Below are 138,811 nucleotides of genomic sequence, written 5' to 3'. Positions count from 1 at the left end.
TGACCTCCCTTCCAGCCCCCACGGAGCCTGTGCCTGCCCCCTGCCCTGAGGCCCCACAAGCCCCGCCACTGCTTCCTACGATAAGTCCCCAAGGGGTTCGGCGCCCGTGGCTGTGTCCCTGTGGGTCTCTGTGGGAGGGGCACAGGGAGAGGGTGGCAGGTTCTAGCGCTTTGGGGTCCAGCCTGGAGGAAAGGAAGGAGGAGGAGAATTCAGGGCCCCTGTCACTGAGATTCGAGGTCCCATGGGGAACACGGGTCTTTATTTCTGGTCCTCTGTGTCACGATCAGTTTTTTCTGAGTTGCAAATGGATTGCTATCCTTAGCCAGGCTCTCCATCATGTGGGAGGCTTAGTAAGAGTCAGAGGAAGTTATTATATGACCAGCCAGGCACTCTCCTAACTGGTAACCCCTGGAAGACGTGGGGTTTGGGGGTCTTGTTCTTGGTTTTTTTCCCTTTTTTGGTCCCACAGAGACAGGAATGGCCTCCTTAATGAGGTGAGCTCCTGAGAAGGCTTCTCCACCTTCTCTTATTCCTCTGCCTTTGAGAGGAGAAATGAAAGGACATCTAGAAATCTGAGGTGAACAGGGAGGGCTGTGGGCCACCTCCCCTCTGATGAGATGTTCTCTCTCCACGGGCTAGGAGGCTCTAGAAGCCAGGACCCTTCAGCTTCTCCAAATCAAACATTAGCTGCCATCGTCCCCACGGCGCCGGCCGAACCCAGGCTGTTTCCCCAGCTGCCCTCCCCCATCCTCTCCTTCTCCTCAAGGCCCCGGTTCTACTCTGTAGTGTCAACTGGGGCATCCAGGTACCTGTTCCATCCTCAGTCAAGCCAAGTTCTGCCAAGCAGGAGCCCATCCCTCGGGCTGACGACCACACCGGTGGTCACTTGCTGTGGGCCCTGTCCCTTTAGCAGGCCGCCAAGGCCTTGTCACGGCTGTGGTGTGGATGTGACTGACATGCCCGGAACCGAAAAACAGAGGTGGCATTTCCATTTCTCAGTTCACCGTGGGCCTCAGAAAAACGAGGAGAAGCAGGGAAAAGCAAACAATCCTTTCTAGAAACCTGGAAGTTCAATGAGACTTCGTGGAGTGGCCGCCAGTGAACAGCGGGGAGCACGCTGAAGAGCTGAGCGATAGGCCCTTCTGCTGGCCCTGTGACATCAAGGAGGTCGCTTCACCTCTCTGGGCCTCCATTTCCTCACCTGTTACGTGCCAGATTGGGCCAGAATGGCTTCTCACTTCCCTTTCAGCTTTGACAGTCAGTGACGCCCATCTCTGACCTGAAAATCTGCGTAGCAATTGGCACTGGGGAGGGAGCACAATCAAGCCATGAAAATGCACCAGAAACTCTGCTTTATTTAAGGAGGGAGGAAGGGAAGTAAGGATGGAGGGAGAAGTCGTCACACACACACACACACACTTTGCAGGAAGGATTATGCCCCATAGGAGGCTGCACTCATTTTGTCCACAAAAGCTGAGCCCAGGGCCCTGGGTGGCACCGATACTGCCCATCCCGTCAAGGGACTGACACAGAGAAACGTTCTGAATCCTCAGGTCGCCACTCAGGCTAAAGCCAGGAAACACTGCGGAAACCCAAATCTGCCTTTTGTCGGCAGCACTGCACCCTGTGGAACACGTCTATAAATAGTCTGCAGCACTGCCCTGGTCCATTTTAAAGGATCTTAAAGCAAGCAAGGGCCTTCAAAGATGAGCTCACCCAACCTTCAATCAAAGGATGTACAGGTTCCTTTTATTATGTAGAGTCATTTTGTCATGAATTTTATCATTTTTAAGGACACTGTGCCCATTCTCTCCCCAAGGCCCGTGTCCAACTTGACTCAGAGCTTCTGCCTCCCTCACTGATTCCTGCTCGTCCTGCCCCAAGCACGTGCTCTTCCCGAGGGGGATTCCTGAGCAGCGCCCACAGAGCACCCGCCCTACACCAGCCTTTCCCTCAAGGGACAGGAAGATGTGCGCCCTGCCCAGGGGATTTTAGCTGGAGCCGCCCCAGGATGCGTACTCACACTCAACCCACCGATGACGGCTACCGACTCACTGCCTAGACCCAAGATCCAGACAGTTTCTCCTTTTTGCATTTCCCCATCAGAGAAAGATCATTTCCAGCTCAGTAAACTCACATTCTCCAGGGCTATTTCTGGAAGGTGAAGCGGGGAATGGGGAAGACAAATCTGTGGGAAACTCCTGCTGGTCTTTAGACCAGATTTAACTGGAGGAGGGAGCTTGCTAAGTGTCCCCACCAGGGGGCGATCACAACCTCAGCCCCTCCTGTCACCCTGTGTGGGTCATCTGGGAGTGAGGACAGCAAGTGCCTCCAGGTTACCAGGAGAACATGCCAAAGGAAAACTGGCCAACAGATTAACAGGAGATTTGTAAAAAAAAAAAAAAAGAAAAAGAAAGAAAGAAAAAAAAAGGCAGCAAGGAAGTGCAGAGCAACCTTCCACCAACAGTTCAATGCCCCGGATCCTTCACAGCCCCATTCCTCACAAAGACGTAAGAGACTCTCACCTGCTCCTGGCACCCTGAGAACTGGCCTTCCCAAGGCAGACCTGGAGAACCAAGGCTGCCAGTGAGCTCAGTGCCAAACCAAACAATCCCATCCTCACTTAGACTTTACATGTCAGTCCCAGAACAGAGCTGTAGGTTCAGGGACAAAGGGTCATTGGGGAACCTTTTCCAAGAGCCCTTGTCAAAGCACCGGTGAGAAAGGGTTTAGAGTCCCTCTCTGTCCCCTCCTCTTGGGGAAACAGAACCTGTGAGCACAGCAGGTGCACAAAGCGGAGGGCGCTGACTAGCTGGTGGCCGGGAATTGCAAATATTCCTGGGGCTTGAAAATATTTCTTTTTTTTTTTTTAACCTCCACCCAGAAATTCAGGAAAGGCGGAGCCGCTGGCTCAGGACATGTGCTTTTCTGTGGCTTCTTTCTGGTCAGCAGACTCCCATCCAGTCCAATTCCTTACTCCCATTTCTTTACTCCAAAGGGCGCATTTGTCTTGCATCTCACTGTCCGCTCTCAAAACCCTTAAAGGAACCTCTGGGAGATTCCAACTTGAGTTCCATCCCCCTGACCTCGTGGGACAGTTTGTTTTCTCTTGCCTCAGACTTGCCAAAGCTGCGAGAGGGGCCTTGGACCTCAGAGGCTGGGGCGCAACCTGAAGGTGGGAGTCGGCCTCGTGCCCACAGCTCCAGGTTCCGGGAGCTGCTGCTGCTCTGCCTGGCCACCAAATAACGTAAAAAAAAAAAAAAAGAAGAAGAAGCTGGTGGATCGTTAGAGGCTAAAAGCAAGCCTTCTCCAGATGGGCCCACAGTAAAAATACAGAGACAGGCGTGAGGGCCCTGGTTGAGGGGCCGGCATTAGTTCCCTGCTCTCTGTGCCCCCACTTCCCCCAGCAGCCCTGTCAGTTCCCCCACTTCACCTGAGAAGGTGGAGGTCCCAGGGGCCTGTCACTGCACAGAAAATGTCTCATTCCACCCGCCCTGCCTGGACCGCACGTTCCTTCCCAAGCAGTCACAGCCCGATCTGTCACCCCCAGCATTTCTGATTAATTCTTCGAGGTCACCCTTTGCCTGAAGCATGACTTCATTGCACCTGCAGCACTTCATTGTCCAAATGTCCTTGGCCAGCCTCTCAGTCTTTGGACAGTGTTGCCTTTTCTGCAAACCGGAAATCCTCCCTCCTGCGCCAAGCTTAATCAGGCCCTTGCAGGACATCCAAACAGCACAGCTCTTGTTCCTCAGAAAAACGCTGCCCCCGCTGTTAACTGGTAAAACACTCCTCCTTGTCGGCCGTGAGGCTGGGCCGATGCTGAATTTCCAGGTCAGAAGCGTTGAACGCTTTCAGTCTCCCCATCGGCTCTCCCAGGGCTGGCATGGGCTCGTTCCCAGGGGTTCACAGAAGGCCGTGCAAACATCTCAGGGGGCCGGGAACCCCTAGGCCCGAGAGGGTTGGGGTCCAGAGACATGGCCAGGGGGCAGATGCATGGATGAGAGCTATTGGTTTCTTCCCCTCAGTGGTTCACAGCCCCAGGGAGACCCTGGGCTGCTTCTGAACATCCTGTCATTGAACACAAACATGCTCAACACTGCCTCCAACAGGCCAACGCTGGGAACACCTTCAGCCCTGGAGGGGACTCATCTCACCTCCAGGCCCAGAAAGGTTAGGTCACACGGCTGGTTAGTAACAGAGCTGCGATCAGATCTGGCATAAGCTTTTTCACTTCCTCTCCCCAAACGAAGGCTAAGAGAATTGGGATTAGTGCACACCTGCTGTTTTCCAGACACGGGGTTAGGGGCTGGACATGTGTTACTTTGTTCACTCCTCACCAGACCCTGGCTCGAGTTTCACCATTTTCCAGAGGAGAGAATGGAAGCACAGAGAGGTTAAGTAACTTTCCCAAGGTCACACAGGCAGGAGACACACTCGCTCACTGGTTTCCCTGTCCCTCGCCCTACTTGTGCCCACCGCCCCAGAGGGCTGGGGAGGGCCGAGGACTGTCAGCTACAATCTCCCCTCTCTCTGCCACTTCGGGGAATTGATAAGGAAACCAGTTCTTGGAAACTTGTGGTTTTAGCTCCTGGGCCCAAACCCCAGCAACGAACCCTTTCCTCTTAACCGAATGACTCTTCTGTGCACAGGAATAGGGAGCTCTCCCTGAGAGAGCCCCGCACGTCACGGTCCCTGTGTGAGAGGCCCGGACACCATGGTCAATGCGACCACGTCGGCCCAGAAAGCGCTCCCTACCCATCCCCCACCCCCCCCCCCCCCCGTCCCCTCTGAGGCCCAGACTCACTTCATGGCCCCACAGGCTCAAGGTTCAGAAGTTAACACACATTGCCTCCTTCCTGTCAATCACCCCTCTCCCCCCGCCCCGGCCCCCCCATTACTCCAACCTCCGGCCCAGAGGACTGCCAGGCGCCCTAAGAGAGCCCTGTGAGTGGGGGGAGGCGGTCAGGGCTCGGCCAGCTGAGTCCCACCCGAGACGGTTTTCTCAGACGTCACCAACGCCAAGTCCTCCATCCCTGAGCTTGCGTTTGCCATCCTAACCTTTAACAGCCTTTTCAGGTAAAAATAACAAAGACCAACTTACTGACTTTGTAGCTACCACGCGCTTGGAAAAGCGTTCACGCTAAAGAAGGACGGGACGGAAGAAGGAAGACACCGCGCTGCTCAGGCGCGAACGCGGCAATGAACTAACACAGAAGGAACACGCGCGGCAGGAAGGGAGCGGGACCGCGGCTCAGAGACGAACCTCCGCTTGTTAACCATCGTTAACTAGTGCTTTAGTCCTGGTAGCTTTTAGCCTCTGTATAGTTCCTTTTTTAAACACATTTTCTATACGTTAATAAAAGACCTGAAGGACCATGTCACCTTCCTAGTGCCGGGGCTGGGGGAGGCCTTGCTCAGTGTCTGGTCGGCCTCCTCGCTCAGACCTCCTCCCCGCGTCTGCCGCCACCTCTGCCCGCCGTCTTCCCCGGGTCACCCTGCCAGGGAGGCTGTTCTCATTCCCGCTATGCCCTGTCCCCCATCCGCGTCCCTCACCTCCCCTGATCCTCTTCTCTCATATCCCCTGGTCTCCTCCTCAGCCCCCTCTCTCCCTTCCTTCCCATCTCCCACCCGCTTTGAACTCTTCACCTCCCTTTTTGCTTTCACCCTCAGGAAAGGTGAGCTGGGCGGCGCCTCTGCTGGTGCCCGGCATCGCCCGCACTGTCTTGTCTGCGGGTTTGAGCCCTTGATCAGCCACTGCAACTGCCTCACGGTCCAGCTCCCTCAACCTGGAGGCCCCGTGGCAGCCAGATCTCCGAGGCTCCAGTGCCACCTACGGGCCCTGGCGGAGAACACCCAACAGGCCCGCTGCCTCCCTGGGCTCTGGCCTCTACTGCCCCCCGGCCTCTCAGACTTGGGTCACCTGGGAACCATCTTCCCCTTTTCTCCCTTGAAAATGGGCCCAGGGCACATTGTAACACAGCTGTACCCTCCGGTCACGTTAGGTAAGACCCGGCCAGGTAACAGCCCCACGAGGAGGGCATGGGGGCCACCGCCCACGCCAGCTGCACAGGCACACGGTCCACGGGCCGAGATGGCAGGAACAGGCGGCACCGGGCGCCAGGGCCAGACCGCTGCCCCCACTGGAGTGGGCGGGCGTGTTCGGAGACCCCCCGGGGCAGGCCAGCCCGGCTGGGTCTGATGACAACGGGAATAATCCCGCAGGACAGGGGAGTGGGGAACAGTGTGACGGAGAGTCCGAGGCAGAGGACATACCCTGTGGGAGCAGGGCCGGGACAGGGGCCCGTCTCCCCGGGGACCCGTGAGGGGCTCTAATGACAGAGCTCCCCCCAGGCGGCCAGGGACAGACTGAACGTGGAGACTCCCCCGGCCCAGATGAGAGACCTTTCTCCACGTCCCCTTGTCAAACGGAGAGAGGACTTTGTAAAGGGACAGAATCCCAAACTTGGAAATAATTTAAAAACACACACAAAACGATCCATTCCTCCCAGAGCTTTGTAGGCACCAGCAGGCCTCTTCTCCACCCTGGAGACGGGCAAAGTCCCGGCTCCCAGCCACAGCGACCGTCTCCCTGGCGGTGCCCCCACGCGCGGGGCAGAGCGCTGCCCAGCCGTCCCGGGGGCTCATTTCCCAGAGCCCAGATCTCTGGACCCTCAGACAAGAGAGGCCTTTGAAACCAGCCCCACTTCCCGTCCTGGGGACTGTTCCCGGAGGAACGAGCGCTGTCCCGGCAGATAAACCGTCCAGCGTCACGCCCAGCCTGTCACCCGGGGGAGGGAGCTGAAGGGAGAAAGGAGAGCCGAGAGGCATGTTGGAATTGGGTTTACTCCCACGGTGGCTGGGTGCTCGCCTCCGATTCTGACTTAAATGAGTGTCATTCACCCCTTACTGAAGGCCTCGGGCGCCTTACAACCATCTGAACACAGACTGAACTGTGCTGTGCGGTGGGAACGAGGAACCGCCACGGGGAAAGTGAGGAGCGGATTATTAAGCAGGAGAAATGTGAGCCGCACGAGCACTCAGAGCAATTGCCCAGAGCCCGGCCTGCCGCAGCCGCGTCCTCTCCTGCAGGGACGCCAGCGTCCCGGGACTCTGCCCCGCCAGGGACCTCTCCGCCAGCCGGCGGGAAGGCTGCTCACGGGAGGAAGGGCGCTGGAGCCTGTATTCCCTCTCGTGTGGCATGTGTGACAGACTCCACTGCCCAGGCTCTCAGGGATTGTAAGAGAGCATGCATGTGTACATGCGCACACCATGCCTCTCGTCCCTCCTCCCTCTTGCACCGCCGAGCTCAGTGAGCACCTCTGGCCCCGGTGCTGCCTCCGGATGTGCAGGGATGAAAGGCCTGGTCCCCCCAGAAGAGAGTGCATCTCCGTTTGCCTCTTGCCATTTCCATCCGCTTGCACCGAGCTCCCCACTCCCCAGCCTGGACGTCCCGCACACCTGCCAGTCAAGGCCCTCGCTTCAGTGGTTTTAAGAGAAAAGAAAGCGAAGTCTCCCCGTTTCTGTGCATGTGTTCACGAGGAACTGGAATGAGATACACAGTGACAGAATCCAGTTAATTAGGATGAGGGTTGTCATTTCAATATTGACAATGTGTTTTTAACTCAGACACATTTCAAACACTTCAAACGCTAAGAAAAGTGGCAATTAAGGAGATTCTTGAATCCAAAACGCTAACAGAACCTTCTCAAAGGCTTAAGCACCACAGAATCTTCCTTGGGGGAAAGGTGGGGGGAAGAGGGCGTCAGAAAAGAAATGTCCTGGCATTTTTAGGTGCTGTTGCCCTTTAAGGCCTTAAAGAAGAATCGCTATGGCCGCGATCACCACTAAGCACTCATTCATCTCTCGTGTGAAAGTTCTGGGCCTGCTCTTCGCGACAAACAATAAGCCCTTTAGAGGTTTCTGGGAAGCGAGTATAAATTACAAGAAATGCAGTAGCAATTATGAAAATTCAATATGCTGGCTGTGCAGGAAATTTAAAGAGCCAAGGAAAGCAGAGAGGACCGGGAGGGAAGGTGTGAATTATGTCTGTGTGCACGCATTACCTGGCGTGATTTGTGGGCCAGGCTCACTTTTTTATGACTTTTCTTCCATACATAAAACCCGCAGAGCAATCACCGAAACGTGTATTTACAACCAAAGCTACACTGGAACAACTGTCAGCAGTGACAGCCCGGATCTCCGTGAGCGCACCCCGCGGACTGCGTGACTCCAGTCACCGACGATGGAGCAATAACGGGCACCGCGGAGCCGCCTGCCCTCCTGCCCTAACCCCTCACCGCGTCACGTGCCATGTACATACTTTGAGGGACATTCCTGGAAATCTAGCGTTCACACATACCCCTCCCCTTTAGTCTTCCCAAAGAAACGAGCTGAGTTTTAGCCCAGTTTGAAATGCGACGCTTGCCAGGGCAGGGCTGCAATACACCAGCACCGCCGACATTTCGGTCAGATCATTCTTTGTGGCAGGAAACTGTCCTGTGCGTCGGAGAATACTCAGCAGCATCGCTGGCCTCGACCCACCAGATTCCAGCAGGACCACCCCCCTCCCCCCCTCCCCGAGGCTGTAACAACCCCAAATACCCCGACACTGACAAACGCAAAGTGCCCTCAGCGAGCAACACGGCCCCGAGCGGAGAGTCGCTGTTCTAAGGTCTATCACCAGAAGACGACGGCGCCGATTCGGGCTCCATTAAAGCCGCATTTGAAGACGCACCATCCAGTCCGTTTCAGTCCAGAAGACAAAATAGCCCCCCAAATGGAGCACGGCGATAGCTTTCCTATTGAACTTCTTTTATGTCGTGTATCGATGTTTGAAGAGCGGCCTGTGTTCTCAGCTGCACTTCGTTGGGCTCACTCCGGGCATGAGGTTAGACTCCGAGGTGGGGCTGGAATTGATGAGGTGGTGCGCAGAGAACGAGCGACTGACTCACACGGTCAGGGCTCCCGGGAACCAATTACGTCTCAAACCAGGGTCGCTTGTAAACTAGACCGAGGGCTCGGCTGCTGCCCGCGATGGACAGTCATAAACGGGGCTGATTGTTTAAGATCCCCAAGCCCCGCCCCATCCCCTCTGTCCTGGAGGTTTCTGGCGAAGAAGAGAAATGAGGGGGAGTTAGGAACCGAGGACAGGAGGAAGGGAAGGCTTTGTCCCACAATTCTGAACAAGGCAGCCAGGGTCGCTGTCCCTGCTCCCGGAGAACGTGGACACCAAAGGCACATGCCTAAGTGCCCGGTGATGTTGGGGAGCAGACCCCGGGCCAAGGAAAACTTAAACTGTGCCACAGGATAGAGATGAAGCGAACGGAAAACGGAAAGTTGTCCATGAAAGAAATCCACTGCAGCCTCAGCACGTGGCCAAGAAGCACTCCTACCACCAACCCTCCTCCCCCCCCCACCCACTCCCACCCCCGCTCACCCTCCAAGCTAGCTCTTCCGGCACTAGGTGGGGAGGGGCGGGGGTGCCAGGTATGCAGGGAGGGGGCGCGGTGCACAGGGAGGGGGATGCAACACCATGATTTCCTCCAGCTTTTTCAGAGAAAAGTCACCATGTTGATTTTTCTTTCCTGTAGTCCCAGCCCTGCCTGTTGGGCCAGAAGGCCTAGTTCTGTGCTTAGAAAGTGCAGTCACTGTTACAGACGTGTCCCGCTCAGTGAGCTGTGAAGGCCACCCGGGTTCGGGGGGGGGGGGGGGGGGGGGTCCACATCCAGGGTGATGGGCAGCAATAGCCCTCAGGCTCGCTTCTCTCGCTCAGCGGGGACAGGTCTGGTTCAGGCTCTCGAGCAACCCTCGGGGGCCCTTCCTGCAGGCGTGCGGAGCCACGCAGCTCACAGCAGGGGGGGCCTACGGATTCCCATCTCGGTGCCACGGGTGCGCTGCTTCCCTTCGGGATCTTTCTCACCAGAGTCTCCTTCCTGATCAGGAGCCACAGGAGCAGCCACGGAGCGCCTCCCCCGCCGGGTCTGCCTGGCACTCCCGCTTGTTCCTCTTCCAAGATCCAGCCACTCCGCAGCACGGAGCTGTCTCATGCTCTGTCCATCACATGCCAGTGTGAGCTCACACACACACACACACACACACACACACACACACACACACACACGCAGTTATGACAACCAAAATGTCCCCGGGGAGGGGAGGGGGTGGAAATCACCCTGCTCCCAGGACAGAGCACAGCGGTTCGGTCCTATTCCCGCCTCAGTTATGCGTCCGGGGTGAGCACAAGTCCCAGTGCCGTCCCAGAAGAGGAGAGCCCACGTTGTTTGGTGGCTCCCGACGTGACAGGCCACTGCCTCCGAACTGCGTGGTACGGGGATAAAACTCTCGGATCGTGCACCCCTTTTCTCTCTGTGAAAAGGCCAGGCTCAGAATGCAGCTGACACCACAGGGGGCCAAGCACAGACACGGAAAGAAACTGGGTTCTGGTCCTTTAAGTTGCTGAGTCCAGTCTGACCTGCACTGATGAATCCTCTCCTTTTTTGTTGAAGACCGAGGGTTTTTTTGTTTGTTTGTTTGTTATTTGATACTAAAAGAAACTTAACCAATAAAATATGGTAAGTAGGTTCATAACATTTAGACCCCAGGAAACTTCTGATCCAGTCTGAAAAATAACCTACTACTAACATCCATTTCTGGAAAAAAAAAAATTAAGAAAGGCTGAAATGACCTCTTTTTATCTTTGACATCAACACATCCATCCCCAAATTCACGTCCTTTGTAAGTCAAATGGGTAATGTCACAGGAGTTCCCTCCTGTCCCCCATCAGCATGTCCTCGGTCACCAGCCCAGCCGGATGGGCCTGAGGGACTCCAAGAGGGGACAGATCACACCTGGACTCCAGGGGTGTTGATGCCTGCCTTGTGTCGCCGCTGGGGAAACCCCATCTAGGGCAGCAGTGGTCAAGCTGTGGCCCACAGGTCCCCAGGGGTCCGCGAGCCCTTTCCGGGGGACCCACAAACTCCAGGCTCTCTTATGAGACTACCTTTAGCTTCTTGGTGCACGGACACTCGCACTGACGGCCAAGCGCAGGCGCTGAGCCCGGGCCAAGTCAATGGCAGCAAACTGGATGCACGGTTGTCTTTTTTACTCGTCAGCTTCACATGACGAAAAAGTAGAAATTAATTTTCGTGTGTCTTGACAGCGAGTGCTTGCCTGTCGATGTAATTCACTGTGACTAACCAACCGGGAGAACGCGCACTCGAGTGCCATCCTCGCCTGGAGGGACGGGACTGCGTGGCCGAGTCTCCAGCTGACCTCGTGGCTTCTGTTCATCTGTTCTTGGAAGAACCGTGACCGACACCCATGGCTTCTCGACGTGGGTATCGGCAGACGTTTTCTCGACAGCAAGCCAGGTGAGCCCGTCGCCCCGAGGACAACAGTCGCCCGTGTTCGTAGCTGGTGATAACGCTGGAGCTCTCCAAAGAAAATCAGAATTTTTAAAAACTCGTGTCCGCCACACTACGCTTGACAGCTTCCCCAAGCGCCAGGACGTGTCGGATGAGGTCGGTGGCGATGGTAAAAGATGTGAATTTAAAACTCTGTATGAGAAACTATGTCAAATTTGGAAGATCTGTACAACTCCTTGAGTGGTTTTTCTACTGGTTTGCCTGTCGTTTCCTCATTGACGTTAGGGGTTATTTTTATATATTCTAGATGGGACGTAGTTATCAGTTTTGTGGTTTAAAATGCCTCATTGCGCTCTGTTGCTGGTCTCCACTCTCTTGATGGTGTCTTCGATGAAAGAGAGTTTCTGGTGTCTATGTAATCAAATTTACCCATCTTCCCTTGATGGCTTGTGTCTGCCGGTCATTTTCTGATCCTCAGACTTAAAATGCTCTCCTGTGTTATTGTGGTTTCATTTTTTACATTTAGGTTTTTAATCCGCCTGGATTTTTTTTAATTGATAAAATTATATGTAGTTGCCTACAACTGACTGTTTTTAAAACTACAAAATGACAGCTCTATATGGTTCCATCTATGGTGTGAGGCAGGGACATGTTTATAGTTTTCCCATATGAATAATAACCTTCCCCGGCACCGTTTATTAAAAGTCTGTCCTTCCTCACTGCAAGGCCACTTTCCTAACGGGGCCTTCCGGTCACGCCCAGTCCCAGTACCACATCATCTCCGTTACTGTGGCTTTAAAAGAACTCTTGATATCTGTAGGGAAAGACTCTGACTTTGTCCTTTTTCTTCAACTCTCTTGAGAGAGTTTGGCTATGCTTGGCTCTTTACACTTCGAAATAAATGTTACTATCAGCTTGTCAAGTTCTACCAAGTAAAATGGAATTTTTATTGGAATGGCGTTGACTCTAATCATTTGGAAGAATGGGCCTCTCCACAATCGTGAATCCTTTAGTCAATAAACACAAAGTATCTCTGAACTTATTATATGGTCTGTAATGTCTCTCAACAAAGGATTCTCATTTTCTCCTGCGGGGTTTTATGCATCTTTCCTTAGATTTACTGCCAGGCACTTATGGGGTCTGTGATGTGATTTACCCCGCCCACGAGCTCATCGATTCGCCTGTCACTGTGTGGATGCTGGGGAAGACAGGAGGCTTGAGGGTTTGGGGGCCACCCAGGTCACATAAATTTCACTTTTACTTCCACACAAAGGTCAGCTTCAGATTTTCATTATCAGGAAGAGGTGATTTTGGGTTTTGGGTTGAGTTTTTTATTAACTTTGTTTTGGCTGGTACTTAGGCAACTTGTCTTGAAATTTCCTGTGTGTGGAAGGTGCAGTTGGGTTTAGTTTGGAATCGTATTTACACGTGGTCTGTGACCCCTGCGGTTCCAGGATTTGGGAACAGGCACTGAACTCTCTCTCTCTCTCTCTCTCTCTCTCTCTCTCTCTCTCTCACACACACACACACACACACACACACACACACACAGCTTGTCCTAAAAAACTATGAAAATGGAAGTTCAAGTTCATCGGATTCAGAACCAGCCCTCGGGGTAAAAACTGCTTTCTCCTCTTGCTTCCTGCTTTCCCTTAGATGTCGGGCTGATAAACCCCTGCTGCTGTCTTTTACCCGTTCTTCAATGCTTTTAAGGAGATTCTATAAAATACACATCCACTTGCACTTTTTATTGTTATTAGCAGAGAGTCTGCTGCAGGTACCCCAGACAATGCATCACCAGAAACGGAGCTATGCGTTTTCTGAACGTGCAAGTTTGCAGCAAGGAGATAATTCAGAGTGAATCCCTGCTAACCAGGAAGATGCAGAGATCTGGGGCTTGAAGGATCTTCAAAGGGAACGTGGAAGAATATGATGGTAACTGCCTGCAGGCACAGCTACGTACCAAACGAGAAGTGCAGGCTGCTGGGGATTCGAGGCTCAGCCTCTGTCAGCGAGGCCCAGCAAAGCTCTCTCTAAGGGGCCAGGTTTTATTAAATCTATAATATTGATAGTGCCGCTATTCCACATTCCCCATACAGCAGGGAAAACGCCAGCAAGTCCCCGTCCCCATTGAATATAAGTCCAAATGGAGATTCATGGCGGTGCCTTTCTTGGCACCAATGGGATACAGCTCTAAGCCAGCATCCGATTTCCTGGGGCCAACTCAGCAGGTGAAAACAGATAATCAAGTGGAAGGGGTGTTTTTTCCTTTATCACCCGTGCCCCACGGAGGAGCCAATATTCTTCTTTCCTCTGAGTTAAGTCTCCTTCGATCTCTGCTCTTTCCACCCCGGGCATAACTGGGAGCACGGCGGACACGCTACATCCATTTGTATGCCAAGCCTGTCTGAGGTCCTTGAGTCTCCTTCTTTGAGGAAAATCAACTTTTCTTCCTTTCCTCAGAGTCTGTGTGAAGTCACAGCGAGCAGGCTCACCCGTCAGCATTCCCCAGCCAACCCAGCGGGACGGGCGTTCGGAGGCCAGCGGGCCAGCGGGACGCACACAGAGCGCCCCCGGTTGGCCGACATCTGTAGCCAGCCAGGGGCAGAGACAAGAGGGCAGAGCTGCCGGTCCAGGCTCCGATTACAGCCGCGAGAACTGCTGGCCCCACATACACTCCCGAGGGAGACTCCAGGAGACCGAGGGGACATTTGAGATGCACAAATGATCTGCCCCAAAAGAGCCCAAAACTATTTGGGAGAGAAACTCCCGGAAGCAGGAGGACTTCCTGCCTGTGGAGGGTGGGTGGGCTCTGCGCCCTGAGATTTGGGGCATTCTGTAAACCTGGTTGGATTTCAGAGCACCGATCTGGCTCTGCCTCAGAAAGGTCCGGACCTTCCAAGCATAGGGGCTGAGATTCCTCGTTTACATTTTACACCTCCTCTTCATGCCCCATGCACAGCTATTTCAGAGAGAAGACTCCATAGAAAAAGTTTCCTTCGTCCTTTTACCTTGTGCTGGTGCTATTTGGACACACAAAAAGACAGATCACACCTGGACTCCAGGTGTGTCGATGCCTGCCTTGTGTCGCCATTGGGGAAACCCCATCTAGGGCAGCAGTAGTCAAGCTGTGGCCCACAGGTCCCCAGGGGTCCGTGAGCCCTTTCCAGGGGACCCACAAACTCCAGGCTCTCTTATGAGACTACCTTTAGCTTCTTGGTGCACAGACACTCGCACTGATGGTACATTCCTCATCTGCTCCTTGTTTTTCTAAAACATTTTTAAATTGATTTTTAGAGGGAGAGGGAAAGAAACATCACATCAATCGGCTGCCTCCTACACGCTCCCTACTGGGGATTGAGCTTGCAACCCAGGTATGTGCCCTGACAGGGAATCAAACCGGGACCTCTCAGTGCCTGGGATGGCGCTCACCCAGCCAGGGCCCTGCTCCCTGTAACGCCTCTGACCGTGGTGACTATGTGAATGAATGAATATGGGTATTTGGTGCAGCAATGCTGTGCCGCCAGAGGCTCCAGTGACAAGCCGACACCACCCTTTCACTGTACAGGGAGGCTTTTACTTTTCCAGGTGGGAAGTCCTCCATTCACACTGAGAAACTGCTTGAAGGACAGGGTAATTTAACACCCACTTTCCTGGCCAGTCTCAGCACTTCATCCCACTGAGTGTTTCACATTAAAAAATCATAAAAATAACTAACCAAAGAGCGCAGTAATGGGGCTGGCCAGGGCCCATGAATCCCTAGAAATGGTCGCACACCGTCTGCAGAAACCCAGTGCTGTGTGTCTAAGTGGTCTCCTGGGTGGAAGCACCATTCCCTCCCAGGAGCTGGGCGTGGAGCCTGAATGGCGTCCACCTTGAGGTGGAGAGGTGGACATTAAGAAATAACTGGGTTCACCAGCTGGCGTGGCTCAGTGGTTGAGCATCAACCCATGAATAGGGAGGTCACGGTTCAATCCCTGGTCGGAGCACATGCCTGGGTTGCGAGCTCAATCCCCAGGGTGGGGTGTGCACAAGGCAGCCCATCCGTGACTCTCTCCCATGGATGTTTCTCTCTCGCTCGCTCCCTTCCTCTCTCTCTAAAATAAATTTAAAAAACCCCACATATTAAAAATAAATAACTGGCTTCAGCTAACTGCTTCCTGGGCCCACGTGCACTGCAATCTGGCTTCTGAACGCCACTTACTCCAATAAAACTGTTCCAACTAAAACCACCACAACTTCCTGGTGGGCAAAACCAACAGCCCCCTCTCATGCTTATCCATGGCACCTTCCCGCAGCTCCCAGAGCACCAGCTTGTATCCCCTCCACAGGATGACCCTCTAGTCTTCTGCCAGAGTGGAAGCGGGACCCCATCTTCTTACACAGACGGGGAAATGATTTGGGGCCCCACCTCTTTCTTTAAAATAATTTGAACCAGTTCTTCTAGCTTTAGACCCTCCTTTTCCTCTGCTTCCAGAGTGTCCATGACCTCTGATTCCTGAGACCGGGGGGGGGGGGGGGGGGGGGGGGGGGAGATGGGGGGAGGTGCGCCAATCTCTGATTCAAATGATCTAAGTTCTCCTTTTTATTTCGGTTCTTGATGAAGATCTTGAGGTTAAAATTATGATTGCTTCATAATATGAATTAGGGAGTTTGAGAATTAATTTTAAAATTTATGGATCTCCTCCATGAAGAATTTGGTAGGAGACACTTTATGGCTCATCTATATTTTGAACATTTTTACAAGATTATACCATTGGAAGGATCATAACTACCTAAAATCAAAAGCAGAATAATGTTTTCTTAGACAAAATATACTGCCATGCTTGCAGCTCTGACATTTCTGGTGTCTGCGGGCAAGGAAGGAAGGACGCAGAAGGGGGGTATGTCCTTCAGACCTCCCACTCCACTCCCCGGTGCCCCTCCTGAAATGCACAATCTCACGTACCTATAATGCCGACTACCTACCCATTGCCTCTGCCCAGGACACCTCCACTAGCATTTTCCAACTCTTACTTGGTACCAAGCAGCCAAGGAAACCGGGCCTGGGAGTCCAAGACTCCAGGGCAGTACATTCTGGGATTTTTCCTTTTCCGTGCCCTGACGGCAGGGAATGACCATTCGGCAGCTGCTAGTCACATCAGGCCATCTGACAAGGCGTGTGTCAGCATGCACTGGAGCCACCTCGTGACCCTGCAGCCTCCCTGATCTGGAAAGATGGGGTCATGATTCATGTTTCTGCAGCAGGTGGCAAGAGGAAGAACAGAGCCTGCCACTTATTAGCAAGTGTCCCTGCTGTCCCCCTTGCCCTCACGCAGGGCACTTCCCATCTAGAATTGTCTCTTAACCTCAGCAACAGCCTGCACGTAGGAGCGCCTGTGCAACAAAGAAAAACCTGTAATTTTATCACTATCACCCCCACTCACGTAGCTGGCTTGGAGAAATCCTGGTGATTAAAAGAAGCTGAGGAAGATGAAGGAAGGTGGAAGAATCTTAAACCTTCCTGCACAAAGACAGATGTTTCCCTAGCGTGACTAACAGGTCAAGTAGGCAATGGCTTCTGCAATTGGTCTGAAGGCATTAACCAGCAAAACGTCTGCCCGCCTCTCCGAGATTCTGCCACTAATCTGCTGACGGAAGGGCCCTCCTTGGCTTTCCGTTGCAGGGCTAGAGGGGGCAGGAAACAATGCCTCTAAATTCACGCACTCCACAGTTTGCCCAGGACTCACCTCGCTCTGGCATTTTCACAGGTTCAGGAGGGTAGAGGGCATCCCAGGTGGGTATTAGGGGTGATGGGGAGGGACATGAGGGGAGGGGGGGCGAGAGGGCGAGTCACAGAGATAAAAGCATTTCTAACCTAGAAAAGACTCCCATCCCGTCGCCATTCTCCATAAAATCCAGGGAGAAGCCACGTTTGCAGGGCCTCTGCCTCCTCTGGGTCTAAGGATATCCTTCTCTTGAGGAGAGATCACATCTCATCCAGCAACAGAGTGGGAACATAGGGGGCATAGGAAAGACAAGCTCAGCAAGCAACATCCGCTCTGGCAGCCTGGAAACGAACGTAACGGCATATTTATGTCCGTGGTAATTGTATGCAAGTGATCCCACAATCACAAGTTGCTTTTACTATTTCCTGCATGTGGATCCATAGAGAAATTCTCTTATTATTCTAATACTAGAGGGGTAACAAAACAATTAGAGAATTACGACAGGATGGGAAATGTGGGAGCAGTGACAAGGGGCCGCAGAGGGATCAGGCGCCGTTGTTAGTTCATTCTTCAGGTTCGGACTTGAAGCTACAGGGCCCAGTCTACACAGACTGAACTCCCTAGAGCAGCGGTCGCCAACCTTTCGGACCTCACAGACCACCGGTTGGCGACCACTGCCCTAGAGGAGATGCTGTTCATTCATTCAACAAATCTTAAGGAATCTGCACTATGGCCCAGGGGGCTGATCACTGGCAGCCCAGATATCAATAAAACTGCACTGGACATTCAGAAAATGACAAAGCAATGTGGTCAACTGGAGAGGTAAAAGGGCAGAGTCTTGCGGGAGAATTACGAAATGGCATCCAACTTAGAGAGTTAGCTAGGCAATGTGTGTGTGTGTGTGTGTGTGTGTGTGTGTGTGTGTGTGTGTGTGTGTGTGTAGAGAAGTAACATGGCGTGCACAGGGAACAAAATAAACTTTTTATTGCTGAAGAATAAAATATGGGGGCAAATGCCAGGAGATAAACCTGGAGAAACCAGCAGGGGTCGCTCTTGAAGAACTTTGTCTGTCAGGTTAAGGAATGTGCACTTCAGCCTGTAAATACAGGCTGGGGAGCCATGCACAGAATTCAATCACGGGCATATCACAGTCAAACTTAATTATGAAGATGCAATTCTCTGAACGGGTTGAAGGAGGTAAACAATGAAGGTAGGGAAAGCAATTAGGAGGTCGTTCTTGTAGGTAGGAGAGAGGTGATAGAGGCCTGAACTGGGGGCGTGGCTTTGGGGATGAAGAGGCAGGAATAATGTTGAGAGCTATGTGGGAGGCAAAACCAACCATAGTTGGTGGCAGATTGAATAAGAAGGAGGAAGAAAGGAAGATATTCCGCATGGCCCTCAAGTGTCTTACCTAAGTGATTAGTAAGTGGAGGGGCCACCAGTGTAGCTAGAGAATACAGGAGGGAGGGGGCTTGGTAGGCTACAGGGGGCTGAGTGGCATCCTGGTGAAGATTTCTAGCAAGTCATTCAACAGAAGGATCTGAAGGTCAGCCCAGAGGCCTGACAAAGGAATGAAGTACTCAAAAGCGGGTTAGACTAATTATGATTCATCCACGGGGCTCAACAAGAGTCCAGCCTCCCTGAGAGCATGGCCACCAAGTACCTCGACCAAATCTGGGCTCTGTTGTCAAGCAGGAATGGGTGGGAATGGCTGTTGGGTAGGTGACCACAGTGTCTGCCACTATGAGGACATATGTGGAAAAGTTTGTACCCAGCGGTAGAAGTGATGCTTAATTTCCTTGATTGTCTGCTGGGAGTGAAGGAACACGGGTTGACTAGGAGGCTTGAAGAAACATATGATTTGAAAGTCAGTGAAGGAAATGAGAGAAAGGGTTGACTAAAGACAAAAGATTGAGAGGCAGTGTTAAGGGACAAGCTGAGCTGGGAGATCATGAATTTTTCCACATGCCAACCTATATGTGACTATTTTTCCAGGCTATTCCCCTACTCTGGTGCAAGAGCAAAGGAAGTAGAAAGTAATAATACCATTTGTTCCAGGTTGGGATTTTATGGGTAATATGATAGAAGGATAAAGGATGGAAAGGAATCAAAGAGGCTTGTGAAAGCATAGTTCCAATTGCTCTATAACCCATGGGATCGAGAAAAAGCAGATAACTGTGAGAAAATGATGTGATCAAGGGACAGGAAGTGCCTATGAGGTCAGAGTAATGGGAGAGACATTTGGGGACAGGACAGTGTGGCCAAAGAGAGGAGGACACTGGAATGTTGCCCAAGCAAGGATGGTTGAAGAGGAAACAAATGAAGGACATTGGAGTTAATGATGTCTAGGAGTTTGGAGACTGGATTGCTGAATGGGTTGTCTTACAAATGGTAAAATACCCTCAGACTGTGTCTAAAATAAATGGGAGTAATGGCTGACAGCCATCTCGAAATGGTCAGTGAAGAAAGGGAACTCACTAGGAAATAGGCAGATGTCCAGTGACCAGGAGGAAAAGAACCTGACCTGGAAGGAAAAAGAGTGTCTACTTGAAGGTGGAAGGTCTGGAGGTGGAGTGAGAGTCAGAACAGCAACCTTTTTCCCAGGAGGATGCTGAATGGATGCAGAACAAAGAACTAAAGTATGGAGTGCAGAAGTCAAGACTTTGGGGAGATCCAGGTGTGTTAAGAAAGGAGATTGAAGGTCTTCTGAAGCAGCTTTGAGCATAGAGGAGTGTACGTTAACAATGGAAGGGTCTCAATTGTCACCAACACCCCCAAAGAATGCTCAGGTCCTTGGAGTAGATGATAGTCTAACTCAGTGGTCGGCAAACTCATCAGTCAACAGAGCGGCAAACCATGGCTCGCGAGCCGCATGTGGCTCACGGGCCGCAGTTTGCCGACCACTGGTCTAACTCAAACTCAGTATATCTATATATATAAAAGCCTAAGCAACTGGCCAGTCGGCCGATGTGACCTGCGCCCCCTCACAATCCAGGACCCCTAGGGGGATGGTCAGAGAGCCAGTTTCAGCCCCATCCCCACAGGCCAGGCTGAGGGACTCCACCAGTGCACAAATCCGTGCACCAGGCCTCTAGTGTTTCAATAAGCCTAGGAGCCCTCCATCTATGGAGGGAGGAGTTCCAAGCTTTATAAAACATGAACAGCATCATTACTAATGCAAGGAACCTTCCTATGCCAGAGCAAATAAAAAATAAAGGTGTGAGTGTAGCTATGAGACAATGTGTCTCCGAGCAGGCATTTATACATTTCTGCTAAGCTGGTTCCTGCTCACTCTTTTGTTTTCCTTCATTTGCATTTCTGGTTCCTTTTCTCATTACAGCCACTATTTACTTGACAGATGATAGAAGGCCGGCTGAGGGTGGAGTACGATTAGCATATAAACAAGATTTTAAAATAGCTGGAACGGGGAAGGACTGTAGAGCCTGCGAATCCCTGGAGGCTTGGCCTCAAAAATAACCAAGAGAAAATGTACTTGGGCAATCCTCAGCCAGCCCCAGGAATGCCCTGCCTGGCCCGGGTGACCTGGGGTGAGGCACTATTTGACTTGGCAGCAAGCTGCCACCCAGTTTTTCACTTAGCTCTAATATTCTAAAAAGACTTAGTAGCAAATGCACACCACTGAAAGGAAGAATTAGGGTGGTGTAAGAAAGTGAAGACTTTCGACTCACAACCACCCTGGTCCTGAATGCCAGTTGCCACGCCAAGCTGTACTTCCCTTAGCAACTTACTTGAACTGTAAGTAAGAGCAGTGACCATTTAAGGTAAGTCAGCTATAGGTCAAGTTCTTTCTGTCCATCACCAGAAAACCCCACCTCCCCCAGCTTCCCGGTCGGCCTCGCCCACTGAGACATCCAAGTTAGAGAAGCCTAAGAGCTCCTCCAGGATTTCCAAGGTGGACACAAATGCTCTTCAAACTGCTGCCAGGACACGCAGAATGGGGAAACCGAGACAGATGTTCAACAGCAGTTTGCAGCCACCTAGTCAATCCTACCTTCCCTAAACCAAGGACACTTAGAGTCAATGGCCAACCAGAGGGTACATAGCTTAAATCACTTACTCAGGGAGACAGACAGCAGAAGTCCAACTGGAGCCATTTGCCAACCACACCCAAGGACAGATGAAATTAAGAGAATAAACCTCATTCAGAAACATCAGCACAAAGCTGATGAATCTTCTATTGAGACTCTCCCCTAAGACCTCCCCTAAACTCCCAGACTTTAAACCCCTCAAAACAAAATCCCCACACACACTCTCTCTCCCAGGAGCACACCCACACCTACCTCTCTCCCCCAACTCCCTGCCCCTCTTCCCCCACAGGCATGCATCTCCTAAACTCTAAGGGGCCCCACGAGGCTTGCAACCAGGGAGCAATGGGCAGCGGCAGCTCATGCCAGGCTAACCCCCTGATCCTGTCCCCAAGGCCCCCTTTCCTCTGACTTCTCAGAGAGCCAAAGCAGCCCAGCCTGGACTCATTTCCCCCCGAGTCCCTCTCCTGTTGCTCCTTCCCTCCTAGGCCCTTCCTTGCTTCCCTGTCCCCAGCTTTAACACACATTCTCTAAAATTCACCTGGACTCCTGCTGTGAAATGTTTTCTGCATGAAGTAAAAAACCCACATGCTAGCAGCTGGCCCTAGGTCTTGGGGAACAACGCTTGAGATGGAATGGGAGCGCAGAGAGCTGGGACCTCGCAGCCCACGCACGGGCTTCCTCAGTGGTAGCGAGGAGTCTAGGCCTGTGAAGACACCAGTGTTGACAGTTTTCAACGGTGGCGCCACGTGGCAGCAAGGGAAACCGTGGCATGGGCCCATCCAGGCCTGGTCGTGTCACCCCTGGTGTTTGAGAGCAGCTCTGGCTCCCTTTGGGCTGAGTGAGCCACCCTGGTGTTCGTGGACAACGAAAGAGGGAAGGGGTTCAAGGTAAGATCCTGAACGTCCTGCAAACAAGGACAGACGAGGACCCCAGTGACGGAGGAAAGAAACAGCGCCATGGACGGAGTGGGCACCGGGGGTTTACTGTTGGGAGTCTGCAAAGCAGTTCCTTTTTGTATTGTTATTTACTGACTACTGCAGGATTCGTTTGTATTACACCTGTAAGCCTGCTTTCCCACCCCTTATCTGATCTGGTAATGACTATGTACGTGGTATTTACCTTACACACACGGTAAGGACATGCCGCCTCACAGCATGAAAACGGCACTGGCTCTCTTTCCTGGTAGGACAATGGTTGCTTATATATATACTAGAGGCCTGGTGCATGAATTCGTGCACGGGTGGGGTCCCTCTGGGTGACCTCCCTCTGGGTGGCCTGCAGGGACTGAGCCCAAAGAAGCAGTCCAATGCTGCGTGCAGCTCCTACCTGCTGCTCCCGCTCATCCCGGCCCCACTGTGCCTGCCACGGGCTTGTGCCCAATCAGTCCCTATTGGGAGAGGCTCACGCTGCCACGCATCTGGCACCCTCCCAAGAGGAGTGGCCTGCGGGATCAGGCTGAAACCAGCTCTCCAACATCCCCCGAGGGGTCCGGATTGCGAGAGGGCACAGGCCAGGCTGAGGGACCCCACCAGTGCACGATCAGGCCGGGGAGGGACCGCAGGAGGGCTCCAGGGCATCCCCATCTCACTCAGTCCTGATCGGCCAGACCCCGGCAGCAAGCTAACCTACCAGTTGGAGTGTCTGCCCCCTGGTGGTCAGCGCACGTCATAGTGAGTGGTTGAGCAGCCTTAGCGTATCATTAGCATATTACGCTTTGATTGGTTGTTTGGTTGTTCTGCAGTTCAGTCTATTTGCATATTACCCTTTTATTATATAGGATTTTATTTCTATTTATTTTCCAAATTTCCACAATAAGCATGTATTACTCTTTCCAAATAAAGGGGTGGTGGTAAATCAAATATAAAGAAAAGAATATTTAGTCCATGTTTTTCACCCTGCCAGGCGAGTTTCTCTGGGTGACCCAGAAACCTATAACCAATGATGACCTCCAGGGGCTTTTGTGGGTCCTGAAGTGGTGACTCCTGGGCCCCTGACTAGCCAGGATCCACCATCTGCTCAGCAGGAGTCCCAGCCACCTGGCTTCTCATTGAAGAAGCTTGTCCAGCCCAGGACAGGACCCTCCCCACCTCCTGCGACTGATCGGGGCTCCCTCAACAGTTCAGGTGGCCCCATGAGGTGACCGCTCATGGATGTCAGTGGGGATTTCCCACACAAGCTCCCAGCCCCACACGTGGACTCCACCTAGTTTCACTTCAGGTACCAGGCACCGTGCCCACAGAGCAACCAGCAGACCCTCCCTCCTGCGATTTGCATGCTTCCGCCTAGCCTCCTGGGGGACTTGGGTGTCACACACATTTATATGGCTTTGCCTCCACCTGGCCAGAGCTCTGAGCTCAAGGCTGAGGGGGACACGAAGATGAGAGCCTGGTTCTCTGCCGTCCATAAGCCTCCACTGGGGGTGAGCGGGGGGCGGGGGGGACAGGAGACACACTGTTAAAACAGGTAAACTCGCCATTGCCTCCCATGCCAGCCAGAACAGCTTCTGCAGGGATCAGATGCTGCCTTCAACGCATCAATGCATCTCACAGATGAGTCCCCTCACACCCACTCCCACTGCCTCTGCAGGGCTCCGCCCTCCCCAGCTCTCACCCAGATGCACACACCGGCCTCGGACCACCTTTCAACCCGTGTCCACGCCCTGACAGAGGATTTCTCACAAGTCCATGTTCCCCTCCCCTCCTTAAAGAGGCCCCATTACCTCCTGAAGGCGGGCTTATGCAACGCCTTCCCAGGCGGTCAGGGCCTTTCCCAACATCACTGACCTTTCCAGATTACGCTTCCTCTTTCATTTTCCCTCCGACCCTCCAGCCCCAGCGAACCGCTCCAGCCATCTCCCCTCCTCTCCACCTCCCCCACTCACACACACCCCCAGAACACTCCAGCGAGACCCGGCTCATCGGCATTCCTCAAACACAGGGCGGCCTGGAAGACCCTCTCCCTGCATCTCTCCTTGTCAAAATTCTAGCCACTCTCCAAGGTGCAACTCAACTGACTTTTCAAAGAGCTTTCTTCACCCCTCCCGTCGGAATCAGTGCTACCTTGGACCACAACGCACTTCGCTTATCTCTTCTTTAAAAAAAATATATATATATATTGATTTGAGAGAGAAAGGGAGAGAGACAGAGATAGAAACATCAATGATGAGAGAGAATCATTGATCGGCTGCCTCTTGCACGCCCCCTACTGGGGATCGAGCCCGCAATCCGGGCATGTGCCCTTGACCTGAACTGAACCCAGGACCCTTCAGTCCGCAGGCCAACACTCTATCCACTGAGCCGAACCAGCTAGGGCTTATACCTTAACTGTACTCACCACATCACTCACTGACACCCTCCACTTAGCCTTGCGCTCCCAGAAACCAAATGTCACATGTCACACCACACAGGACCCAGCATAGAGCAGATGCTCGCTCCTTATTGGACCAAGAAGCAAGTCATTCTTATCTATTTTTAATATCAAAAAAAATTAAGAAGCCCCATGGGCCAGGCAATGGCTTCAGGTCCTAAGTGTTCCAAAGATCAATGTCCTGATGTAAATCTCAATCATTTAATTGTGTTCAGTGATTGCTTCTCGGCCTTTTGGGAAGTGTAATTGTGTAATTGTGTTCAGTGAATCTCCTTACACTGATGTCTTTCTCCCTCCCTCTCCCACTTCTCTCCACCCCCCCCACCCCGGCTCTCTCTGCCACCGTCCTGAGCCCCGTGGGCCCCCAGAAAGCACTCCCTATGCCGTTGTCCATGTCCCAGCGACACACTCAGTTCTCAACGGCAAGAGAAGGCGAGAAGCGTCCCGTCCCACGTGCTGTCACAAAGCCTTCCTCCCAAAGCAGAAACGTCCGTGCCCAAGGTCTTGTGGAATTTACATGAATTCTTTCCACTTCCTCTTACAGCGCGTGCCCTCTCCCTGGGGCAGAGCCAGGGCTGAGACAGATGCACGAGACCCATCTGACCTCAGACACCACGCCTCCCCTCAGAAACCTAGGGGCCTGTGACCCGGCCAAGATTGTGGGGCTCGGTTCCTGCTTCCACAGCACAGGAATCTTCAGGAGGCCCCTGAGCCCCTGGCCGGGTCACTGACCAACTTGCCCCAAATGCCCAGACACGCCTGAACTGCATCGGTGAGCACAGCAGACCCGGGTCAGAGATAGCGAGCAGGCCTCGGGCCCCTGAGGCAGTCACAGGGCACGCTCAATAGAGAGGGCCCCCAGTCTCATCCCCACTTGCTGGGCGGCCCACTTCCAGGCCCGACCTCTGGGGACGGACTCCCTCTCCACCACCGCTGGCTGCTGGCTCCAGGGACAGTTCTCTGCACAGTCTCACCCTGTCACCAGCTTGAGGCAGCTGCTTTCCTTCCTGTAGGGAGTGGGGGAGACGGGGGGGGGGGGGGGGGCGGGGGGGGAGGAGAAGGGTGTTTAGAACATAAAAAGGGTCAGGAAGGGTTTTGTTGTTCTCTTCCAAAAAAAAAAAAAAAATGGGCTGAGCCCGCAGAGCCTGGGAATTCCCGAGCCGGAGCCGTGGTGCTGGGGACACAGCCCGGATGCTGAGCCGTGGCGCTGACTGCCCCTCTGGACCACAGAGGGCCCTGCTGCCAGAACCTGCGGGGCAAACGCTGTGACTGCAGATTCCTCAGGGACAAGCCTGGGGGCGAGCTGGACCCTCCCTCTGGGTGGGGCGAGCTGAAACCAGGAGATGCGGGTGGGAGGGCACGGTCTGAGGGGACAAGGAAGCACCCGTGAGAGTCCAAGGGGCCGCTGGGGTGAGACACCTGTGCTGCTGTGAGGTTTGGTGTTAGAATTTCCCCACACCCTCCCCAGCTGTCTCCCCCACTTTGACAAACACAAAATATCGAGTATGAATCCACAGACTTGGTGGCATGAGAAATGTCATGTCGCTGTATTGACTCGAATTTCCCTCTGACTCAGAGTCCCTGTCCCTCGTCGATGGGAAATCCAATCCAGTCATCACAGGTGCTCAATAAATACTTGTTCAGTGAACAGACAGCCAGACCCCATCCTCTGGGCCCCTCGGGGCTGTGCCAAGGGCCTGGGGCTGCTGCCGCCCAAAGTATTTGTGAGGCCTCTCCAGCCCCCGCTGGTGACTGCATCAGGCCCTCCACATGGCCCTTGGAGATCTAACCTCACCGTGATTTTCCTGCACCCTCAGAGGGGACTGTGAGCCCATGCACCGGGGACCTGGGGGCCTGCACCACTCCATCCAAAATCAGGCCAGCTCCCCAGACAGTCAGGGAGCGAAGCAGCAGTCCCCACCTTTCACCCCTCAGATGCCTCTGCCTCCACCCCCTCCTCTCCTCTCTGCCACCTCTGTCCCTCCCAGGTCTGAGCCTTCCCCTCTCCTCCCTCCAACAAACCCAGCACAGTGTCTGCCGGAGCTGAGGGCAGTGGCCGCAGACTGGAAGTTGTCAGGACAAGGAATCCTGCAGGTGGGACTTATGACACTGCAAAGGTGGGCTTCTGGCTTTTCTTGAAAAACCAGGAAAGATGGAAAATGAGGCCCATTTGATGGGTCCGGGTGTCCGTTCACTGAACAAATATTTACTGAGCGCCTGATCCATTCCAGGTGACGATCTTCTAGGCTCTGGCACTAAAACAGTGAACCCGACCGCTGAGATTCCAGTGTGGGTGGGGCTGACGTTCTCTCTGATGTTGGAGAGAAAGGGACAGGCATCTAGGGCAGTGGCCGGCAAACTCATTAGTCAACAGAGCCAGATATCAACAGTACAAAGATTGAAATTTCTTTAGAGAGCCAAATTTTTTAAACTTAAACTTCTTCTAACGCCACTTCTTCAAAATAGACTCGCCCAGGTCGTGGTATGTTGTGGAAGAGCCACACTCAAGGGGCCAAAGAGCCGCATGTGGCTCGCGAGCCACAGTTTGCCGACCACGGAGCTAGGGGAAGGGGCGGGGGGTGGGGAAGTAACCACATGGAAGCCAGCCATCAACAAGGGCCTTCAGGCAGCCGTAAGGATGCGAAGAGAAGACACGGGGGCTGGAGGGAGAGTGAGGGACCATCTAGACTGAGAGGCCGAGAGGTGGGGCGCTTCTCCCTGGAGGTCGTGGAGCAGGATCTGAATGACGGGGAGGAGCTGGCGAGGGAAGATCTGGGGAGGAGCGCCAGGCGGGGACACAGGGGCTGTCCCCATGGCTGCCTCCCTCTCCCACCCTCCACACCCCTCCAGCCCTGCAAGCGCTTCAGACAGCGTCGTCACGGCCAGAGGACGTGTCCTCACCCTCCTCAGGGAGACGTGGCGTCTCCAGAGACCACATCATAAAGCCATGGGCGCGCAGGCCAGGGTGGCAGATGAAACAAGCAGCCGGGCGGCCCCTGGGCCTGCAGCCCCGGTTCCACCGCCGATGGCCGACCTCCACGCAGCCTGCCCCCCTCCTGCCCCGCTGAATTCCTGTGCGGAGCGGGGACGTGCACCCGCACACTGATGAGCAGGGAAGGCGGAGGCCTGGCTCTATTTTCGTGTGAAACAGTGCAAGTCCCACACAGACTCCCAGACCAAACCCGTCCGCCCGCGACAGGGAGAGAGGACCGAGCCCTGCCCGCCCCCAAAGGCCAGGGGCGGGGACAGCTCAGGGCACGTGTTCTCGTGAGCCCTCTCACCCGGAAAAGAGCAGAGTGTCACCCGGGCCCCTGGCTGTCCCTCGTGGGAATAAGACAGGACTGAGCCGGAAACCTTGTAATGAAGCTTTGCGCATGCTTTCCAAACCGTCAGGCCCACCGGGATTTTCCCTGCGTCTCAATGATGGCTGCCCTCCCTCCGCCACCCAGTCACCCCTCCCTCTGTCACCCAGTCACCCCTCCCTCCGTCACCCAGTCATCCCTCCCTCTGTCACCCAGTCACCCCTCCCTCCTTCACCCAGTCACCCCTCCCTCCGTCACCCAGTCACCCCTCCCTCCATCACCCAGTCATCCCTCCCTCTGTCACCCAGTCACCCCTCCCTCCATCACCCAGTCATCCCTCCCTCCGTCACCCCTCCCTCCATCACCCAGTCACCCCTCCCTCCACCACCCCTCCCTCCACCACCCCTCCCTCCGTCACCCCTCCCTCCATCACCCAGTCACCCCTCCCTCCGTCACCCAGTCACCCCTCCCTCTGTCACCCAGTCACCCCTCCCTCCATCATCCCTCCCTCCATCATCCCTCCCTCCATCATCCCTCCCTCCACCACCACTCCCTCTGTCACCCAGTCACCCCTCCCTCTGTCACCCCTCCCTCAGCAGCCTGGCATCACAAGACTCAGCCAGCCTTGCAAGCACCCCCAAGCTCGCGACCCCAACTCAGAAGAGCACAAGCAGTGCGAACAGGCACTTTAGACAAGCGCTAGTGAGAGGTCACGGGACCACCGTGCTCCTTAAAATATACCCCCGTTTGGCTCCATCCCCGCCCCATGTCCGGGGGAAATCTAAGGCCTGGCTGGGGATTTCTGCAGATTGCCAGGGAACCTACATTGCCCTGTCCCCTCCGGCTCCGATTTCCGGCCTCGCTGAATTTCATTCTCTGCTCTCCCTACTCCCGCACCTTCTCCACCAACGCCGTCCTGGCCTGGAGGCAGCCATTGCTACCAGCGCTGCACTGAACTGTGATGGGCGGTTTGTAGGTCAGGAGGGATGGGTTACACTTTCTCACCACAGGCAGACAATCCAACATCTGATACTAGATGGCCCATTTCTCGAACATTCTCTAGGGATTTCTCACTGGCCATGCCTTCCTACAAAGCTCCGGGCTCTCTCTCCCCTGAGAATTCTCCCCCTGCCCCTCAGGGCCTGGCAGGGCCGCCCCCCCCCCCCCCCGCCCCTGCACAGCCCACGCCCAGCCAGGTGTGCCACGGAGCCAAACCTGGGCTCCTCTAGAAGGACCCGTTTTCAAAGACACGGGCTTTAAATGGCGTTTCTTTTCCTTTGTCTCTTGAATAAAACGATGACTTTAATTCGAATTCATTAGCGAGCAAAGGAAAAGTGTCCGTCTCACTTCCTAGGCTTCCCCACCGTCCTGTGGGCTCTGGGCCTCCTACTGCCTTCGCGCCTCAGACATGGCTTCCCTGCCTGGGACCCAGCCCCACACGCAGCAGCAGCCTCCGACCCGCTCCGGCCCCGCGCAGACAACCCCTCCACGTGGCCAGGCCGTGCCTGCCACTGCGTGTCCAAGCCCAGGGCTCACCCCGGGGCTAGGAAACCCTCAGGACCCTACGCCCCACGGCCGAGTCCCTGAAGCCCCTAACGCGCTGCTATGGGAGTCAGAGCAAAAAAAAAAAAACAAAATCACAAATCCTTGTTTTTCATGGAGAGTTTTCAAAAATGTGATGCAGCCCGGCTGGTGTGGCTCAGTGGTTGAGCACTGACCTATGAACCAGGAGATCAGGGTTCGAATCCTGGTCAGGGCACATGCCTGGGTTGTGGCCTTGATCCCCAGTGTGGGGCGGGCGGGAGGCAGCCCATCGATGATTCTGTCTCATCATTGATGTTTCGATCTCTCTCTCCCTCGCCCTTCCTCTCTGACATCAATAAAAATATATTTTTTAAAATGTGATTCAATAAGCCACTGCCTTTCCACAGACATGAACAGAGTGATTCTGTATTTCACATTCTGGAGAGTTGGGTGTTATCTTAAAATATTAACCACAAAAACCAAGATGAATCACACACACAGATTTACGGCGTTCATTACAGAACAACTTAGCTCAGATAAAACCGTGTGACAAACGAACCCCAAGTTCAGGACGGCGAGGCCGACAGCCAATTAAAACTAAACGGGGAGAGATTTAGTCTGAAAATGGAAGATAAGGGTTGCAATTATGCTGCCATCTAACCAAGCGCACAACGGCTCCCATTCTGGGTGACTTGATGTATTTTTAATTATCATATCAAGCATTTGACTCTAGAAAAAATGAAATTGACCATAAAAACAAGTCTCTCCCCCACAATTCAGAGAAATATCCCTTCCTGCCCACACCCGTCTCCGCACAGGCGCAGTGCGCATCCCATGAGAGCGTATCCTAAATCGTGGAATAGACGCTCGCCATCTCCTGATCTGTGTTTACCTCGTGTTAATTCTCCGTTGAACGGGAACTGTCTTGTTCTGCCTCATTTACACTGTTAATAGCCTTACACTAGATTATGAGAAAACGGATACAAAAGGCCCCTGGCAAGTGGCAAAATAGCTTCCAAGTCTTCCCCGAACTTGCCGAAGAGAAGACCATGAAAGTAACCTTAGGTTCCAGGCAACAGAGGCCCAGCCTGGACCTGTGGGAGGGGCTCGCACACCTCACAGCACACATGTGCGCGCGCACACACACACATGCACCACACACACACCGCACACACTACACATGCACCACACACTCACCACACACACACCGCACACACACAGTCACTGAACCCGGAGAACACCTCCCGGGCTCTGGTGCTCATTAAAGTGGTGGCTCAGAGCAGCCCGCACCCGCACATCCTCTCTTGCTCCCAGCGCCCTCCAGGCCCCAGGGGACTTCACGTCCCTTGCCCAGATCCTCACCACGGAAGGCAGCTGGGTCTGCATGCCATGAAGGGCTGTGGGTTTGTCCTGCAGACACGGGACCCTGGGGAACTGGAGCACCAGAGCACTTAGCGGAAGAGAAGAGACAAATTAACTTGTCAGATCCTTCCTCTCGGCGTAAACGCGATGCGCCTTGCATACGAATGCTGGCAGGCCCTTCCCCAGCAGCACCAGGTGTCTGTTTTCTTCCCGCCCTCTGTCCACTGATGGAAGGCGCACAGGATTTGTAACAGATGCAGGTAGCAGCTGAGGGACAGTCTGCAATATTAAACAAGTCACGACACCCTTAAATTCGTGTATGTGGAGGAAGCATGATGCCAATTTATTTACTGGTAACTGGAAGACTGTTGACGGCTAAAACTGTAAGTGCTTCTGTTTTTGTAAAAATACTTAAATTACAAAGACATCAGATTAAAATTCATCTTTCTTTAAAACATGGCCATAGGATACTTCTTCAGGGAAGAGAGAATAGATATACTTAGATATACCTATAGCTGTCATTAAGTACAACTTCAAAACCCTGGGCAAAAACCTTAACTATCCATATTAATATCCTGGTTGTAAAACTGTACAATAGTTTTATAAGAGGGAACTGGGTAAGGGCACATGGGATCTTTCTTATAACTGTGTGTGAATCCACATTTATCTCAGAATTAAAATGTAATTAAAAAGTATAACTTGTATTTTTCTTTTAATTTTAATATATAATTATAAATGCTTTTAATTTTTGTTCAGTGACTACATGAAAAATAATGTTAAAATTTTCATTTTTTAACATTTACACTTGACCCTTGAACAATGAGGGGGTTAGGGGCACCAACCCCTGTGCAGTTGAAAATCCAAGTACAGCTTTTGACTCTCCAAAAGTCAGTTCTAGTTATACCTCAGTCTCCACAGGGGATTGGTTCCAGGAACCCCCACAGCTGCTCAAGTCCCTTCTGTACAATGGTGTAAACACACAGTACTTCCATTAATCACTGGTGAACATATACTCAAATGCCATTCTGATGCTACCATTCCCTGGTTTAAAAACATCTTCCGTGGCTTCCAAGGCCTACAGGACACAGACTCTTAGCTCAGCATTCGGGTCATTGCTGTGCCAGACCCTGGCCCACACCCTTCACTGCTGCCCACACACACATATCCCTCTCTCCAGCTCTTGACTACTTCGGGCTCCTTACTGTGCCTTGCCGTCTATCTCATGCTGTCTGCATGCCCCCCTGGCCCCTCAACACCTTTGTAGCTTTCAGAGCATCAAAGCAGCTTCATATCTTTCAAGATTCAGCTAAACCCACCTCCTGTGGGAGTTCTTGCCTCTTTCTCCCCCGAAGGGCCCAGATCAGAGAGAGTTCACCACCCTCTCTCGCTGCATCTCTCTCTACCATGCACACCTATCCTGGACCCCACGCTCAGGTGCTCACGGTCTTTCCTCCTCTTCGAGTCTGAGAGTGCCTTGCGGATGGAGACCGAGTAACGCTTACACTGGCGTTTTCAGTGCCTCCAATAGTGCCGGGCACGTAGGAGGTGGTCGAGGAAATGTTTGAGGGATGGCTGAATCCATATCCCCTCACTCCTCCATCCTGCAGGCTTCTGTTCTCCCCTTTCCTTATCCTCACACCAATACAATTCATTTCTTACTCTCCCAAAGCCCCTTACACTTTGCTCACGGGAATAATGGAGCAAATATATTGTCCTGCGCAGGCTGTGTGCAAGCTTGCCTAAGTTTCTCAAGGAGGCACAGTGGGCATTTCTGAGATACACTTCAGACAATTGAAAAGCTCAAAACTGATGGATAAACAAACTGTCCCATTGGATGTGTGACCAAATGAATGAGTGACCTAGAAATACCTTGTAAATTACACAAGGTAGGTTTGTTGTTGTTGTTTTTCTTTGCTCCAGGACATTGTCTGGAGAGAACAGACAGATACTGAAAAGCCATTGGACTCGCAGGAAGAGCCCTGTGTAGCAGGAGCGCAGACATACAAGGTGAGCGCGTGGCTGGATCGGGACCGCCGCTGCTCGGCGTCAGGGTGGGGGTTAGGTCCTGGGACTTGGTCGCTGGGGCTGATGGAAGGCAGGGTGTGAGACATCACCCATCACTTCCAGCCGCTCAGAGCGGACGCCCGGTGTGAGTCCAGTTGGTCATGTGCAGGGAAAGGAGACACAAAGATGTGTCAAAATCGCCAAGTGGCACATTTTAGTTTAATGCACGGTCCCAGCCTTGAGGAGTTTGCAATCTACTTCCAGTTGTAATCCCTCCAAACGTTTGCCTGTAGGGCAGTTTAATGGAACAAGAAGATGCTCGGCAAAGAGTGTGAGCTTTAGCCTCAGATGGGACGAGTTCAAGTCCTGGCTTGACCCTTTGCTACTTACACAGCCTGGCATCTCTGAATCTGTTTCCTGAGCCGTAAAACTCCACTTCCACTTGGGACAGGGATGGGAACCAAGATAACTATGTTCCTGGGGAACATCCTGCCTGGCCAATAAATTCTGACTGTCCCCACCAAAGCCTCCAATCTCTGGATTACGAACTCCAAAACACCTTCCAGTGAAATGTTTCTCTCATTTAAACCGTATTAGAAGCCGAAGTTATTACACCAGGAGAATACTTAAGGAAAACATGTGTGTTAAAAATGTTCGCTACCCTGCAGGGCTCTCAGTAAATACTTCCTGACTGACAAATGCATTGTCAGAGCAGAAAAATCACAGAGACAGAAAGAGATTAATAGCATCAAAACAGCATAAAAAAACAGCTGTGGCATCAGCACAGGATAATGGTTAAACGTCAATAATTGTCTCATCCTTTAAAAGCAATAGTAAAAGCCACTGGAAATCATTTGAAAGAAAAATCAGATTTTCTTTTATAGCCACAAGTTTATAGGAACACCTAGATGCACAGTATCCAAAATGCTGGCGTCTTACTGGTAAAATTGCTCAAAACAAACAAAGTGGTTCATGTGTTCATGACGGTTATTATCACTTCCTGTCACGTGACCCAGGGAGCAGGTGATCCGGCACCCGTGACCGAGGCACCTGCCTGAACACTCAGAGCGTCACTGCCCGAGGGCGTGGCTCACCTGGCGATGCTCACAGAGGTCCTCATGTTTGGCACGTGCTGGGCTCGGGGACAAGGTGGACAGACGCCATTCCCGCGCTCAAGGGGAGAGATAGACCCATCAATAAATGACTGGCTGACCCTGAGGTCTGTACAGGACATAAGTAGCACAAAGAAAGGTGTGGCCCATTTAACGTGGAGGATTAAGGGGATATTTCAGGGGAAGTAACACCGGAGCTGACCCTTCCAAGATAAGGCACTTGCCTCACCCATAGAGGGTAGGGGAGTCCCGGCAGCAGAACCCCTGGGACAAAGGCCCAACAACCAAATAGAGGGGCGAAATCAGGGAACTGTGGGTAGTTCCTAAGAACCGGGACACTTATCAGTCACACATAATGTATGCATACATACACATACATGTATAATGTACATAATGCATAATGTAGACATAGCTTACTATCCTCGTGAAATTGGCAGCAAACAATTATTTCCAATCACACTCCCTATTGCGCAAATTCATCAGGTTCACCGAATATTTTTAGATTAAACACCTGGAGCTTTTACTGGTGATAGGTCATTAAATGGCCCTCGGTCCCATAGGTTCTTGACTTCCTCTGAGACAGGCCACCCCCATGATCAAGGTCCCGAGGTGGATGGAAAGGAAGGCGGCTGAAGGACAGAGACGCAACTTCCCAGCGTGGGCATCTCAGTGGCCCGGCAAAATAACACCACATCCCGGAGACGTAAATATTGTGGAATTGTCAGAAATCTGTATCCCACAATATAGAACTGGAAAATTCCCATCACGATAAAAGACAAAGACAAGACAGAGACGCGCACAGGCGAGGGCACTGCGCCTGCAGATGACCCTGTTTGTGTCACAGAGCCCGTGTGTTGCACAACCGCCTCCCCTGCGGGCCTCACAGGAGGACTTCAGTGCGCCTTCCACTGACCCCGAGATAAGGGGACAAGGCGAGGTCAGCAAACAGTCAAGTATCCCTTATGCTGTTAAAAATAGTGCTTTTTGACGTCACCCAAATGGCCCTACGGTTGCATTAAAACTGCCATTGCAATATGCTATCGGCCCGATTTCATGTGCCATGCCTGCCCCCAAATGGTTATGTGACCTTCCCCCAGGTGACATCATTCGTCCGGGCTTCTCATTCCTCTCCTGTAAAAGGAAGACCTGGACCAGATCACCTCCAAAGCCAGTTCCCCCCGGCAGTTCATCATTCTGACTGTGCTTTCCGCCCCACATCTGGTTATCTCAGGCCTCTATCTGCACTAACAACACACGGTCTCGGGCAGCAGAAACCTAAGCCCTCGTCCCCGGAGGCACAGGGGTGGATTCCGGGTCCAAACAGCACAGCTCCGCTGAAATGCTCCCTGGGCTCATCTGGCCTTGGCATCTTGGGCGAATGTGTGCTGAATGTAAAGCTACAAGACAATGACTGCTGCCCGCAAAGCCGTAACTTGAAAAAGGAGCCTGGCCTTGCCCTGTGGTTTCATTTCCTGCCCGGAAGCGAGCTCGGCGCTGCAGATGGGCCCGAGAAGGCAAACACGGCCGAGGCGGGTGCTGCGTGCAGCACGGCTTCCTCTGCTGTGATGCGCTGGGAAACGCCCACAGCCCCTTCTTCGTGCGGATCAGGCAGCCAGCCCTCACCTTGATTCCCTGCTTCGGGGTGAAATGAGTGTGGAGTGTGCCCTGGAGTTTCGGGGTTTGGTCCAGCCACTGGGGTAGGAAAAGAAGAACCCCCTCCCCAAGAGTCCCAGCCAGGAGGCACCAGGTGTGAGGAGTGCAGCTTCACTGAGCACCCCTCCACTGCATACCCCTCCACTGAGCACCCCTCCACTGCACACCCCTCCCGGAGGACCTCAGCAGTGCCCAGGGAGAGCCCATGCCCAGCCCAGCAACACCCCAGCCCACTGGGCAGTGAGCTCTGTCTGTACACTGTAAGGGCACGTAAATATAGGCCATGTCTGAAAGCATGAGCTATACACCCAGAGAATGGGGCTCAAGTTCCACCCCTGCCCCTTCCCACCTCTGTGTCTCCAGCTCTCCAAGCCTCAGCCTCCTCGTCCATAATCGTAGAATCGAATCCTAAGGGGCGGTGTGAGGATTAAAGAAGATCATGGACGGAAAGCAATAAGGTGTGTGGCTAGCCTGCAGAGCTGTGCTGAGCCAAGCCTGAAGCTGAGACAAAAGGAAAAATCAATAGTACAGAGACTGTCTTTAATTAAAATCTTGAGATTTTGTGCATCCTGAAGATTTTTACTTTTTAAAAAGCATTGCCCTACAGTGTGACTTCTCTTGAATTCTGGGGTTCTAAGCGGCATCCCTAAAATCTTGCGCGCTCGCCTAAGAACTCAGTAGATGTTGGTTGCCATGATTTTGACATCATCACACAAGGACCACACACCCCCATTTAGCACGTCATGATCTGATGCCCTGTAGTAGTCACTGCTCCCCGTTCCCAGGGAGGTCATTTCCAGGGATTGCCGAGAGCCCACAGCACACAGTTCACCACTGCCACTGCTCTTCAGCTGTTCCACGTGCTGGAAGGTTTGGGCCCAAGTCCTTGATGGGAGGGAGCACCCCTGGCATTTACCCTTTGCCACGTCTGGCACCAAGCTGTGGGAACAGCATCCAGGACCTGGCAGGGACCTTTGGGTTCATCTAATCCCACCTGTTTACATTACAAAGAACTTATCTGATGCCCAGAGAGGCTGCATGATGTAGCCGAACCCGTCAGCGAGAATTCTGGGACAAGAATGGAGCCCCTGGCTCTTTCCCCTCCCAGACTTTTTCATTTTCTCTTATCTCTCGTTCCCTTACAGCATCAAGGGCAGAGTTCTGCATGTAGAAAAAAGTTTACATGATGCCGATTATTAGTTTCTGAAACACGAGTAATCTTTGGAGGAGGAAGTCATTGCCTGGAAAGGTGGGTGTGTTAGCAAGCTGGCTCGGTGCGGCGGGCGGCTACAGAACACTGGCTTTGGAGTTAGATGCTCTGACTCGAGTCCTGGCCCCGCCGCTTCCTGGCTGGGTGGCCTTGGATGACATTAAGCTTGTTCATTTCCCTCAACCAAAACATGAACATGTTCATGGTACTTACTTACACATAGAACTGGGGAAAACTGCACAAAACATTTCAAGAGTATGGCAGACTTAACACGTAGCAAATGCTCCACAAATATCAGCAGTTGTCGCTATTCTAAAAGGAAGCCCCAAGGAAAAATAAATAAAATCAATAAAAGCCCTGAGAGTTGGGTGGGCTGTAAGGGCAGATGGACAGTTATATGTATGGTTGTGTAACATACGCACATTTTTATGTTATGGTGGGTAAAGATGAGGAGCTAAATGATCCATCAAGCGCTTATGGTTTTGTTATATCTAGTCCATGAAGCCTCATAAATAACTCTAATAGCCAATGCATTCTGGGGGAATCGCAGTTCCATATAACCAGGGCAGGGAACGAACACACACACACACACACACACACACACACACACACACACACCAGCTGAGATTGTACAGATTTCGGAAAGCACCAGGCAGGACTGTAAAAGGAGGCCCGTCATAGAGACAAGGGTGCCTGACTATAATTTCATTTTCAGTTCCATTTCAAGAGAAAACAAACTGTATTAGCAAGGATGCCCAATCGATAGGCCAAAGCCCAGACAAATATGAGAAGACTCTCTGAGCCTTGGAATGTTGCCAGCCCAAGTCTGGTGCTATGACCAATGCAGAGTCGCCCAGGGAATCTATACCTCCTGCCACTCACTCCAGCCATTGGCACAAAGGAAGACTGCCTACACTGACGGCTCCGCAGGAGATGGGAGGGAGAATTCTTGTGAAAAGGGTCCTGCTTGTTAGTACTTACAACCTGCGGGCAAGAAACAGACTTGGGGATCCCAAGTTTCCACAGACCCCAATACTTTGCATTTTTGCAGCATCCTTACACCCAAATTCCCGAACCATGCCAGCTTGTCCGCAGGAGCATCTCAGAGAAGCGGCTAAGAGTTCATTGAGGCCACCAGGCTTTCAAGAGCCCCTAATAGCAATGCACTTTGGTAAGAAAAATGAGGGAAAATACAAATAAAACCACTTTTTCATCCTGGGTGAAACCCTCCCCTGGCCATCTGAAAGTTCTCTTACAATTCAAGGTTTCCCCCAAAGCCACGTGCCTAAATTGGATCCTAACAGGAGAAAAAAAGCCCATTAGTGGATGAACTGATAAAATCCAAACAGCCCCTAGTTCAGCTAATAGTGTAAATCCAATGCTAATTTCTTAGTTTTGACATGTGCCCGGAGTTACATTAGATGCCAACATTCAGGGGAACAGAGTGAAGAATAGATTGGATCTCTGTATTTACTTTTGTAACTTTTCTATAAATCTAAAATTATTTCGAGAGTTTATTTTACAATAGAAACAAAACATGTCAAGACTTATTTGCCAAAGAACCTTTGTTTGGTGGGTGGGAGGGGTGGAGATTATTATTCTCTCTCTACAGTGAAAAGTATACTAAAAGGACAGAAATTGCCAGCCTTTGATTGGAGATCAGCCAAAAGGTGGTGGCTGCTCTTCTCCTCAGGGTAACATGCTGGGCAGGTCAAGAGAAGCAGGAGCTCCAGGAGTGGGGCTCTCGGCTGTGAGGTGGAGATCATGACCCCTCACAGCATCCCTGCGGGGGAAGCGCTCATAGAGGCGGCATGGCAGGAGCTGGCACGTGGCATTTCCTCCCTCCTCCTCAGAACGCCTGGCCAGCAGCTCCGTCAGCCCTCAGGGAAGCTGACCGGGGGACCCTGTGTGTGAAGGGCGCTCCTCTGTCCTGGCCGGCAGGACCCTGAGCTCCTGGCCCCCGAGCACCTGCTGGGTGGCTCAGCCCCGGGACAGCCGCGCTGGCCTGTCAGCCCCGCTTCTACAGAGCGGCTTGCGGCCCGCTGGGCTCGGCTAAGCCTTGTGGCAGCAGCTGTGTCCTTGCTCCACTCTTTAGAGAACAGCCCACCCATCGCTCAGAGGGGACCGGCGGACAGAGAAACCTATGGCTTACCCAAGCGGCACCGTGTATATTTCTAGAGCAACATTGGGTCCCTTTGGCTTGGCCCAACTATTAGTATGTCCACACTCGCTGTCTTTTTCTTTAAGAAAACTCTTCAATTAACTACACTGTGTGGCAGTGTGAGGCCACCCATTCTTCCTGGCATTGTCTGGTCTTGCAGATTGAAGATATTTTGGCGAAAGTCCCAAGTTTTTATGTCCTATCTCCATAGGCTGGGATTTTCTTGAGTGACCTCTAGTCCAAATATTCTGCCCTTTTGACCCAAGAAACCATCTACGTGTCCCAGAAATTGAAAATGTTTTAGTCTGCATTCTCTCCCAGCCTCGTCTACCTCAACGTGGCCACGTGTTCTTGCCAGCTCATGGGCTTCCTTCAAAAGTGGTCAGGGTGCCCCCAGGGTATGTGGGTACAGCCAAGGGCTTTCCTCATGCTTCTTGTCCACCTAGCATCTGAACCCCCTTCCTATGTTTGGGGAGCCCCGCCCTCTGGGGCAGAGCTGGGAACGTAGCCATTACAGGTTTGCTTACTCCCCATCCTTGCAGCTGCAGGGCTGGCCAGGAACTAACGAGGCTGCCAGGCAAAGGCACCTGGTCCAGACGTGAAATGGGAAACTAGAGAGTGACACGGAATCCATTCTGGCAGTGGGGACAGCTCCATCCAGCCCAGTGACATACCAGCGGTGACAGCCTCGGGGCAGTTCCCAGCACGCAGTGTCGCAGTGTCGGTGTGGCAGGGGGACAGCATCTGGGCTCGGCAGGAGCAGCCTGGGTCCTCACCAGCACAGCTGGCAGAAGGTCAAAGCCAGGCCCCCTGACCTTTCTGGAACTCCTCGGAGCCGGGCCCACTTCACCTGGAGTCGCACAGGTCTCCGGGCTCAGCGTGGTCCTGGGCTTGGTGGAATGCGCTACGGTCCACCTCCCAGTTCTTCACATTTTTGCCCGAGAGGCCTCGCGGTTTCGTTTTGCGCTGGGCCCCGCACATTGCGTAGCCAGCCCGGCTGTGAGCTCGCGAATGTGCTGCAGGTCAAGGAGCTCTTAACCTCCGCGAGCCGCGCCGCCTTGGGCGGCGGCTGAAAGCTCGGAAGCACACAAAGAATGTTTTCCCGTGTACAACATGAAATACACGGGAAGCCAATTATACTGAAATACAGTTAAACCGTATTTTAAAAATACACGATAGCATAATGTGTGCTTTTTCATTAGTGCGTTAAATAAACCCATTGGCAGGTCTATGACTGCTGTTACCGCAGCACTGCGCATAAACAACGTTTTGGAACGTCTGCGACAACTGAAATGTGAGCTGAAAACGCCTCTGATTTCTACGGGTAACCAAGGCCCAGGTCCTTGGTTTGTTGCCTACGTTAATAACGTAAGCAAATGCTAAATTCAGTGAGGCTTGCTTTTTTAAGTGATCCATCCAAAAAAATTAAAATTAAAAAGTGATCCATCCAGGTCACAGAACCCCTAAATTTTAATTAAATTTTAATTTAACCTTAAAACGTAGTGAATTAAAATTTAAGTAAATTCCTTTTCTGCTTCCATCAGCCAAAGCTGTTATTTTGTTGATGACACAGAGCCGCCTATCGGACACAGGGACCCAAGGTGACGCAGGCTCCAGGACAGCCCTGGGCACGCCAGAGTTCTCCCCAGAAGGCAAGCCAACACAATAGGCACAGTGGCCCCGGATGAGTCCAAAAGTATCCAACCCGGCTCTGCCCTCAGCTGTTAGCATCTCAGAGGAGAAAGTGTCAATGGCGACCCTCCAGGATGCCGAGTGGAGAGCATGGGACAAGCCCTGTGTGTGTGGAATAAACCAAGTGATCTAGGTGGCCGGGCAGGCGGAGGTCCATTCTGGCTGGGAGCAGGAACCGCTAATGATGGCTCTACATTCTGAGAAGGGAGATGGGACCCAGCAGTGTGACCCTGGCTCCAAAGCCCACAGTAAACCAAGGGTGTCAAAGAGTCCCCTTTGTTTCCCAAATCCCAGCCCACGGTGCGCTGTTCCAGCCCAGATCACCTCTCAGGTTTTACAATAGCCGTTTGCTTTTTGCAGATCTCAGAGGAACCATGATCCAAAGATACTCCTCCCCCTGTACTATTTTCTTATCCCCCTTCCACACCTCCTTTTGGGACGGGGGTCTCAACAGGCCTGTGGACTAAAGGAATATCTGTCTTTTAGGCATGCTTGTGCCTGGGCTTATTTAGCCCAAGTAGGAAACAATCCCTTGCAGATACCTTGAACTTTTCAGAGTTGACTCATGTCGATGATCCCACTCGAATTCTGGGCAAATAGCGTTATCCCTGTTTTCTAGATGAGGAAACTGAGGTCAGAGAGGCCGTGACTCCCTCAAGGTCACAGAGCAGGGAAGAACAGCCCAGATTTCTTGCCTCCTCGCCCAGTAGCCTTTCCCCTGGCCGCGCCTCTCCTCCCAGCAGATCTCTGAAAGGGAAGTGCATTCATGCAGATCACCTGAAAACAAGATGCCCACAGCCCCAGGTCAGGAGAGCAGGTGTCAGCTGAGAGCGGAGAGGCTCAGAACAGAACACAGGTCACCGGGTTTTCTGGCCCCGAGGAGGCTTTGATGGGAGCCCCCAGCGCAGGAGAGAATGCACTTGGCGGGTGACCAGCGCAGAGCCCAACCGGGCCCTGCTCATAACAACAGCAACAGCAGGAAACGGGCTTCGTGACCATAAAAATAAACAAACTTGCTATTTTTAGCAGGGCTGCAGCTGGGAGAGCCTCATTATTTGGCTTTTAGCTGCAGCATTCTGAGGGAGGAGGGGGCCGGGTGGAGGGGTGGGGACCTGGACGACTGGGGCAGTCGCACGACAAGCCAAATTTTCCATTGCCGCCGCTGTCCGGGAGGGAAGCCTCTGGAGTCTGCAGGTCTGGAAAAACTGGAGCGCGCCAACCAGGAAGCCGGCCGAGATTGGGCTGCTGTCTGGCCATATATAGGAGCAGAGACTCTCTTACCCACACGCTCTCAGAGGCCCTGAGAACTGTGGGACTCCGCGGGAGGAGGGAGAGACGCCCCTGGGCGGACACTGCCCTGCTCTGAACTCAGACTCCGGGTGGAACCTGTGCGGTGGCTCAGGCACTCAGGTCCTCCCAGGTGTCACCCCGGCTGGGAACTCTCCCTGAGCTGGCGCGCTTCCTCCCCCAGCCCTGGCCACACCAGGAGCCTGAGCGAGGATGGGCCTGATGGCCGGCTGGGGAGTCCTCGGAGCTGGTTCCTCCCTTCCTTTGTCTGGAGCAGGACTGGACCTTGTGAGAAGGGAGCACCAAGGCCGCCACCAGGGGCAGGAGGGGCAGGAAGGTCCTCTCCTTATCCGTGTCACCGCGTCTTAGGAACCGTGTCCCCTGCCCTTCGCCGTGTTCCTGCCACATACCCTGACCCCGCGTCACCTTTGATTCTGTTCTTTTCCCCTCTAGCACCCCTTTTCATGTGCAGTCCCTAATAGTCAGGGCTCTGGGGAGACGGAATTGCAGACTCCGAGGCAGTGTGAGGAAGGAGGAACCAGTGTGGGGCACTCGCAGGGGGTAGCTCCCCAGGACGCCCGCCAGGTCCTCCTGCGCTCTGACGGGGCCTCCGTCAAAGGCTACCGAGCCTCTCACCCACCGTCCCTGCCCACACAGAGCTGCAGCCCAGGGTGGGAGCAAATACACAGGCTCTCGGACACGTGAGAGTCCCGTGGGAATACAGAGGCCTGGCTCCACCTTCGTCTTGGGGGGTCCGGGAGAGCCTTTCGGAGGAGATCGTGGCTGACTGGGACCCGGGCAGGTAGAGATCGGATTGGATGCTCCCCATGTAAGGCTGGCGCACAGATAACAACATGACAAAGAGAACACAGCAGTGCTAAACTACATAAGCACTCAACCCAGCACCTCAAAGATGGTTGATTTCTACCTCCCAATAGCATTTACCATGTTAACCAATAACATGTACTGAACCCGTGGTCGGCAAACTGCGGTTCGTGAGCCACATGCAGCTCTTTGGCCCCTTGAGTGTGGCTCTTCCACAAAATACCACGGCCTGGGTGAGTCTATTTTGAAGAAGTGGTGTTAGAAGAAGTTTAAGTTTAAGAAATTTGGCTCTCAAAAGAAATTTCAATCGTACTGTTGATATTTGGCTCTGTTGACTAATGAGTTTGCTGACCACTGTATTGAACAAACCAACTGCTGTCAAATTGAAAGAAAAGACACAGGATCCTAATCTACTGGAATGTGACTGTCCTGCTAACAACACAAGCCCTGGGATCTCGGGGTGGGAAAGGATCATGAGGGCTATACCGCCTCTCACCAGGTAGAGCAATCCTCCACAGGGCCCCTGGATTGCTCTCATGACAGTGATGGAGAGCTCTTCACCGATGAGGCAGTTAGTTAGTTAGTTAGTTAGCTAGCTAACTAGTTTTAAAGGCAGGAGCTGGAGGAGATAGTGACCTCCAAGCAAGCTGGAATTTCTAACTCCAGTTTCCTAGTCTCTCCATACTCGAATAATTCCTGCAAAAGTCCACCCAAGTAACTTTCCCTGAAAGTAGTCAGTCCGTTGTTCAACCTGCGGGGGACCCCAACGACCGACATACAAATTATTCTCATCTCCGACTAAGGGACTAGCGTGGCCCTTATCAAAATGCAGCACTAGCCCTCTTTAGTCACCAGGGGATGGATGGTATTTTGCGTTTCTCCTGCATAGTTTTTAGTCTTTCCCTAGTTTTCTAGGAGAGCGAGAGAAAATCATCAAATAATCAATGTTATTTACAAAAAAGTCCTACCATGTGTATTCCTCCTTCACCCTTTGTTTGTATTGTACCCAACCTAGGACACACCTCCCCGCGCCGCCGAGTCCCTCTGCGCCTCCTGATTCCGGCCAGCCCGCCACTTAAGGAAGGATTCCACGAGTGCTCCGGGCCTCGCTGTCCCTAAATCCAAATAACTACATGTAGCACTTCATTATGAGCAGTTCTCTTCTCGGCTAATCATGTCGAGGGTCAGTTCCCCATTAGACTGTGAATTCCTCAAGGGCCGTGTCATGGTGCCTCCAGCGCAACGCAGAGGTCATTGTAGAATCTCCATGAACATCGGTTCCGTGGGTTGGAGCACAGTTTGACTGTGGTTTCACATGTCATCTGATCCTAAGCTTCCCAAGCTGGCGTGCCCACATCCCTGGAGGTGTAGGGAAAAGCGTGTCAAGTGCATACGAAGCCACAGATGTGAAGTGATGCCTTCCTAAAGCAGCAGTCCCCTGTCCTTCAGGATTACTTGGGTGGAAAAGTTTGAGAGACGCTTTTGTAGCCCATGCTTTCCCCAAGTACAGGAATCCCCCCAGACTGATGCTTCTGGACTCTTCCAGGTGGCCATAGGTCTGTCCCCTCCACGAGATGCTCCACTGTAGGATGGAGAGACCCAGGTGTGGGAGCCAGAGCACCTGGGCTCCGGTCCAGTTATGCAACTCCTGTGGCCATCCAGCCTCTCAGCCCCCTGCCCTCCCGGCGAAGGCGGGTTAAGGTCCCCGACACGTGTGCAATGTCTCTGTAACCGGAAATGACGGGGAAGCTCCAGGTATTATTGCTGTTGCCCTGAGCAGCCCAGGATCAGTTCATTCGCTGGGGCCTCAGGGACACAGGCTGCTTCCCAGACCGAACCGGTTGAGTGAGGCGGAGCTCTGAGCAGCAGGGGAGTCTGGGTTCGGAAAGTTCTGGAAACCTGATCTAGTGTGAGCTCCCCCAAACCAGACTCTCAGCCCATGTGTCACATGGTGCTGGGAACACATGTATGCTAAGTGAAGGCATTTCTAACAGGTTGTTGGACTCTGCCTTCCACGGAGCAGGTCTCCGACACATTTGAAAATTCCCAAGACCTCAGTCTCCCCATCTACAGGATCGGTCCAGCAGCAGCTCAGAGTGCGTTAGAAATGTCACGGCCACACAGACAGCAGTCAGTGGAGGCTGAAGACAGAGGGAGAGGGTGACTGGACGCCGGCAGCCCGGGAGTGAGGCTGTCCCGCTTCGGTGGTGTCAGCCTCCCGTTACCTGCTGTGGGCGAGCCAGCACAGGAGGGGAGGCTTGTTGGCAGGGCGTCCATGATCTGAGTCACTGAACTAGTTAAGGAAGCCGGTTTAAAGGCACAGCCACTCTGCGGGCCCTCCGGGCAAGAGGAGTAAACAATGTCAGACTTCACAACGCTGCCTCCGGAATGACGGCACCGGGCAAGCGGGGGTTCCCAGGCGTCGCTCAGACAAAGTGACAGCAATGTGAGTCTGTCAGTGCTAGGTGAAGCTCACACGGGAGGGGGGCTCTCTCAATCAATCAATAGATCAATCAATAAGTAACCATCCCCAAGCGAACTGCGGAAAGCAAGGCGGACCGCAGACAGGCCAAGTGAGGACTCTGCGGGGCCCTCCCGCCCCAGACCCCTGCGGACAATGGGCCCCGAGGCCTCTGTTTACACTCCACAGAGGGGCTGGCCCCGGCCGGTTTGCAGGGCCAGTGACAGGGCTTAAAACTAGCTTCCGGGACACAACTCTGGGGGGCTGTGCGCCAGGAACAGAAAATGAAAACTGAGCCCCTTCGTGCCCAAGGGTCTAAGCAAAAGGTCTACCAAGCCAGCACCCGACTCACACGCCAGCCCCACTCCTGGAAGGGGTGCTCCGTCGAGAGAACCTGCCGGAGCGCTCAAGAACACGCAAAGCACACGAGCAGAGGGATGGGGGGGAGGGGGTGCAGCAGACACACGTGGAGTATTACAGGAGACATCCCAGGGTCCAAAACTCCCCCACGGCCAAGGTTCGGAGCTCCAGCCGTAAGACGCCCATGCTCCTCGGCAGCGGCATGCAGCACTGAGGGCTTGTACACGTCGCCCTAAAAAGACATCGTCACGGAGCTTTTCAGAGGAGCTTTCATAATTAGAGGCGCTGATGTCAGAGTTTGACAGTTCAGGGGGGAACATCCGAACGGAAATGGAATTGCGAGAGATAAATAAAACAGCTGGCACAAAAACAAGCTCTCAGAATCTGTTTAGAAGCCCAAAGCCAAAACGAAAAAGCGATGCATTTTTAAAGGGCTGTAAGGGGTGGGCTGGAGGGGGCGGCGGGGTGTCACAGAGGAAATATTTTCTTAGAATGACTGTAATTAAGCTGGAAAATGCACTGTTTTTTAATAAGCCGCTAAAACTGAACACGCATGAGACTCCAACAAAAAGCAGAAAACACTTGGCTAGGGTAAAAAGAACGAGGTTTTGCTGCCTTCCTGAGCAAAGGCCACCGAGACAGTAGCTTCAGGGAGGTAGTGTTGGTGTTGCCAACTGGCTCAAGTTCAAGTTCTATGGCAGCCAGGGCTCTGCACCACAAAGACCCCACGCACCACGCACGCACAGCGTAAGGGGCTGCGGGGCCACCCTGACCTCCTGCCCAGGTGGCAGACCTCGGCTTCCTGCAGCTTCCCCGTAGCTCAGCCATTGACACGTCTGTCCAAACCCTTGGGGAACCCCTTCGTGTTGCCAGCTTGAGCCACCTCAGGGAGATAACCCATCCCCGAGATTCGTTTCCTGCCGCGGGTGTCGTATTTCCGCCTGAACTTGCCTCCATCGTGGTGCTAAGACGCTACTATTTCAGGACCCGGTGAACAAGTCTGATCTCGTCCACACCATTGACCGGCTGATCACTTCCTGACAGCCCGTGCCTTGTCCACGCCCTTCCGAGGTCCAGGCACTCGGCGGAGCATCAGGACTTTCTGCGGCCCGTTTATGCTCCTAGACTCTCACCCACGTGCCGCAGGCGAGAACGCACCCCCGTTTTCAGGTGAGGGTGACGGGATGTCCTGTTGAATAGTTCCCATACCTGAAGAAGGTGGCCCTTTGGGGCAGCACTGTCCTGGGTGCAAAGGCGGCAGATGTGACAGGCCTGCTCAACTCGGGGAGCTTGCCAACCGATGGGAGAGAGCCTGCAGGTGGCACAGGGTGGATGGATGCTGACCAACAGTGCTCGTCGTCTGCTGAGACAGGGCACGGCCAGGGCAAGGGCAAGTGCGGTCGGTCCCGGCCTCCGGCAGGCTGCCTTCCACCCTGGTCACCCCACTGGCTTTCCCAGCACTCGGGGAGGGCGGCAACACCTCTTGTCCCCAGCACACTGCGACCGGGGCTCGGCAGGTGCTACCCTTAGCGGCGGGTGGTCACTCCAATTTCCAGTCTCAGAACGAAAATCTGCTTATTTGGGCCTTTTTTTTTTTTGTAATTAGATATTCATGCTCTGTTTTACTGCATTTACAGCCGGCTAACTTCTTGACCACCTGCAAATATCTTTAGTGAAAACATGAAAGATAATAAGGGTTAAGCAAAATGCCACAGCCCTGTGGTTGCCTGGGGCCACTCATGAGCTCATCGGAGTTGGGATTTCACTGCCAAGAGAATGAAATCGCAGGGGGGTGTTCTAACCTGCTCCTTCGTGAGGGATGCATCATCCGCCCGGAGTGAGAGCATCCTGGCTAGACTCCCACTCCCCTTCTCCCGGCAGAAGCGCATCTCCCTCGTAGAGTCAGGCCCTCCGCAGGCTGCAGCCCCGGCCATCCACCCTGGGCAAGTCTGCCGTCCTGCTCACCTGAGTCACCCGTTTCTCTTTCTCGCCCCGAGACATCACAGGGTTACCACCTTAGAGGGAGGCCTCTGGTTTTCTTTCTACCATTGACAGTCATGCCCAAGAAGCCTGAGTTCAAGCCAATTGCCTCGGTTTCTCTCATTTCGTTCCCTCCTGTTTTCTCTTAAAAAGCAGCCCTAGATGACTGTCCCTTAGGCCTCGGTAATGTTGTTCTAGATTTCCAGGAAAGCATTTTCTGTAGCGTCTCCTTCACGGGCCTCCGTCCAGGCCTGAACCTTGCCCCGGCTCGAGTGTGGGTTCCTTCGCAGACGCGAGTTCCTCCTCTACTGGGTGGTATGGTGGTGAAAGGGTGAGCTGGGCGTGGGAAACACTTGGACCCAAACCCGGGCCCCACCATTGATGAGCTACGTGACTTTGAGGAAGTTACTTAGCTTCTCTGAACCTCAGTGTCCTCATCTGTCAATCAAGGGCAACACTGCATCTCATGAGTGCGTTGTGAAACGTTGGAGGATACACTCTGCGTAAGGCTCCTGGCCCACCGTCTAGTGTCCTTCCTGACCATGCAAGGAAATGCCCCTTCCCAAGTCTTTAGGCCTCTCTGCTGGCCCCCCACACCTGTCCTCCTCCACTGCCTAGAAGCCGGCCCAGCCCGTGTGGCTCAGTGGTTGCGCGTGGACCTATGAACCAGGAGGTCACGGTCTAATTCCAGGTTGGGGCACATGCCCGGGTTGCTGGCTGGATCCCCAGTAGGGGGGTGCAGGAGGCAGCCAATCCATGATTCTCTCTCATCATTGATGTTTCTATCGCTCTCCCTTCCTCTGGGAAATCAATAAAAATATATTTTTAAAAATTGTCTTGTAGGCCACCACACTCTGCCTTTAAGCTGCAGAGAGGAGCCAGGTGTAGGCTCCAAGTGTGACTACAGATGGCGCTTTTCCCAGCTTGGGAAACACGTGTACGGAGGGGCACCCTCGGGCTGGGACCTCCAACTCTTTCAAGCCGGACCTGCCCATCTCTGCTGGTCCCGAGAGTGCCTGTTAGGCCACCTGCTCTGGGACACACCTTCCCCTTCTTCCTGTTCAAATCCGGACTGCGTGCACTCCACCTGGATTTCCGGGAAGAGACTCTCATCCACTCTCCTTCCAGTGGGGAAAAAAAATTCTTTTTCCTTAATCATTCTTGGCATTTCTGCCTGGAGGGCTGGGTGTTCTCTGGCCTTTCAACTCAGAGCCATTTGGTTTCTGCTGCATGAACAGGGGTGTCTGCTGTCCCACCGTGGAAACAGCTGGCGGCACATTCACCCTAACGCTGACCTGCAGAGGCCTGAAGACACCAGCCTAGCACAGCAGGTGGCCTGCAGACCTGGCTCAGCACCTGGTACCTGGTACCTGGCGAAAACAGCATCTCATGTCCGTGTCCTGGAAGATGACGCTGAGGAGGCCCCTCCAGACCAGGGCATTACCCCCTCCCGACAACAGCTCCTGTGGGTGCCGTGCCCCTTAATGCCTTCAGGGATGGCACCGAGTTTCAGAGGCGCTGCGTGCACCCCGCTGAGCGCAGCGGTTGCCAAGGGGAGCGGGTCCTTTCTGTCTGTCCAGATGAGGCACTGGGCCTTCACCCAACTGCCCAGGGCCTCCCTCTCCACGCCCTTCCCAAGAAGTCCCCTCCATTAGGCGCACCGGCCTGTTCCCCTCAACCCGAGTTTCCCCGACTGAGGTCTCCGGTGCCTGGGAACTTCCCTGCGCCGCGGCTGGTCCCGCAGGAGGCGTGTCCCGGGACGCAGGGGGCGCGGACTTAACCGCGGGGGCGGGGTGGGCGGGGTGAGGGGGGGCGACTGGCGGGAAGACGGAGGGTGCGGCTGGGCGCGTGTGCCCAAGTCCGAGGGCACCGAGGTGGAGAGAGGGTCCGGAGGGGACGCCCGCCGAGCCCGGGAGCGGGAGCGCGCGGCCGATCCAGGAAGTTCGGGCTGCGACCTCAGGGGCAGGAGCGAGTCGGAGCGAAACCTCAAAAATGCGCGGCGCCGGCCGGCCGGCGGGCGGGGAAGACAGAGGGCGCCTCTGCCGGCGCAGGTAGGCTGGGCGCCCGCGACCCTGCGCCCCGCCGGCCCGAGGGGACCGCCGGACCTGCCCCCGGGCCCAGCCGACCCAGGTCCCCGCGACGGCAGCACCGCGGACCCGGGACGCGCCGCCGGGAGCCTTCCCGTCGGTCGGGACAGAGAGGTGAGTCCGCGCTTCCTGTGGGTGCGGAGCGGAGTGAATGCCGTGAGCTGCCATCTGTTGGGAGGGAACCTCGGCTCCCTTCTTACTTTGGAAGGAGACCAGCGCCCAGGGCTGGCATCCCAGGGCCGCCGCTAAGTCGCCTGCCTCCGGCCCTTCAGGGCGCCAGCTCGGCCCCTCCTGGTGTGTGGGGAGGGGGTTCCCCGCGGTCCGCGCCGCTGCGGGCGGAGTGCCGGCTGCTGCGTGCAAGGCTGGCGGTTGGGTGGGGCGGGCGGGCGGGGCTCCCTGACTGCGTGGGGACGTGTGGAAAGGGATGGGGGTTGGGGGGGGGACATTCCGCTCGCCACTGAAGAAGGTGAGGCCGTGACCCTCCAAAAAGTTAGCTTCCACGTCTCTGAATCAGCCCAGGTGGAGCCCAGTGCTCACCGGCTGAGAAAGTGGCCCGGACGAAAACCCGGCCTGGAGCCAGGGGTGGACGGGGACCTGCCCGCTTCCCTGGCTCCCGGCAATGGCTGGGAGCAGACGGTCCCTCCGCCAGGCCTCACCCCACCCAGGAAGGCAGCTCGGGGGACACCATAAGCCCTGATTCCCTAGTGTTTCTGCAGAGCTCCAAGGACCACATTATGTAATAAGAGAGTTAAGTAAACGGCAGCTCTTAGTTCCTGGGAATGCCAGTCCTGCTGACCGAAAGGGAAACCGAAGCAGCCCCGCAGGCTGCCCCTCCATCCTGTTGAATGAGCACCGGGAGGGAAAGTGCGCTGGAGCATCTCAGAAGCAACTTCCTCCCAAAGCTGCTGCGCTAGGTTCCTAGGAACCTGAAGCTAATTTTAAGGACCCCTCATTCCCCCCCCCTCCCCAAACTATATTTTTATTGATTTGAGAGAGGAAGGGACAGGGAGAGCGATAGAAATATCAGTGATGAGGGAGAATCATGGATCAGCTGCCTCCTGCACGCCCCTCACTGGAGATCCAGCCGGCAACCCCGGCATGTGCCCTGACCCGGAATCGAACTGTGACCTCCTGGTTTATAGGTCGGCACTCAACCACTGAGCCATGGCGGCCGGGCAGGACCCCTCATTTTGAAGTCCCGTGGGCCAATGAGAGATTCTTGAGTCATAAGACTTAAAAGTAGCATTGATCCGTCTTGTTCCTACAAATGGTTTGCAAGCACCACCTAAAGGATTGAGCAAGGCCTTGCTAAGAGGTCGATGCCGCCTCCCCCGGGCCCAGGGCTGGGAAGTCTGACCGAGTCCTTCGTTTCCTCTGAAACTCTGGTCCCCATCTCCAGCCCAGACTCAGTTTTAGGAGAGGAATGCATTGCCAAACACTTGGTCAATAGTTAGCCTGTGGAATACAGAGAGGATGACTTCTGCCCTTTTCCCCGAAGACGAAACCCAGGAGAATAATGAACTCAACAAGCTAAGTCACTGCCTTCATCAAAGAGGGAGGCACATCCATCCCATCTGATCATTCACTCAACACAGACTGGACCTACTGTGCGCCAGGCAGTCTGTCAAGACCTTGGAGTCCCAAAAGAATGAGGCTGTTTCTGCTTTTGAGAGCCCACAGTCTGATCAATAAGACCGATACCAAAACAAACCGCAGTTCAGAATAACCCACATCATAATGGCAGTGGCCCTGGGACACTGAGCAATCCCAGGGAGGGAGTGATAAGCTCCCCAGGAGTTATCTGGGGAGTCTACGCTGCAGGAGGGCTGGGTGGGCAGGGTGTTGGGTGTTTGGGCCGACGGAAGACTATATGCAAAGTCAAGGGCAGGCTGGGGGAAATGCAAGTCATGGGGAGAATATGACCGTACTAAGGATGGCGAGCCCTCTCCCCCGCATGGGAAGTCGTTTGGGGTTAAGCAGGGAAAGGCTATGGTCAGATTTGTGTTCGAAGCGACAGCTAATGACCAGATGGAAGCTGGCTTAGAGAGAGGCGATGCAGAGATGGGAAGGACCTCAACTAAGATAGTGGCAGTGGACACTGAGGAGAGAGATGGGTGTCAGTGGTGATTTTGAAAGGAGAGTCAAAGCCTGATGCCCAACTGAATGTGGTGACGGAGGAATGAATGGGAGAGAGGATGCTTATTGGGTTGAGCTGGGGGTATGGGGGGGGTGGTGCCTGTGGGGGGCATCATAAGAACTACAGGAGGAGTGGGCCTGGGAAGTGGACTGTGGGAGGAGAAGGCAGTTAACACTTTCGACACATTTAAGTTGGATATTCCAGGAGAGGTCCCGGGGGGATTCAGGTGGTCGGCAGTGCGTACTCGGGTCGGAGTTCAGAGGGAGGCTATCCAGATGTTGTGCGTAAAAGCAGTGCTGGAGGCAGCTGCAGAAGCCTCCGTTAGACCATGCCGGTGCCCAGAGCCTTGAGTCTGTCAGTAATGGCCTACAGACGTTCTGTTCATGCTACGTGCTGACTTCTAAATGACTCTCTAGATTCCCAAGGCTTTCCCCAGATGCCTGGCAGGGTGTTACCTGAGCTATTGGGGAGAATCCTTGGTTAACGGCACACAGGTAATTACATGCCAATACCCAGGCATCACTGCCCAGTGTGAGAAATGAATACTCTAGAACAGTGGCCCTTTAATACAGTTCCTCATGTTGTGATGACCCCCAACCATAAAATTATTTTCGTTGCTACTTCATAACTGTAATTTTGCTACTGTTAGTGAATCGTAATGTAAATATCTGTGTTTTCTGATGGTCTTAGGCGACCCTGCTAGCAGTTCTCAACCTGTGGGTCATGACCCACAGGTTGAGAACTGCTCTAGAAGATCAACTGTAAGATCTGCCAAGACCTCTCCAAGTCTAGCAATTGCACCTGTGTGGGAGGGTCCCACCATCATTAAAACAAGAGGACAGCTTTCTCAGGCTAATTCTGAACCCCTATAGGGTAGTCCTTTAGGTCTGGCTGCCCCTGCCCAGGTCAGGATCTTATGGAAGAAAAGAAACCTTGAACTTGGAACTAGACAGACATGGGTTCGATTCTTCCCTTGACCACTGACTAGCTGCCCTCGAACAAGTCTTTAAATCACTCCCCTTATATTTAAAATGGGGCTGACGGACTGTTACTCACCAGGGCAGTGGTTAAAATCAGAATCAAAATGAAAAAGAAAGTACATTTACTGTGCTTCACACATTGTAAGGTTCTAGAAAAAGGTGAGGGGTTTCATTGTTATTGCTCCTCTTGAAGCTAGGAGATGGGACTCTGGAGGTGTAGGATCTGAGCGGCATCTGGGGCCCAGACTTGCAGCTTTTTCACTGCAAGAAATATTTTTAGGCAGCAATTGCGTCTCCTGTCCTGTCAATGGCACACGTCTGCTCTGGCTGCTTCTTTTCACTCCTTGCCCACAGTGGTCAGAGCCCAAAGAAGTGGATGCTTTACTAGCGCGTGTGCGGGTTGCGCACTGCACAAGGGCTCCTGGGAGCTCTTGGGGCTGACAGCGGCCAGTCTTCCCCGAGCTCGGCCAAGGACCACCCACGTGCGGCCCAGTCCACCCAGAGGGACTGCTTTTCTCTGATCCTCACCAGCAGTGGCCCTGAACCTGAGCATCGGCTCCTGCCCTGGGTGTGTCTGTGGTTCTGCCTCTGTCCCAAGCAGGGAGGCCTGGCATATTCCAACCAAGGGAAGCTTGCAAGTTATGCCAACATCAAAACGTTCGAGTCAACAGACTTCTGATAGGGCTGGCTGTTGATGCAAAAAAGGAAGTAACCGCACAGGCAAAGACTTCAAGTGGAAAAACACTTGAGTGAGGAGCCACCCACCCCCTCACTTCACAGATGAGCAAACCAAGGTTCAGAGAGGCAAAGTGTGTGCCCAGGTCAACAGCTGGTGAAGGGAGGGGCGGGAATCCGAGCTCGGTCTCTTCGCTCAGGAATAGCGGACACCCTGGGGTTTCTGTCACCTGGAGCTTCTGCACCTCGCACACGGGGACACACAGGCACCGAAATGCTGGCTGAGGTCAAACAAACAGACTGCCCTTGAAACCGGCCCTTCCCCCCGAAACTCCAGGGAAAACTGGGAGCAGATCTTCGAGAATCCCCGAAGACCCCTGGGTCAGAGGGACAGCAGTGGGTGTTTGGTGAAACGTGCCATGAAGACTGTACCGAGGCCGGTGGACGGGCCAGCATACCTCACACACGGATACACACGGACCACTCGGTGAGAACGGCTCCAGGCACATCACAGAGAGCTCACGAGACGCGTCACAGGCACAGGAAGGTGGGCCCACAGCCTCTTCCCTCTCCGAGCAGCAAAAGGAAAAGCTACCCAAGTTCTTGGAAGGGCGGCCCCCAGGGCCCCAGAGGTCCTCATGGGCTGAGCAGCCCGTCAGGGCATCCCAGGGGCCGGGGGTCAGGGGTCAGGAGCCGGGAGCCAGGAGCCAGGAGCCGGCCTTTGGCAGAGGCTGGACCAGGGAGGCCAAGCTCCAGAATGAACGTCACAGGAACCGAGATTCCTCTCTCAGGGCGGCTCCCGGGGTCGGGGCAGCGTCCACCCGAACCCTGGCCCCTGGGGAGAAACTCGCTCCGCACCTGTCAGCAAGCTGCTGGTGGAGGTTGCTGCTGAGCAGTGAAAAGACAGCCCCTCGCGGCTCGGCCTCCTGGTCCGCACTGGAGGCTGGGTGACGAGCCACTGCAGACTTGCCCCTGCTTCTGACCTCCACAGCTCCTCCCTGCGCGGAGGCTCTAGTTGACTTCTATTCTCCTCCAAGACAGCCCTCGCTTCCCGCCAGAGAGTCCCCAGGAAGGGCCCCCAGCAGCTCCTTTTCGCTTCTGGGCAGAAAAAGGGCGACGGGGAGCCGCCTGCGATTGCGCTGTCAGCCGTGAGAAGGAAAGGCTGGCTCGCGGCTTTAGAGGGGGGTGTGGGGCAGGGACAGAGGAGGGACTGAGGAGTCCAGCAGCTGGGCATTATGGGAACCGACCCGCAGGCAGTGGACATGCCGTGTCTTCACCTAAATGACATGGGACCACAGCCACCTTAACAAGAGGTACCACCCTTCCCACCCAACCTGGGAGCTCCACTGGGGGACAGCGCCAGCCTCCCAGCGCCCCTCTGCTGCCCGTGCATGGCCGTGACCCCGAGACTCCAGGCGCCACTCATGGGCAGTGGCCTGAAATCACCCAGGAACTAACGCTGGGGTCAGAGGGACCTGCCCAGAGGGACCGGGAGTAAAATTCCACCGATGGTCCGCGGCCCCCGCGAGTTCTCAGTGTGCAGGCTGGGCTGGCCCTGGCCGTCTGTTGAGGCTGAGAATTCGAAGCTCACAGAAATGACAGCCCTCACGGTCCCCCACCCACCTGGTGGCTTTCGGAGCCCATCACCGCTGTTTACGCCACCTTATGCCCGGGACAAGGGGCGAAGCCGGGAGGAGCCAGCCCTGCAGCCATGCCCCATCCATCAGGCCCCTTTCTTGGAAGCGACTGATGGCCTCCAGCCTCCCTCTGTCACCCTGCCGGCCACGCCTGACCGGAAACACGCCCGCTGCCCAGCGTCCACAGCCTGCTGAGCAGCAGTGGCCGAGGTGAAACCCTCCAGGCTACTGAGACGGCGACCCCGCCGCCCCATCGTGAGGCCTCCACACCTTCGGCCCAGACGCCACCTGCTCGGAGCTCTCCTTGTTTCAGATTAGAAACGCAGGTCCCGCCCACGGACAGCTGGCCCAAAGCCGCCTCTGGTTCCGGGAAAAGGCGAGGTGGGCTCGGGGGACTCGCCGATGCCCAACCACTGTGCTCGTCGGAGCTTTGAGAGAGGACACTGTTAGCCCTCTGAGGACAGAGCCGACGTCTGCTGTGTTCTCGGTGGACAGACGGCAGGGACTCCCAGCAGAAAGAACACCTCAGGCCCACGCAGACGCCCTGCCTGCCCCGCCCTGTCTGGACAGGGGAGGGGACACCCGTCACAGAGCATGTGCCACATGGGGAAGAAGGTCCCAGCTCCTTCCTGACGGACATTTTCCAGGAATAAGTGATTAGTGGTTTCAAAAAAGTTACTCCTTCCATAGGAACACTTAAACCCCTGAGGTGTGCGGTCATTCAGCGTTTGCTTTTGGAGTGAGTGAATAAATTCACACCAAAAAAACACACAACTATGACATTTTCTATTTCTTAAGCAATTAATAATGGAAACTGGATCATTCTTTTCCACTTACCAGCTATTAGATTTCAAGCAACTTTGCATTATATCTTTCCACATTATTTTTATCTGGGAGAAAGTCACATCCCATAAAATTAACCATTTTAAAGTGAACAATTCAGTGGCATTTCGTACATTCACGATGTTGTGTAACCACCACCTCGATTTTCATCACCCCCAAATAAATCCCTGTTCCCGCTGAGCAGGTACCCCTATTGCTTCCCCTCCTCCGGCCCCTGGCAGCCACAGTCTGCTTGCTGTCTCTATGGAGTTGTCTTTTCTGTTATTCTATAAAGTGGAACCATACAACGTATGACCTTTAGTGTCTGGCTTCTTCATGTAGCATAATGTTTTCAAGGTCCATCCATGGTCTGGCTTGGTGCTTTTTGGTGACTGAGCGATATCCCATTGCCTGTATACAGCACCACTTGTTTACCTGTTCCTCTGTTGATAGGCTTTGAGGCTGTTTCCACCTTTTGACTATTGCGAATATGGGTGTACAAGGATTTGTTTCTGAGTGCTTACTTTCCGTTGCTTTGGGCACATACCTAGGAGTGGAATTGCTGGATCATATGGCAATTTTTAGTTTAACTTTTTGAGGAACTGCCAGGCTATTTTCCCTTCCCCCACTTTCTTATCAACATACTTGTCAATTCACTTTCCTTTCTAGAAGATAATATGCATATTACGTGGTGTACTTTTCTGTGCCTAGTCCCTTCTTTGTTGCCTTTGATCTTACAAATTCATGAGAGATATTGCCTCTTGTTGTCCTAGAGATAGAGTTATTTGGATGCTTAACAAAGAAAATACTAACTCGGTAGGAAGCAACAGCTAACAACAGTAACATCCATGGAATATTGTATACATGTGTGCCGGGCATTGTAGTAGCCACTTCACCTCCTTCCTCTCATTTAACCCTCATGACAGCTCAGCTACTGTCCCTATTTTGCAGATGAGGAAACCGAGGTCTCTGCCAAGAGCTAAGTGTTCTTCCCCCGGCTCCGGTATTATTTTATTTATAACCTTTTGTGGCCCTTGGTAAGATCGGACTCCCCCAGGTGTCCTTTGGTGCCACCGCTCCGTTGAATTCCCAGTGCACAGTGTCTGGTCCATAGTAGCTGCTCCTTAAACATGGGTTCAGAAACAGGTGCTTGTGCAGATGGAACTCCCAGCCCCTGTCACACTGGCACGTGACCTCAATGCCTGGGACCTCAATTTCAACTCACAGACTTTCTCAAAACAGACGTGGCCCAGGGATCAGGGGAAGGAGATGGTCAGACAGCTAGTGAATGAGGCGGGGGGCAGGGGGAGGCCTTTGATCCAGGCCTTGACCCAGGCTGTGGGTGGGAACGCAGGGAGCATGTGCTAAGAATGTGGAAAGCTGTAGAAGAAACAAAACCCATTCATGGTCACATCGGCCTCACGGGATTCCAATCTGCAACCTGTGATAGAGGTTTGCCCCTCTTGGGAGAATAATCTCAGGTGTTTTCCAGCAACCTGTGCTGAGTGTTAGCAGTATTGCTGCATGGGTAGCTAACTGAGTATGTGCAGGCTGGGAGTGGTGGCTGGGAGGGGCAGGGGGAGAGAAAGAGAAAGAACTAGAGTCAACTAGAACCAGCTTGGTTGCCTTTGTGACCCCAGATTTAAAATCAGGATTATCACCACTTCAGAACATACAGAGGGATCAAATGTGTTTCAAGTCGGAAAAGGAGGAGGCCGACTACTCCTATCCACTCAAGGTTTCTTACCTAATTGCTTTCATGGCCAAACATATAACACATCCCGTAAGGACCTCAAGCCCAGCACGCCGTCGGCCACCCCAGCTCTGTCCCGGGGCCCTGGGAAGGGGGCAGGAGGGGAGAACGGGTCCCAGCAGCCCTTCTCCCGGGCCACAAGGAGGAGTCCTCCTGCCTGCAGCCAGGCTGCTCAGGAGTCCATGGACCAGAACCGGTGGCTGGAGGGAGTTGAGGAAGTGTTGCCGTGGTAACGGAGAGAGTTTGTAAACCTCCAGATCTGGCACCCCTGATGGACTCCTCGGAGGCAGCTCTGCTTTCTTGAGCAACCTGGAACCCGTCATCCCCTCCGCCTGCACCGAGTCATCCACCTCAGACCACACCCCCCTGAGCCCGGCCCAGGTCCCGTTGGAGTGACAGCTGCCTTCTTGCTGCTCCCACCACCGTCTGTCCGATTTCCCTTCGGATGCTTCACTAGTCCTGCTTTCTCATCCGTTTCCTGTGCTCACCCATCTCCCCACAAAAACACAGTCTGTGTCTGTGGTTCATTAGGAATCCCGGCCAGGCAGCGGGCAGGTGCAGCAGGCCCCGGGAGAGCCTTAGACAACGGAGAAGGTCCCCGTCCTCGTGCGCCCAGTGGGTGCTCAACACCTGGCACCGGGCTGCCTGCAGCTGGACTGCAGACGGCGGACGTGGCAGCTCTTGGCCCCTTCGGCCTCAATGGCACCAACAACCCAGGCTCAGGGAAGGAGGGAATCGCCAGGAAAGGAGGGAAACGCCAGCAGAGCGTGCCTGCCTCTGGGGAAAACACGGGAGAGCCTTTTGCAGTAATGGAGGCCGCGAGATGCTGAGCGCCCCACACACGTGGGCTCTACCCACTGACTCAGCAATCGGAAATTACCACATGGGATAGGAGCACAGCCAGCGCGGGGGCTCTCCAACAACACGTCGTAGCCTCGCTTTCAGGTGGCGTCGTGTATGTGTTCGGCACGGAGCCCCGTGAGGCTGAGCCCCTCTCCATTTGAGGCCAGTGATCTTGGGATGCCCGGTCTCGCCTCCGTCACCTCTGACCTTGGCACTGACAGCCTCACTCGAGAATCAGAAGTAGCCTGTCACCGAGAGAGGCCGGTAGGGTGCGCCTACACCCGAACGAATGCCCAAGACTCTCTGGCACCTGAGCCCAGGCTGCAAGAGTTCTCCAAACGCCGGCAGTGAAATGCCACTGGCGGGTGCATTTCCCGGGGGCCGTCCGTCTGGCCAGTGCTGGTGTGAGCCCAGGGCCACTGCCCCACAGCGAAGTGCCCGCGGGGCGTTTGGGGGAAGAATGGTCACGTGGTCCTGACTAGCTGTGAGACCTGGCCTACTTCACTTCAGGGAGCCTCAGTTTCCTCCTCTATAAAAATGTTCATTCATTAATTCCACAGACACTTCCCAAGAGCAAAACACGTCCCAGATGGTGGGGATGCCGTGAAGGGAATAGACCAGGGGTCCTCAAACTTTTTAAACAGGGGGCCAGTTCACTGTCCCTCAGTCTGTTGGAGGGCCGGACTATAGTTTAAAAAAAAACTATGAACTAATTCCTATGCACACTGCACATATCTTAATTTGAAGTAAAAAACCGAAACGGCAAAAACACCCGCATGTGGCCCGCGGGCCGTAGTGTGAGGACGCCTGGGGTAGATCCTGTGAGAGGATTAAGGCAGGGGAGGGGCTGTTGCCGTGGGACCGTGAGGGGCACAGGTCGGGGCTCTCCCCTCAATGAGGTCATGGAAGGTTCCCCAAGGGAACTATAGTTCAGCTGAGACTCACATGCAAGAGGCCAGGAGGGCAGGGCAGTGGTTGGGGTGGGATTGGGGAGCACCGGGGGTTCCAGATAAAGAAGCGTGTGTGGGGCCCCAAACCAGAGAGGACCGCAGATCCCAGGGAGCCTGAGAAACGGAAGGCCTGTGGCTGCAGAGGGGACGGGCCCCGGGTGCTCGGTCTCCTGTTGCTTCTTAGGACGAGGGGCAGTGAGAGAGCATCCCCCTGGGACCCCGGAGTCTGAGGCCCGCCTGCCGCTGGCAGCGCCGCTGTTGTAAACTGACGCTGAACCCTGCTCTTCAGCTAATCCAGCTGAGCAACTGCGAGAAGCGCCCCCTGCCCACAGGACCAGGACCCGGCGAAGAAGTGCTTGCAGAGCCTTTGAAGAATTAAGAGGAGTTACAAGTGCAGGGTCCCTGACGGCACCTCCCCACTCACAAAAGAACCAGGCAAGGCCCCCGGTGTCAGCCGGGCCTGGGGAAGCCATCACTTCAGAGTTTTTACTCTCCCTTCCCCGCTCCCAAGGGAGCAGGAGATAAATAGCAGTTTCTTTCTGATTGCTTTGGTGATATTTCATTTCAGTTCCTAATCAGATTTTGCCTGAGGGAGAAAGTGGGCTATTAATAGAAGGGTTTTTTTAATTGTAATATTTGTGATTAACCCTGCACTGTCCCCAGCTCTGGCCAAGGCGTCCTTTGGTTGACCAGAGAGATGAGGTCTGAAACACTGGCCCTACTATGTCCCCTGCTCCCCAGCTTCCGGGGCCTCCCTGGGGCCCATCACAGCAAACCTGTGTGTGGCCTTCACAGCGTCTGTATCTCACCAGCCTTGCCTGAACCACTCATCCCCCCCACTCTTCCTCGGAGGGTTTCTGCCCTGCCACCCAGGCCCACACTCTGCTCTTGGCGGCCCTTCCTATCCATTGCACCCCAACTTCCCTTCTCCCTCCGAGTGTCCGACCCTCCAGGTGATGACATTCGCACAGGGTCCAGCACAACCTCCATCTCCTCCACGCCCCTCCCCCCAAACCCAAGCCAGCATTGACCTTCTCCTTCCTCATGGTGCGTGCACTTTGGATTTTCTGATATTCACTTTAGCCTCTAATTGCTGTTACTATTTTTGGAAATGAAAAGGGCATTTTCAGTTTGTAAAGGACTCATGATGTTCTCATCTGGCTTTCCCAACAACACTGGGTGGGGGTGACGTCGGTGGGCTTATCACCTTCCCATCTTAGAGATGAGGAAGCTGGGCCGGGGCTTGGGGCCTCGCCCTGGCCCCTGGCAGGAGTGCTCTGAGCTTCATTAAGAAACACTCCTTGGAAGGAAGCAGCTTGCACACCTCCTTGTCCTCCCTCTGCACCACGTTGGTCACATAGTAGATTCGTAACTGGCGCTTCTTGAAATAAAAACCCATGTGCAACTTCAGGAAAAGTAATTCAAATGGCACATTCTATTGATGCAAATAATGGTGATTTGTACTATTAGCTTCTTCGTATACAAAGACTATGCTTGCAGCATAAGTTTTATATGTGCAGAGGGAGACTCGCACCCACTCTACACAAACCTCCCCACCGCGGAGTCATCGGGGTTAACCACAAACAGCACTGGCCCAGGCCTCAGGGCAGAGGATGGAATGTGCTTCTCAGAACTGGCTCAGCAGGGGGACATGCTCCGTGCTCGGCCAGCCCTGGGGAACTGGTCACCTGGGCGGTCACCTGGGCGTGGAGGGTCTGGGTTCCCCAGTGCCACCACACAGCCAGGTGAAAGCCGCCAGGTGGGGGTGGGGTGCCCATCCACCTGCCCGTCTGGACTCACATGGGAGCTAACTTCCCAAGATCTTCAGGCCACTTGCCACCTGCTGAACTGAGGTGTGTTTTTGCCACGCCCCTATGATCCTGTCGGGAATCAGCCGTTATGACTCCAAATAGCAGCCCAGTCCTACCAGCCGAGGGCGCACTCGCGGGCACAGAGCTTTCACAGCGTCCACTGCTGGTTTGCTTGGAAGCTGGTGCATGTGACCCGACCTTCAAACCACAGCCCTGCCCCCAGTGTCCTTCCATCCAGGCCACACTGCGATCCCTTTCCCCATTTTGGGATGGAGAAACTGAGGCCCAAGGCAACTGAATGCCTTTCCCAAGGACACATGCGAGCTCACAGGTGAGAATTTGAGCCGGCCTCGGAGACCCCAGTCTCTGAGCCTCCCCTGCTCGTGGTCATCAGACCACCTTCCAGCCAAGCATTCAGCTCCTGTGACCTCTGCAGGAGCCTGAACACACACAACCAGATGAGTCAGAGCCAGAGCTGGGCCCCTGCGGGCTCTCCCCTGAGGACGGAACTGCCTGGCCCTCTTCAGGCCCCAAAGGACACCTGTCCCTGCCTGTGACGGCCGAGCCGACGCCCATCCCCAGGACCTCCCCTGCCTCTGACCGGCCGAGGCAGGGCCACACGTTCAGACTAGTTGTTCTATCAAAATGTTCCCACCCAATGTCCCAGTTCTTCAAGCCCTGATACTTCGAGGGTTAGCCTGATAAAAAAAAAAAAAAATGTATTCTGTGCTGCTAGTGGGAGATAAAGCTTAGAAGCTGGCCCCAAACCTGCAGGCAGCCCGGCCATGAGGCCGCCCTGTGGGGCGATCAGACAAGGTCTACGTTTCCCTGCCTCATCCCCCCACTCCCAGTGGCCCATGAGCTTTCCAGAAAGTCTTCACAAAGCTTTGGGGTCTCCAGGCAAGGATGGAAGAGAGATGGGGGCGCGGGGTGAAGGGTTGAGGCTGAGGAGAGGGTGTGTGCTGTGTACTAGTATGCATGTGTGTACACATTAGCATCTGTGGGGCACCCCCTGCCTCTGCAGTTTCTTCTGTCCCTTCTCCCCAATGGCTTATTTGCACACGTTACAGGGAGAGAGGAAGGCGTCTGGGGACGAGAGCAGGCAAACGGAGGGGATCAGGGATGGGGTGAAGGCAGTGGCCGTTCTAGAATTCTCTGTGCAGGAGCTGGGCAGGGCAATTAGGAGAGGTGGGCGCCTAAAGCGTCCCTGGTGAGACCGAGAAAACGCCGTCTACACCAGGGCTGCTGGCCAGAGCGGTGCTCGGTAAGCCTTCAGGGCACTCGCATGGGTGCTCTGCATTCAGCACAGTTACTCATCGCCCAGTGAAACCCTGCGCTGGACAGCAGGGTGCAGAGTTAAACTGGAGCAGACAGGAAGTGACACTCGTCTCCAGCCACACCAGCTCCTCTGCACAGCCCGCCTGCTGGGGGCAGAGGGAGGAGGGGCAGCTGGCTCAGAGGGTCTGGCACTCCACACTGAGCATCTGTGCATCGCTGAGCCATGCTGGGCCAGGACAGTTCTGGCCCCTCCCGCTATGGTCTGGCCTTTACATTGTGAGCCTTAATATTGCAGCAAGGCAGCTCTGAGCTTTTAATTGTCCTGAACTTCTGTTAACATTCAATGAAGGGAGGAAATGGGAAGGAAAATAAACCCGTATCTGCATTGCTATTGAGTTGCATAATTGTATATTTTCGCCACCCCATTAGTTCTCGAGTATTCCAGCCTACCAACCTCTCCCTGGCCACCACCGGGAGGAATGAATCAGCCGTTCGGTTATTGCTGCAAAGTTTGCAGAACTCCGAGGTCCCTTCTGCAATATTAAGGGGAATTATGCAACTTCGAATTGAAGGCCTGTTTTTTAATTACCACCTGAGCGGGAGACCCGGAGTCACACAAGTGCCTGGTTGTCTTCTTGCTTTTTGAAAAAACACTCTTTCCCTCCAAGAGGATATGACGCGGGAAGACTTGGCCCTCCGTTACTGAACCTCCCCATTTATTTGTGGAGCGGAGAAGGCCCCACCCCTCCCACCCACTCCACTCAGCGATGACCTCAGAGCCTCGGCTCACCATCTCCAAAAATAAACCCACCTAGGCACCTACCACACCCAGACACTGGCTCCATACTCTCAACCAAGTCGGTCTAAGAAGTCAGAATGAGAGCTGTGTGACCAAGGTATTTCACTGTAACCATGGCTACGGGTTTTATTAGCCCAAACCCCAGGATGTGGTCGGATCAGATAGACGCAGACGGCCAAGACAAGTGTGAGTGGTGTCACGGCGTGCGCCCACAAAGTCTCCCAATTGGAAACAGAGCCGATAATGATGCCGATTCACAAAGGACCAGGGGAACGGGAGGGGCGGGAGGGGTCAGGCGGGTGGCGGCTGTGCCCCTAAGAGCCGCCCAGGGTTCTCACTTGAGCTTTAATTCAGCTTTTTAATATCATCTTCTCCCAGGCCAGGACCATGCATTTCGATGGCAATTTTCCCTGCCCAGTGTCCTTTTCACGCATACGTCTTGTGTGGTCTTCACCACAACCTCGAGAAATATCTGGGCGGCTGAATAGCTTCATAGCTCAGATGAGGGAAAGGCTCAGAAAGCTGGACCGACCTGCCCAAGGTCAGGTGCTTGGAGGAAACTGAACGGAGACTAGAACGGGGTCCTCTGCCTCCCAGCTGACTGCTCCTTCCACTGCGCCCCTCTCCAGCCTTTGTCCTGTCCTGGGGGCCCCTCTCCAGCCTTTGTCCTGTCCTGGGGGCCGCTCTCCACCCTTTGTCCTGTCCTGGGGGCCCCTCTCCTCCAGCCTTTGTCCTGTCCTGGGGGCCCCTCTCCTCCAGCCTTTGTCCTGTCCTGGGGGCCCCTCTCCTCCAGCCTTTGTCCTGTCCTGGGGGCCCCTCTCCTCCAGCCTTTGTCCTGTCCTGGGGGCCCCTCTCCTCCAGCCTTTGTCCTGTCCTGGGGGCCCCTCTCCTCCAGCCTTTGTCCTGTCCTGGGGGCCCCTCTCCAGCCTTTGTCCTGTCCTGGGGGCCCCTCTCCAGCCTTTGTCCTGTCCTGGGGGCCCCTCTCCAGCCTTTGTCCTGTCCTGGGGGCCCCTCTCCTCCAGCCTTTGTCCTGTCCTGGGGGCCCCTCTCCTCCAGCCTTTGTCCTGTCCTGGGGGCCCCTCTCCATCCCCCTCTCCTCCAGCCTTTGTCCTGTCCTGGGGGCCCCTCTCCTCCAGCCTTTGTCCTGTCCTGGGGGCCCCTCTCCATCCTTTGTCCTGTCCTGGGGGCCCCTCTCCAGCCTTTGTCCTGTCCTGGGGGCCCCTCTCCTCCAGCCTTTGTCCTGTCCTGGGGGCCGCTCTCCTCCAGCCTTTGTCCTGTCCTGGGGCCCCTCTCCACCCTTTTGTCCTGTCCTGGGGCGTTCTGATAGCTTTTCATTCCTCTCGAAAACGTCCCTGCTCCTCATCCTTTGTCCCATCAGCCGAAGTCAAAGACCAGCGTCAGGCATCCAACTGGAGGGGACAGCCGGAGAGTGAGGCTGCCTTTGCCTGTTCCCTGTTTCTCTGTGTCAAGCCCCCTGGGGGGCTGCCCCCTACACAGATGACAGCACCCAGAGTAGGTGATGTGTCCCTACTCCAGCGGGAGTGGACAGGGAACACAAGCTTGAACGGCCCGCAGGGACCGGGCAGCTGACAGGACTGGGGGAAGCAGGCAGGGGGACAAGGGTGTGCGACGGGGGGAACATGGGCCCTTCAAAAGCTCCAGCCGATCTTGGCCGTGGGGGAGGTTAGCGTGGCCAAATTCCAGGACCAGCTAAAGGTCGAGAACTTCGTATGAAATCAGAAGAGGAAAAAGAATTCAAACAAAGGGGCCCATGAGGTGGCTGTAATCCCCATACCCACTGTCATGTGATATTATTCTGAACTTCCCTCCTACACGTTTGGTCCTATGAAAATGGAGCTGCTGGAAGGCTCAGAGGTGTCTTCATTAACCCAGAGAATATCCATCAGGTGCAGGCTTTAGACTGCTGGATGGAGGGCCAATGGGTGAACACCCCTCATCCTGGAAGACAAGGGGGCCTCCTGGGGATGGTGGTGACAGCAGGATCTTGGGGTTCAGAAGGGACTATAGTCAAACCTCTTCTGAACTTTAGCAGCCGAGTAGCCTTTGCCAAGCACTTAATCTCTGATAGCCTCGGTCTTCCCATCTGTGTAATGGGACCACAAAGGCCCCCCTCCTGAGGTGCTGAATTAGCCACACCTGTCTAACCTGGATTACACACCTCCGAGTTGCGCTCTTAGTAAGAACGCAGCAAATGGCAGCCGTTTGACTCAACAGATCACCCTCTGTTCCTGGGGAAAGTGATAAGACCTTTTGCCAACCCTCTGTTCTGAGGCTTTGGCCTCCTGAGGCATCTATGTCAACAGAGGCCAGCCAAAGGAAAACAAGTGCGCATTCTCGCTGAAACGAAGAGGAGAAAGATGATAGTGATGGACAAACAAGGCGCCCCTCAGAAACTGGGTCCTGGAGGTCAGGAGGGCAGAGGAGGGCGGCGCGGCTGGGGATGAATGGAAAGAGCAAGAAGGCGGAGGAACGGCCAGTTGTCTGCCCTGATTCCCGGGGCGGTGGCTGACTCCCTCTTTACCCCAGCTTAGTGAAAATGGATCCAACTCTGGTCACAATGAAATAATTTCTTAAATGGATAGAGTAGTATAATAACAAGATAGTGTTATGTCATCGTCAAGGCAATTTTAAGGCACCCACTGTGTGAGGTGTATTTAAGCTGCATGCTTCCCACACATGACTTATTTTATTCTTCCCAATAAGGCATTCATTCCCTCATTCATTTACCCACTCATTCATTCATTCACCCATCTATCCATTCAACAAATATCTATTACCAACCTACCAGGCACTGTGCTAGGTATTGAGGCTAAAATGATGCAGCACACCGGGTGGCTCAGTTGGTAGGAATGTCACCCCACACACCAAATAGGTTGTGGGTTCGATTCCTAGTCAGGGCACATACCTAGGTTGTGGGTTTGATCCCTGGTTGGGGTGTATACTGAGGCAACCAGTCGATGTCTGTCTGTCTGTCTCTCTCTCTCTCTCCTCCTTCCTCTCTCAATAAACATATCCTCGGGTAAGGATTTAAAGAACTGATGTAGCACAGTGGGTGAAACACTAACCCTCTGAGAAATGTGCTAATATCTATTCACAGGAGAGAAAACTTGAAAAGGTGCTTAAGTGAATGTTACCCAGACTCCACACTCCATTAGGGGAGGAGGCCACATTCTTGACCATAAGTTTTCTGTTCAGGAGAAGAAACACCAGAAAATGTCCTTGATCATCTCAGGGACGGAAATATGAGGAAGTTGTTGCCTTGCTGATGGGCTGGAGACAGGAACTGTATTCGATTGGAGTGAGCATAGTTGGGATTCTCAGAGACTCAGACGTGACTTCTAGTGTCAAATCCTAAGGGTGCCTGACTATTCGCATGGACCCTGTGGAGACCATGTAATTAGGGATGAGAAGAGAGAAGAGGATGTGAAGAGGCATGGAGATAAAGTGGCTAGAGACCCTAGGCCTTCCCTAACCGGAAGTCAGAGGAAGCCCAGGTAAAAACCGTAAACTCTTTCCAGCGTTCTTAAATTGTTCTCTATTTCCCTGGTTTCATCTTTGAGTAGAGAGAGGGTGTCTTTTACCTCCCCTGTACTTCCTAGCACAGTTTAATTAATCCTTGACTGATTGAAAGACTGACTCATTTGAACCTGGAGTGAAATGAATGGAGCATTTTCATTTTCCTTTCTGCTGAACCTGAAACAGCATATAGTAATTAGGACAGGATCCCTTGTTATCAGAAAGTCCCAGCTACAATGAGCCCTTTGTGACCGAGCAAAAGGAAGGTAGGCAATTATTTGGGCACTGATAAAGGCGCCCCCACACACACTCCCTGCTGCTCTCAGCGATACGGAGTTTTCTTGATCATTATTTACTCCTGAAAAGAGTTACTTGCCTGGAGGACCTGGCTGGCCTGTGGGCTAAATGGTGAGTAACTGTCATCAATGTCTAGTCAGAGACGTGGCCGATGGTTGCTGTTCTATGGCCTTCACTGCCCCTGCTCTCTCCCCAGTGACCAGGGTTGACCGATGAACATTTTTTCCAGATCTCTTTTCTTGGAGGCCCTTTCACTGGCATGACTTTATTCACTCGTTCAGACTCTGGGCATCCAAACAGAATGAGCCAGGCCAGCGCCCTGTCCTCACTGCACTCACATTCCAGCACAGGAAGGCAGTCAGTGACGTGTAACCTGCAGTGACGAGACACGACACGTGAAGGAGAAGTTCCTGCCACAAGGGCAGCGACAGGCCTGGAGTGTTGACTGGCGGTGGGGCTTGATGGGCTAACCACTGAGCTCACATTTCAGCAGAAATGCATTTGAGCTGAGCTCCAAATGTGAGGAGTGGTCACGCCCGCCAAGATCTGAGAGCTAATGTACCAGGGACAGACAAGGTCAGGGTGGACAGGCCTGAAGTAGGGGTGTCCGGGTGCGGGAGGTGAGAAGGGGTAGATGAGATTGGAGAAGGAGGCAGGGCCAGATGATGGAGGCATTTGGGGGGGCACAGCAGGGAGTTCAGGTTTCACTCTATAGGCGTTGGGAAGCCATGGGGGGATGGGAGTGAGTGGAGGTGCAGGGTGTGGGGAGTGACGTGATCTGGCTCTCGGGGGGGGGAAGCAGGCTTTAGAGGGACCAGGGGAACCAGCGCCTCGGTGGGAAGGTGTCGCAGTAATCGGAGGAGAGACAATGGTGGCCTGGCCATGGATGGAGAGGGATGGATTTAGGAGGCATGGATTTTGGAGGTAGAGCCGCTGGGTCCAGCCGATGGGGTGGAGTGGGGGTGAAGCAGAGGGGTGTATGGCTAGTTTCCTGGGGCCGCCCTGACACAGTGCCACACGCTGGGGGCCTTCAAAACAGAAACAGTGTCTCCGGCTCTGGGGGCTGGAAACACGAGCTCCGAGTGTGGGTAGGGCAGGTTCCTAGTGAAGCTCGGGGCCCCTCTCCTTGTAAGGGCCCCCTTCTCAGTGTCTCTTCACACTGCCTCCCTCTGTGCACGCCCGTCTGTGTCCGAATCCCCTTCGCAGAGGACACCCTCGACCTCAGCACAGCACAGGACGGGCCCTTGGCCCGTGTGACCTCTTCTTGCCTCAGTGCGTCTGCAAGAACGCTGTGGCCACATCAGGCCCCACTGTGAGGCCCTGGGCTCAGGACTTCCCACGGCCTGTGCAATGGGATACGGTTTGACCCATGATGGGAGGGAGGGGGACCAAGGACATGCAGTCAGTCTTCGGCTTAGTCCAGGCCTGGAAAGAATTCATTCCCTCACCACGTAGTGATTAGGCCCCAAGTGCGTGGCAGGCACAGAGCGAGCTGTCAAGTCCCACAGCCGAGTGGATCGCTAAGAGTTAGGAGCTTGCACGAGTGTGAGAAGCGAGCCCACAAGGAATGTGTGTGACCCTGGTGCTTTCCTGCTTTTAAAGGAAGCAACTGTAATGCAGTCCGATAAAGGCCATGGTAGGTACCGACTCAGAGTTCGGAAGAGGAGGAAATCCCTCTGGGGAGGGTTGGGGACAGAGGACCTCTGAGCGGGACGAGGGAGGAAGGTGGAAAAGCCTTCCAGCAACGGAACAGCGTGTGGAGCTCACAGCGGGAGAAAGCAGGGTGTTGGGAGAACTTAAGGGAAGTGGGGTGCGAGGGGCGGGTGGAGATGAGGCTGGGATGACGGGACCGATCACGAGAGATCTAAGCGACGAGGAGCCAAAGGAGGGCAAGAGGACCAAGGTCACGCGAGGCTTTAGGAAGAGGAGCCGGAGGGAGGAAACCAGAGCCACACTGAGGCTCGGACAGATGACAGGGGCTCCTGACGTCCAGGGACCCTCTCTCCCCTCCCACCCCCCCCCACCCCCACCCCCAGAGCTGCCCGGGGAAAGGAGAGCCGGGGACCTCCTTCCCACCTCGGAGCCTTTGTCCTGTGGTCCCTGCCCGACGGCCGTTCCCAGGCTCTGTGCCCTCTGGATCCTTGTCACCCCTCAGACCTCAGTGCCAAGTCCCCTCCTCGGGGCCACGCCAACTACTTCCCGCGTGGCCCTGAGCGCTGCCTTGGTTTATTTGGCTGTCATCTGCCTTCTCCCTGCAGAAGGTAGGTAGCCTGGCCGCACCCGTCATCCATGGCTGTATGCATAGACTTGGCGCTCACGGGGTGCATTCGCAGACAGAAGGCCACTGGGGTGAGGGGGCGGGGGAGGGGGGGAAGACGTGGTCGGACTCTGCCCGGAACGTGAGCTCCCCGGAGGGTGAAGAGACTGTCGCTCAGCACGCTGCTCTGAGTGACGTCCACGTTTTAATTCTGGAACAGTCTCTTTGGAAACGGATGAGTGAGTTAGAAAGCATCTCCTTACTACGGAGAGAGACCGCGCCTTCACCTAAAGGAGGCCCACAGAACCAAAGCCACGACCGGAACCGGCCCAAACTCCAGCACCGTCAGCTAAGGGTCGGCACCGCCTCCTCCCTGTTGTTCGGTTATCGCCAGGCTGGGCTCCGAGCGGCGCCGCGTCCTCGGCCTCACCGACTTGTCACAACAACCAGTCACAGCTCCACCTCACGGAGGAGAACACGGAGCCCCACACACAGGTTACAGACAGGAGCAGTCAGGGTTCGAACCGGGGAAATGCGGTCCCAGCACGGCACCGGGAGCGCTTGGCTAAGCCCTGTTGGATCAAAGAGGCGCTCGCGGGGATGATGATGCTGCGTCATCGCATCACTGTTACAGCCGTGCCCAGCGGCGTGTTGTCAGTCAGCACAGGCTCACTGTTACAGCCGTGCCCAGCGGCGTGTTGTCAGCACAGGCTCACTGTTACAGCCGTGCCCAGCGGCGTGTTGTCAGCACAGGCTCACTGTTACAGCCGTGCCCAGCGGCGTGTTGTCAGTCAGCACAGGCTCACTGTTACAGCCATGCCCAGCGGCGTGTTGTCAGTCAGCACAGGCTCACTGTTACAGCCGTGCCCAGCGGCGTGTTGTCAGCACAGGCTCACTGTCACAGCCGTGCCCAGCGGCGTGTTGTCAGTCAGCACAGGCTCACTGTTACAGCCGTGCCCAGCGGCGTGTTGTCAGCACAGGCTCACTGTTACAGCCGTGCCCAGCGGCGTGTTGTCAGCACAGGCTCACTGTTACAGCCGTGCCCACGGCGTGTTGTCAGTCAGCACAGGCTCACTGTTACAGCCGTGCCCAGCGGCGTGTTGTCAGTCAGCACAGGCTCACTGTTACAGCCGTGCCCAGCGGCGTGTTGTCAGCACAGGCTCACTGTTACAGCCATGCCCAGCGGCGTGTTGTCAGCACAGGCTCACTGTTACAGCCGTGCCCAGCGGCGTGTTGTCAGTCAGCACAGGCTCACTGTTACAGCCGTGCCCAGCGGCGTGTTGTCAGCACAGGCTCACTGTTACAGCCGTGCCCAGCGGCGTGTTGTCAGCACAGGCTCACTGTTACAGCCGTGCCCAGCGGCGTGTTGTCAGTCAGCACAGGCTCACTGTTACAGCCGTGCCCAGCGGCGTGTTGTCAGCACAGGCTCACTGTTACAGCCGTGCCCAGCAGCATGTTGTCAGTCAGCACAGGCTCACTGTTACAGCCGTGCCCAGCGGCGTGTTGTCAGCACAGGCTCACTGTTACAGCCGTGCCCAGCGGTGTGTTGTCAGTCAGCACAGGCTCACTGTTACAGCCGTGCCCAGCGGCGTGTTGTCAGTCAGCACAGGCTCACTGTTACAGCCGTGCCCAGCGGCGTGTTGTCAGCACAGGCTCACTGTTACAGCCGTGCCCAGCGGCGTGTTGTCAGCACAGGCTCACTGTTACAGCCATGCCCAGCGGCGTGTTGTCAGCACAGGCTCACTGTTACAGCCATGCCCAGCGGCGTGTTGTCAGCACAGGCTCACTGTTACAGCCATGCCCAGCGGCGTGTTGTCAGTCAGCACAGGCTCACTGTTACAGCCGTGCCCAGCGGCGTGTTGTCAGCACAGGCTCACTGTTACAGCCATGCCCAGCGGCGTGTTCTCAGCACAGGCTCACTGTTACAGCCGTGCCCAGCGGCGTGTTGTCAGCACAGGCTCACTGTTACAGCCGTGCCCAGCGGCGTGTTGTCAGCACAGGCTCACTGTTACAGCCGTGCCCAGCGGCGTGTTGTCAGCACAGGCTCACTGTTACAGCCGTGCCCAGCGGCGTGTTGTCAGCACAGGCTCACTGTTACAGCCGTGCCCAGCGGCGTGTAGTCAGCACAGGCTCGCTGTTACAGCCGTGCCCAGCGGCGTGTTGTCAGTCAGCACAGGCTCACTGTTACAGCCGTGCCCAGCGGCGTGTTGTCAGCACAGGCTCGCTGTTACAGCCGTGCCCAGCGGCGTGTTGTCAGTCAGCACAGGCTCACTGTTACAGCCGTGCCCAGCGGCGTGTTGTCAGCACAGGCTCACTGTTACAGCCATGCCCAGCGGCGTGTTGTCAGTCAGCACAGGCTCACTGTTACAGCCGTGCCCAGCGGCGTGTTGTCAGCACAGGCTCACTGTTACAGCCGTGCCCAGCGGCGTGTTGTCAGCACAGGCTCACTGTTACAGCCATGCCCAGCGGCGTGTTGTCAGTCAGCACAGGCTCACTGTTACAGCCGTGCCCAGCGGCGTGTTGTCAGTCAGCACAGGCTCACTGTTACAGCCGTGCCCAGCGGCGTGTTGTCAGTCAGCACAGGCTCACTGTTACAGCCGTGCCCAGCGGCGTGTTGTCAGCACAGGCTCACTGTTACAGCCGTGCCCAGCGGCGTGTTGTCAGCACAGGCTCACTATTACAGCCGTGCCCAGCGGCGTGCTGTCAGCACAGGCTCACTGTTACAGCCGTGCCCAGCGGCGTGTTGTCAGCACAGGCTCACTGTTACAGCCATGCCCAGCGGCGTGTTGTCAGTCAGCACAGGCTCACTGTTACAGCCGTGCCCAGCGGCGTGCTGTCAGCACAGGCTCACTGTTACAGCCGTGCCCAGCGGCGTGTTGTCAGCACAGGCTCACTGTTACAGCGTGCCCAGCGGTGTGTTGTCAGTCAGCACAGGCTCACTGTTACAGCCGTGCCCAGCGGTGTGCTGTCAGCACAGGCTCACTGTTACAGCCGTGCCCAGCGGTGTGTTGTCAGCACAGGCTCACTGTTACAGCCGTGCCCAGCGGCGTGTTGTCAGTCAGCACAGGCTCACTGTTACAGCCGTGCCCAGCGGCGTGTTGTCAGCACAGGCTCACTGTTACAGCCGTGCCCAGCGGCGTGTTGTCAGCACAGGCTCACTGTTACAGCCGTGCCCAGCGGCGTGTTGTCAGTCAGCACAGGCTCACTGTTACAGCCGTGCCCAGCGGCGTGTTGTCAGTCAGCACAGGCTCACTGTTACAGCCATGCCCAGCGGCGTGTTGTCAGTCAGCACAGGCTCACTGTTACAGCCGTGCCCAGCGGCGTGTTGTCAGTCAGCACAGGCTCACTGTTACAGCCGTGCCCAGCGGCGTGTTGTCAGCACAGGCTCACTGTTACAGCCGTGCCCAGCGGCGTGTTGTCAGCACAGGCTCACTGTTACAGCCGTGCCCAGCGGCGTGTTGTCAGTCAGCACAGGCTCACTGTTACAGCCGTGCCCAGCGGCGTGTTCTCAGCACAGGCTCACTGTTACAGCCGTGCCCAGCGGCGTGTTCTCAGCACAGGCTCACTGTTATAGCCGTGCACAGCGGCGTGTTGTCAGCACAGGCTCACTGTTACAGCCGTGCCCAGCGGCGTGTTCTCAGCACAGGCTCACTGTTACAGCCGTGCCCAGCGGCGTGTTCTCAGCACAGGCTCACTGTTACAGCCATGCCCAGTAGCGTGTTCTCAGCACAGGCTCACTGTTACAGCCGTGCCCAGCGGCGTGTTGTCAGCACAGGCTCACTGTTACAGCCGTGCCCAGCGGCGTGCTGTCAGCACAGGCTCACTGCGGAGCAAAGGCCCCTTACCTCTCTGGCGGCACCAAGGAAGGTTCCCTTCTCACTCTTCCCCTCCTGACTGCGGTCAGCAGGGGGCGCTGTGCTCCAGTCATCCAGGGCCCAGACCTCCCCGGGGTCTTTGCCTGTCACCAGCCGGTGAGCAAGCAGAGCGAGAACACAAGGACCCTTCCCCTGGCCAGAACTCCCCCACGGCCCCGCGGCGACGCATGGGGCGGGGAAGCAGTCTGCCTGCGTCCAGGGAGAGGAAGGTGGGCGCAGCCTCCGGCTCATTTTTAAGGACTTTTGTGGGAAGACCTGGCAGGCGGAGGTGCCAGGAGTCGGAAAACGGATTGTGGCCCCGACTCCACCAACCGCCATTGTGTGTCCGGCCAGTCACAGCCCCTTTGGCCCGTGTTCCTCATCAGCAGGGCGGGGACCCAGCCACCGGACTCACCTGCGCAATGTCCACATGACGAAGCATCACTTCATTCTCCTAATAATCATGGTGTTCTAATCAGTCTACATCGAGGAGCTTGTGCTTTTGTTCAAAATCACAACCATACGATCACACTGACTGGGAGGGAACTACCACCTGTTTCCCCCGCACACTCACATCTGTCACACACCACGTGCGCACACTCTGGGGGGAGCGGCTCCCGTGGGTTACGGTCAGCAGTTAAGGAAATTGGGGAGAATACAGGCATCTATCTCATCACGCCCAGGGCTGGGTTTCAGTTATAAACCTGATCATCGACACGCAGGTCACTTGCTGGGGTGCGACCATTTCTGTACAAAACGGCACTTCCACCGGTCAGAGGGCCCCTGAGCCCGTCAGGAGAGCCAGGCGAGAACCATCGAGAAAACATACTCAGAGCAGCAGCGTTAACCACTGACGGAGGATCCCCTCGGCCCAGCGATGGCATGTGTGACGCCATCGTCGCCACCGGGGTCTTGCAAGGACTCACGGTGGTTTGGGGCGCTGGGGCACGGTGTGGGCAGGCAGGTGGAGACACCTGGGCTGGCCAAGATGTCGTCAACCCCCAGGACAGATGGTGGGGAGACGGGCACAGGCTGTTGGATGTGATTCCCAACTGAGAGAAAATAAATGCACCAGCCTCGACGACTGAGCCAGACCAGGCTGGAAGACGCCAGCAGAGCACAGCCAGGGACACCGCCTCACGCCCCTCCCCCACTCCTCCAGAGAACACCCACGAGGGGCCTCGACCGCCCTGCACCCCGCCCGCCCCCGTCCCAGTGCCATCGGTAACCATCTCCTCCCTCTCCCTCCTGATAGCAGTGTTCTTTACAGACACAGTGGATCAGTCCCCTCCGTGTTTCCTGGCGGCTCTGAGCCCACAGCCACCTGGCTTAGAGGCCCCTGGGCGGGGCGCCTACCTGCGGGCCTGCGTGGCCACGGCCACCCCACTCGCTGCCGCTGCCGCCGCTGCTGCTGGGCTCAGCCACGCGGTCCTTTCGGGAGAAGCCAGGGGTCCGATTGTTCGTCTGGAAAAAAGCACAATAAACACATCGTCGCCCTGTGTTTCCAGACATTTGGGGACTAAACGTCTGGAAACACAGGGCGACAATCCCCACAAACACACCCCACAATCACAACCAAACAACCAAGGTCGGTGGGCACCGCTTTGGTTTTTCCAGGACAGAGGAACCGTCTCCGCGGCAGCGACACGAGGAGACACCGAAGGACGGCTCCCCGGAGAGCACGTCGCAGGCCCAAAGCTCGGCTCCTTTTGCACAACTGTCTAGGCCAGTGGTCGGCAAACTCATTAGTCAACAGAGCCAAATATCAACAGTACAACGATTGAAATTTCTTTTGAGAGCCAAATTTTTTAAACGTAAACTTCTTCTAACGCCACTTCTTCAAAATAGACTCGCCCAGGCCTGTGGTATTTTGTGGAAGAGCCACACTCAAGGGGCCAAAGAGCCGCATGTGGCTCGCAAGCCACGGTTTGCCGACCACTAGGGAAGCGCTGACTTAACTCACCACCAAGGACACCTCTGATCGTTTCCGGGAATGCTAGTCCTGTGAGGCTCATAAATGCTAATCAGACACTGCAGACCAGTCAGCCTAGCGAGTGCCTGGGGCCTAGAGAAGCGTTCTTGGAGTAAAAGGTATAAAGAACGCCTTTTCGTCGCGTTTCCCCGGGACTGGGTTCCCAGACGTTAATGAATACTCCCTCTGGCTGTGTGGAGAGCCGACACAAATCAGTGCCTTTAGGAATCCAGACGGGAATCATTGACTTAGCTTTAAGCTTGAAGAGAAATCTATTTATTCAAAGGCCATTTCGGGTGCCATGGGATGGATGCGTTTGAGACAAAGGTTGGGAGGGGCAGGAGGGCCTGGGACATTGGGATAAACACATAATTCAAATACATGCTTCTAGTTTAGCCAGCTAAGCAGACCGAGTTGGAATTTGCTGATTCTATGTGACCTGTATGGCATGTTCCCTCCGTGATCCGAACGCACGAGGCTCCATGATAGCAGACACCATCATCTTTGTCCTTCATTGCGGAATCCCCAACACCTGACGCAACGTGGGGCATATACTGGGTGCTCACTAAATGTCTGTTAAATGCACAGAGAACTCTCTGAAAGCATTTCCCAGAGCTTTTCAGATCCCGTCATCTTTTCCTGAAGGGCAGCTCTGATCACAACATCTGCCTCCCGTTACAAAGCCCCCAAAGTAACACGCACCCTAAGAAGGCCCTGGGGACCCTGGCCACAACCCACAGCCCTCCTCTCTGCCCGCGGGCGCACCAGGAGGCCCCTGCGCTCCTGCCCAGTTCTACGTTTCCCTGCCCGGAATCTCTGAGCATCCTTTCTACCCATGCTTCTCCGTCAAGAGCCTGCCCACCCACAAGGGCCTCCCCAAGTGGCTCTGCCTTCATGAAAACCGAACACACGTGGAGGCGGCGTCTAATGTGAACCACGGAAACGCAGTGGGAAGAGCATGTGGTCGCAGGAAAGCTCTCGTGGAAGATCGAAGCAGAGAAAAGCACCCAAGGTCTTCCCACAACAGAGCAGAAAGCTACTGGCCCGTCCAAGGCTGAGGTCACAGCCGAGTCAGGGCCAAGGGCGGAGGCGAGGGGTGTGAGGAGCGAGGCAGGGGGTGGCCGTGGGCAGACCCAGGGCGGCATCCCAGGCCCCCGAGGGGCTGTGACGTCTCAGAGCACTTCCCTTTGTTGCCTGTGAGTTTGTCTGGGCAGCCGTGTGCTTTCTATAAACCTTCTCTTGGGCAGGGCCTGGTTTCTGTTGTAAGTCTCTCAAGCATTTGTAAGGTATCTAACAACAGGAAGTCACTCTCTTTGCCTTTGTGGACGACAGACCAATATAAACGCTTACGTCAGTCTGGGGAGTAGCCAAGTAGCGTAAGATTCTGAACATCCCGGGCTCCTTGCCAAAAACGGGTTAAGGCAAGGACGAGGAGGCAGAGCACCAGTGAAGGGCTCGCCCTGGGGCATCAGGAGCCAAACTCCCAGAACCAGCCAGGCCAGCGCCGCCCCTCACTCACTGCGGGCCCTGCTCTGGGTCCCGGGCTGGAGGCCTGCGGAATGGCCGTGCCCACTGGGTGGGGTAGGAGTGAAGACTAGACTAAACGACCAGCAGGTGTAAAGTGACACATGCCAACGTACAGTCTCACTTCCTCCCAGGGGCCAAATGGCACAGTGCCAGGAGCCAGTTTATATGACTGCACAAGATGTACCATGAGGGCGTGGGGCCACCGGCCAGCACACCAGGACTGAGGTCATGCGGGCTTCGAAGGACACGGGAGCCCTGGGTACATGGGACACGTATAGAGCGTGTGATCCAAGGACACCGACCCCGAGGACAACCCGGGGCACCACTGTGACACACTGTGGTCCAGGTGCGGCCACAGGCCCTGGTCCGGTGCACAGAACAATGAAACAATGATTCTGGGCCACGTCCCCCTGCGCTTCCCCCCATTGACAATGTGCCATCCTGTTGCTCACTTAGAAGCTATAATTCACATGAAGGCGATTAAGAAAGTATCAGACGAAAAGCAAGCACAAAGTAACATCCTCCTCCTCCTCCGTTCTTTCCTGGCCCGGCGGCCTTGGGCGAGCGCTGGGCCCATTGTCCAGGGGTCCAGGTGTTTGTCACAACTGTGGGTCCTCAGACATGTCACCTCCCCACTCCAGGCCCCAGGTTCTTCATCGTTAAGTGAGAGGGTTGGCTGGGTCTTCGGCCTGAAAACCAATGACTTTGATTTTGGGTCCCATCGCTTCTCGGCCTCTGGGCTAAGATCAAGTGTGATCTTTGGTCCTGGGCAGTGTCTTGCACCAAGAAGCCTCTTGCATTTCCTTGAATCATGCCTGTCCTCCAAGTCTTGCTTGGACACAAGGACCCAGGGATTCTGGAACTGAAGGAGCCTCAAAGACCATACACCTGAGCGCTGAAGGCCAAGATGCATGGGGAGAGGGGGAGGGGTGCCGGAGAAAGAGGGGCCACCCCAGACAAACAACCAGAAAGACCCCGCTGTGAGCTGAGCTCCGGGCAGGAGGAGGGAGGCATCTAGGGACCCCACCCCTGTTCCCAAGTACCATCGCCGAGCAGCCATCAAGACCCCTTTCCCACTGGAAAGAGAGGGGGCAGGCTGGGAAGGAGACGTGGGCATACTCGGTGGAGGGCCAGGCAGCAGGCAGGGCGATGAGGGAGAGGAAGAACCAGCAGAGGGGACCCAAGCATGGCGAGTCCCGGCAGACTCAGGAGTGGGATGCGAGGACAGGGCTGGGGGCTCGGAGCAGGGAGGGGGCAGGAAGAAGGCTGAAGCGAGGCTGGATGGGGAACCAGGACCTCGCAGCCTGGGGACGCCCAGGTCCCCTCCGACAGGCAGCAGGACATCAGCATTGCCTCTTGTGCCTCAGCTTCCGTGTGAGCAGGAAATGGCAAGCTGTGCTCCTGGAAGGTCACAGTGCGCGCTGCGGGGAGAAGCGATTGAGAGCAGCTCTCGGGGGCGGGGGAGCCGGCCCTCAGGGCACTGACCGTGCACACGATCCCTTTGTCCATCAACCGCTGCGCATCCACTGCGTGCCAGGACTGACAGCCTATCGATTTTCACATCCTGCGCCCAATAGCAGTGTGTGTGCGCGGCGAGAAGGAACAACTGCCTAGTGACTGAATGCGTGCATACGTCTTGTTTATTGAGCCTCAATAGGATTCCAGTGAACTCTGGAAATCTGCAGCTCCTCCCCTTTCCTGAGCCTAAGATCGATGGTGTTATTAAAAACCGCAGGGCGTCCCACTGCACGTTTCTGAGCGGTCCGCTTCTCTCTCTCCAGGTGCTCTCCGTGGCGTGCCCGCACCCTCAGCCCGAGGGGGATCAGTCACCAGTGGGCGAGGCTGTGTCCCCGCGAGGCCAGGACCGGTGACGAGCTGCGCACCATGGAGAAGCTCGGCTCCTTCTTCCGTGACATCTGGGACACCATCCTGACCAAGCACCAGGAGGGCCTCTTCAACAGCGTCTGCCTGGGCGTGGTGCTGGCGCTGCCGCTGCTGGTGCTCCTCGCCCTGGTCTTCGTCTGCTGCTACTGCTGCTGGAGCCGGCCGGGCAGGGGCCGGCAGCCGGAGCGCGGCCAGGGGAAGAAGAGGAGGAGGAGGAAGGGCGAGGAAGACCTCTGGATCTCCGCCCAGCCCAAGCTCCTGCAGATGGAGAAGAGGCCATCGCTGCCGGTCTAGCCCGGCGGGCAGCAGAGGGTCCGCCTTCCGACGACGCACGGGGACTGGAGCGTCACACGCGTGTCCACAGAGGAACTTCTCAGCCAAGGAGCAAACCTCAGACTGAGTGTCCCCAGGGAGGGCACCCCCAGGGAGCCTGGGACAAAGCGTGGGCACTGGCTGGGCAGCTATGTGTCCAATAGCGACGCTCTTGGCTCCAGATGCAGGCGTGCCGTCCGCCGACTTCCGGCACAGTCCATACGCAAAAGCACAAGGAACACGTATCCATGACCATCTGGGCTCACCATGCACACCGCACACACGCAGCACAGTATCTGCTCTTGCAAAAACATCTCGTAGGAGGGCCTGGCCAGATTCGGGCGCATGTGCACAATTACACGGCCGGGCAAGGTTATGAATTCCATACCCATTCCATATGCTACTCAGGTTACAGATGTGCGCTGTCCTACTCCGATCCCTGCAAACCCTTTTGCTGGAAATCCTCATCTTTGGACTTTTCAGCACCCGGTACAGTGCCCTTCGCTGTGTGTCGATGCAGACCCTCCAGTTCCCGTGCTCCTGACCCCGCACCGAGGAGGGCAAGTGTAAAGTGCAATGGATCCGAACTCATCGGAAGCTATGGTCTCGCAAGGTCCTCATTACCCCCGGTCGGTGTTGAATGTGGTCCAAGACCCCGCGCTGAGACGCGCCGCGCAGAGGCCCTCAGGACGGCTCCTCCACACAGGACCGAGCTCTGGGCGTGGCTCCTGGAGAGCGATGGGGACCAGGTAACAGGCTGCTGCGCCCACTCCCCTGGGGGCACCGTGTCCTGTGCATCGCAGAGGTGGGAGGAGATGCCCCACCTGAGCTGGGCATCCCCCGGAGCCAGAGGCTTTCAGAGGAAGGAAGACATCGCCAGCACGGCCTCGCAGAAGGCTCACTGGAAGCAGCGGGCGGCGTGCTGCAGGGGGAGGCGGAAGATTCGGACTTGAAGTGAAAGCTGGATGAAGCTAGATAGAGGTTTATTCATATTTATCTTGAGGCTCAGGCAGTGCCTTGCGCACAGTGGGTACTCATAACTGTCTCTGACGCTGCTGGGTTTGTGATGATGTCAGGGTAAGCTGTACTGCCTCGCCAGTTCCCCCAAGTGGCCTTCTGAGCGAGCCCGCTGGCGGCGAGGGTGGAGGTGGGTGCTGAATTCTGCAGAACCAGGGGGTGGGTTGGCTGGTGGGCCCCGAGGTCCGTGAGGACGTGTAAACCAGGTCCACGATGAGCTGAGGGCGCGCCTCCCCACCAGGCTGAAGCTGGGGGGCCGAGGTAGTCCACTTGTCTGATGAGCTGGTTGGAGTTTGGGTTGGATTGTGCCCATGCTGCAATGGTGGGTAATTCCTGGGAGCAGGCTGAGCTGTCCAAACTCATGTGCACCCCTCGGAGGCTGTTCCAAATGGTGTGCAATTGCCATTTAATTAACAATGTAGCTAAACTATGGTACTTACGGTAGCAGACACGAAACCCTGTGAGATTGTGCTAAGGGGAAAATGCGCCCCATCTACTCACGTGGGCCACCGGGTTCTCACCTGCCCCCAGGTGTGCTCCAGGCCTGTGCAGAGCGGACGCTGGGTGGTGCCTGCTGACCAGGTCTCCGCACAGTGACCCGGGACGCGGAGTTCAGTTGCGTACACTGTGGAACCCGCAATGGTCACCCCCTCCCCCTACGAGGCCCAGGTCTCCCAGGCACTCAGGCTCTGGCTCCTACACCCCCGTGACCAGAGAAGCTACACCCTCTGATTCCCTGCCCCCGTGTCACAGGGAGAGCGTGTCACAGAGCGGCCGACTGTCCCCGGGGCATCACAGCACGGCTAGTCACCTCACGTCTCCCGCTGCCCAGGACGAGGGCCCTTCCCGTCTGCGCCTCGCAGTCCCCGGAATGGATGAGTTGGGCAGACGTGGGGGCTGGCGGCTGAGGCTGGTGTTAGATATGATCCAAGAAAGCAGATCACCGGGAACATGGTTGCCGTGGCAACTGGCTGCTCGTTTGAATTAAGAGAGCAGTGTTTGTCACCTCCACGACAGGCCTCCATCTCCAGGTGCAGGCCCTGCTGTCCCCTAGTCTACTGCACCTGCTCCAGCCCCGGCCACCAAACACCAGCGCGCACATCTCAGCTGCTTCCATAGACTCGGACCCAGGACACCCAAGCCCTGAGCGAGGCCCCTCTTTTCCCCACCCAGCCTCCCCCGGGGCCCTCCCCGGGGTACCTAGAACAGTGCCCGGGCCAGGAGAGGCCTCACATGCCTGTCGAGTAAAGGGGAATGCAAGGAGCCCAAGCATCATTCCTCTCCCTCTCCCTCTCCCTTTCCCTCTCCCTCTCCCTCTCTGTTTTCTTCTCCATCCCCTCTTGCCCTGGCTCCATCCCTTCCTTCATCTCCATTTTCACTCCTTTCCTTCCCAGCCGCTGTCCCAGACCTGCCTCTGGCAACGAGGGTGCCTCAGAGGGGAGCCTCCTGGCCCATCTGGGGGGTTAAGCTAATGAAGGACAACGAGGGTAGTAAGGAAGGGGCTCCCCCCCAGCACAGGCCTGGGGAGCCCCTAGGATGTGTACCCAGCTCCAGCCAGCCACGGCCCTGTCAGAGCAGGCCTTCCCCCGCCGCTGCTGCTCCCGGGATTCGCTCTCCTGTTTCTTGGGGGGAGGGAGGGTATGGAGAAGGGGTCGTCACCCTTTCAGGAAGGATGTAAGTGGTCCAGATTGTACGGTATTCGTCAGTATTTTTATTTTCTGAAAAAATTCAAACACGTCAACAGAAAAACTGATTTAAATAAAATACTTAAAAAATAAAAGCCCCGCCTGGGCTCCTTCCTTGCTGGAGCCAGACGGTTCCTTTCCTGACATTGGATATGACCTCTCCCAGACGTCACTCACTCACGGATGACGGATGGAATGACGGGTGGAATGATGGATGCAGGGACTCCCTCTGGCACTGTCCCCGCCCCCCTCAGCCCCGCCCTGCAGAGCAGCTGCCTGCAGGTCCAGGCGTCAGAGGCGCCCGGGCAGCACCTGGAAAAGGCTCCCTACAGGAGGCCGGGCACTGTCTTCCTCAAGGAGAAAGGGGAAAACAGCACAAACCACATGATAACAGACTCACGAGTCCACTCAGGTCCTGGGAAGGGGAGAAATCAAAGTCCTCTAGAGAGACACGGGTATGTACGCCTTTTTCCGGGTGGGCCATAGCTTTGTCTCCTATGAAATGCAGTGGCTTAGATGCTCCTGACCCCTTGGTCATCACACCGTCTAGCACAGGCTGTGCACCAGGACCAGGAACGATGGGCTTGGCCCATATCTACACTGTCCGCCACGTGCATCAGCCACATCCAGCTCTCACAATGAAAGGCAATGGCAGTACAGGTGCAGGCGCCGAGTTACACCAGCCAGGTTCCCATCACTCAGCAGCCACATGCGGCCAGTGGCTACCACCCTGGAGAGCAGGGTCCAGAAGCTCGTGGGGGTCGGGGTCAACATACTGGCCATCAGCAAGGGCTGAGGAAGGAAGGTTCCTGCCTGCCCCCCATGGAAGGGGAGTGTCTGGAGTTCTGGTGGGTTCCTGCCCCTGCCCATCCCACAGATTCCGGGACTTCCCGAGGACTCCCTCCCACACCCTTCCAGCTGCCGACACCGAGGGGAGGCCATCAGCTCCACCTGCCCAGCCTTGGCCCTGGCCTTGGGGTGGATATGGGTTTGGACAATGCCACAACTCTCACCTCACGGGAACCCTCTGTGCTGGCTCCTGGACCTTTGACCCCAGTATTATTACCAAATTCAAAGGCGCAGGATTACAAGACTGAAATAAAGAGTCACTTCCACACAGCCTTTGGTCTCTGTCTTAGGTTCAAAGAGATGTTTTCAAATACCTAGGCCACGTCACTCAGGGTGGCCATGTTTATTCCATGAGCATTTTTGACGTTTTTTGCCATGTGCCGGGCACACCAGACCACCACTGTTGGTTGGCTGTTATTTTTTTATTTGCCAATCTACAGGGAAAAGGTCAGTGCTCCTGACTAGTCAGGTATTGCACGTGTTTAAAATTGTTGCAGCACACCAATTGAAAATCACCGCTCTGGGTAAATGCTAGTGGTCTCTGAATTACATTTGATTATCTAGATCAGTGGTCGGCAAACTCATTAGTCAACAGAGCCAAGTATCAACAGTACAACGATTGAAATTTCTTTTGAGAGCCAGTTTTTTAAAACTTAAACTTCTTCTAACGCCACTTCTTTAAAATAGACTCGCCCAGGCCGTGGTATTTTGGGGAAGAGCCACACTCAAGGGGCCAAAGAGCCGCATGCAGCTTGCGAGCCACAGTTTGCAGACCACGGATCTAGATACTCAGAAAACAAACCAACGCTATGGTCAGATATGTTTGCAGAACACTGCGTACTGCGGCTGTCCTGCTGCTTGAGACACGCACCACGTGGCCCACATTAGGGGGTAACAGGTGCTATAATAGAAACAGGTGCCTCTGCTGCACTCCGTCTTCCCAAGCTGATGGGACCATGAAACCTCTTTCGGCACACCTGGAGGAGCAAGGGTTCCAAGGAACACTGTTTGGGAAATGCTGCCCTGGCAGGCATCCCCCATGCCTTATCTGTTCCTGTCTTCCACTGCTTACAGCTCAATTCCTGCATTCCCCAAGGAAACCCGTTCGGAAATGCACAGATCCTGCTTCACCTTTCCTAGCCTCTGTTTCTCACGCTGCTTTTTCTCTGTCTTCCATTAGTGAACACAACAATCCCATTGGTGGCTATTCATGGCCCCGAGACCTCAGGGCTGGCTAGAGAGACACCATCGAGGAAAATCCAAACGTTTTGAATGAAGTTACAGAGATGGAACATCCGGGCTCTCTCCCGCCCCTCTCCCGCCTGCTGTATGATACACAGAGCATCTCTGGATCCCATTTGATCCCTGCAGGGACCGATGCAGGGTGTAAACTGGGGGTGGTGCCATTTTACAAATGAAGGAACGAGGCCCAGAGGAGGTACGCAGCTCCCCACACCTGGACCGAACAGAGCCTCGAACGCCTCCCCCAGGCCCTGCCACGCCCGGCATCGCGGTCAGCCCCGTGCGGGTCTGTGCTCTTCGTGTTCACCTGCAGGGGCCCCTGGGTGCACAAAGGGCTCCGAGTCCCCAGGTGTCTCCTTTCGAGGCTCCACATCGAGCCGCGTCTCTCTCGTTAGCGCTCTCTAATTAAAGCTAATTGTCTTCACCTACCAACACGAAGAAGCATTTTCATTCCGTGCTGTTACCTTCTCTTATTTAAATCACAGCACCCCAAAACCTTTGTTTTCTAGTCCTTTCGGCCCCGCGATTTGCTGTAATATAGGACAAACAGGCTTCTGTGGGCTGGCCTGGGGACCTAACTTCCCCACTAACACTGGAATCGAAACAGCCTTCTCACTCCCCATAGAAAGTACCGGCAGCCAGAGGGACCTTGGGAAGTGGAGTTATTTGCATATTAGGAACTGCCTGAAGCCCCTTTAGGGGGTGCCCCCTTGCCTTTCACCAAGCTGAGAGCCCCCCCGGCCCCCGTCTCACCACCAGCCCAGGAGACCAGGTCCGGGGTGGAGTCCAGGCTCACCAGGCAATCTCTCCAAGGTGTTCCCCAGGTACCGTTAGCCCAGCAGCCACGCTGCCTCCACAACCACCAAGCACAGGCTGGACCCACAGGCCACTCTCAAGACCATAATGCTGTCCAGGAAGGAGGAAAAGGGGGGACTCCCCCGACTCACCTTTACAGCGGCGAGGAAGAGGGCTGGCGCGGGGCGACACTGCCACCTGCTGGCCGGGCTGGCCACCGCGCGCCTCCTGCTGGCGCGGGCCCTGGTCCTGCGGACCCGCGCTCCTTCGGCTCCTCGCCAGCGCCCTGGGACGCCTAAGGGAACGGCCTGGACATTTTTCACGCAGGACTTCAGCAAACGATTAAGTTCCGCCGGGAGCTTTTCATTATTTACACTTGTTTTTCCTTCTGCCACGCGGTACGTCCATTTGCGTTTCTCCCTGTCGGTGGCCCCTCTTCGCACACAACACCTGGTCCTTTTCCTTCACGGCCTCCCCTCCTCCTTGTCCTTCTCCCGGCCCCTTCGGCAGTTTCTGGCTTCCATGATCCTCGAACCCCTGAGAGCTCTCCGCGTAAAAGCAGAGCTCTTGTCGTCCGACAAACAAACTCCGGGCCTCCGTCCCAGCGGACGCGGCTGTCCACAACCAGCTCTAAACCGCCGGGAAGGACCCTCCCTGCCCTCGCCACCGCGGCCCTCACGTCCCCTCACCTTCCTCCTGAGGAGCGCTGTGGTCTGGGGTCCCCTCTCCCACGCCTCCCGGCACAGGCCTAGTGCGCAGCCCCGACCTGCCTGTGACCCTCTGCCCGGTCTCCCAGCGCTTTAAATGCGCAGGCGCCAAGGGCCCAGCCGGACCGGGCACAGCAGCTCCAGCTGATTCTGATGGAGGGCGGGAGCCAGAACCACGCTGCCACGTGGCCCAGACCAGTCCCTACCCATCTCTCCCGCTTGGCCCCGCACCGAGCACCCGTCCCCTCACCCAGAGACCACTTCCTCCCTCAAACTCACCACACTCCGCCGTCTCGTTTTTGTCACCAGACTTCCCTTTCCCGGGCGCCCTGCCTCCTCCCAGGCCTCTGCTGTCTCCCAGCAAACTCAAGTGCATCCCTGCAGACCCTCTCCCATCACTCCCGTGACACTCCCCCGTCCCGCCTCCCCCAGCATCCAGTCCATATCCCTGTGGACTTGCTCTCCCCACCCACTGCCACTGTCATGGTGTGTCCCAGGCTGTCCCCACCGAGCTGTGTCCTCCGTGAACTAGGCAATGGCTTGGAGACTCTATCAAATGTGTGTGCTGCTTCTGCTGGGGCCTGGCAGGCAGCCTGTCCTTCCTAGGAAGCTGTGGGTTTCTTTGGCTCGTCCCAGTGGCTGTGACCTGACTCCAAGGGAAGAGTGTGACCCTCTGAAGAGGTTTACCCAGAAGCCCACTCCTGAGGCCCATTCCAGCCACCAGAGTGGGGGCTGCCAGAGCTGGTCACGGGAAGGTCAGCAGTGCCTAGAGGAGGGCGGGCACACACTGGGGCTGACTCGGAATGTGTTGAACGAACAAATGAATGAATGAATGATAGTGTGCACTCCATCAGTGCAAGGACCATGTCTAGCTTGCTCACCTCCTCGGTCCCCCCCCCCCCCCCCCCCCCCCCGTAAGAAGCAGGCAGACACTTAAATTCTTGAATCAAAGAACAACGTGGGGCATTTTCTCATGATCAGCCCCAGCTCTGGAACTGTCTGTCACTCAGCCCACCCACCGTGAGATCTAGCAGTGACTATGGCATTGCTCAATGTGTGTGTGTGTGGGGGGGGGGGGGGGGGTAAAATTTTAAAGGCTGATTTAAAAAAAAAGTTCCAAAAGTAGAGGTTAAACCTGGGAGAAGCTGAGGCAATAAAGGCAATAAAGGACACCCTTGTCCTTTTAGGGGACAATTGTCCTCCTTCCCACGCTCTCCTCCTGCTTCCAAATACCATTCTTTGCCATCACTCGAGTAAGAGACCAGAGCCACCCCTATCCCATTAAAGTGCACAGACTGTGCCTTCACTCACACTTGGGTTAAATCTAGAATTCAAGTGCACTCACGTGGGGAAAAGAACACAAGGCAAATCTTTTTTTTTTTTTTTTTTTTTTTAATATATATTTTATTGATTTTTTTACAGAGAGGAAGAGAGAGGGATAGAGAGTTAGAAACATCGATGAGAGAGAATCATCGATCAGCTGCCTCTTGCACACCCCCTACTGGGGATGTGCCCGCAACCAAGGTACATGCCCTTGACCGGAATCGAACCTGGGACCCTTGAGTCCGCAGGCCGACGCTCTATCCACTGAGCCAAACCGGTTTCGGCAAGGCAAATCTTTTAAATCAGGTGGTTTATTAGTATTTTCTTCTTGAAGAGGAATTTGTCTTACTTCAACGGTCACTGATTTCCCTACAGGAAAACCTTCCCAAGAGACAGGAAAATAAGCTGAAAGGGTCTGACCGCGTGTCTGTTCCGACAACAAGCCTCGGACGCTGAGCACTTTCTGAAAAACCCCGGGACTGAGCCACACCGCTGGGCACAACCTTAACCTTTTCCCAGTGGGGGCGGGGGGGGGGGGGCGGGAAGGGAGGGAGGCTGGGCCTTGAGCAGGAGTCGCAGGAAAGAGACTTTGGGAGCAACCAGTTATCAGGAGGCAAATGACTTAAAGTTGAAACGAGTGAGAATTTATTCAGAACATATGCAGGCCTATGAGCGTGATTATGCAAAGGGCTGGGAAGAGGACGCCTGAAACAGCAGAAACTTGGAAGGCGTGGTTCCCACAAGCTGGGCTAGTCGGGCTCAGCTCCATGCGACTCCATCTCGTCCCTTGGGCTCCCGTCATTCTTCCTCACCACACCAGCAAGTTCTGGGAAGGGGAAGGTGTACACCCTTTTCCTCCAAACCCAGTGTCACGGGAGGGAGGTCACAGCATCAGGCGACCTCAGCCCTGGGTCAGGGACTCCTCCTTGGTGCTTCTTTCTAGAGAGAAGGTTTGTATTAGCAAAGCTTCATAGTCACGCACCGACGTCCAGAGTTTTCCAGTCGGTAAAGCGCTGGATTCTGTTTTTGTTTGTGTGTGTTTTCTGCCCTAATCCTATATATTTGTTACTGAAGAAAGACTGAAAGAAAGACCTTGTAGTTCTCTCCCCTACGCACTGGGCAACCACGACTGAGCTGGCCTTCAGGCCCCAGTGTGGACGGAAAAGGATGCAGGTGGCCTGGGCTTGGTGAGAGGCTGTGTCTGCTGGTGACCAGCCATCTCAGGAACCAGGGGCTGACTTCCCTCCAGCTTCCACTAACCAGCCACCAGGACCCACCCCACCCCAAGCTTACACAGCCCCAACCCCAGGCCGGCCTTGCCTCATGCGATGATTGCTCAGATGGGTCATCAGAACGTTCTAGAATTTTCTCCTAGTGTCCTCTTCTTCCTGCCCAGGACGTGCTCCCCGCTGTAGCCCTGAGGGCGGATCTTCAGCTCCACATAAGGAATGGAGAATTCGTGTCCTTTCCACGGCTCCCAGTTCACCCCCTACATCAAAAAGCCAACATCAAGAAGAGGAATGCGGGGGTGGGGTGGGGGGTGGGGTGGGGGTCCTTGCCTGGGAAACCACACCCTCCGGGAAGTTACCCTCAAGGAAGTGAGGGTTGATCTAGGAACATGCGCCCTCTGCTGGGCAGCTAGCTTTAGAGCCCCCTTGTGGTGGAGGTGTGTGTGGGGGGGGGGGTTGGGGGGAGAGCGGGGTGAGCCCAGGAGGCGCAGGGGCTCCGATAACGGGTCAGCCTAGCCAGCAATGATCACATTGTCTTTGCCTCACTCTTCTCCTTCCCAAAAAATTAAAGGCAAAAATAAACATATTAATTGGCCAATTGTGTGGAATCATTTTCAATTTAAGCTGTTTAGATATTAGCTCTGGGGTAACAAACAGCCTGCTGAAAACTAAATTTCATTTTATGTCTTCTGACTGGAGAGCACAATATTTAATTCACTTAATAACCTCGCAACCTGGCCAATAAAGAGCCCAAGTGACCAATTCTGTGTATTTTAATTTGTGAGGTAAATAATAAACAGGAAATAAACGCCCTGCCGACTGTGAGCAGCACATTAACCAGATGAATGTCCTTTATTAGCAGACACGGGCCTGGTTGGGGCCCGCTGGCTGCTCATTGCAAACAGCTGGTCTCTGATCACAGGCGTCCCCAGGCCACAGCCTGCCACCTTGGTGCTGGGGCCCACCCGCCTTGGCTTCCCGGGGGCACCTTTCTTCTTCCCTGTGAAACATCACCCGGGTCAGCCCCGCTGCTGCCCGGTCAGGGCCAAAGCAATCACGTCCCCAGGCCTCAGGTGTGCTAGTCTTCACAGTGCCATTGGCGAGGGGTGTGCGGGGGCGGGGCTTCCTGGAGGCCAGGATGGGACTGGGATGGAGGTAGAAAGCCAGGATGGGCACTCCGAGAGTGCATCAGGGCACGGGTTAATGCTGAGAAGGAACAAAGGTGCAAGGATCAAGAAGCTGTGAGGAAGCCGGCAGAGAGGCCCACAGCCGGTGAGGAGTCAAGGGTCACGGGTCACGGAAGCTGGAGACACTGCTGAGGGGCAAGTTTCAGAGCCAGGAGGGGACAGTGGCCGCGAGGATGCGCCTCTGCGCACTGAAATGGAGAGGCGCTCAGCACAGAGCTCTGGGCAGACCGGCTGGTTCTGGATGAAATGGGCCCAGGGATGGGTCTGAGTTCGGGCAGAAAGGACTTTGTTTCCCTGGTGATCAAAAGACTTGAGAAAAATAGCTCTGGTTTACCTGGGAGGACAGCTAGCTGAAGCCCTACCCCCAATGTGATGGCTGGGGGCAGGTAGGGTTAGATGAGGCCATGAGGGTGGGTTCCCCCAGGTGGGACTCGTGCCCTTGTAAGAAGAGGAAGAGAAGCAGAGCTCTCTGCACCGTGACAACAAGGACAGGGGCTCTCACCAGGACCTGAGCCTGCCTGCACCTTCATCTTAGACTCCCAGCCTCCAGAAGAGTGAGAAATAAATGTCTGTTCAAGCCCCGCAGTCTATAGTGTTTGGTGATAGCAGACCAAGCTGGGTAAGACCATGTCCATGTGTGAACTGGTCGAGTGAGATGGAGCGGGACCCACATCGTGTGTGAATATTCTGAGTGGGCAGCCTGGGCTCTCACCCACCTGCAGAAAGTGTGGGACACTGGGGAGGGGTGAGCAGGTAGGCAGGAGGGCCCTGAGCCCAAGGCCATGGGGAGGGGTGAGCAGGTGGGCAGGAGGGCCCTGAGCCCAAGGCCCTGGGGAGGGGTGAGCAGGTGGGCAGGAGGGCCCTGACCCCAAGGCCATGGGGAGGGGTGAGCAGGTGGGCAGGAGGGCCCTGAGCCCAAGGCCATGGGGAGGGGTGAGCAGGTGGGCAGGGAGGGCCCTGAGCCTAAGGCCATGGGGAGGGGTGAGCAGGTGGGCAGGAGGGCCCTGAGCCCAAGGCCATGGGGAGGGGTGAGCAGGTGGGCAGGAGGGCCCTGACCCCAAGGCCATGGGGAGGGGTGAGCAGGTGGGCAGGGAGGGCCCTGACCCCAAGGCCATGGGGAGGGGTGAGCAGGAGGGCCCTGAGCAAAAGGCCATGGGGAGGGGTGAGCAGGTGGGCAGGAGGGCCCTGACCCCAAGGCCATGGGGAGGGGTGAGCAGGTGGGCAGGAGGGCCCTGACCCCAAGGCCATGGGGAGGGGTGAGCAGGTGGGCAGGAGGGCCCTGAGCCCAAGGCCATGGGGAGGGGTGAGCAGGTGGGCAGGAAGGCCCTGAGCGCAAGGCCATGGGGAGGGGTGAGCGGGTGGGCAGGAAGGCCCTGAGCGCAAGGCCATGGGGAGGGGTGAGCAGGTGGGCAGGGAGGGCCCTGACACCAAGGCCATGGGGAGGGGTGAGCAGGTGGGCAGGGAGGGCCCTGACACCAAGGCCATGGGGAGGGGTGAGCAGGTGGGCAGGGAGGGCCCTGAGCCCAAGGCCATGGGGAGGGGTGAGCAGGTGGGCAGGGAGGGCCCTGAACCCAAGGCCATGGAGCCTGCCAACCAGCTCCTGCCCTGCCTGGGAGCCTCAGAAGGAGAAGGCAGACAAACCTGCCTGAGGGTGTCACTTGGGGAACTGAATGTGGGCAGAGCCAGTCCCCTACCTCACTGTGCTTGGTCTCCCCGTATCTGCCATTGGGGTTGGCCAGGTGGCAGTTCTTGTACCACCAGCCGCCATGGTGCGTCAGGGCACAGTTGCTGAGGGCGATGTCGTTGTCTCTGTCAAAAGTTGTAAACTTCCACCCATTGTGGTAAGTAAGAGCATCCCCTGCAGGAGAAGACGTGAGAGGTGAGAGGCCACGTTTCAGCACCGAGGGGCTGAGGGCTTAGCAGGAACAAATCCAGCATGAAAACGCCAAGGACCCGGTCCGTTATGTCACAGGTTCTCTTTCCGGGTCTGCCACCCAGACTCCAGGCCTCATCCGCCAACGGCCTTCACAGCACGCTCTTTAGAAGCGTCTCAGTCCCATGAAATAGCCAAATCCCCAAAAAAACTCATGACTCTCCCATAGCACCTGGCCACCCCTCCCGTCCTCCCGGTCTCTGCTCGGCCATCTGCCCAGCGCCCAGCCTGGAAGCCCTGAGCCACGTCCCACAATCCCCTCACCACAGCCTTCCTAGCCCTCCTGGGGGTAAGCACCCATCCTCTCGGGCCTCACGTCCTACTTCCTGCCACACAGACGTGAATTTCTCCCGTGGCTTTGCAGACCTGTAACTTGGCTGTTCCAGATGCACACCCTCAGCCCACTGTCCCCACAGGCAGCTTCCGCCCGTGGAGCGCACAGGTCCAGCCTTGTGCCTCTCTCACCGCTTCCTCCCGGCTCTCCACTGGTTAAATCCTAACCAATCCTGAAGCCCAGCTCAGCGGTCCTGAGCAAGTCTCCTCCCTCACCCTCCCTCACCCCTCCTGCCACACACCTGAACTTCTGGAGCTCTCTGCACAGCACACAGGTTCATGCTCCATGTCATCGTTTCTGGAAACCTGTAATTACTCGCCTTTCTCCTATTTCCCCATCACATGTGTGGTCCTTTTATAAGTTTACTTTTTAATTCAGCTCATAAAAGGCAGTAAGGGCCCATATCGATCCCAAGCTTAATTAAGTGCTGTTTTTATGATAATAAACATATTTATATCTGGTTTCTGAGTTTACCGATCACCTTCACAAACAAGTCCCACGAGGAAGCAAGCTCGCAGATGTTAGAGTCCATGGCTTATCCAGGGACCCACACCTCCAGCTTGTCTCCTCCACGTCACCGTGTCACCAGACTCCCCCTCCACCCACCCGCATGGAAGCTATCTGGGTCTCAGGAGCTGTCATACAACATAAACATCCCTAGGATTACACAGAAAGGTCCTCTGGCAGTAGCTCCATGGAAGCGCACCTGCCGCGCTCCGTGCCAAGCACTGGGAAATAAGAGCAAAGGCAAAATTCATGTGACTTTTAAACATTGAGTCCTAAAACCTGAAAGAAATTTTGCACCAGCGGTTGGCCACTTCAGATCACAGTGTGTGTTCAGTCTTCTGCCATTAGGGTTCGCTGAGCAGACCATGTTGAGAAGGCCTGCGGTTTTAAGAGTACACCCCGATTTCCTTGCCTGGGCTCAGTCCTTTCTCAGTCCCAGACTCCCCGGGGCCTGGGGAGCCCCTTCCTCCCTCCCAGCTAAGTTCTTCCCTTTCAGACCCGACTCCAGCCCACCGGCCTGCAGAAGCCCCCGCCTCGCCTCAGCCCCCACGTACCGCCTTCTCCACGCTCCTGGAGCTCTCCCATCTCCTGACCACTTATCAGACTCCTTGCCAAAGTTACCTCCTGTTCTCACTGACCTATTTCCATGCGAGTCTCAGGGGAGAGACCATGTCTTATGCAGCCTGTAGATCTGGCTGGTGACACATTCCTACCTAGTTACGCCAAAGCCAAAACATGCAGAAGTGGGTCCGGCCGAGACCAAACCAGAGGGAGTCGGACCTACGTTACCACCATTTGTCCACCATCCAGAGCTGAGGGGTCAGTGCTGACATGTACACATAAGGAACTGGTGGACATTGAAATTGGGTCTCTAAAGAACTGTTGGTCCAGAAAGAAACTCACTACAGACTGATTCATTTGCCTGTCAGCATAACTATTATTGCTCGTCTCACATTCAGTTCTTATATCTCTAGGGACACATGATCTCGCTCATCTAGGGGAAATGATGAACAACATAGACTGAGGAACAAGAACAGAACCAGAAGCAAGGAGGCATCGATCGGACTAGCAGGCCTCAGAGGGAGGATAAGGGAGGTTGGGGGGAGGAGGGAGAGATCAACCAAAGGACTTGTGTGCATGCATATGAGCCTATCCAACGGTTAAGTTCAACAGGGGATTGGGGCATCCGTGGGGAAGGGTGTGGGATGGGAATGGGGGGATGAGGACAAATATGTGACACCTTAATCAATAAAGAAATTAAAAAAAAAAACATGCAGAAGCAAACAGCAAACCTACTTGTTAGGATTTTAAAAACTAGAAATATAGGCTTAACTATAACATTACAACAATAAGCATGGCCAAAACTGGTTTGGCTCAGTGGATAGAGCGTCGGCCTGCGGACTAAGGGGTCCCAGGTTCGATTCCGGTCAAGGGCATGTACATTGGTTGCGGGCACATCCCCGGTAGGGGGTGTGCAGGAGGCAGCTGATCGATGTTTCTCTCTCATCGATGTTTCTAGCTCTCTATCCCTCTTCCTTCCTCTCTGTAAAAAATCAATAAAATATATTTAAAATAATAAAATAACCATGCCTCTCTCTTAAATAAAACCGTCCAATGGCACCATCTCAGGATTAATTTTGTTATTTTCCTTCACAAATAAACACCAGAGCGCAGCCCAAGGGGGGTGAGCCCCATCTCCACTGAACGGCCGTCCCTGTGTTGTCACAGCTGCCTGACATCACCGCGACCTACACGCCTGGTGCTGGCTCCGCACTCTGACCTTTCTGCCTTTAAGTAATAACACACCCGGGCTGTGCACGGAGGCAGCCCCGCGGAAGCCGAGTGGGAGGTGGGCAGCACCAGGGGTGGCGGCTCAGAGTGTGATTCCTCAGCGAGGGGGCAGCATCCTGAACTGGGGGTAAAGAGGAGGGTTTTTACTGGCTGGGGGTGCGCTGGAGGGGCGGGGGTGCACGTAGAATGTTCTGATCTTACAATGGCCAAGGATTGCTTTAAGAACCTTGTGTACCCCGACCCCTGCTGGGAGCAGGCCTCATGTGTCCATGAGAACCGTGCACCTTCGCAGGACAGTCTCCCATCCCCTGACCCATGGCACACGGCAGCCCGAAGCTCGGACACAGGACAAGCGGCCTCGCGGTGGGTCGGGAACACTGCGCGCACCTGCCGTGCCTCTGTACTTCCCGACGGTGAGCCGGTACCGCTCCTTGCTGGAGGCCACCTGGAAGAAGTCGTACACGGCGTAGGCCGACTCGTTGGCGGTCTGCAAGTCCACTCGCACCTCGTACCGGGTGGGGGTGCCAGTGGTGAGGTTGTGCAGCTTGTCGAGTCCTAGAAACAAGGAATTCCAATCACCGAACGTCACCTTAGCCTTCACCTCCTCTGCTAATGGGGGCCCCCGCCCCCGCCTTTTCTTTAGGGGGCGCATTTTCTCCTGCTATTATTTCTTTGGTGCAGTCATGCTATTGAGTGTGGAGGCTGTGTCCTCCAGCAGGGCAGAGTGCAGGCTTCATCCCTGAGGCTCCAATGGTTTATATTTATTGTCCTCCTATCTCACAGCTGGCGGAGACCAACCACTCACAGCTGGCGGAGTCCGAGCATCCGGACTGTGACTTTTTAATCCTTCGCTCCCTCACTCTCCGTGAACATCTGCTGGAGCACAGAGCAGAAGGAAGAGAGAAAGCGCAGGGCCCCTAGTGGCTGGCAGAACGCACAGCATTTCTGGGGCCAGGGTGGCCTCCTGACAGAATCCTCATCGATGGGCATTTTCTACTCCTTTGGTTCTCAAGGGAAATATCCCCTGCCCCACCCAGCCTTCCTGATTCCCAGAGCCCGTACCGAACCAGAACTCCTTGGTGGGGTCCCCGAAGCCCTCCACGTAGGTCCGCCAGCGCTTGAAGAAGTCCAGCTGCCCGGTGTTCCGCCGCTGGAAGACCTGGAAAGGGAGATGGCGTTCCCTCTGACGCACTCAGCAGCCGTGACTGAGAGAGAGGGACAGGAGCTGGGGTCGGGGCTGCCCTGAGGACAGACAGAAGGCGAAGTGGGCAGATGTGGTGAGAGAGAGAGAGAGAGAGAAAGTCGGAGCGGTTCTTGTGGTTCTGGGGAGGCTACACGGAGAGCAGACGGGCTTTGTGCGGGCACCCCGGGCCCAAGGGGACACGGTAGGTGTGAGCCACTTCTGAGGTCTCCTGCTGGATGAAGAGGCCATAGGCACAGCTAGGTGTGAGCGCCGAGTCCTACAGAGAGACCTAGGCTAGATGGGAAGGTGAGCGTGTCTGAGATGGGGCGGGCCCACCGCACGTCCTCTCCCCAGGCACACGGAGACTTCCTGTCGGCCTCTCCCGCACTCCCTCACACATAGCTGGGAGCACAGGAGAGGGGAGGGGTTCTCGATGCTCGCCCTTCCATTGCCACGGGCCCTCTGCCTCCGGGAAGGCCACATGGGACAGGGCAGAGCCACAATTTGGAATCGGCCAGAATCCCTAATCCCTGCATGGGCAGGATGGGCAAACAATGACACCAGTTAGCTCTGCTGTTCTCTTGCCCCTTCGCTCGAGTCCTTCTTCAGAGATGCCCCATTCCCTCATCCCCTCATTGCTCCCTCACTGATTCACTGACATAACAATCGTTTACTGAGCATTTGCTAAGTGCTGGCTCCGGGGCAAGTATATAAGATGTTACAGATGCGAAAGTTCACACAGCTAAGTGTTTGGGGGCTGATGCCAGGATAAAACACTGATCCCCTCACCCTTCCATTGGAAAGTTTGAGTATTTTCTCCAAAAAAGCATTTCTTAACACTCTGAGGCTCATTGTCAGTTTCCTAGCACGGAGTCTGTTCCAGTCCCTTCCCCAGGATTATCCCTGCCTCACAGACAGTGGAACCCTAAGGTGAGGTGGCACCGATGTTAGTTCCACAAATATCACATCAAAATACACGCCCAGTGACAAGGTCAGGCTCAAATCCGATCCTGCCCCCAGGACAGATGCATTACAAAGGCATTTGGTCCCTGCCGCCAATCAATGAACACGGTGCCAAGTGTGATGGGAGCTTTCCTGCTAATTTCTTTCCCTTGTTAGAAAATTCTCCAGCTTGGCCAGGGAAACTCCGGGCAATGGTTCCAATGCTCTCCGCATCACTATTTAGACGAGACCCAGCGCTCTGCTCACCAGCTGTGTCCTTGAGCAAGTTAGTTAACCTTGACAAGCCTCACTTCTCTAAACCATTAGACCAAGATGGCCCATTTGTCACGCTCTTAAATGAGGCTTCAGCAAGGTCATGAATCATAATAAAGTATACAGTATTGCCCGGCTGGCATGGCTCAGTGGTTGAGCATCAATCTATGAACCAGAAGGTCACAGTTTGATTCTGGTCAGGGTGACATGCCCAGGTTGCGGGTTTGATCCCCAGTGTGGGGTGATGAATGAGTCTCTCTTATCATGTTTCTCTCTCACTCTCTCCCTTCCTCTCTGAAATCAATAAAAATATATTTAAAAAATAAATCATAAAGTATTGAGGCCAGAGCCTGGCATATAAGGATATAAGTTATTATATCTCAGTAAGTATTGGTTTGCATTTTATTACATCAGATTCCCAATGAACTAACCCACAGGGATCATGTGGACGTCTTGATCAGGAAGTCTTAACTGACTCACTGAGAATCACATCTATTCCCACTCTAGGAGGTGAACCAGTTTAATGAACTATTCTGGCAAAACAAGGTCCCCTTAGCAAAAACGTCTCATGGGGGCGGGGAGAGAATCTTTTCTGTCTGGTGTACGCTCCAGCTGTCCAGGTACACTAGGACTTACTTGATGTCCTGAACGACTAAACTGGAGAAGAAAAAAAAAATCTCACTTAAATGCCTGTGGAAAATGTGGCCCTTAAAACTTGCAAGATGGAAAACAAAGATGGAAATATCTGAGACACGTAAGTGTCCCCTGGGGTCTTCACCGCAGGCTCCCGCACTCGGCCTCCGTTCCCCAGGGGCAAGTCCCTCCGCCCGTGCATCAGATTGGGCTCAGCTGCCGGGGCCGGTAAAGAACCTCCCTAGAAGGGCTTGAGAGCTCGACTGAAAAGAGCAATGTGCTGAGGTCATCTTTCCATGACAAACAGACTCTTGAACCCAAAACTATGGAAACCACCAGTGAGAGGTTTGATGGAGAAGTTTCCACGTCTCTACGTGTCATCCAGGGTGTGCTGGCTTTGAGGAGGACTCTATAGACTCTCAGGCCACGTGTCACCTTAGGAGTCAGCCAGAACACACAGCCTGGGCGGGGTGGGCCTGGGGTTAGTGGGTCCTCTGCATGAGCAGGATGTAGGAGGCAAGCTCCTGCATCTGTTTGGTTCTCTTGTGGTTCTTGAGTCGGTACAATAGTGCTTGACACATAGTAGGCACTCAAATATTTGTGGAAAATTCATGGGTATTCCCAGGCAGACACACTGGCAGATCTCTCTCTGAAGGCTGCCCGAGACAAACGTCTCCTTCCCTAGCTTTCAAAAGAGGCTCACTAGGCAGTACAAACATCCTGCCAAGGTCAGTTATGGGCTCCAGGGCAGGGACCTGGCCTCCAGCTTCCAGGGCAGGATGCTCAGAGCTCAGTGGTGCTGATGAAAAGCAGCAGTGCAGCCTGGTCAGGTGGAAGACCTCCTATGATGCCTTCTGTTCCCATATTTGTAAAGATCAACCGGGAATTTGCCCTTCCAATCCAATTACTGCCTTTCAGCCATCGGAGGCAGCTGTGCGGATAATAAGTTTTCTCCGTTGCTGCTTATTAGATGGTATTATTTTATCCATGGCTGCTCAAGTGTCTTTGGTTTCCCGGGCCCCTGAGCGGGCGCATGAATGAATGCATCTGAGTGGGATGGGCTCAGCTTTCTGCTTCCCTGGGTGGCGGGTGCACAGTGGGCAAGCGTGTGCTGGTCTGGGGCAGTGAGAGCCTCTCTCTGCTCAGGCGCAGGGAGCAGGGGCTGGGGAGACGAGAAGATCAGACCGGAACCCTCCAAGGCAGCGCCTCAGATCCCTGGATCAGGCTGCCGCCATCAGAGATGGGGCCATGTTTCAACAGACAATGGCCCAAGAGAATAAAGCCTCACGCAGACAGGGCATGATAGGAACCTTGCCACGTGTCCTTCTCTCAGGCCTTATCCTCTCAGATCAAAGTCCGACGGCCTTGCTTCTGTACTGAGGAGCCAGGATGAGGAACCCGGACAACGGGCTCCAGTTCAGAGGGCAGAGCCCCCAAAGAGGTCATGTGTTTCAGGTCACCTATGACCCCCAGGAAGACCAATGATCGAGGAGGAGGCTGGAGTCCTGAAATCTGGTTCCCATTTTGTCACTAACTTGTGTTACTTAGCCAAGGCACATCCCCTGTGGGCCTCACTTTACTTATCTGTAAAATCAGAATAATCATCTCAGTTACTCTAAAGGTTTTGTGTAAGGGTCATACTTGTGTGAGGCTCATACTTGTGTAAGGGTCATGTTTTTTGTTTTTGTTTTTATAAATATATTTTTATTGATTTCAGAGAGGAAGGGAGAGGGATAGGGAGATAGAAACATCAATGATGAGAGAGAATCACTGATCGGCTGCCTTCTGCACGCCCCCTACTGGGGATCGAGCCCGCAACCTTTGACCGGAATCAAACCTGGGACCCTTCAGTCCGCAGGCTGACGCTCTAACCACTGAACAAACCAGCTAGGGCATGGGCCATGTTTTGTATGAGGGTCTTATGTATGTGGGGCTCACAGTTGTGTGAAGGTCATACTTTGTGAGGGTCATGTTTTGCGTCACTCACAATCCAGCCGCCGCCGTCTGTGTCCATGTCGCAATACACCTGCAGGGGCTGGCTGGCGTCCCCATGCAGGTAGATGGTGTACAGGCCACTGGCGACGTTGCTGTTCTGCTGGACCTGACTGCAGTCCGAAGGGTGTGGGAAACGGGCACCAACTAGGAGCCGAGCAGAGGGCAGCATCATTAGAAGGGCAGCAGGCCAGTCCCTATTTTAAGTTAATTCACTTCGCTTGGGAATGATTCATAACCTCCTACTACTTTGCTCCTTCCAACTCTTCACTCACATTTCACTTTTCACTCACTCTGCTCTCATCAAACCCTCCAGATGTACTAGAAACAAGGTCAAGTTCACAGCTCTTTCTCCCCAACCCAACTGCACCCAAAGTAACACTCTGTTTCGCTCCTCTCTTTCGTCTCTCCGCCAGGGGAGGGGCTTCTCCTGAACCCGTACCCTGCCCATTCCCATCCTAGAGAACCCACAACTCTGTGGCCACCGGTACTGTGGCCCTCCCTCCCTCGGACACCCCTCCCTCAGACACCCCTCCCGCGGACACCTCTCCTGGGACACTCTCCTGGCCTCTCCAGGCTCGGCCTCTCCGACTGTCTTGTTCAGAGTGCAGGAGGCCACGTACCTGTGGAAAGGGCGGTGGACACACTCCTGCTCCGGCGATCACCCTTGAATGCCACCAAGGAGACAGGGTAGGTGACGCCCTGCTCAAGGCCTTGCAACTCAAACCTCTGGTCCCCACGTCCAAGCTGCACCTCCTACCACACAAAGGAGACAGGAAGCGACATTCAGTGTATCGCCCCAGCAGCCTGGCGCCATCACATTCCCTGGGGCTGATGCCAGCAGCTCTCGGGCAGCAGTGCTTGTCTCTGAGGGCTCAGCGGCAGCCCAGGACCCCAGTGCCTCCCTGAATGGCCTCCTGCTGGCGCAGGAGCTGGGAGCCAGCATGAGGCAGCAGCAATGAGGAGAGAGGGGGACCCTCCAGTCCCCCGAGACCTCTGCCCTCTCTCTGATCTACACTGGGGCACTCAACGCCAGGCTGAGAAGTGAGGAGGGGAGGTGAAACCATCCCATATTTGCGAGGTACGGAGATGGTTGGTTTCTCAATAGGCCTCCTTTTGAACCTGTATTTCTGCCTCTAGCAGGGCTGTCCTAAGGAGTCATTGAAGCAATGATTAAATCAATGTGTCTTTTCTTTTTCCCTCCTCCCCTCTCTCTTCCTCATCAAGGAGAGAGGACAACAATTTTCCAAATTTACTGGCCTTCAGATTCCATGTGGGAAGTATCATCTTTGAAATAAGGGTTAATAATTCATTCAATAAATCCTTATTGAGCAGCTACATATGTGGTAGGCGCTCAACAAAACAGACAAAAAGTCCCTGTCCTCATGGAGCTAACACTTATTGGGGAAGATAAACAAATAACATGGGGCCCTTGTGTGGTCAGCAAACATGCAATGGTCAGCTGGGAGCAGGCACAGGTCAATCCTACAAAATGAGGCCCAATGTTCACAGGGACTGTGTCTCGCACTGTCCCTTGCACACGGCAGGTGGTCAATAAGGACCACCTCATTTGTCCGCAGGTTGTCATGGGACCAGCAATCAAGCTGACCCCAGTTAGTTGCTTCTTATGGGGCTGGGCATGGGCACCATGAGAAGAGGCAGGAGTATGCAGTACCTTAGTGGTGCCATCTGGGAACTGGTAGGTCAGAAGGTAGCCATCGATCTGAGCCGAGGGGCGTGCCCAGGTCAGTACCCCCCGAGACTGGGTCACAGCAGACGGACGAAGGTTTCTGGGAGGGTCGATGTCTGTGTATCAAAAGTCAGGCAATTATTATCACTAACGGAATGGAAGTAATTTTTGAAGTATTCCATTTTCTGCCCACATACCCTCCCATGTCTTCTCCCGCCTTCACGCAGGCTCTGTTCTTCCTTGCCACCAGCCCGTTATGACCTTTGTTTCCAAAGGCATAGGAAGGACAGGGATTAAGGAACTGGTGCTGGGGTGAGTTCCCTCCCAGGTGGAGTGACCCTGGGGCCCACTTCCCAGCAGACCCGCAGAGGGTGGTGGGTAGGAGCAATCTAGACCAGCGGCTAGATTCAGAGCTGGCAGAGCCCCACCGTGGCGTGGAAACAATGGGCGAGTGCAGATGCAAAAGGGCCCTGCACACGGAAACCGGGGCATCTCGGCAAACAGCTGCCGGGAAGGATGACGGGAGTTCAGGGTGACCCCAGAGTGGGCTCCCCAGCTGGATATCTGGAAACCACACAAGGCTTTACATCAGCCGTGGAGAAGGAGCGTGACCCTAAATTCACTGAGATCCATGTCCAACAAGCAGCGTAGGGCTTATGATGGACATTAAATTGACAGAAATAGAAAGTTCTATTTCTTACACATCTAAGTGTGCAGCCTAAGATGCCTGCCCTGCACAAAAAGAAGCAGGGATGGAAGGAGTGTTTGTGCAAAGGAGAGAGGTGGGGGGGAGGAAGAAGAGGGGAGGGGAGGGGAGGGGAGGGGAGGGGAGGGGAGGGGAGGGGAGGGGAGGGGAGGGGAGGGAAGGGAAGGGAAGGGAAGGGAAGGGAAGGGAAGGGAAGGGAAGGGAAGGGAAGGGAAGGGAAGGGAAGGGAAGGGGGAAACAAGAGAAAAAGCAGAGCTCTCCCTCTAGTCCCCATGCCCTCTCTCACACACACGCCAGTGGGAACACATGATGTGTGCATGGTGGACCAGAAAAACGAAAGCACAGTAATTAGTCAGAAGACTAATTTTTTTCCAACCAAATGAGATATGAATGGAAATTTCCATTTTGAAAAGTCATTAAAGAAGTTGATTTTAATTTCGAAGTTCCCTAAAAAAGATGTCTCCAGACTATTTTATACCCAGTAGCATTTCGGCTGAGAACGGAATTGCAGTATTTTAATAGAAATCAGGCAGCTGTTGTTTTAGGATGTTTTGACAAATGCAGAATTTCTGCAATGTCAGCTTGGTTTGACTTTCTAAAGCGTAACATCTGGTATGGGTTTTAGTGTCCTCGTCCCATGGAAAAACTGAATTTCCCACTTTGAAGTCAAAGCAAAACCTAAGCAATATATTTATTTTTAATATATATTTTTTATTTCAGAGAGGAAGGGAGAGGGAGAGATAGAAACACCAGTGATGACAGACAGTCATTGATTGGTGGCCTCCTGCAAGCCCCACACTGGGATGGAGCCCACAGCTGAGCCACACTGGCCAGGAAAAACCTAGCGATTTAAATATCTTAGACTGGCTCTGCCACCCCTGTGACTGCCCACCATCCAGGTTATGGACTTGGTGTCTATCTTAGTCATTTGTCCATGAAGCAGAAACGTGGTAATATTGCTGCCTTTAAAAATGGGCAAAGAGGGAAGCAAAGAGAAGGTAAAGGAAGAGAGGAAGGAAGGAACAGGGAGTGAGGGAGAGAGAGGGAGGGAGGGGAGCAGGAAACGGGGAGGGGGGAAGGAAGGAGGGAGGAAAGAGGAAGGTACTGGCTGCCTCTAGGAGCACTTTTTATTTTTATTTTTAATCCTCACCTGAGGATATGTTTTTACTTACTTTAGAGAGGGAGAGAGAGAAACATGGATGTGAGAGAGAAACATCGACTGGTTGTCTCCTATATGTGCCCCGACTCAGGATCGAACTGGGGATCAAACCTGCAACCTGGGTATGTGCTCTAGCCAGGAATCGAACCCATGACCTTTTGGTGTACTAGTGTACAGGACAATGCTCCAACCAGCTGAGCCACACCAGCCAGGGCTGGAGAGCAGCACTCTTCTTTTTTAAATCCACTTGTGTTTTGTTTTGTTTTTAAATAGATTTTTATTGATTTCAGAGAGGAAGGAAGAAGGAGAGAGAGTGATAGAAACATCAATGATGAGAGAGAATCATTGATTGGCTGCCTCCTACAAGCCCCCAACTGGGGGGTCAAGCCCACAACCCGGGCAGGTGCCTTTGACCAGAATTGAACCTGGGACCTTTCAGTTCGCCGGCCGATGCTCTATCCACTGAGCCAAACCAGCTAGGGCGAGAGTTGCACTCTTATTAGGGAGCCTGGGATGTGGACAATAGTTTTTCTACAGAAACTCAGTTCGTTTTATATAAGCATGTGTCACTTTTTTGGTGAAAAACTCCTGTTAATTGTAACTACTAATAAAGACATTCAAGTCCCCTCTAACTCCAGTGGCCACGGGTGTGTATGAGGCCACAGAGGAGACGGCCAGGCCGAGTCCAGTCTAAGGAGCCCGTGGACCTCGGGGTGGGCACAACACTCTTCGCGGGACCCCCAAAGCCTGATCGCCCTGAGGCTCAGTGAGACCAGAGGCCCATCGCACATAAAACACAGGCATCAGGCCCCCTGGTCACCGACTGGAGGGGTCAGTGAGGGAAGATGCTCCACCACGGCCCCATCTGGAAGAGGGAAACAGCAGAGACGCCTGGCCTCCCCGTGCTCTGAGCTGGAGCTGAGGCCCAGCCAGGGCTGTATGGGGGCCCGTGGGAGCATGGGAGCTGGCGGGGCAGGGCGGGCAGGGAGGCGGCCTTTGCACAGCCATCTTGGACAGTCACGCAGTCTTATTTTGACACCCCTTCCTCTATACCATTTCATATTCACCTGAACCATCATGTCAACATATGACCTTAAAAAGGTAAAAAGGGAACCCCTCTGAAGAATGTCCTCAGGTGACACATGGTCTTCCCTGCTCCCCTCCCCACACCTGACACGTGTGAAGGGTTCCCTGCCTGGGCCCCTCGCAGTACCTGTCAGGGCCTTGGTGTCGGCCTTCTGGCTCTCCCGGGCCCCCTTCTGGGCCCACACGTGGACCGTGTACTCCACGCCCGGCCGCAGGCCCGTCAGGACGGTGCTGCTCTGCTCCTTCCCCACCGGGACCTCCCTGGTGTCTCCGTCGGCGGAGGTGTAGCGCACCGTGTACCTGTCGATGACGGCCTGCACCGGCTCCCAGGAGATGGCGGCCGTGGTCTCCGTCACCCGGTCGGTCACCAGGTTTTGGGGGCTGTCAATGTCTTTTTAAAAAGAAAAGGCTGACTTTTAGAGCCGGGGAGAACATCCCAGCACCCCAGCACCAGAAACTCTCCATTCAACTTCTTTCACACAAAACAATTCCATTGACAGAAGTGAGAAGGCTCTGACTTCCATTTTCCAGAGAAACAAACCCCTGGATATTAAAACTGAGAGGAACTAGATCTTAATCGAGTTTACCAATATGGAACTTTTCTTCTGGTTCCCACAGGAATAACAATGGAAGTCACCTGAGCAGCAAGAGGCGTCGCCCCAAATTCTATTGAAACAAGTTCCTTCACTATCCTCATGGTTTGTAGTTAACTTGTTTCTCAGAATTTGAGAGCTGAGACGTCATATCTTCAACTTTCTTGTCTGATAAGAGGGGAGGAGAATGGAGGCCCAGAGAAATGAAAGACTTGTCCAAAGGCCTACTGTTTTCTTGTGTTAAAACCGAGACAAGAGTTTTTTTCTTGTGTAAAAGCCCTGTTCGCTCTGAACTGGGAGCCCGCCACCTTCTCAAGGCCTTTGCTCCTATTCATGTACCCTCTCTCCTGCACCATCAGTCTCTCCTCTGCCATCATTGCTTCCAGACAAGCAAGCTCTAGGACTCCCATCCCTCTGCACCCCTTAACCTACAGACTTCTCAGGAGGACTACATGCCTTCACATCTCACCTCCCATCACTCCTCAATGAAGCCCCGCACTTTTCTACCTCACACCACTAAAACTGTATGTCTAGGTCACCGACAACTTCCATGTGGCCAAGTCCAGTGAACAGCATCCTCACCTGACTACTGAGCAGCATCTGGCAGAGCTGATCCGCACTCCCCTTCATGAAACACTCTCAGCTCTGGGCTTCCATAACTATACCCTCCCCTGGTTTTCCAACTCCCTGACTCATCCTCGGAGTCTCCTCCATCAGCACCCTGAAACTGTTGGGGCACCAAAGTCTCCTCTACACGCCTCCCTGGTGATCTCACCCATGCCCACAACTTTAAATACCAACTGAATGCTTCTGGCTCCCCAATATCAATTCTGAGCCCCCACCTATATCTACAATTGCTTATCTACCACAATGCCTGACTTGTATTAGACACTCAATGAATATGTGTGGAATCAATAAATAAATCACTCAGTTAACAAAAATAGGTCACAAGTATCCAAGCTTACATATGTAAACATCTTAATGTTCCTCCTCAAAGCTATTTATCTCTCAGAAAATTATGCCCCAACAGTCCATGTTGCTCAAGTCAGAAACACAGATCATACTTCATCCCTCATTTTCATCCTACCCCACATTTCACCCATCAACAAACCCTGTCATCACCTCCAAAATATGTGCCCAGAAATCCCCTTTTCTCTACCTTACTGCCATCACCAGTGTGCCAATCATCATCGTCTCTCACCAGACTTTTACCATAGCCTCTTTACTACTCTTCCCACTTCCACCTGTTGTCTCTTCCATTCATTCTCCACACTGTGGCCTGAATAACCTTTTTAAAATGAATATCACATCATGTCACTCTTCCAATAAATAGAGCATGTGGCTTGTATGATCTGCTTCCTGCCTCTTCCCACCTCATCTTGGGTCACTTTCTTTCTCGCCTTCCACACTCCAGCAACACCAACAGCCACTCAGTTCTTCAGCGTGCTGTTCCAGCTTAGGGCCATCACACATACTGTTCCCTTGGCCAGAAATGTCTAGTTTTCCCCACTATCCATTCTCCTCTCCTTCTACAAGCACACCATCCAAAGATCTCTCTGCACTGATGGAAATGTTCTATTATCTACATTGTCCAATTCAGTAGCCATTAGTGACATGTGGCTACTGACCATTTGAAATGTGGCTAGTCCAACTGAGGAAGTATTTTTTTATTTTAGTTTTAATTCATTAAAATGTAATATAACCATATGTAGGTTAGAAAGGACAGTATAAAAGACATTTATGCTTGGCATGTGGCCATCCAGTTAAAGGTTTCATTTCCCAGCTTCCCTTGTCATAAGGTCTGGCACCATGTCTGGAGTTTGGATCTGACCAATGGGATGTGAGAAAAACTAACACCTACGATGCTCCCATGATGTCCGTTCCTTTCTTCATCCCCTTCCCACAAGCTGGAGTGAGGTTAGGTGATGACAATATAGTTGACGGCAACTCCTGAAGGATGACTGAGCAACAATACGGAAGGAGCCTGGGTCCTTTGTCATACCAGCCCTGGCCTACTTGCACTCTGACCATTCCACAAGAGAGGGATGAACTTCTTTCTTATTTAAGCAACTGTTATTTTCTGATTTCTGTCAACATGTATCTTAACTATTACTCATTCCATACCATCTAAGAAATATCCCTACCCTGTCATTCTCTATACCTACACCATGTTCATGTCCTTCACAGAACTTATAATTTACAATTAGAAATTTGTTTGTTTGCTGATGGTCCATCTTTTCCACTGGACTTCAAGATAATCAGAATCATATAAAGGAATCATATTTGTTTTGTTCACCACTATATTCCAGACCTGGCACTTAGAAAATTTAGCTCATGTAGAAATGAACATAGAGCTCCAGCTGTCAAGGACAACACTTGTTCTTTCAAACTACACACGATCTATTAAGTCAAACCTACATAAAATAGCTTGCCACAGAACACTTCTTTAATCCAGTGGTGTAGGAATTGTATATTCGTTTAACTTGTTCTCTATAATTGCCTATAACTGGGTAGCACAGTGGTTAATAACACAGGCTTTGGGAAAGAGTTTAAAGATATTCATGAGATTGCTCTGTTTTTCCTTTACGTGAATGAAGTTTTTTACAGTAAACTCTCCTAAAACACACCAGAGTCTCTCATCACAGTAACCTCATTACAGATCCCAACAGATCAATCCATAGTGATGATCCGGGTTTGCTTTTCTCCTCCCTGCTGTTACCTGTCAGGGCCTTGGTGTCGGCCTTCTGGCTCTCCCGGGCCCCCTTCTGGGCCCACACGTGGACCGTGTACTCCACGCCCGGCCGCAGGCCCGTCAGGACGGTGCTGCTCTGCTCCTTCCCCACCGGGACCTCCCTGGTGTCTCCGTCGGCGGAGGTGTAGCGCACCGTGTACCTGTCGATGACGGCCTGCACCGGCTCCCAGGAGATGGCGGCCGTGGTCTCCGTCACCCGGTCGGTCACCAGGTTTTGGGGGCTGTCAATGTCTAGGAATTAAAAAATGCTGATCAATATGCACTATTAATGGATCAAGGAGTGCAGAAACTGGTGGCTATTTTGCTTAGGGTAAAACATGTTTGTATTTTGTGGTTTTTCCATTTCACATGCTCTAACTCCTTCCTGGACATATATCTTCTCTCCCCAGATAGATTTTGGCTCCTCAAGGAGACAGCACAGTAGACCAAAATCTGAAAATCTATGCTGTTATCTCTACTAAGAGTTTAGCAAAACAAATCTCTTTACTCATTTAGTAAGCGTATGTCACACTCTGACCCTGTACACGCACGGTGCTAGTTAGAGCGTCAGGTCCAATGGAAGACACAAGCTTTGCTCACAAGCAGCTGATAATATCGTTTCTAGCATCCTATCAATGAAGACTTCCCATTTCATACAAGAAGATTCTAATCGCAAGGCACAGACAGAAGCTCCTAGAGGAAGAGGGATGCGTCCTAAACCCTCAGGGCTCTCGCTGCCTAGTAGCGGACAGGGCAAATGAAAGTGCTCAATTTGTATTGCTAAACGAATTGGCAAAAATTAAAACCTAGTTTTAATATTCTTTATAATATCATAGATCACTAGTTTGCTAGTTAAATCTCTATACAGAAATATGGTCATTCATCTCTTTCACAATAGGATAGGAATATAACATAGAAGTTATCCTTATTCTCAAAACCAGAATCATCATATTGTTCATTCATTGTAAAGCAAACCACAGACATCAACTTGCTCTGGTAGATATAAAGTCTACTTTTTTTAAGTTAAATTTTCAACATATTAATATAAACAACATTGGGTTTTCCTTTTCTGTTCCCACTCCCAAACTCAGTAGGGGACCCTCAACACTGTCCACAACAAAAGATTCATGTGGCTCAATGTGCCCATCACGGCAAATCGTTGCTTGTAGACAGCCATGAGGCCCTGACTTGTAAGGAAAGCAGGTAAAAGGGAATGGGGCATGATGGGTACAGTCCATTATAATGGGACACCATTCTTCTCTCCATAAACCATGGATTCTACCAGTGTCAGGGATGAGAACAAAAATTAACCACCCATACACTTAGTGTGACAGGTCTTACATTCCCCAAGAACAACTCTCCGTTACCTGTCAGGGCCTTGGTGTCGGCCTTCTGGCTCTCCCGGGCCCCCTTCTGGGCCCACACGTGGACCGTGTAGTCCACGCCCGGCCGCAGGCCCGTCAGGACGGTGCTGCTCTGCTCCTTCCCCACCGGGACCTCCCTGGTGTCTCCGTCGGCGGAGGTGTAGCGCACCGTGTACCTGTCGATGACGGCCTGCACCGGCTCCCAGGAGATGGCGGCCGTGGTCTCCGTCACCCGGTCGGTCACCAGGTTTTGGGGGCTGTCAATGTCTGAAAGGAAAATGCTGATCAATAAACACTATTAGCAGACTGAGATCTCATGGCCATGTTGCTTGGGGTGAGCAGCTTCCTGTTCTTAAGGTTCCCCATCCCATACGCAGGTTTTCAGTTGTGTCATGGACAGAGACCTCCTGTCCATGGCTGAACTCTTGGATCTTCAAGGAGGAAGCACAGTAGAATAAGGCCCAGACACAGAGTCAGAGGAGCTGGCTTCTAGCTCCAGCCCAGAGACAGAGCAGAGGGGCAGGCAGAGCCCAGCTCTGCCATCGGCCAGCTTGGCCCCAAACTACTCTGCTGCCTCTGGCTGGGCCTCAGTTTCCTCATTTGTAAAATGTGGGCCTTACTAAACAGAGTTTAAGGTACCATCATATTTCATGAATATCCCACAAATCTGACTCCATGAAACATCAGCTCTCTTTGTGCCTTACAGAAGTCATGCACAGGTATTGAGTTTTCTCATCTGTAAAATGGGGATATTGACCCCTGCTCTGCCCATCCCAACAAATCCCACTGAGGACCAAGTAAGTAAGTAAGAGATATAATCCTCGTGCACTGCTGGTGGGAATATAAAAGAGTGCCACCACTCTGGAAACGACTTGGCAGATCCTCAAAAAGCTAAACACGAGTTACCATATGACCCAGTAATTCCACTCCTAGGCATATACTGAAAAGAACTAAAAATATTCCCACACAAAAATGTGTGCACAGATGCTCTTAGCAGCATTATTCATAATATCCAGAAAGTGGAAACAGCCGAAATGCCCATCAGCTGACAATAAGTAAAACATGTTACATCCATACCATGGAGCAGTATTTGACAATAAAATGAAGTAACAATTCATGCGACAACATGTATGAGCCTTGAAAATGTCATGCTTAGTGAACAAAGCCAGTTAAGAAGGCCACATATTGTATGAATCCATTCGTATGAAATGTCTAGAATAAGGAAATCTATAGAGACAGAAAGTAGTATTTTCCTAGGGTTGGAGAAAGTGGGGATGGGGAGTGACTGGTGATGAGTATGGGGTTTCTTTCGGGGTTGATGAAAATGTTCTGAATTAGATTGAGCTGATGGGTGCACACCTCTGTGAACATACTAAAAACCACTGAATTGTATACTTTTAAAGGGTGAATTTTATAGTATATAAATTATATCTCCATACGTCTGTTCTTCAAAAATGAGGAAACATAGATGAAAATATTTAAAAATTATGAACTCTTCTTGTATATTACTGTAACCGTAGGATCCTCAGAACAGGGCACAGAGTGCTCAGGAGGACTTATTCACCAAGAAAACAATAACCCTTCTTGTTCCAAAGAGATCACAGCAAAAGCCATTGCCCAGAAGTACTTAGCTCACAGATCCTAACATATAAGGCCTCTTTATATTTTTCCCTTTCAAGAAGAAATAATTTAGTGACTGGTCACAAAGGAAACACACAATGGGAGGAACAGTGGGTGGAGGGGACCGATCACCATTTATCTTTACAAGAACAAAGTATGAAGCCGAAGAACAACTCTCCATTACCTGTCAGAGCCTTGGTGTCGGCCTTCTGGCTCTCCCGGGCCCCCTTCTGGGCCCACACGTGGACCGTGTAGTCCACGCCCGGCCTCAGGCCCGTCAGGACGGTGCTGCTCTGCTCCTTCCCCACCGGGACCTCCCTGGTGTCTCCGTCGGCGGAGGTGTAGCGCACCGTGTACCTGTCGATGACGGCCTGCACCGGCTCCCAGGAGATGGCGGCCGTGGTCTCCGTCACCCGGTCGGTCACCAGGTTTTGGGGGCTGTCAATTTCTTAAAAAATATTTAGGAAAGTTTAAGCTTTGAAGTCACGGTAGAGATACCCACCAGCCCATCTCCACGATTTCATCCTCTGGAGCTTGGTTGGCACAAGGAGTGATAGTCCCATCCTGAGTCTCTCCCTGAGAGGGAGTCAAGGGCAAAGGTCACCCCTGGTTCTCAATTCCGGAGGACCACTCATTATAAACCTGACATGCTTTCTTGGCTTTCAGCTCCCGACAATGATGTCTTCTTTGCAACATTACGGCACATCAGAGCAATCCACTGTACATCTGCCATGACATTCAGGGTACCTAATTTACATTTTACCAAGGGCTACTTCACAGGTGATCATTCTCAAAGTATTACCACCAGCACTGCAATGGCCACATCCTCTGAAAGTCTCCGCTGAGTCTGCTAAAAACACTGCTACTGCACTACTTTATGTCTCTCTTCTAGTGGGCAGAGGGTTTTCTGAGCAGCTCAGAGCTGCCGGAGGAGCAGCTCACGGGGACAGGCACTAGACGCGCTGTCCTGTTGGAGCGTTGGGACTTGCTCTGCAAAGTCTCTCAACTCAGGCCATGTCTTTGGTACCATGTGCTCACAATTCAATTCCAACTGACCACCTCTCTCTGTTACCTGTCAGGGCCTTGGTGTCGGCCTTCTGGCTCTCCCGGGCCCCCTTCTGGGCCCACACGTGGACCGTGTACTCCACGCCCGGCCGCAGGCCCGTCAGGACGGTGCTGCTCTGCTCCTTCCCCACCGGGACCTCCCTGGTGTCTCCGTCGGCGGAGGTGTAGCGCACCGTGTACCTGTCGATGACGGCCTGCACCGGCTGCCAGGAGATGGCGGCCGTGGTCTCTGTCACCCGGTCGGTCACCAGGTTTTGGGGGCTGTCAATGTCTTTAAGAGAAAGAAAAGAGAGCAGCATTTAGCAACTCTCTGGCTTGTGAAAGGGCAGGTTGCCCAAATGATGACCTCGATAAATTTCAGAGTCTGTTAAATGCAAATGATTGAGATAACTTGAGGGTTTCATTAAACAAGTGGTCTGAAATTTCAAGGATGGTCTAATTGCATTTCATGAGAAGTAGGGTGTTCAGACAAAGCCACCATAAAGTCTCAACTTCGTAAGCTTTTCCCACAAGTTGCTTTTGGATAAAAAGAATTGGTCTTTTTCTCCTTTCCACTGAATTTATAGAAAGTGCTCTTTCAGTCTCCAACTTCTTGTACCTGAAAGAAATTCTACTTCAATAAATCTCAACATCTGCTCTAATATTGTTTTGGGAAAGAAAATTATCCTGGAAATAGGAGCTGCCAGTTCTTTCCACTTAAAACATTATGCTGCCTGGCCAGAGTGACTCAGTGGTTGAGCATCAACCTATGAACCAAGAGGTCAAGGTTCAATTCCCAGTTAGGGCACATGCCCAGGTTGCAAGCTCGATTCCCAGTGTGGGGCATGCAGGAGGCAGCCGATCAATGATTCTCTCTCTTCATTGATGTTTCTATCTTTCTCTCCCTCTTCTTTCCTCTCTAAAAATCAATTTAAAAAAACACACAACATTAAAAAACAAACAAAAACATTATGTCTGTGGTCAAAAAAACAAGACTCTAACAGATGGCATTTGAGGTCTGGGCGGATAGAAATAGCCCTACTTGTAGAATCTGTTGGGTATATATGTGATTAACCTGAGTTAGACTCTCTCTCCATGATTTCCTGTCACGTGTTGGAAGCCTCGAGTGTTCTCTAGGATCCGGCTCCTGTGAACTCAGGGACAGTTCCGAGGAGGGTGTAAGTGGAAAGAATGTTCTGGGTATGCCAGGCAGTCTCAGGACACCTGCCAGAGCTGAGCGGAGCGCTGGGTGGAGTACGGGGACCTCATGGCTTCTGAGAGCCCCAGGGCGGAGTCGGTAGTTTGGTGAGTGCTGAGTCAGCACACAAACCATTCCCACACCTGATGGAGCTCCAGATCACATGCGAAGTGCCTGTACCTTCACTGCAAACTGTGACGCGCATTCAACTTCCAAATGTTTTGAGTTTTCACAACCAAAAAATGAAAATTAGGAAGTAAGTTACCCTACTCTGAGGGAGCTGCGTGTGGAATTCCAACCCAAATAAGTGTGACTTTCTGTATCTAATAAAAAGGCTGGTCTCTTTTGTTTGAGGTTTAAAAATGAAAAAGTGTATAATTATGCAATTTGAAAATGGTTTCGCAAGCCCCTCCCCAGCCCTTACAAAGAAAAGAGTTGCGGCCGATGGACACCGGCCTCCTGATTCAAAAGTCAGCCTCCTCCCTGCCGCCAGAGTCCTGCTCCGTCCGTACCTGTCAGGGCCGTGGTGTCGGCCTTCTTGCTCTCCTGGCCGCCCCGCTCGGCCCACACGTGGACTCTGTACGCCTCCCCGGGCGTCAGGCCCGTGAGGACCGTGCTGCTCTGCTCCCCGGGCACCGCCGTGTCCCTGGACTGGCCGTCAGCGGAGGTGTAGCGCACCACGTACTTGTCGATGACAGCCTGGACGGGGTCCCAGGACACCACCGCCGTGTCTTCAGTCACTCGATCAGTGACCACATTGGTCGGGCCATCAATTTCTTCATAAAAATACGTGAAAAAGAAAAATTAGAGAAGTCATTGGCTGGTCAAGATCAGGAATGCTCAAGATCTAGTTCCTCCGGGTGACCTCGTTCCACAGTTTACACACAAGAGGTTGTCTCCACCACCCGAGACAGGTGGACACTGGCCTCTGCTTGAACCCTACGCTGAGAGAGGGCTTCAAGAGGGGCGAGGTAAGCCCTTTAACAATAATAATAATAATAATAATAATAATAATAATAGTAAATTTTAAAAGTGTGATCTGAAAGGTTTCTGCAATCTGAATCCAGCAACCCTTTGCCCCCCAAAACAGACTTCAGGACACAAAGACAGACTATCTCTACACCCAAATCCCAGAGTTTTGCCCAGATGGAGTGAGCTGAGAAAAACATCAGAAGGCAAACGTGAGAAAAGCTCCCGGTGCCTCCAGGCAGCTCTTACCTGTCCTGCCATTCAGGAAGATTGGCCGGCCCTCCAGGTCTCCTCGCATGGGGACAATTGTGATCTTATAGTCCATCCCAGGCTGCAGACCTGCAAACAAGCAGCCAGTACTAGGCCTGAGTACTGGCTCTGGAGCCGGGACCCCAGCACTGCTCCCCCGTCCCCTGCCCCCCGCCAGGATAATCCATGTAAGGCAGGGAAAGAGCTGCAGGACCAGTGGGGCCCCAGCACCGAGTACCGACGACGGGGGCGGGGGGGGGGGCTTATCCTTCAGCGGGGGCAGGGCAGAGGGGTGAGAGGGAGCTCCCCATTCACTCCCTTTCTCTCTCCCTTTCTCTCTCTCTCTCTCTCTCTCTCTCTCTCTCTCTCTCTCTCTGTCTCTCTCTCTCTCACTCACACACACACACACACACACAGAGTGCACCACCGAGCACTGACTTCCCAGTGTATTTACAGCCCAAACAATCCTTTTCTGCCCCCAACAATCCTTTTCCTCAAAAGTTTCTTTCCTTCTCACTGTAATAATTAACCTAATCCCCTCCCCCCGTTTTTTTTTTATTTTCTCTGCCTTGTGTTGTTATTTCTCTGTAGCACCAACTTGAATGATTGTTCCTCGTGGCACAAACACTCAGACTCTGGTGGCAAGTGCAGGCAAATAGCAGCGTGAGTGAGACCCTGGTTTTCACTGCACAGTGGGGACCCCAAGACGGCCACTCAACACGGAACTTGGAGCGATGGTAGGAACAGACCCCAGCTGGAGCCACGTGACGAATTGGGTATTCATGATTGCCATACTGCTTTTCTTAAAGACGGCCCTGGAAACTGTACAAGCTGCAGGTGTCACAACACGTAACCCGGCCCTGCATGGCCCGTTTCCCTCGCAGCCTCTGATTTCCTGTTCTCACAGCGTTGGCTCGGGCATCTGGGACAGGACCTCAGCCCAGCCACCCAGCAACACCTTCCATGGATTATGCTGAAAAAACTATCTCCATCAATCAAGTTCTCTTGCTCGCTCGCTCCCTCCCTCCCTCTTTATATCTCTCTCTCACACACAACACACGCACACATTCTTCCAAAAGGGAAGTCTGTGCGCCCTCACATCCCTCTGAGACACAGACAGGGTGAGGACATGGGGAAAGCGTGTCAGATGAGTTATCTGTTAAGTGGGGCTCTGAGATTCTGGAGTCGCTCTGGGACACTGGAGCAGAATCCTCGGGCTTCAGAGTGGGCTCACGTCTGGGAGTTTCCGGGGTCAGGGTTCAAGTGATTCCTAAGGCCCCAGGACCCGCTGTGCACACGCTGTCCCTGCCTCAGCATCCACAGCAAACACCTCCCATCCCAGTGTTGGCTCTTACCCGTGATGTCATATCGGCTCTTGGGGTGGCTGCTCTTGGGCACCGTGACCTCGGCCACCTCCTGCCCCGTCAGGGGGCTGTACAGCAGCTTGTAATAGTCTACCTCGGTTGGGGGGTTCTCCCACTCCACATCCAGGGAGTTCTCCGTCTCGTCTGTCACCCACGCGGTGCCAAGCACAGCAAGATCTAGGGCAGGGGCAGGCCGGCAGGAGAAGGCAGTGAAGAGGAGGGCCGGCAGCTCCGTGCCAGGCCCCTGGCTACCAGCTCAGCTCCCTTTCTCCCTGCTCACACACAGAGCAGGCTGCAGCCCTGCACACGGTCCTCAGCAGGTGTCCTAGGACCACCCAGGCACAGAAACTGTTGGTGTGCACATGGTGGAGGACGGACTCTGTTCAGGGAAAGCCTCCTGTGCCCTGCCCATCCCATCCCATCCCATCCCATCCCATCCCATCCCATCGGGACCACGCAGCCCTCTCGTCCACTCGGCCCAGGGCTCAGACTGCTCTGAACTGAACACTCAGCTTCTAGCTGCAGAGCCCCTGTCCCCACAACTCGCCCCGGATGAGAGGTCCAGACCCCCCCCCTGTAAGTTCGGGATGCATTTCGGATGTTCTGGAGTATAACACTGATACCACAACCCCCTCCTTCCTCAGCCTCCCAAATGCTCCTGGAAGATTAATCCGAGGCAAAACTATAAAGTAGGTGAACTTTAACCTGGTCCTTCTGAGTACCCTTCCTGCACCTTTGACCAAACTTTAGCACAGTGATGGTGAACCTATGACACGCATGTCAGCACTGACACGCGTAGCCATTTCTGATGACACGCGGCCGCTGAGGCGGCCGCATGCCGAGGATAAAACATTTGCGAAATAATGTTTTTTCCTCAAAGTGACTACCTGAGTTATGCTCAGTTTTTTGGCGAAGTTTGACACACCAAGCTCAAAAGGTTGCCCATCACTGCTTTAGCACCTCCACCAGGTCCCTGGTGTGCTTGGCTGCCCACCCTGTCCATCCTGTGACCGGGCGGGGGGTGGGGGGGCATTGTACACATTCATTCATAGGAAAGTGTGAATAGCTAAATCTTTACCCCTCCATTCAGAAAAGAAAAGAATTTAATGATTAACACAAAAGAATGGATCGCCGACATGGCTCTAAGGAAGAACTGTGGGTAGTGGTGAAGAGGGGTTGGGGACTTAGGGGCACGTTGAATTCCAATCGCCAGACCCCAAGCTGATGAGCCTGCCTGGGAGACAAGTCCCCAGACTCTCAGCCTTGCCCCCTTCCTCAGTCCCACCCCCACCTTCCCTGCCTTGGCGGTGCTCCCAGCCCAGCCGGCTGGCCCCTTGTGGAGGACGTGGGAAAGAGAATCTGCGAGCGGGCAGTGAGCTCAGTGGTCTCAAGGCCCCTCGGCTCTGAATACTTGTGGTTCATTCACTGTGTTATAGACAGAGCCTCCCAGAGCCTTCCCTCTGAGGCACCCCCCACCCACCGGCTCCCACCTGCCTGCCTAGCCTGCAGGCTCTCCCTCCCCACGGCAGGCCCTCGACGGAGCAGGGCAGGAGGTGAGCAGTGAAGAAGGTCCTGCAGCGCTCACAAACGGAAAAGCAGGGATTTGATGAACATGTTCACGATTCTTATGGGGGTACGCATCTCTGGTTGAGGCTCCCCTGAGGAGCAAATGAGAATGAGTTTAACTTGAACCGGATTAGACAGAAAGACAAGCTTCCCAGCCACATCTTACAAGTCCCCAGAGCAAGGAGCCGAGAGGGGTGGCTAAGACTTTCAGAAGAGATGTCTGTCTTCGGGGCTTTGGGCACTGTTCTGTCTGAAGGCAGAGGCAGTGACAGAGAGGAGAGGAGGAGAGAGCAGCTGAGAGCTGGGAGCCGGCCTGGCTCACACACATAGGCCTTGTGTTCTCCCTTTGAACTTAACGTCAATATCGGACAAGGCACTCTGCGGCCATGACAGATCAAGACCAAAACAAGACCATTCGTGATCATGTCTGAACACAGGCAAAAGCGTGAACAATGCCCAAACCACAAAAAGGCCAAACAACCTCCCTCCTAACGAAGTGACTGCTGCTTCTGTGGCAATCACAGCGCTAGTCTCCCCTGGGCTACCCCTTTCTAGGCAAGAATCACCAGGATGCCAATCAGAGAAGCACCCCACTTCCTGACAACATGCTTCCCTGAATCCTTCCAAACCACTGAACACAGCCCACATCCTACACCAGTCTCTCTGACACTCTCCAACTAAGACGCCCACGGGTCCCCCATGTGTGCGTCCTCCCCCTGCTGCAACAGTTGATAAATGCAACTTATTCAACTACAGGGATGTTCCAAGGGGGGTCACTGGCTGGAGGGTGCTGACAAAGGCATTCACAAATTGTGCTCCCAGGATGACAAGTCCCTCACGGCCCTTTGCCACACTGAGCCACCGCTGCTCCACCACCAAATAGGACAGGCAGCCAGATGTTTCTGCAGACACGGTGTGCCCAAGGCCCACCCATCTGGGTCTCCCTGGATCTTTCCCCAGGAGTTTGGGGAAGGCTGAAGGCAGCTCATTTTTATCATCATTTAGAACAGTGCCTGGCACACAGTAGGTGCTCAATAAAATATGTGGAGCGAAGGAATGAATCATAACCACTCAAACAACAAGGTTTCTCCAAGCCCTTGAATGTCTAAGCAGCTTTAAGACCTTTCATGAGAATTTCTAAAGAGTAAGTAGTGATGCTGGTCCTTGCAAACATTTTGGTAGCATTCGGTGGTGCCCTGAAGGCTCTGTTTGTCCCTCCAGACCATCCCCCATCCTGCTGTGTATCCCAGATTATGACCTCTATGACCTGTGTTAGCCAGGTTCCCTTGCCCCCTGGCTTCTGGTTGGGTTCCACCAGTGAGAGTCACCAGAAGACCAGAGGGCAGGAGAGGTCTCCTTCACTCCCTTCCAGGGGACACAGGAACTGCCTGCCTCCCTTTACCTAAAGCAACTTATCGGGCAGCCTCTCCCAGCTCTCTCTGGGTCCCAGTACCAACTCCCACCTCCTGCCCCTTCAGCCTGGGGTGGATCCCCACTGATGCTGGGCCAAGGGTGTTAGACCATCCAAACCCTGCCCACACCTCTGTAAATAACCTTTTCATTACACTTTCTTCAATGACCCATTTCTTCCCCTTCTTTCCTGCTGAGAGAAATCTAACAGGAGGCTCAGAAGATCCTCACTTGTCCCAACTTGAACCTGCTGAGTGGCCTCAGAGGCTCAGTGAGGACCTGGGGATGCAGGTGTGTGGCTGCTTGTGTGTAGGTGCAGGGCAATCAGGGGGAGAAGACTCCTTGGGTTCCACAATCCAGCAGGCTCTGTCACCAGCCAGGAGGACCCAATACTTGGTGAGCAGAAAGCAGGGAGCCAGAAAGACTTCCTCCAGAACCTAGAATTGCAGCAGCTGTGTTTCAGCCCCAAATCCAGGGAACAGCGTGGAAGGGGACTGGCGGGGACCAATGCAGGAAAACGTTCGAAACGGCACCTCTCCTGGGCAACCTGGGCCCTGGGCTGCCCCCTCACCTGTGGTGGCCAGCAGGTGCTGGGGGCTGCTGGGAACCCCTTTCTTCACGTTGTGCAGGGTGACTATGTACTTGGTCCCAGGCAGCAAACCAAGGATGTCATAGCTGTTTCGCTCCTTGGGCACCTGTATCTGCTTCCCGGAGGGCTCCCTGCCCAGGGGGTGGTAGCTGAGGAGGTAGTGGTCCACCTCGCTGGAGGGCTCCCAGCTCACCAGCAGCGACTCCTCCGTGCTCTTGAGCAGCTGCAGGCCCTGGGGGGCGACCACTGCGTGGGGAGCAGGAACAGGATGGAGAAGGTGAGGAAGAGGGTAGAACACAGTGAGCACTGGTTGCACATCTATCATCCTGGTTATGATAGTATGACACTTCCCACTGTCATAACAGGTGTGGGTGTGGAACATACATCTGATGGACCTGCGACACATACACACACACACACACACACAGCCATTAGATCACCTAAGACCAATGGTCCTCAAACTAGCATCAGCATCGGCATCACCTGGGATCTTGTTAAACATGCAAATTCTCAGGCCCAGCTGGTGTGGCTCAGTGGTTGAGCATCTACCAATGAACCAGGAGGTCACGGTAACGTAGATTCGAGGTCAAGAGCACATGTTTGGGTTATGGGCTCGATCCCCAGTAGGGGGCGTGCAGAGGCAGCCACAATGATTCTCTCTCATCATTGATGTTTCTCTCTCTCCTTCTCCCTTCATCTCTTAAATCAATAAAAATATTTTTTAAAAATGCAAATTCTCAGACCCAACCATCTGCGCTTGAACAAGCCCTCCAGGCGAATCTGAGGTGGGCTAGAGGCCGAGCCCCTGCAGAGGAGAAAGAGATCAACCGAAGAACTTGTATGCATGCGTATCAGCATAACCAATGGGCACAAGACACTGGGGGTGGGGGGCGGGCATGAGGGAGGGGACTAGGGGAGGCGGGGGGGGGGGGGTCAATGGGGAAAAATGGAGACATATGTACTAGTATTTGTAATACTTTAAACAATAAAATAAAGATTTTTTTAAAAGAAGGTAATTTTTAAAAAGTGTTAAATGCCAGCCCGGCGGGCGGGCGGGCCCTCTCACCCTGCGAGCAGTCCAGGCCGGTGAAGCCCTCCTCGCAGTAGCACTCGCCCGTGTCGCAGAAGCCGTGGCCACTGCAGTCGCCGGGGCAGCGCCGCTCGCTGCAGTCCTCCGACGTGAAGTCCGCGTGGCACTGGCACCGCCCGCGCACGCACACGCCCTGCCCGCTGCAGTTCCCGGGGCAGGCGGGGTGGGCGCAGTCGGCCCCCACGTAGGGCTCGGCGCACACGCAGCGGCCGTCCTCGCAGCGCCCGTGGCCGCTGCAGGCGCCGGGGCAGGCGGGCACCTCGCAGGCGGCACCCTCCCAGCCCTGCTCGCAGCGGCAGCCGCAGGTCTCCTGCGAGAAGGTCCCGTGGCCGCTGCACTGGCGGCCCTGACCTGCCAGGGAGAGGAAAGGCGGGGGTGAGGGCTGGAGGGTGAGGGCCTCCTTCCCTGGAGGCCCCGAAGAGCGGACCTGCAGGGCTCTTGCTCCGAGAACGGTAGGGGGTCCGACCCTTCCAACCTGGGCCAGACTGGGACCTGTGAAAGCTGCAAAGGTTTCCTCCCCCTCTGCCTAACAGGAACCACCCTCCCCTTCCCCGCCCCACCTCCAGTGTTCACGTGAATCCTCGGTTCCCTTCCCCTTAAACGGTGGTCATCCTTTAGTTCCTCTCCTTAAGGGGCCCTGGCTCCGGCCTGCGCGGGAGCTTGGCTTATCTGGCTGCAGGCGGCTGCACCAGTGAGCCCACACCGAAGCCTGGAAAAGTGGACCTGCAGAAGCTACCCGGCAGCCCGGAAGGTACGGGGTGAGGGTGGGAGGAGGGATCAGCCAGGCTCCCCTCTCTGACCCTAGACTGCAAGGGGCAGTCAGAGGGTGGGGCAGTCAGCCCGCCCCTTTCTCAGAACACCTGCTTTCCTTCCTAAAAACACTTCCACCATGGAGACTCTCCAGAGCCAGTTCCTGGCAGCCTCCAGGTGTCCAGTTCTGTGTCCAGCATATAAGGGGTGCTCTTAACTGTAGCAGTTTCTTCAGGCATAGAAATGCATGGGGGGGAAGAGGGGGCATTGCACTCATTATTTGGATCAGCCTGGGAGGTTAAATAAAAAAGTGAAGGGATTGAGAAGTACAGGTTGGTGATTATAAAATAGGCATGGGGCAAAAAGTACAGCATAGGAAATATAGTCAGTAATCTATATATATAAAAGCCTAAGCAACCATGGAGGGCTGACCATCCGGTAGCTATGACATGCAATGACCACCAGGGAGCAGATGCTCAATGCAGAGGCATGGAAACATGGAACAGACTGATGAATCTCTGAAGGAAGGGGGAGTGGGGAAAGGTGGAAAGAGATTAACCAAAGATCTTATATGTATATAAGAGGCCCCTACCCCTGACCTGCGGGGATCAGGCCGAAACTGGCTCTCTGACATCCCCCGAGAGGTCCCGGATTGCGAGAAGGTGCAGGCCAGGCCAAATCCGTGCACTGGGCCTCTAGTATTGTAATAACTATGTATGGTGCCCATTGGGTACTGGAGTGTATGGGAAGTGGGGGAACACCTTGTAAAGTATATGATTGTCTGACCACTATTCTGTACACCTGAAACTAATGCAGAATAATATTGAATGTAAACTGTAATTGAAACAATTTTTTTTCTTTCTTCTTTTGCAGGAAGCCCAGATATATTCAGAGGGACAGCAACCCAGCTGCCCCACCCCCCTTAGCCTCCTGAAGCGGGTTCTCTGCCTTCCTCCACCCCAGCCCACTTCGACCTGTCTTAACCGAGTGCTGGGTTCTAGTTAGACCAGGTCTTGCTTAACTCCAGCCCCTTCCCTCCCCACCTCTCTCACCAGACCACCAGCAAACTTGCTGAGGAAGGGTAAAAGAACGGCCAACCTTCCCTTAAGCAGTCATGCCTGGGAAGGGGAGATTTTAATGACATGCGCAGTGGGCTACTTGCTAGAATTTAAAAAAAAACAATTTGCTGACGCTCTACTATGGGCCAGGAATCTCAAATACATCATCTGTAGTTCTCAGTCTAGTTGATAGAATTATCCTCACTGGACAGTTCAGGAAACGTAGGCATCTGCCCAAAGGTCACAGAGCTAAGAAGTGGCAGACCTGGATCTGCCCAGCCCTGTCCTCTCAACTCCACTGCATTCCCCATAGAAGAGACTGGCCCGTTGGCTAAACAGCACCCAGCAGCCTTCTCACCGGGAAGCCTCAGCCAGGAGTTCAGACTCACTCACGTCCCTCTCTGCTCCGCTTGCAGATGCCCCTGGAGCTGGTGCCAGCGATGAGGTCCCCCCGGGGAAACCCAGAGTGAGGGGTGGGGATGAACCAGACTCACGAGTGCTCATGAGGCTGGTGGAACGCCTGGCACCGAGAAGGTGCTCACTAAGTGTCTGTTGAATGAATACCAGGAGGTGAGCTCACCGGCAGCTCCCTGGCAGCAACGCTGGACGTCACACCGCTCCTTCACCTCCGCCATCTCGCCCTCCAGCTTCTGCACCCGGGCCAGAAGGTCCTGGACAAGGCCTGCCAGCTCGCAGTCCTTCTGCGGTGTCTGCAGGCGGATATTGTGTCTGAAGATGATATTCTGTTCCTCGGCCTCTCCCAGGGCCAGGAGCGAGGCCCCTTCATCACCGAGGGGCTGAGGGTCAGCCTCCACCTGGACCAGTGCAGACTTGGGCACGTCAATCTTGTAGGTGTGGCTGACGGTCAGCTGTTGCTCCTTGTCACTGCAGCTATGAGGCTCGAGAGGGGCCAGGGCCGGGGCCGAGGCCACCAGGAGCACAGAGCCAAACAGGAGCCCTAGGGGGAAGCAGAAGGTCCCCATCCTTGGAGAGATGAGGCGCAGACCCTCCAGCAGGCCTGTATGCAGAGAAAAGGAAGATAGCCATGGAGATATGCTGGTGGAAACTGGCCTTTTAAAATGGATCCTGAGAGCCCACAGGCAGCTGAGAAACCAGCAGAAAGCTTTTGTCCTGCATCTACTGAGGTTCTGATTACATCACCTTTTGTTCCGTCCTCACACACTGCACATGCCTGCCTGCTGTCTTTGCTTCCCTTGCACTGTCCCCACTACTGGGAGGCCCTTCTCTGCACGTCTAATTCTGTACTCACCTGCATTTTAATAATGACAAGGAGAAGAATTGTCTTGTGTTGAGGGCCTACTGTGTGCCAGGGTTTGGTCCCCTAATCCCTAATCTTTACAACAACCCTAATGTTGTCCTCCCCATGGATGATGCCAATCTCATGGTGGCCCAGAGAACACGTGCTGTGTGCCAGGCACCATTTTAAGTGTTCCACACTTATCACTTCATCTTCACAACAACCTTTCGTGGAATTCACTATTATCACCCCCATTTTACAGATAGGGAAACCGAGGCACAGTTAGCTACCTTACATGATTTGCCCACAGGCAAACAGCCAAGAGTGGCAGAGTTTGAAGCCAGGCAGTCTGGCTCGAGTCCGTGCTCGTCAGCGCTCTGTCCTGCGCAGAGGAGGAAGCGTAGGCTGGAGGGATGGAGCACGCTGTCCTGGGTACCATGGCCAGCGAGGGCCACGCCTGTGCTCAGATTCCAGGCCAGTGTCCTGTTCACCACTTCTGCCTACAAACCAGCGAAAGTTCACAATTTCCAATAAAAATACCTTCTCCCTGAAGACTTCCACATCCCTGCTGGAATGAGCCCTCCTTCTGCTAAGCATTCAGAGAAATGCTGCGGACGGTCCCTCTGTGGGTCCCTTGATGGGTTACCTTGTGCATAGTTCCTCTTGCTGCATCCCGTCTGCCCATGACACTGGGAGACTCTTAAGGACGAGACCCAAGGTTGATTCCTCTAGGGGCCCCTCCCAAGGCATGGGCACAGAGGGGTTCAATCCCCCTCAAATCCATCAGTGCCATAGAGGCAGAGCAATCATTGGCTATGATTGTGAGAGACCTACACCCCAAAGTTTGGGGGGACAAGGATAGGTAAGTCCTGCCACAGAAAGAAGGCAACGGGAGCCAGAGCTGAGTGCAGTCCACAGCTCAGCCAGAGTGTGCTGCCCCGGTGGGCAAACCGCAGGAGGAGGTGCCAGCGGGCAGGGCAGACCTAGACTGTGCAGAAACCACAGGAGATTCCCACAGGAGTGGTGGGTGGAGCCAGCATGGGCGCCGCTGTCATAACAAGGGCATCTGATGACCACAGGGAACCACACCAGCCCAGCCGCATACAAACCCCTTCTCCCTTCTCTCCGGCCCCCACCTCCCTGCCTCCCTCAGCCTCCTGGGGGAGCCAGCAGCAGCCACAGGTGTGGGAGGGGGAGGAAGAAAAACCTCTGTCCCTGGTCCCCTCCCGCTCACCTCCAATTCCAGCATCAGGCCGGAGGTGGGTGAAAAGAAAGTCATGGCCTGGATGGACGCTGAGGCTCTTATATTGGGATGGACCTGCCTTTCCAAAGGCTTCTCTTCCGATACCTAAAGGCGCCAGAAAAGCCCTGGAATCCCTGGAGATTTTTGTCGGAGGTTGGGGGAGGGGAGGAGAGCCAGCAGAGTGGGCTGCTGGGCCGGTGCAGGATGAACATGATGCTATTTCACAACTGCTGTCTTTACCAGCTCAGCTGGGTGGCATGGAGCAGCCCTGCACACCTTCTCCACCGACTCCCTAGACAGGACGGAGCTCAGAGGCATGAAGCAGTGCACCCGATTATGCGAGGTCCGTGCCAGGCCGCAGCGATGACCCAGGCGCACAGGGTCCCCTCACCGAGCCCTTAACCCCTGCCGTCCCCAAAACCACAGATTGATCTCTGAGAGCCTTCTTGGTCCGGGGCAGCAACAGAGTGAAACGCAATCTCAGCTTCTCTGCCCTCTCCTGCCATCCAGGCCCCAGGCCCAGCCGGGCTCGCCGTTCTCTGGGCCACAAACGGCCTGCAGATGGCTTTCTGAAGCCGCTCCCGGCGCATGCACACAGCCACGGACTCCTGCCATAACCGCAACGCTGGGCAAAGCCCAGGCTCAGGGTTTGTTTTTGGAGCCGGGAATATGAGAAGCCCCAGAGCCCTGTAGGAGCCCTGGGTGTCCCTGTCCTGAGTTGTAACAAGATGTCCTCGATAATTACAACCTTGTCAATTCCACGCTTGAGCTCAGATTTTCCTGGGCAGAGTCATTGCTCGAAAGAAGATGGGGCGGGCGGGGAATCCTCGGCCCAGCAGTCCTGCCCGGGGTCAGGAGCACGAGGAGCCTCCTGGCTCTCCCTCCCGCGTGGCAGGAGACCCGGCCTGTGTCACAGCTTAAGGAAGGGATGAGCTCACCAACTCTTCCAGGCACAACCGACCACAGACAGAGCTCCCGGGGGTGGGACGGGGCGGGCAGAGCTGCACATCTCATCAAAAAACATGCCGGAAAAATTGGGGAAAAAAAAAAAAAAAACATGCCGGGTAGTAAGGTTCCGAATGGAATGATGCCTCTATTGAGGAAGTTTCTCGCGGAAAGTGGGGTGAATGCTGCGGGAATGTCTGAGGCAAAGGGGGTTCACACGCAGGGGATGTGCATGCAGGAGACCGCAGGATGTCAGGTGTCCCCAGGAATCATTCCCACCTCAGATCACATCCTTTATTCTGCCTGCAGGCGGGGTGGTGGGTGGTGGGGACAGGCGGGGGCAGAGGCAGGCTGAGACTCGGGATGAATGCTGCCCGAAGTGGCTTTTACGAGAAAGGCTCCCGGAGGTGTGTGCTGCCGGTGGTGAGCTGGACGGACGGTCCCCTGGACGGACGGTCCCCTGGACGGACGGTCCCCTGGACGGACGGTCCCCTGGACGGATGGTCCCCTTTACGGACGGTCCCCTGGACGGACGGTCCCCTGGTTGTCTGAGAGGCACACTGACGTCACAGGTCTCTACGCCTGGGCTCTATTTATTCTTCCTTGGTGGCCACATCTGCCCCATGGCTTTAATTTCTAGCCAAACACTGACGGCTCCCAAATCTGCATGTGCATTCCTGGACCAGACGTCCCTGTAAGCTCAGGGATGGCAGTGCCAGGACTGTGGGTCCCCGCTGAAGCCCCAGCCCACAGCACAGTCCTGGCCCACGTAATCTGTGTGTGAAACTATAACGGCCTCGGGGCTTTCTGATGTTTGTCAGATGATGGGTACTGTGCCCAATACTTTATGAACACTATTCTCATTTAATCTGCAGAATCCCAGGCATCCATTCTTTGTTACAGATGCTCTGAGAGGTTAAGTGACCTGCTCAAGGTCACACAGCTAATAAGCAGCAGAGCTGGGGTAAAACACAATTGTCCATTTTCACATCTGTGTCTCCCTCCCTCTGCTGTGCGTCCTGACCAAATGAGGAAGTGCAGTGAGAAGATAGCCACTTGTGAAAAAAAGACCCAAGTCCTCTTTCCCGTGGCATTTAAGAGAGGGGCTCTCCTGAAATAAAGGAAACCGAGGCAGGACAGGTGCTCATTACATGCTAATTGTCCAATGACTAAATCCCATGCTGACTCCCTCTGGGGGTGCAAGCAGGACCCTGGGAAGATAAACCGGGGTTTCTCCGGGAGGTGGAATCCTGTTGCACCTCTGAGAGGCTGAGCATCCCCTTCCAGGGAAACAGTGTGGACCAGGCCCCTGTGCAGGGGCAAACGTCCCCCAGCCTTGGCCAGAGAGGGATGGACCCTGAGTCCCACCCGGCCCTCTCAGTCACAGGGTCATGACCTCGTGTCACCTCATTTTCCCCAAAGCAGGGCATACACCCTGGTCAGGACCAAGTACACTACTTGCACCAAAGAGAGCGGCAGCCCGTGCCTTAGCCGCCGTTACAGACCTTTCCGCTTAAACCCAGGCTTTCTCTGACTCTCATTACCTCATCCTGTCTAGTTAACCACAAGCATGTGAGAGCACTGCCTGGGGTTTTAGGAAAACTGATTATCGTGGGTTTCCAGTGAAGTCATTAAAAAGGTGCTCAAATGACAGGGTGGCCGTCCTGATATGGAGGCGTGCCAGCGCCCTGCCAGGCTGAGCTGCTCCTGCCGGGCGCACTCGGGCCGACCCAGGACGGATAGGAGCGTTTCTCTTTCTAGTCTCGGTGGCTCGGACTCTGCACGGGCTTGCCGTACAGGACATGGGCAGCCAGGTGTGCCGTACAGGACACTGACAGCCAGGTGTGCCGTACAGGACACGGACAGCCAGGTGTGCCGTACAGGACACGGACAGCCAGGTGTGTGTGAGAGCACAAATGTGGTCTCGTGTGATAACGCTTAGGATGGTCACGCTCCAAGCACCATGCTGCCCCCTCACTCTTCTGGTTGGTTCTGTGGAATACACCCAGTGAGCACCCCAAATATCCTTGCAGATGACTCACATCCCACCGTGCCGAACCCCTTTTCCTGACCCAGCCTCAGCACTCAGTCCCTTTCCCAGGGGTGGCCACAGGCTGGTGTGACTGTTTTGTGTTGTCAACCGAACCTTAATCCACATCGCAAAGGCTCAACCGGGTGATGGGAACGAACGGTGACCCCGTTTTCTCAGCACCTATTGTGCGCAGGCCTCTGCGCCGGGTGCCAAAGGTCTTCCTGAGCACCAGGCGAAGGTGCCCGTACCCCACAGGAAGGAACCCCTTTCTCACAAAGACCGTCCTTTCACTTTCTTGGGAATGCACGGGTTCCAGCACAAAGGCAAGATCACACGGACACAAGGGCATGAATTCAGGGGCCTGGAGCCAGCCGAAGCACAGGCCCGGTCTCCTATGCATTAGGACGACTGTGTCTGACCTGAGACCCGGCCAGCCTCTTCCCCGCGGCGGGCACCTGATGCCAAACTGCTCCCACTGAAGGACAAGAACAGGACCAGGCAGAGAAGCTGCGATTCCTTCTCTTAGCTCAATGCTGCTTTTCCACACACACAAGTAACGTTCAAGTCCCAGCCTCTTCCAAGGAGACAGGCTTTTCCTGCTCAAGGGCCTGCCCTGCCCCAGCCACACTCTCCGGGTCTGTCTTCAAGACCAACAGCCATGCTGAGAGGTGGCTGGGGCTCTGGCAGTGAGTCTCCTATGGCGGGTCCATCGGGCATCAGCCCGAGACCTCAGCATCACCAGCTCGCAGACTGGTGGCTCCAGACGCTGCTGCAAAACCGAGACCACGATCGCATGTCTGGATCCAGACCCACAGGAGCCAAGGCTCCGAATGAGCCTTGGACGGACAAGAGTTTCCACTGGGCCTGGGCACAGTTTCCTCAGGCGTCTTCTCAGGAACAGACCTCTGTCTACCCTACATTTCAAACCACAGAACCAGCTGGGACAGAGCCCAGAAGCCAGAGATGATCTGAAGTCGCCCGTCCTGTTTCCCTCCTGCAGGAGGCCACAAACTTGGGGACACGGCAGGAATTAAAATTGTATGAAACAGCAATTTTCAACCGGCATGCCCGATTTTTAAGACATGCACTACCTGACTGTTTAGTCAGGGGCACTGACCTCTTTTCCCTTAGATTGTCAAACCAAAAAGTGACAACAGCCGTCCAGTGTGAATGAATCAAAACTACAGCTACTTTTTGTCAGATCAGCAAAAAGATGTAACATTTTTTTTGGTGTGGTTTTAGTAATTAGTTTATGTGCCATGAGATGAAAAAGGCTGGCCATCGCCGGAATCAAACAATGTCAAGTGGATTTTCTCGGCCTCTCTGGGCTGATGTTGCAACAAATGCTCAAATGGCAAAAATCACGAGTCTTTCCACACACATCTGTGCTCTGCCAGCCACCCATGGGTGTGTCACCTGATGCCTGCCGATGCTCCGGCTTCTGCATGAGCCAGTGGACCCCGGGCACTGTGGCTAACCTCTGTCCAGATGTAGGCAGTTTGCTATTTTTATGTTAGGACTTGTTCTTTATTTAATGCTTATAGAAGCATCTTGAGTTTTTGCTTTGAAGTGAATGCTCTCACTCATTCTTCCCTCTCCTCCCCCCACCTCTCTCTCAACCACAAAAATAAACAGGTAAGTAAAAAGACCTCCAAAAACGAGTCCACATCATGTCTTGAAAGGTTTCAAAATGTCTTCTTTGAGGCATTGTGAGGGAATAGCATGAGAATTTGGGGAAAAGAGGTTGTCATCATACAAACAGAATCAAAACCTACAAAGTTAAATGTTTGAATAAACTTCAAAGCTCATCAAGCTCCCTTGCAAACCTCATCGTAATTGGTATTTACAGCAGCCAGAGACAGGGATGCCATCACAGTTTCCTGATCACAACCAGAACAAAGGTTCTATTTGGGGATTTTGTGTGTGTGTGTGTGTGAGACATGGATGGAGGGATTGAGAGGAAAAAAAAAGAAAGAAAGAAAGAAAAAGAGGAAGAACTCACCGACCCGGACAACAGTGTGGCGATTGTGGGGGAGGGGGCGGGTGCAGGGGGAGGAGGGTACAGGGGAGGTCAATGGTGATAGAAATAAAGCTGTCACACGTTCTATAAAAAAATAAAATAAGTGTGAGCACCTTTAACAAACCAAAAAAAGTTAAAAAAACAAAAAGCGAGCCATAAATACTAGACTTACTGGGGGATCACTTTGTAAGGTATATAAATGTCTAATCACTATGTTGTACACCTGAAACTAATATAAAATTGTATGCAACTATAATTAAAATTTTTAAAAATATATATACATTTAAAAACAGTGACACAGATGAATTAAAAAAAAAAAAAAAAGGAGCCTTTGACATTGGGAAGAAGCCAGCAAAGAAATAAAGATGCTAGACTTACATGCAGGAAACATTTTCTACAACACTCTGTTGTTCTTGGTGCTGTGGTGCCTGAGGCTCAGGCTTCTTCCCACCTGGCCACCTGCCCAGTCACACAGGAAACCTTCGGAGACCAATGCTCTTACCTGGGAAGCTGCCGGGCACCATGTCCAACTCTCCCGCCACCCAGACCTCAGTGCTGGTCGTCCCTGGTCCCTCGCTCTCTCCTCGGCTTCCCTCCTTGGGTTTAAACACTGGTCGGGCCAGGGGAGGAGCTGGCAATGGTCCTCCTGGGTGTTTCCTCTCACTGGCAGGAGCTCAGTGAAGTGCAGCTCGTTCTAACAAAGGGGTGGAAATGCTTACCCAGACACTAAAAATACTGTTTCCAGTTAAGCAAAAAAGTGTGTGTGTGTGTGTGTGTGTGTGTGTGTGTGTAACACATAGACAGAGACAACAGTGTGGTGACAGCCAGAGGGAAAGAGGGGGGAAGTGGAGGTGGGCAAAGGGGAGGGATGGGGACGAAAGGAGACTCTGCTTGGGGTGATGTGCACGATGCAGTGTGCAGATGTTTTGTTGAGTTTACACTAGAAACCTGTATGGTTTTTGCCAGCCAATGTCACCCCAACAAATTCAATAAAAAATAACATGTAGCTCCAGAATACGGTTATTAAATGAAGAGTTTACATGCCTCCTGGCTGGGAGTGGGCCTCAGGGTTTGGAAGAGCGTCTCTAAAGTTTCTTTCCCTTTCCCAGGTTTCGGGCACTCAGGGTTTATTGCCCACCACTTAGGGAAAGGCCTTCAGCACAGAAAGACATGAGCAGAGACCCTCAGGGACAGAACCTCCTGTGGACCCCCCCCCCCCCCCCCCGACACACACACACACCTCCTCCACCCATCAGCTCACAGCGATGAGTGGCAGGGCTCTGAGGACAAGAGAGCAAGTGCAGACCCAGCACCTTCAATTCCTCAGCCCAGCCAGACCCCCAGGAAAGCAGGGCACCCCTTACACCACCCTTCCCCTTTTGCCATCAGATGGACAGACCTTGATCTTCCTATGAAGCAGAGCTGCTCTCTACCCCCAACCCCACCCTGAGGGCAGATCTACAACATAATGGAAGGAGCCTGTGAGGCCTCACTTCACTTATGTGGACACTGAGTGTTGATGGAGGGAAAGGAAGAGGACAGGGGAAGTGGGGGGTGATCAAAAAGTTGTCCCAGCATCTGTGTGAGGGTGCGTCCAGAGCCAGACTGCCTGTACCTGAAGCCTGTGTCTGCTACTTGCAAATGACCTTTGACTTAACCTCTTTGTGCCTCAGTTTACTCATCTTTAAAGACCAATAATACAGTTATGGTGAGGATAAATGAGTTGATGCATGTAAAGAATTATGACTAGTCCCAGGGACACAATGAGGGGTCAATGAATGGTAGCTGCTGCAATTGTTGTCATTATCATTATTACCATTTGTCACTCTTGCATACCCCACAGTCGTCTTTGATGATCTGCACCCCAGTCTGGATGTGTTCACATTACGTCCTCAAATAGTCCTGCCATCTGCCCCAGAATCAGGCCAGCTACACACAGAGGGGACACTGTGGTGTGAACCAGGGCTCACCAGAATGTCTCCCAGGCCCCAGACATTTCTCTTCTCCTTTGGACCTTTCTTCTCTGCTTCTTGAATAGAAAAGTTTCCTCTGGAGGCTCCTAGAACGCCACTGTCCCCTCAAGTTTCTCCACTCTTCTTCATTTCCTCTATTTCTCCCCGAGTTGGTGGACTTGCCAAACTCTCCCCATTATCCACCTTCCGTGCCCTAACTAGGTATATAACTAGACCAACACAATGGGCTCGACAGAGGCCATCTTCCTCCAGCCTGAATTAGGCAGGGGCAGCCCATGCCACTCTCACAAAGACCCCTCCCCATGCAGTAGTTCAACAGGATAGAGGTGATTGCTCTCACATTACAGCAGAAGAAGGCTGTCCAGGCTGCGAGGGCAGTGCCCCCATCCACGGTCCCCCGTCCACAGGGCCATCTCTCAGCCAGTGAGAGGCACGAAGGATGCCCATTCCTTAAAAACACAGAAACAAAACCTTTTTTTATTTTGAAGTCATTTCAGAGTTGCAGAGAAACCACACAAATATTACAAAGAATCCCCATGTAACCTTGGCCCACCTTCTCCAAATGCTACCAAAGGGGCAGTATCATTCACTTCCCCCTCTCTTTTTTCCTAAAACATGAGAGAGTGACTTAGAGACAGGTTAACCTCTAAATCACTTCAGTGTGTAATATTTCCCCCAAATAAGGACACACTCGTACGTAACTTCGATTCAGCGATCAAAATGAGGACATTCTACAAAATAACTGATATTCACCCTTAAAAAATGTCTAAAGAAATTGACAGCCCCCAAAACCTGGCGACCGACCAGGTGACAGAGACCACGGCCGCCATCTCCTGGCAGCCGGTGCAGGCCGTCATCGACAGGTACACGGTGCGCTACACCTCCGCCGACGGAGACACCAGGGAGGTCCCGGTGGGGAAGGAGCAGAGCAGCACCGTCCTGACGGGCCTGCGGCCGGGCGTGGAGTACACGGTCCACGTGTGGGCCCAGAAGGGGGCCCGGGAGAGCCAGAAGGCCGACACCAAGGCCCCGACAGGTAATGGAGTGCTGTTCTTCAGCCTCATACTTTGTTCTTGTAAAGGTAAATGGTGATCGGTCCCCTCCACCCACTGAGCTGGGGCCACCAGTGGCCTTGCAGCATCTGCTCTCACCCTCTTGGAATACAAGTAAGTGCCTTCCGGAGTATGGAACAGCACAAGGAGAAAGAGGCCTGGCCGCGCTCGCTGAAGCCCCAGACACATGAATGAGCCGAGCCAATGCGATGTGAGCATCCCAGCCCAAACTGCCACCCCACAGAATTAGGAGCAAATAAATAATTGTTGATAGTCACTGTATTTTGGAGAGGTTTACTATGCAATAATGGAAAAGTGATACAGAGTCTGTATCCAAACTGGGGAATAACTTAACTTGAAACTAATTTCAATCCATTATTTCGTCAAAATAGTCTAACCCATTCCAGAACAACCTGGAAATAAAAACACAAAGTTCCTGGTTCAAATAATGGTTCAAGCAACATGTTATTACAGCGTCTTCTTTTATTTGAGAAAAATGTAGAAAAAAAGTATTCCAACTGCAGTCATCTCCAATTTTATTGTCCTATGAAATCACCCAAAACCCAACAGACCAATGTGCTGGCTCTGAGGGAGCCCGAATCCACTGTGTCTGGCTTGGAGACCTGGACCTGGTCTGAGCTGGCTTGGGTCTGTTTGAGCTGGTTGGAGGACATGTCTTAGTATCTTTACTTAGGATTCTACTGAGTTTAAAGGAACTGGAACCAAACTTAAACAGACCTCCACTCTCAAGATCTTGTCCCAGCTCACTCACTCACTCTGCCATAAATTATATATATTCTGTACCCACAGGGTCACCGTCCCCTTGTGGTAGATTCTGAAGTCAAACCTCTAACCGTTTTCAGGATGTGCCATCTTCGCCTTTAAATGTGCGTGTGCCTGCAAACATAGACCACAGAGCATGGCCTGCAGCAAAGAGGAGTGTTTATGACTCCCTTCGAGGCAATGATTCTTCTTCCGTCAATATTTTCTTCTCTTGGGTCAATACTTTCTGATATCCATCTCAGTATTAGTCAATATCTTCTTATTAATATTTTCTGACAATAACAGTTGCTGTGAGCCTGAAGTGTGTGGGAGCAGAGGGCTAGATTTACAACCAGGGGCCTGGAACCTTGGAGGGGATGGCAGTTTGGTTTTTAGGAGATTCTTCATGCATCACTGGCCCAAAGATGGCTGTTTTGTAGATATCATTCATTATTATTTTTATTATGAAAGTAACATTATTATAAACTAACTAAAATCGACAGCAAAATATAAAGAAGAAAATTAACTTTTCCTGTAATTCCTGCAACCAGAGATAAACAATAATTTTTCTTCTACAAATGTATACATATATGGAAAGATGTATATATCTGTGCACATGTATTTAAAAAGTTAAACAATTAAGATTCTATTACATAGAGATTTTTTTTTCTGTGCTTTGTTCTAAACTTACATAGTATTTTCCCCCCTCATCTATATAATAAAAGCCTAAGCGACCATTATGGCAGAATGACCAGAATGACTGGTCGCTATGATGTGCACTGACCACCAGGGGGCAGACATTCAAGGCAGGAGTTGTCCCCTGGTGGTCAGTGCGCTCCTACAGGGGGAGTGCTGCTTGACCAGAAGCCGGGATCACGGCTGGCAAGTCTCTCCCATCTCCGTGGCAGCACTAAGGAGCAGCGAGCCAAGTGGTAAGGAGCAGTGAGCAGGCAGGTGATAAGGAGCAAGGAGTCTTGGACTGAGAGAAGGATGTCCCCTGTGGGGAGCGGGCCTAAGCTGGCAGTCGGGCATCCCCTGAGGGGTCCCGGACAGTAAGAGGGTGCAGGCCATGCTAAGGGACCCCCTCCCTGACCCCCAATGCACGATTTTTGTGCACCGAGCCTCTAGTTTTCTTATATATGTTTTCAAAGGCATGTGTTTTAATATTGCATAGTGTCCTAATATGTGCATCTAATTCATGGGGTGAAGGATGGATTGCAAAGGAATTTGGAGGCATTTGGGGGAGTAATGGAAATAAAAGTTCTAGTCTGGCTTGACTATGGTGGCTGCCATAGGACTATACACATTTCTCAAAATTCATTGAGCTGAATACATTAAAAGGGTAAATTTTATTGTATATAAATGATATCTCATAAACCTGACTTAAAAGATGTCGCTGAGGGACCAACTCATATATGACCCAGTGCTGCCCAGATCGTGTCTACCCTAACTCATCAGTCTTGACAGCACGTGAGAATCACCTGGGAGTGCTTAATAAAATAAGAGGCCAAGGTTTGGGAAAACGGGAGCCAGAGACTGATTTAATTGGCCATGGGTCAGGCCAAGGCATCATATTTTCTGAAAGCTCCCATGGTGGTTCTAAAACGTGCAGCAGGGCTGAGAAGCACTCATCTGCACAGTAAGTCATTGGACCACGGAAGCAGGAGATCAAACGGGACTTGTAAATTTCAGAATCATAAGAGTTTTATGAATTTTGCCAACTAAGCCTTTATTAGTCCACTGATTTTTTTGTATTATTTCCCTCCAAAGTCCTAAGATAGTCATAAAAATATTTTTATTGCAACATAACTCATATGCCATAGAACTCATCCTTTTAAAGTGTATAATTTAGACCCTGGCCAGGTGGCTCAGTTAGTTGGAGCATTGTCCTGTACATCAAAAGGTTGTGGGTTCAATTGTAGGTCAAGGCACATATCTAGGTTGTGGGTTCGAACCCTGGTCAGGGCATATATGGATCAATGTTTCTCTCTCTCTCTCTCTCTCTCTCTCTCTCTCTCTCTCAAAGTAATAAACATATCCTCTGGTGAAAATTAAAAATAAAGAGTATAATATAATTCAGTGGATCTTAGTATATTCACAAGGTTGTTCAGCCATTACCATTATTTACTCTGAGAACATTTTCTTCAACTCAAGAACAAACCCCACGCTCATTAATAGTCACTTACCATTTCCCCCTCCTGTGACAACCACTAATCTTTGTGCTGTCTCCGTGGATTTCCCTGTTCTGGATATTTCACGTGAATGGAATCATATAATATACGACCTTTTGTGACTGGCTTAGTCACAAAATTAATTTAGCATTTAATATAGCATTTTAAAGGTTCATGCATGCTGTAGCATATTATCAGTACTTGGTTCCTTTTCATGCCCAAATAATATTCCATCGTATGGATATAGCATCGTTTGTTAATCATTCATCCACTGGTGGAAAATTGGGTTGTTTCCATTTGTTGCCTATTATATTGTTGCTAAGAACATTTGTGTACACGTTTTTACATAGATACCTGTTTTCATTTCTCTTGGTATTTAGCTAGGAGTGGAATTGATTGCTGGGCCATATAGTTTATGTTTAACTTTCTGAGGAACTACCAAATGGTTTTCCAAAGTGGCTACATCATGTTGCATCCTCACCACAATGTATAAGGATTCCAATTTATTCATGTCCTCTCCAACACTTGTTTTTGTCTGTCTTTTTTTTATTATATCAACCTAGTGAGTGTGAAGTAACAGCTTGAATTTTTTATTTGTCTTTCATTAAAAGTTAATGATGTTGCCAGGCCAGCATGGCTCAATGGTTGAGCATTGACCTATGAACCAGGAGGTCATGGTTCGATTCCCGGTTAGGGCACATGCCTGGGTTGCAGGCTCAATCCCCAGTGTGGGGTGTACAGGAAGCAGACGATCAATGATTCTCTCATCATTGATGTTTCTATCTCTCTCTCCCTCTCCCTGATTCTCTGAAATCAATAAAAATATATTTTTTTAAAAAGTTAATGAACATCATCTCATGTGCTTATGGGCCATTTGTATATCTTCTTTGGAGAAATGTTTATTGAAATCCTTTGGCCATTTTAGTTGGATTATCTATATTTTTATTGCTGAGTTGTAAGAGTTCTTTATATATCCGAGATACTAGACTCTTAATAAATATGTATATGACTTGCAAATATTTTCTCCCATTCTTTGGACTGTCTTTTCACTTTCTTAATATCATCCTTTAAAACATAAACATTTTAATTCTGATGAAGTCCAATTTCTTTTTCTCTTGTTGCTTGTGCGTTAGGTGTCAGATATAAGAAAACATTGACTAATCCAAAGTCATGAAGATTTACAAATTTTCCTCTTAAGTTTTTTTATAATTTTAGCTCTTACATTTAGGTCACTGATCCATTTTGAGTTAATCTTGGTATATGGTGTGAGAAAGGGTCCAACTCCATTCTTTTGCATGTGAATATCCAGTTGTCCAAGCACCTTTTGTTGGCAAGACTATTCTTTCCCCATTGAATTATCTTGGCACCCTTGTTGAAAATCATAGTCATGTATTTTTTTAAGTATCTACGTCTGCTCACCTGGAATAAATTTTTACTTATTCTGTTTGTTGGAAGCCGCCCATTGTCTTCACTAGCAGAGAGGTGTTGACAAGGAACCCGGAAGCCTGGAGACCTTGAGCTCTGAAAGGTCAGAGCTCTGCCCCCACTGTTTAGTTGAGACAATGGTAGCTGAAGCAACTTCCACCTTTTAGTTTTATGTAAATCCTTGCTGATTGGCTATTATTGGAATTGCCTGCCTAAGGGCTATGGGTGTATCCCAAAACCTGAATAAAAGGGATAGCAAGGCCAGAGCAAAGCGGAGTCCTTCCTCTTGAGCTGGGCTCCTGCCTGGCCCCCAATATTCCCAGATTTATACCTTCTTGTCTAGTCTCTTTCATTTGTATGCAGCCCCCGCCAGAACCCGAACCCTGAACCACTCGGGATGTGGTGGGGCGGGGGGGGGGGGGGGGGGGGGACGGGACACGACAACACTCACACTGTTAGCTGATTAGGAACTCTAAGTCCAATTGTCTGTCCACATATCAGTGGATCCAGCATCTAATAGTTCTGACTTTCAATGCCAAGTTCTCAGTAGGTCCTTAATAAATACTTGTTGATAAATTGATCTTGAGGCTAATCAATTTCGTAAACAGCATAATTTGTTTCTGATCATGGTGGTCTGATTCAAGTAGATCTCTCTGATCAGCCAAAGGGACCAAACTTATCTGTACAAGTCAACAGTCTTAGGATCAGAAGAGTGGAAGGATCCTTGGGACCACGGATGCCCACAAGCAGGACCACAATTTTGTCTGGGTGTCTACCTCTCCCACTTGTGACTCATGGATAAACCCTGACTTATTCTAAAGGAATCATAGTAATTGCAGGCTCTCGGACATGATTTGATTTAGGAAAGGATACCTAACCCATTTCTGTCGAATGGGGCTTCTGCAAACATAACATCTCCCAAATGTCATGACTGTAAATCAAAGAGAAGAACCCCACTGTCCCTCCCTGAAGATGACTAAACTCTGGAAACGTGATAGGAAAATCCCATCATTTTCTTTACAAACTGAGTCATAGCCTCCCATCTCAAATGTTCTTCCTAAGGCCAGGCTGTCCAGGCTTTTGTGGGGGGTTTTTTGTTGTTGCTGTTGTTGTTTTAAACTACTTTCATTCTTCTTAATAGCCTAACTATCAACATTTCTGGTTTGGGTTGTTATTTTTTAGTTGCTGTTTTCTAAGAGTGTAGGATTACAGCAAGGCGGCTGTGTGGTAACTGTTCCATGGCCTGTGAAGGCAGAGCCACGGGTAATGATGAGGTTTGATTGTGGAACTGCTGAGGTCGCCCATTTGTGGCCAACTGTGGTCTCTGGGAGATGAGTCCCTGGGTGGCTCCCTGAGTGACTGAGGGACAGGGCCCACAGGGTCCCCTGCAGGCTGCTGTCCCTCAGGACTCTCTCCTCCCATCTCTACTATCCCATACCCATGCCAGCTGGGCGTTATAGGCTCTTCTTCCTCTATTCCCTCTTGCCAATGACAGGTTTGAGAAATGTCAAAGAGGGCAAAATTCATTATCAACACAACGTCATCCCCACTGGAGCCCAAAGCTGAAGACAAACCTTTGTGTGAGTGATGGAATATTTCAGATATTCAAAAAGGTTTAGAGAAAAGTATTTTAAACACTCTTGTATCTCTACCCAGCTTAGGAAATAAAATACTATAAATACTGTTTAAATCCCTGCATATGCTTCTGATCATATTCCCCTCCCTCCGAGAGAAAAACACTCTCCTGGACCTGGGACTAACGTTGCAGTGGGTGTCTTTATACTTTTATTACATACGTGAACACGTAAGCTTAAACACTGCCCTTCAGTTATTTAATGGATTTTTACATTTCTTTTCTTTTTCCTTAAAATCTCATAATACAGTATGTAAATGTTACTCTATCCCCCGTAAGTTCTGCCCTGCAGCCTGGCACAAGAATACCATCTAGTTTATTTGTAAAAGTTCGCCCAACCACGTTACTACTCTCCTCGCCTTTTTTCTAGTACTTAGGGGTGGATGCCACAGCTCCCAGGCCAGCCTTTCACAGTGAATGACATGCTGAGCGCGAAGCAAGCAACCCTGAAAGGATCGAGCGGAACCCGACCACAGAGATGCTGGGATGCTACCCCATCTCTTAGTCTCGTGTTTTGCTGGGGGCTCAGTAGGCCTGGTGAGCCTGATGACAATCATGCCAGAGTCACAGGGAGTGGGGTGGGACCAGGGAATGACTGGCCTCATTCCTTTCCAGGAGTACCCGTCAAGCATGAGATTGTTACTAGCAGATTACAGCTGGGAGGACAGAGCTGCCACTTCTGTTCAACGTATAATTCCAACACCTAGGGCCATGCCTGGTACGTACTAGGCACTTAGCAGATAGACACGAGTTTATTTTAATTGTCCCCGCATCCAACCCCAGTAAGGCCTAACGCAAGCTCAGGACACACAATGGATGGTTAATAAACACTGGTGCATGCTCTGAGCGGTGACTGTTAGTGCTACAGAATCGGTATTAGCCTCTGTGAGCTGAGTCGCTGCCAGGTATTCGCCTATCTTGAAATTCTCTTGTTATGTCTGTGTAAGTGCCTTCAGGATTAGTGGTGCTGACCAATGTGTATGTGTGGCTGTACCTGGCTGAGCCTCCCACCCCTGCAGGGGACTGAGAAACACTGTGGGTCAGGGGTCCAAAATCACACAGTCAAGATCTGGAGATAAGAAGTAGAGAGTGGCCTGTTAAGAATATATTTCTCATCAACAAATATGTCCTCTAACCCAAGTCACCACTGACTTGAAGGAGCTGGATTTCAAACCCAGAATTTCAAAGGCCATCATTATTTTTGCTTGGTTCTTATAGCCATCCCCTCAGCAATGATAAAGGATGAAAAAACTTCCCCCAGGAATCCTGTTGGGCTAGCCAACTCCAAAACCAACCGCAGCTCATCCCACAGCCTCTATGATGAGCCTCGGCGCCCTAAGAACCACGTGCTGGTTTATGTTCCAGAAGGAGCCACCAGACAAGTGCAGAAACATGTCTGTCCCTCCCCACCACAATGTTCCAGGAGAAGAACATGGCCTGAGGCAAGGGGACACCAGGCATCATGACTCTTAAACCCTGCTGACTTCACCTTCTACCATACCATTATGGTTTGGGGAGAGGTTTAAAGCTGAGCCTCAGAAATAATTACGAATGAAGATCTGGCTAAACATAACCACAGAAGAAGATGAAGAGGAGTTGGGGTAC

The 138,811-nt window shown here is 53.5% G+C and overlaps 2 protein-coding genes across 3 annotated transcripts; one reads left to right on the top strand and one right to left on the bottom strand.

Moving 5' to 3' along the window:
* Positions 1-49,239: 49,239 nt before the first annotated feature.
* Positions 49,240-84,046, top strand: KIAA0040 (KIAA0040 ortholog). 2 transcript variants are annotated; one of them, XR_008555103.1, is made up of 2 exons: positions 49,240-49,623; positions 83,566-84,046. XR_008555103.1 is itself a non-coding variant. In XM_054711612.1 (2 exons), exon 2 carries the CDS (start codon positions 78,523-78,525, stop codon positions 78,814-78,816), a length of 294 nt encoding a protein of 97 aa, XP_054567587.1. In that variant the 5' UTR covers positions 49,240-49,623; positions 78,420-78,522; the 3' UTR covers positions 78,817-81,667. The 2 variants fall into 2 exon arrangements, 1 of the variants encoding a protein (XP_054567587.1); XM_054711612.1 differs by lacking the exon at positions 83,566-84,046 and adding an exon at positions 78,420-81,667.
* Positions 84,047-87,096: 3,050 nt separating this feature from the next.
* Positions 87,097-121,675, bottom strand: TNN (tenascin N). Its single transcript, XM_054712259.1, has 19 exons — positions 121,273-121,675; positions 118,861-119,235; positions 117,777-118,040; positions 114,221-114,406; positions 112,866-112,955; positions 112,160-112,423; positions 110,478-110,741; positions 109,590-109,853; positions 107,789-108,052; positions 106,410-106,673; positions 103,225-103,488; positions 100,132-100,262; positions 99,080-99,212; positions 98,452-98,603; positions 94,496-94,592; positions 93,821-93,988; positions 90,563-90,726; positions 87,773-87,941; positions 87,097-87,391 (listed from the first exon to the last, which is right to left on the bottom strand). Exons 1-18 carry the CDS (start codon positions 121,673-121,675, stop codon positions 87,801-87,803), a joined length of 3,888 nt encoding a protein of 1,295 aa, XP_054568234.1. The 3' UTR covers positions 87,097-87,391; positions 87,773-87,800.
* Between the last annotated feature and the right edge of the window lie 17,136 nt (positions 121,676-138,811).

Source organism: Eptesicus fuscus, chromosome 22 (genome assembly GCF_027574615.1).
Source record: "Eptesicus fuscus isolate TK198812 chromosome 22, DD_ASM_mEF_20220401, whole genome shotgun sequence".
Lineage (NCBI taxonomy): Eukaryota > Metazoa > Chordata > Mammalia > Chiroptera > Vespertilionidae > Eptesicus > Eptesicus fuscus.
Note: the sequence above shows the minus strand (reverse complement) of the source record. Positions and strands in the feature narration are given on the sequence as shown.

Excerpts from the sequence above, each read along its gene's own strand:
- KIAA0040 (XM_054711612.1), top strand. The coding sequence starts at position 78,523 with ATGGAGAAGCTCGGCTCCTTCTTCCGTGACATCTGGGACACCATCCTG.
- TNN (XM_054712259.1), bottom strand. The coding sequence starts at position 121,675 with ATGGGGACCTTCTGCTTCCCCCTAGGGCTCCTGTTTGGCTCTGTGCTC. Across the intron at positions 103,489-106,409 it reads CGACACCAAGGCCCTGACAG|ACATTGACAGCCCCCAAAAC; the intron begins GTAACAGCAGGG and ends CTTTTTAAAAAG. Across the intron at positions 94,593-98,451 it reads CAGACGGCGGCGGCTGGATT|GTCTTCCAGCGGCGGAACAC; the intron begins GTGAGTGACGCA and ends CTCCCTTTCCAG.